The 144,179-nt window shown below is 30.4% G+C and overlaps 2 protein-coding genes across 3 annotated transcripts; both read left to right on the forward strand.

Annotated features, from left to right (window-relative positions):
* The first annotated feature begins 9,747 nt into the window (after window positions 1–9,747).
* LOC107453695 (uncharacterized) lies at window positions 9,748–47,974 on the forward strand. Of its 2 annotated transcripts, none has more exons than XM_071177536.1 (2): window positions 9,748–10,569; window positions 41,667–47,974. In XM_071177536.1, exons 1-2 carry the CDS (start codon window positions 9,887–9,889, stop codon window positions 47,653–47,655), a joined length of 6,672 nt encoding a protein of 2,223 aa, XP_071033637.1. In that variant the 5' UTR covers window positions 9,748–9,886; the 3' UTR covers window positions 47,656–47,974. The 2 variants fall into 2 exon arrangements, with proteins under 2 accessions (XP_071033637.1, XP_071033638.1); XM_071177537.2 differs by lacking the exon at window positions 9,748–10,569 and adding an exon at window positions 20,059–20,808.
* Window positions 47,975–49,750: 1,776 nt separating this feature from the next.
* On the forward strand, window positions 49,751–89,321 carry LOC147815762 (uncharacterized). The gene is made up of 2 exons (XM_087157326.1): window positions 49,751–57,715; window positions 67,343–89,321. The coding sequence occupies exons 1-2, from the start codon at window positions 52,869–52,871 to the stop codon at window positions 82,254–82,256; spliced, it is 19,761 nt and encodes a 6,586-aa protein (XP_087013452.1). The 5' UTR covers window positions 49,751–52,868; the 3' UTR covers window positions 82,257–89,321.
* Window positions 89,322–144,179: the final 54,858 nt, after the last annotated feature.

Here is a 144,179-nt window from a genome sequence, read left to right on the forward strand (position 1 = left end):
TATTGAGAATACAAAGTATACTCTTAACCAAAAATAAAATTATTGTACATGTTTATTTATGGGCGCAATATTCACGAACAAATGTTCAAAGTTTTTAAGTGATTAAAAGAGGAAAACATGGTAGTTTCAAGCTAGACTTTTTTTTAATCAGCAATAGTAATATATATTGTTCAAAATGAATTATAAAAAATAGTAATTAAATATAAAAAATTTAAAAACCTCAGAGGTTTTTTTAAATTGACAATTAGCGGGGTTTAAAGCGAGTTTGAGTGGGGTGATTTTGAATCCCCCCCCCTCCCTCTCCGAAAAAAATCTATCTTTCATTACGGCCCTGTTCAAATTTCAAAACTCTAACGCCAAAAGTTCTGAAGAGATAGCGTTTGGCGACAAGGACAGAAAAAAAACACACTCAGCGTAAACACATCGCATAACCTTGCCGTAAAATTCAAAATGATCTTGAAAATTATGACACCTGAAATTTGACATCATTGCGATTGAGGTAAAAACTAAATTTATCCCCGGGTGCTGCAAGTCATATGTACGCCCCTGGCCCTGTAAGGTCACTTTTGACATATTTATCTTTCTTATAATCTTCTTTATAGTTTTATTTTTATTAAGTAGTATAATCTTCTTAAATTAATTTTTTTGTTATGAGTATTCCATTATTCAGATGCTTAATCTTAATTCTTAATCTGTCATTTTTTAAACCTTAGTAACACAATCAATCTTCTTGCAAAACATTTTATTCAAATGTTTTTTTTCTTCCTTTTTGCAATATAAAACCTGTTACTGTTTGATAAGTAAAGTTTAAGAAATACTAAATATGCCAATGAATACATTGATTTGCATTTTATAAACAATTACAAGAAATAAATCAAATTATCAAACAAACCTTGATCAATAAGTTATCAATTAAAAAATATATGACGGATGTCACTTATATTTAAGGGATGCTTTAGTTCGAATGAAAGGACGCCTCCGAATAAAAATTATATTTATAGGACTCTCTGAAAGGGGAAGATTTCTGTCAGTCAAAATAATCACCAAGTATAAGCGGCAATAGCAGACGAAAAATGGTTGAACCCTGGGCAAAGCAATACGCTTATAGACACACATCTTCTTCTTTTTTATAATTATGAAGTGAAAAATTCTTCGGCGAAGGTCGTAGGACGGAAATATCCCAAATGGTATTAATACAAAAAATAAATATTATAAATACTATTTAAAAATAAAAACACGAAAGGATTTTTCTATGACTATCGGCTAATACATGAGAAATAAAAATCATTTTATAATTGACAAGAATTTAAGGAATAATTTTCATAATTACGTATGTTAGTCCATATTGTTCTAAGATGTAGGTGTTCTCGTCTGCCGAATTATTTTGGCGGGAAAATTAATCATTTGATCTTATTTATTTAAAAACTTCACTTAAACTCAACAAAAAGTTAAGATAGTTCATTGAACGTATTAAATATTTATGATTGTAACATGAAGCTGCCCTGAATCACAGATACTCATTTACAAAATACATTTTGATCAATCGAAGTCTGGTTATGAGAGTATATTGGCGAAATGTTATGATTGGCGCCTCTTATGCTAGTTTTGTTTTCCTTTTTTTTCATCCTCGGTGTGTCGGGAAGTCTAACAGAAGAATGTCTTTTTTTCCCTTTTCGTTCGTTTCCCTAACATAAATTAAAAATTATACATATTTTTGTGATTTTTAAGGTAGTTGTATGGAATGAATAGTATGATATATATATTCTTAACCATTGGTTTGCATAATAATTCCTTAGATTTTAACAAACAAATGCGAAAGCACTAACAGACTGATTTTAATTGGAAGTGTCTCTTTCTATTTAGAACAAAATAGAAATATTATGAGGAAGTACAATAAAAAAAAATATATAAGACAGCGAAAAAAATGCTTTAGAAAAGAAAAAACGGTTAAAACCTTAATTGCAAGAAGTCTTTTGAAAAATTTAAATTATTGCTTTCTTCTAAAATTTAAGGCAATGAAATTATATCGCTACCTTAGAAAATTTATCGTTATAGATATTTTAGTTGAAGTATGGGATTATATATTACAGATATATGGAATATATTCTTTCTTATGTATTTCAGATAGTGTAACTTTCCCTTTTTTATTATTATTAAAGGGAATATTTGATTTCTTTGCTCCCTAAATAAAGGAACTTTCTTATAAGTTTATGTATTTTTGAAACTCGTTTTCAAATATTCTTCTATGTCAAACTATCTATCATTTTTCATAATGTAAATTTTTGAATCAGAATTTTTACTGATTTATAAGTTTTATTTTCCAATTAAATTCGCTTGGGGACGAAAATATTTTGACCTAGGTATATGCGGTCCAAGATACAAAAATCTCACCTGTAGCATTTTAATGCCACCAGAGATATTTAACATACAGATATACATCTACCTCACATAGGGTCAAACCTCCCTAATACGCGAAATGTTTGTTGTTTTGGAAAAAATAAGTATTTTTTTAAAAATATTAATTTTAAAAATATTATTTTTTGAGCAGTAAAATGAAAAATAGTTATCTTCCTGCATGATTTTAAGTTAATTGATGGTGAAATTTTGAGCGTTTTCAGAACATAGCTTCAATTATTTTTTTTTCACTTATTAAAATGGAAGCAACATTTCCCTATTAAATTTTCATTTCTCTCCCTACTACATATGCTGAGCAAATGATAAGTAACAGTTTTGCTAATAAATCGTCTAAAGAATGAGCAAAAAAAAAATAATTCCTATGTATTCATAAGGAATTATCATTAAAATGCAGGAGTGGATTTACAAAGTAAGCCAAAACATTAGCAATCCAACTGATATTAACTGACGTTTTACAGTATATGTTAAATTATTCTCAACTAAATCTCTAAATTAGGTAGATACTTTTGTTTTTTAATTTAATGTTAACACATAAAAATATGTTTATTTAAAAACCAACTCTAGCCGAAAATTCCTCCTTAATTTAGTTACCAACTAACCATGTTTTTATGATAAAAAAAATTAACCTCAGAACAATTCATGTACTTCAGAGTTTTAAAAATACTAAACAACATTAATTTAATACATTACAACAACATACAAGTCATATGTACGCCCCTGGCCCTGTAAGGTCACTTTTGACATATTTATCACTTTTGACATATTGTTTGATTTAATACAAACAACATTAATTGAGTTGGTTGGGTTTTATGATGACTATGAACGGTTTATGTGCATTTTCTCACAAAATGACCATTGGATTTGTTGCATTTTGAGGATTATTAATTTGACAAATCAATAACGCGGAAAATTGGCTTCCTTGAGAGTTATTACACAGTGAAGAGGGTCGTGCAGTTCAAAAACGGTAACTGCTAACACGCGAAATTCCTCTTTTTTAGAATCAACATCATGGACATAAGCCGTTTTCCCCCATTGATCTTCGAATGCTTTATGAAACTATTTTGCTACTGAGGTTGCAAAAATAAGTTTAGAAAGATATAGACCGTGGATCGAATGCTTAAAATCGGTATAAAAAATTGCAGGTTTCCGATTACGATTGAACAATGAAAAATTTTGTAAAAATAATCACGATATACACTCCTCAAAAGTGAAATTGCAACACCAAGAAATAATGCACGTAGCGTCATGCAAATTTCAGGAGCGATAGCAGTGAGATGGATATGCAAATGATTAAATTTGGGCACGCATCTGATCACGTGGTACGCATATTCGGGCTATAAAGGCCAGCAACTTTCCCTTTTCATAAACGGCATCTGAGGTTTTGCGTAGCATTTGCGACTTCCGAAAAAGCGTAGAAAATGCCTCTGAGACGTCGGCGAGCTCAATATCATCAATTAACGACCGGGGAACGTGACCGTATTATCGAACTCCATGAACTTGGTTTGTCGCTGCGAGCAATAGCAACTCGTGTTGGGCACAACGTGAGTACCATCCAACGTTGTGTCACACAATGGATTCAGGAAGGTCTACGTGCACGCCGAAGAGGAAGTGGTGCGCACAGGTGCACGTCAGAGCGCACAGACCGGCGTATTCACCAGTTGACTATTCGAGACCCTTTCTCCACGGCACGTGCCATCCGAAGCCGGTTGCCTTCAGGAGCAGGTGGATCTGTGCCCACCCAAACCATACGCAACAGATTGCATGAAGTACAGTTACGTGCACAGATACTAACAACAGGGGTACCGTTGACCGCTTTACACAGGGCTAGACGCCTGGCGTGGTGTCATCGTCATCGTACCTGGACCATCCAATGGCATCGGGTATTGTTCACGGATGAATCTCGTTTCTGTCTGTGGAGAAATGACGGCCGTCGACGGGTATGGCGGCGACCCGGAGAACGCTACGAACCAGCCCATTACGCCGAGCGTCACAATGGTCCTACACCGAGCATCATGGTTTGGGGTGGCATAATGTTTGATCGCAGAACGCCCCTGGTACACATTCACGGCAGTTTGACAGCGGACCGCTACGTCACACAAGTTGTGTATCCCGTTGTTCTGCCCTTGTTGCAGGGCGCACCCAACACGGTACTCCAGCAAGACAATGCCAGGCCGCATGTCGCACGGCGAACTCTTAACAGCCTGACTGGATTTGACATCCTTCCCTGGCCGGCAGCCTCTCCAGATCTGAATCCCATAGAACACCTATGGGATCTCATTGGACGTGGCATGAACAGAGGACCAATGGCGCAAACCATCTATGATCTGTGCACAGCAGTAAATATGGCTTGGCAAAGGTTACCTCAGGCAACCATCAATGGAGTCATTGATAGCATGCCTCGCCGGATTGAGGCCTGTATAGCTGCCCGAGGTGGCCACATTAGATATTGAATAAATTGCTTTATAATGATTTTATTAGTCTGTTTTTTTAATCATTTGCATATCCATCTCACTACTATCGCTCCTGAAATTTGCATGACGCTACGTGCATTATATCTTGGTGTTGCAATTTCACTTTTGAGGAGTGTATATGTTACCGTATAGGGTTGGCTGCTCAACGACGGTTATAAAATAAAATGTATGTTACTGCAAAATCTCGAATTTTTAAACCAGACAACTAAAAAAAAAGACAAAAGTTTAAATAGGTATTCCAGAAAGTTTTATTAATCATTTCCTTTCAGTTGATTTTTATTTAAATAATAAGATGATTTTTTTGTTTTGTTATTTCTTTAGTTCTTTCTTGTTATAAAGATTGTTTAAATGATTTTGAATAGTATGCTGTGATGTTCTTTTGAACATTTTAGTCTTATTTTTTATACATATGTATGATTTATTTTGAAAAAAAAAGTAATTCGTTAAGAAATTTGTTGTTTGAACAAAAAGTTTTGAAGTTGTTGTTGAAGTTTGAACAAAAGTTTTAAATTAAGCTAGAAATATAAAAAATAATAAAAACTATTACTAAAGTTTTTTGAATCGGATACCTGCAAGTGACGTAGTGTGGATATCTCGATCCTGATTGGTTGTTGAAACGTGGAATTTGTTTACGTTAGCAACTGTTCTTTCCATTCTATTTCGAGAAAGCCAAGCCTGTCAAGTACCGATTTTCTTAAGTAACTCAGCCTATAATCTTTCACCGAGAATCTTTCACGAATATTTCAATTCTACCACTATATATTTACACAAAAACTTAACAGAAAGACAGGTCCGAAGCCATGTAAAACATGAACAAACTTATTACGCATCGAAGTTGCCAGGTACACAAAACAAAAATATATCACGGTTACAGTAAAATACGTAAACAAATAATAAATCCAAGTTAAGTAAAAAAAAAAATAGATGAGAAAGAATTATATTTCAACAAATTCGATGTGCTATACAGCTCCGTATTTAATTAACTTAACTTTAATTAACATTTTAAGTTATGAAAGAGAAACTTAGCTAAATTTTAATACTCCGTATTGCTGATAAAGATTAGCTAGTGCTGACGTCATAGGTCACATGCGTGGGTATTGCTTGTCTTCTTCTTCTTCTTGGAGTGCTAATTGAACTGCTAATTGAACTAGCTCGAATTAAATTGGACTGAGTGTTTATAATGTTTTAACTTAAAAATGAAAATTTGACCAAAGAAAGAAAAAATAATTAGTTATAAACCTATTCTCAGACCTACTGAATATACATATAAAATTTCATCAAAATCGGTCAAGCCATTTCGGAGGAGTATAAACACTAATACTGTGACATGATATTTTTATATATAAGATAACAGAAAGCGACGAAGCTCGCAGTCCGGCCACTTCGCGAATCTGCCGGCCATTTCGCCCTTTGGCCATACCTCTCGGCCAAAGTGCGCAATAATTGAAACGATCAGTGAATATTCTACTTTGGCAGGCCATTTCGCGAAATGGCCACAATGTTCCGGGCAAAACGCGATGTGCTCATTCAAGAATGCCCGGTAGGCGGCGAAAGGCGAGAGGTAAATTTTTTATGTTGACCATTTTACTACTTTTTTAATATCAAAAGATATTAAAAAAGAAATACAAAGAAATATATAGTATAGAAATACAAAAGTATTTCTAATAACTTTTACTTTACAGAAAAAAAAATTGTAGTGGTATGTTTTTTCACATACCGGGTGATACGCTGGGATCAGAATTTTTTAATATTTGTTTTATTAAAAAGGTTATTTGCTAATATTGCCGCTTTTGTTTTCTTTTTTAATTTAAAAATGCAAATCTTCTAATTTAAAAATATAAAAAACAAACAGGTTTTTAAATTAAAATTTAAAAAATTTTATTTTTTACTTTGTCTCAAATGGCCACATTCCACCGCAGTTAGCTGCGGGTACCGCAGCTAGTAATTATTAAGGAATGAATTTATGGTTATACAGAGCCAATAATACGTGCCAATGATTTTTTCTTCCAACTTTGGCTGATCCTCCCATGCCACTTCGCGATCTGGCAGGCCAATTCGCGAAGTGGCCGTATTATGAACACACACACACATACACATATATATATATATATATATATATATATATATATATATATATATATATATATATATATATATATATATATATATATATATATATATATATATATATATATATATACATATATATATATACATATATATATATATATATATATATATATATATATATATATATATATATATATATATATATATATATATATATATATATATATATATATATATATATATATATATATATATATATATATATATATATATATATATATATATATATATATATATATATATATATATATATATATATATATATATATATATATATATATATGGGTCATTCTCACAAAAACAGTCATTTTCATGTCCCCAGTATATTTTATGTTTGTTTTACAGCTTACGAAAAAAAAAAAATTCAGGGAAAGTGTCCTTCAGAATGCAAGCTAACAAAAGAATAAAAATAAAATTATCAATTTTTATTTTTTATTTATTTTAGGTAATTAAAATATACCAATATGTCATTCCCTCACTTGTCCCCACTGCTGATTTAAAAAAAGAAAAAAATTGTTACTGAAATAAAAATTTTTTTTTTACAAATTCGTGTTTTTTATTTCAGAATACTAAAATATAGAATTCAGAAAATCAATTTTAAATTTAATTTCTGATAAAAATATTAACACAGCATTATTTTAAACTTTGTCCCCAGTGTTTCGCGTCATTCCCTCACAACAATGTTCTTATCACTTGCAATCTTCTTAGAATAAAAATATTTTAATAAAAACTTCAGAAGTGAGCAACTGGCATCATAGAACAAAATTGCGGTATGTTTCCCTCTTCAACTTAAAGAAGCCTTGCTGTGGAATAAATTTGAATGAATCAAACCAGGTAAAATTTTTTACATTTGTCATTCCCTCATGTCATTTTTTAGAGTAAAATAAAATACAACTTCATCGAGAAAGTGGATAATTATATGTTGCTTTCTATGAATATAATTGTATGTGATTGACTTCAGAAATTAATTAGGCCTAACTGTTATTTTTAAATTTTATTGAATTCGTCATTCCCTCACTAGTGTATAAAGTGAGGGAATGACGCTGAAGTGAGGGAATGATTCAAGATGAGTATATTATTAAATTTTTTTTTGTTCAATCGTGCCAGTCAATTTTATTTTCTAAACCTGTAAAAACTATTAAATATACAAGAGTAAATTATAATAAATCTTAGTATGTTATCATTTTCAAACTTTAGGTAGATGTAACTTAGATAAAAACATGTATTAAAATAAAATATCATTCCCTCACTATTAGTGTCATTCCCTCACTTTTTAAATAGTGAAAATAATTAATTTACTTATTAATTAATTTGAAAAATAAATAAAAAAAATTAATAAATTAATTTCATAAATTAATTTATTTATTTATTAAATTAATTAATTAATTATTAATTATTATAAATTAATTAATTATAAACTAATTATTTAAAAAATTAATTAATTTAAATATTAAGTATATTTTATAGGATATATACTTTCTTTATAATGCCATTACATATTTCTATTAATATAAAAAGTTTCAGAGCTTTTTATTCACTTTACTTTTTCGGGATTTTATGAACTGAAAAATGACGGTTTTCGTGAGAATGACCCATATATAAAGCTGTTTCTTCAGAAAAGCTTGATTCGTTATAACGCCATACAATCAAAATTCGATAACATCCATTTTTGCTCAAAACCTTCTTTATTTGGAGGTACAATGCGCAAAGAAAGGACCACCCTGAGTAACATTTGTTCTAATAATCAGATCTTCATGATCTAGGACTCGATCTTAATGTTTCAAGGGGTTTATCTCATATATGCTAACTAATTAGTGCATGCGATAATTTAAGATACGAAATCAGACACAGAAACGTACTGAATAAACACACCTTTTTTGCCGGATTCGAATTTTTGATTGCCATAATATAGATAATAATACGATGATAATAGTATCTGGGAAATACGATGATAATAGTTTGATCAGGAGAATGGTCCAAGCTCCGAACCATTAAGATTGAGCCCTAGAATGTGGAGATCTAATCAATAGATCAAAAGTTATTCAAAGTTGTCAGTTCTTTTTTAGCACTGCAGCAATTTTTTTTTATTTCCTAAGTGTTTACTTTGGGAATTATGCTGAAATATATTAAGAATAGGAAAAAAATTACGGGGTTAGAACTTCTGACAGTCTCTTGACTTAAGTACTAAAACACCTCATATCGTATAATCAAGACTGTTGGTATATTTATTATTTATTTTTTAAGAACGAAAGAAAGAATATGTGTATTTATCTGATTATGTAACATAAATTATCACTTGTACTTATTATAAGCATATCTCAGGTTGGTCCATCAAATAGTTCAGATTTATTATACTAAATAAAAACCTGATAAGTGAGTGGAAAGTTACATTGAATGCGTGTAAGATCTTCAGTGCGCGCTTTATGAATGTAAAAAAATGTCTACCCTATAATAGTTTCAGATTTGACTTTTGTAATAAAATAATTTTTTATTGTATTGAAACTCTTGGTTATAAATTTTTTAAAAAAATAGCAAATTTTATTTTAGATCGTAAATGATATGTCCTTGATTTAGCACATAAAGATTTGTATTTTTTCCCTAACTATATCTGCTTTGGATATAGACATGAAACTACAGCTCAGTAAATACATCATCAATGTATATTTACTTTACACTTAAATCAGCTTGGAGATTGCCTTATAACGGGGGAAAAGAAGAAATTTAAGTAAATAAATGTCAATAAGGTAGCTCTTTAGACAACGCATTAGCAATAAATAATACTATTTTACACAGCTTGAATTCCTGTATATAAAGAGGGAATTTTAAGCTTTTGTTTCAATACATTAAATCGGTGCACTGGATTGCCGAACATGGGGTGGTCGGCACTAGCATTTATAACGATATGCATCTTAAGCATTGGACAATCTCATGCCCAAAGGAATCAAGATGTAATGGGTTTCGATGAAATGAGTGAACAATTTGCGCAACTGTTTGTGGATAATATAATTGCGTCCGGAGTGTTCGGAAAGTCCGAGGACAAAGATTTCACCGAGATTATAGAAAACTTGATGAGAGCAATGGCGATGTTTACAAAGCTTCACAAAGAGCCTCCATCTCAGAAGAAAACTCTGATGACAGCTTTCGCTTCCGAGCTCGCCGAGCTTATTGTCGCCGAGTGCGACGACGATGCCTTGAGCGTCGTAGAGAAAACAAGAGCAGTCACCGATGCGTTGAGACACGCTTACAGAGAAAGTGGTTTCCGTCCAAATGAAGAATTTGTACATGAAGTTCAGATGTTGGTAGGCGTCTTCCTTAATGTCGCCGAGGAAAATGCTGATAGAGAATATGAATTTGAAATGACTAGGAAACGAAGTCCATTCGGTAATATACCACAAAAACCATTAGGTGCTGGATTCAATTTTCAAGGAGGCCAAAGAACTGCTCCTCAACAGCAACCAGCTAAAATATTGCATGAACAACATACCCAGGGTGGATACAGACCTGGTGTACGAGATACTAAATTTACTGAAGAAACTAAACGTACTGAAGAAACGTAAGTAAATCAATATATTGAATTCTATGCACGCTATGGATTTATTAGGCTTGTATTTATGACCGTCATTATATTAATACTCAGGTTCTCAAATTATAGAGAAAGACACCCTGGAATGAAGGGAGTCATAAAATTGCGGTCTTAAAAATGTTCTGTTTTTTCCCACATGTATTCGTGAGAAATCGATATTTTGGAGTCTTCGAACTGTAGCATTTATGAAATTGAGTCGCTCAGAAGCCAATGCGGTTAAGTCCAAAACACAACAATTGAGAAAATTAATGTTTTTTGATACATTAGTTTTTAAAATTCTTGGTTTATTAATTTAATTAGAAAAGTGTATAAAGTCTTTTTTCGAGGTGTAAACTCTGCAAAAAAACAAGATATATACAGGATGTGTAAATAAAAACGTAAGTATTTATTGAAATAATGACAGCATCTTAAAAATTTTAGGACTTATACCTTTTGGCAGCTGAAAAAGATGAGAAATTCATGTCTACTAGTATAAACGAACTTTTATTTTTCTCAATCATCTCTAGATACAGTGACTAATAGAAAATAAACTGTTGGATCATTTCAAAAGTTGTTTTTTACTTCAAAACTAGAGTGGCACTTTTCTTTGTTTTAGGAAATGAAAATAAAATTTTAAAAAAAAAATACCACATTTTAAAAAAATACGACGAAAAATACCATACCCCTTTTTTTGGTGAAAAAATACTACCGTAGTATTAAAAATACTACGTCTGGCAACCCTAACTACGAATTTCTTGTTTTTCAGTGTTACCAACAAATATCGAAAGAAGAAGAAGAATTTAGTTTTTATTTCAAAGTTTATGTAAAAAAATATTGATAAAAAGTGGACTTCTTTACAATGGCTTCTGAAATTATTATACAATATATTCAGAAGCTATTAAAAAAAGGGCTGTCTAACCTAGAAAAAAGTAACCAACGAGTAAATCCTTTAATAACTAAGAAGATTATTATTTATTTCATCAAAATTTCCAAAAATCAGAAAATATCAAAAAATGGCTTCTGAGCGGCTCAATTAATAATCCTAAGAAACTGTAGATAAACCTGAAATGTAAGCACTTCATTTGATTGATAAATTATAAAAGTAAAGAAAGTCGAAATGCTTCGAGTGCTTAAAAATAGGCTCCCATTCTCTTGTCTAACCCAACGAAAATTAAAAAACAAAACTGTTTTGAAAGAAAAACTGCAAAGTTGACGACGAAAAAACAGTGGAAATTAAGGTAAATATAAAAAAGACTACAGCAGTTTTTCTAGTTTTCCGTTTTGTTTTCTTTATTTACGTCAGGTGAGTTTTAAAAATACGGGCCTATTTTTAGGAGCTCGACACATGTCAACTTTTTCCGCTAGTATTATTTTCAAGGAAAATGATCAGTAACGTCTTTCATCAACTTAGACACTTTCAATAGCGTGGACGCAGAACACACAGTGTTAATAGGAGCTAGACGAACATTGAATACCAGGTTTGACCAGTCTGTCTTTGATTTATATAGCAGGGTCAATTTCTTTCCTTCAATGTCTAATTCATCAACCGTTGTTTTGTAAGTAATTAAGTTTTGTAAGAAATTCGTTAACAAGTATCGGAATGCTCTTAAAAATGTCATTTTGTTATTGATCTGCATTCGATTCAATTAAATTTATTAGTTGATTGATTAATTTATTAAAGAGTGATAAAATTAATTAATTAATTTATTGATTGGCTAATTGATTAAAAAGTTATTGATAATTGATTAATTCATTTATTGACATAATTGATTACGATTCGTTCCGCGACAAACTTATCCTGTTCATAATCATGTTATTGTCTGTTTCTGATGTGTAAAAAAATATATGCTACTGCTTAATGTTTACAATAAATAAATAAATATATAAATACATATTACTAAACTTATATTCCTCAAATACATTATTTCATTAATATTTTCGAATTACCTGTCTTTTTTAAGTTTCCAATATATAAATAATGTAAGTTTTTAAATACACCACAATTTCACAGTCTTACTACTCGGAATTTTTTTAACCTCACATGTTGTAAAAGTATGACCCAAGAAATGAAAATCAATCCTGTTTCTTCTCTGCAATTTCAATATTTATCACAAATGGAACAGAATGAGCTTCAATAACGAGTAAATATCTACATCTATCTATCTATCTATCTATCTATCTATCTATCTATCTATATATATATATATATATATATATATATATATATATATATATATATATATATATATATATATATATATATATATATATATATATATATATATATATATATAACAAAATAAATAAATACGAAAAAACACGAAGAAAATGAAGATAAAACAAAGGAAAATTACAGACATGCGAAGAAAGGGGAGGAAAATAATAAAAATAATTAAAAAAATAACAAACAGCTGGGGGGGGAGGATAAATTTGTTATAAAAAATCCGGAAAATAAAAGATATAATCTTTTCATCAGCCCACACGATTATATCCGCAAAAAGAGTATATATATATATATAAATATGAGCAAATAAACTACTTACCGCTTGCTGAAAATGAAAAAAAGATCCATTACAATAATAGATATCATATACTGTAATACAATATTATAATAATAGATATTGTTACAATGTGATCTGAACTGGAAGTAAAATAATGTTATAAAAAATAATTAGTTAGGAATTTATATCGTTCCAAAAATATTCTTTAAAAACGATTTAAACCTGCATTAAAAACCTTTTGACATAATTGCTTAAAATTCTGCTCAACTACAATAAAACTCGATTATGCAATTTACAAAATTTACAATCTTTTCCTTACAAAAATTTTCATCCAAAAAGGTATTTAAAAATATTACTAGGTAGAGTTATACGATGAATATCACTTTTGTTAATCGATTCGTAAGTTGTTTTCCATAGTTTTTCTTTTACTCGTTTTCTTGTTCAATAATATGATATCCTAATTCAGGAGACTCTCGCATTTTCAATCGTGAGATTTCTGATAGTTTTTAAACATTGTGGACTAGTTAGAGAAGCTTGAGATTCATCTAGACTAGAATTCCTGATATCTAACTCTTGGTTCGAGAGTTACGACGATAGCTTCAAAGAGATGTCGCCAATAGCCCATTGTGCAGCTCTAGTGCGACGTAAATGAACTACAACAACAACAACAACGATAGCTTCAAAAATGTCCAAAACAACTGGGTTGCCAGAGAGAAAGATAGTGGAATGGTTACCACACTTGGCTTCGCTTCCTCACCATCTCCTTTTTGCTTCTCCGAGTTGGGAACTTGCAGGTCGACATTATCACAGGTCGAATTTTCGACCACTTTCTGATTAATTAGAATGCTTACGTTATGAGAGCTTCCCCCCCCCCAGCGCTTGACGACAATGTAACTTTCAATCCTTTCCAATAAAATCAGAATTAATAATCATATTATTACAAAGTTGGAGTGTTAAAACCTGATCTAGACATTCGAGCCTGTTGACAAATTAAATAATAATTATTTCCTGGTAACTTTGTCACAAGCAAAATTTATAGCCATATTATTTCTGCAATAAATTTATGGTCAATCAAAATTTCAACTACTGGCCGAATATAGTTAGAGGAATATAGTTATAGTTAGAGCATTTTAAAATCTGCTCTGCATTGGATGACATTTCAAGTTTCTTATCGTTTCCAGATCACTACATGCAGATTTTAGAATCATACCCCCCAAAGAAATTTGTCTTTAATCTAAATTTCAACTACTAATTAAAGTGTTTCTGAATGATCTGAACACTGTCAAATGGAAATAGTTGTTTCAATTGTTTCTTAACCTATCTAAGCATAATTTAGATTGTCAAGTGAAATTTATCAACAATTTCAAATTCGACCACTTGCATTCTACTAGAGGACTTAAATTTCGACAGAAGTTCTGCATCTCGAATGATGACCACGAATCTCTGTGATGTGCGTCCTGCAGCACTCCATTACCACTCATGCACACTTGTCAGAACGACATGCATTGTTCACCATAAAGACACACAGAAACGAATCAAACCTTTCTTCACTTCTTTGCTTGACTCTGTTTTAAATGCTAGTAATTTTATAAGCAATTACAATAAGTAATTTTATAATATGTAATAAAATGTTTTAAGCGTCGTAACATTTGGTAATTATATCATGATACTTGTTTAGAGCAAGGCATAAAATCGGTATTTTTTTCTTTACTTTTCACTTTTGTATATTTTTACTAAATATATGGTAGTAAGAACTATAATTCTTAAAAGCAGAATTTCCTGTAAACCTTAACCATGTGAAAGAAACAATTACCAAGTAAATGGTTTAAATACCGTATATTTTGGTATTATTAACGAAAATCATGCTATTTTTAGCAAATATGTCATTATAGTATGGTAATTTTACCAGAGTTTTTTTCTCCGTGTACCTTTAGATCTATTTTAAACTTCAAAATCTCATTTAAGAGTTTTTTGTAATTGCATTTAGAAACGCGTTTCTAACATTCCAGCCATGATTTTTTAACTCCAAGAAAAAGACAGAGATTCTAAACCATCCTAAGAAAACATTTTTTCAGTGGTCTGGTCAGGAATTGAGTAACGCCTGTCTGAGTCCGCAATGTCTGAATATATCGGCTTTTACTTTATCGATATTTTCTGGCACGTGGTGTGGTAAAATATGCTAAACATATGTCAATGGCAACTTAAGTAAATTTAATGATAACTACAATATTAATGTAATTATTTTATGATAGTAACTTGTCTAACTATGGAGCTGGACGGAAAGTTGCAATGCTCTCAGCCGTTCTTATTTCTGCGTTTTATAAAATGTGTATCGCGTTGATTTAAGAAAAGTATTAAGGTTTATGCCCTAGGCCAGTGTTTACCAAACTTATGACTTTTGTGTACCCTTTCTAAAGTTTTCGTTACGCTGTGTACCACTAATAAAAAAATGAATGTATTTTTTACTATAAAAAAATTGCACTCAAGTTAAAAATCACAACTGGCTGTTGGCACCACTAATTATTAACTGTTAACTGCGAAAAATAGCCAATAGAAAAGTACGTAAACGTAAATTTTCATGGCTAGCTTTGTTTTCAAATAAAATTTTTTGAAAATTTCCTTTGTTGCAAGATATTTCGCATAAGAACGCGTACTCCAGCTAAACTGTTCCCATACCCCTGAGGGTACGCGTACCACACTTTGGGAAACACTGCCTACCTGACTTTAACTCTGTCGCCAGAGAAATTTATTCATTGAACTAATAGTTTGATCCAGGCAGATTTTTTTTAATAATCATAGTATTTTCTTATAAATTCCTAAATTTTAAGAATTTAGCGTTCTAAAATCATTAATTACACTAAATATTAAGGAACAATGTTTTTAAATATTCTTAATGGTTCTTCTATCTTTTGCTCTCAATTTAAAAAGGGAAACCTTATAAAAAATAATACCTGCGATTTTGAAAGAAATTCATGTACTTAATTGTTGGTTTAGGTTTAAAACATCTGAATTTAAATTACTTTTTCCTTAATCGAATTATATTTGTTTTATCCTTGCTAGAGGTGTCATAACAAACAGTTTAATTGTTATCGATTTTCTTTATAGATGATTTTCTTATGCTCTCCTTATTTGGGAAACCAGAAACTTTTGTATTTTTCTTTAGCCCTTTTTTTACGAACCTTTTTAAAATATATATGAAAAATTTGCGAAACTTTTTTTTTTTTAAATAATGCCTATTTTACTCTTTGACAAATATTCAATATTGTTTTCTAATTTATCATACAACTTTCTATTTAAATCTTACTCCACAGTATAAAATTTCAATTAATGGGCCCTTTTTTCGGTAACAAGTTATTGTATATTAATAGTGGAGCACATTTTCTGGAACTAATCATTCAATAGCAAAAACGCAATATTTCGCTCATGGGCTGCAATAGTAGCACAACTCAAACGAGTTTCGGACTAAGAACAGGTGTAAATATGAAAGTACACATTCTTTTCAGCAGCAATACTAGCACAACTCACAATTCAACTTGAATATAATCTTCGTTTAATCAAACTAAAGCATTTCTTATACATTTTCCCTAGTAATGGAAACTTTAAACCCACTTACCTCAAAACATGATTTTTTGAGTTGTGCAGCTATTGCAGCCCATGGGCGAAGTAGTTGAAAAGGTTAATGAATCAATAAGAAAATTGAAAGATCTACTTGCAAAATTGATCAAAATAGAAAGCTGAGAATTGAGGAATGATAAAATGGCGTCCTCGAGCGAAATATCAACTACTAAAAAGTGTTGTTCTTGCATATCCTCTTAATCTGACATGCGTCAGATAAGCTCTAAAAGGTCGCGAGGAAATCCGCAATAAAAAGGGTATCTGTGGTAAAATTAGAAAGTCCAAGTCAAACTAGAATATGTTCCAGTGAAGATGGTTGTATACAACATTTTTGCGAGAAGGGAAGATATTTCTTCCTCCCTAAAATGACAGGCACTTGAGATGGCCACTTGCTATTCTGACTAAAACAGTCTGGGTTCCTCGGTCGCATTTTATGTCCAGCAGGGTATCTGGGGATGTCCTATGGTATCAGTGGTGTGTAGGTGGTATACCCCACAATAGATGATAAATAGTTCTGGCCCGGGATAGCCAGACTGTGGGGCGTTGGGCCCATATCCAAGAGGTCGTGAGTTCGATCCCTCCCAGTGTAGTAAATGGTGACTAATGCACGTTGAATCTAACGGGTCACATAGTCGTCCATGTTTTTATAGCAAATCATACCCCTGGAGGTGCTGAATTGGATATCAATCGCTCTCTGGTTCAGGTCAAATTTACGATTTGTGAATGAATCAATGGATGTATGAATGTCTCCATCCTATAAAAGGATTGTGACGTGTGTGTGGCTGAAGTCGTATTTTTTGGCTATAGATGGCGCCATTTTCGAAACAAGAAACGCACCCTCTGCCTTAAATTCGCTTGGTTTCACCAAGCAGGCTTGCTGGTATCGGCAAGTGGCATTAGAAATAATAACAACAGCAACATAAATAGTTCCATAGCTCATGTTCAATTTCAAATAACCGTGTGATGTTAACTAATAATTATAAGGTGAAAGCCCTGTTATAGGGACAAACATGTTGCGATGGGATATTTTGTTCCATTTCAATGCTATATAGAATGATAATATTAGTGATCTTATGTGAAACTAACATAAATGCTCAAACTTTCACCTGCTTTCTTCCCTTAACCATTGGAACTATATTTGCGTAAACTATTGTTGCTACCCTCCCCGCTATTTTGAGGGCAAAAATTTCAGTTCCATCAATGAAAAAAAATTTATGTATATTCTGAAAAAGATCTGATTTTCGTAACTTAAAAATATCAACTGCACAGTTTATTCAGCATGTTTAAGGTTACCCTTAGAATCATGAAGATTGAATCCAATACCCATGATTATGATTATTGTATTTTTTTGTACAAAGTATAATCTTTAAAGTCTGTATAAATTTATTAAGAATTCTATCATAAAATAACAATAACCTGTGGTTCTATTGTATTTGTCAGGGGACATCAAAAAAGCGCGGCGTTAGAAACAACGTAATAAAATAACGTAAGTAACGTGAACATTTTGGTTTCACCGTGCTATTACATATATAATTTAAACCCATATAAATTTTAAGAAAAAACAATAGTTGTTTGTTTATTATTGGGATACTTGCAAGTGACGTAGCATGGGTACCTCGATCTTGGTTGGTTGCTAAAATGTGACTTTTTTTTCCCTCTCGTTAGCAACTGTTCTTTCCATTCTATTTCGAGTAAGCCACCGCGACAAGTATCAGTTCTCTTAAGTAACACATTTTATATCCTTTCACAAAGATTTCAATTCTTTCACTATATATTTCTTACTTAACGCAAAGACGAAGCCACGTAGAACATAAACAATCTAATTATGTATTGAAGCTGCCAGGTACACGAAACAAAAATAAATCACGGTTATAATAAAATACATCAACAAATAATAAATCCAAGTTAAGTAAAATGACGTTGAAAGAATTATATTTTAACAAATTCGATGTACTGTGTTGTATTTAATTAACTTCTCGTTAATTAACATTCCGACTTAGCTCGACTTTAACACGCCATTTTGCTCATAAACTAACAGCTGGAGCTGACGTCATAGCTCACGTATGTAGGTATCCGTGCTCTCTTTCTTCTTAAAGTACAAGTACCTAATTCTGCATAAAGATAACAAGATCATTATCATGATTCACTTTTATATGATTTAAAGTAGCAATTCGTATACAGTCGGTTTTAATCTCAAATATCGCATATCTCCTTCATGCGATTTATATCTATGTGGTTTATGAATCAAAATATCCCCATTAATATTCAAGCGATTTTACTACCACACATCAAAATTCGTTTTGGAATCTCAGAACAACATACATTATTGCTGATTGCGAAGGAACAAGGTAGAGATTAAAAAGCTTTTGAATAAAATTCTGAAGAAATATCCTCAAATTTATTTGAATCTCAATTTAAAAAGGTGCAGCATAATTAACATTGAGTGCTGTGCATTGGATAGTAAATTATCGGTACTTTATATGCGTGGGATAATTTTGTTCTTTTTGTACCAAAAAAGGTGAATAATGTAGAAGTGAGTTGTTGTGGCTCAGGGAATAGAGCGTTTGCCTTCCTGAAGTTTGGATACCCACGGGGACTGGTGGATACAATTTTCGCACTTGGCTTGCACCGACCACAATACTGGAGTAAAACATCTTCAGTGGTAGGAAAATCATGGGTTAGAATTCCCTGGCCGTTTAGCTCAGCGTTAGATGTTTTCGTAATTTACCTCTCCGTGTAACGCAAATGTGGGTTAGTTCCATAAAAAGGTCCTAAATGAAGGTCGGTTTGCCCCAATGCTTGATTCAGAAATTCCCTTGTCTTTTGGGTTGGTTTTAAAATTACAAGGTTACTGAGTTGAGCATTGATAGTAGTACACTCAGAATTGGATCAGCGGTTCAACGCCGGCTGTAAGGTAAAAAAAAATAAATAAGCGTGAATACCTATAAAATAGTTTTAAATGATAGGCAAGAGTTTTATACATTGAAATGATTTTACTTTTTTTAAATATTTGAAATACTAAAATGCTTGATCATGTTGTATAGGTTACATAGGTTTGGTTTGTAGATTATATGGGTTTAGCAATAATCTAAATTAGTCCAACGAAGAAATACCCATAGAAATCTTTAAATAATCAAATCTATCTATCTAAAAATCTAATCGAATCTATCGATTCGCGTGTGCTCTTTTTTTAGTGCTAATTGCATGTTAAACAAATGTAATTAAAAGTCTTCACAGGAAACTTCTGAAATCTGTCCTTGATTTAGCACCTAAAGATTTAAGTTCTTTCCCTAAAGATTTACGTTCCTTTGGATGTAAACACAAAAACTACAGCTCAGCAAACATCATCAAGGCATGTTGACTTTGCACTTAAGTCAATTTAGAGATCGCTTTATAACGAAAAATTTATAAGAAAAACAATCATTAAGCTAACTTTTCAGATAACGCATTAGCAATAAAGAGGACTATTTTACACAGCTTGAATTACTGTATATAAAGGCGAAATTTTAAGATCCTGTTCCTATACATTAATTCGGTGCATTATGATGCCGAACATAGGGTGGTCGGCGCTAGCAATAGTAGCGATATGCATCGTTAGCTTTGGGCAATCTGACGCCCGAATGGCATTCAGCGATGTAATGGGTTTTGACGAGATGAACGACCAATTCGCGCAATTGTTCGTGGATAACATAATTGAATCAGGCGTGTTTGGAAAGTCCGAAGACAAAGATTTCACTGATATCGTCGAAAACTTGATGCAATCAATAGCAATGTTTACGAAACTTCACACCGAGCCTCCCGATCAGAAGAAGACTTTAATGACGGCCTTTGCTTCTGAGCTTGCAGAGCTTATTGTCGCCGAGTGCGACGACGATGCTATGAGTGCAGTTGAGAAGACAAAGTCTGTTACAGACGCTCTTCGACACGCTTACGTTTCTTTGGGTTTCAGGCCAAATGAAACTTTTATAAAAGAGGTTGATTTTTTGGTTGGCGTTTTCCTCAATGTTGCTGCTCAAGACGCTGAAATGGATTATGATTTTCAAATGGCTCAGAGAGAAACTCGAAGGGAAGGCTTTGTCCTGGGACCAGGGGGTCTTCCTCCTCCTCAAAACAGGTATGTAAATTAATCTATCGAGATCTATTATAACTTGTACGTTTTTTTTGAAATTTTTAATTTAGGATCTAGCAAACATACTGATTTCCAAATTTTGCGTAAAGGTATCTTGGAACGGTGCCGACCGACTTGTATAGGGGTTAGGGAAAAACCCTTGCATCAGAAAGGTTCTTGGTTCGAATCCCGGGCAAGGCATGGATGCCCTTTCCTTCTCAGTCCATACTGTGGGAGAAACGTTGGCCCACCTAATATGGTGCCACTGAAAAGTGGCCAACAAATCTGCCCTTCAGATGCCTATATAACGTAAGCCATTCCCCTGCCGGGCATTGGGAAAAAATCTTGGAACAGTGCAATTTTTAACATTTTACGTTTTTAATCGAGATCTTGAGAAATGCTCTGAACTGATATTGAAGATTCATACATAGCGCCATCGAAAAAAAAAAGCGTTTATTGACCAGTAGAATAAAAGAAATCGAAGACGTTCGATGGCAAAGGATGGATTACATTCAATGGCAATCAAAAGAATGTTTCTTAGTTCAAAATTGAAGTCATGTTATCAGTACGCTTAACAGGTAAATTTTGAGTGTCATGAAACTGGCGAGAACAGAAAGTTTTAGTTTCTCTTAACATTCAAGTCATAATATCCGGGAGCATAAGCTAGAACCTAAAGCCTTTTTTTATATATTTACTTTCTCTTGGACATATTTTAAATAAGTATAATACAATTTAATTATTATTTTGAATCTGTATCTTTCTCTCAAGTAGAAAAATAAGTTAGAAAGACAATATATATTATAAGGTTTCGAAAGTATTATACTATGTAGCTGATTTTGTAAATACGGACGGAGAAATAATGTAACATAAATAACGATGTTACTTAAAACATCTTTATGATAATAATATAGTTCTGAATAAGAATCATTAAAAATAAAATGAAAAAAAAGGATAAGTTTAAAATCAAAAGTATACCGAATACTAGTGTTTTATGAACGGAACAAAAAATATAGTCTGTTTCCAAGATATTACTTGTTGCCACTATTTTTAAAATATTTCTGCAATAGAAAAATCCATCCTAATTCATGCGAAGTTGCTTAGTTTAAGTGTTGCTTCAAGTAACTTAGTATTTAATTTAGCTTTGGTTTGAAAAGATCTATTTGAATACGAGTTATATATTCATATCTAAATTGATAAACTTACTGAAAAGAATGTTTTTTTAATTTGTGTTTGAAAGATGTAAAGAGAAATGTATTGATAGAATAATGAATAGAAGTCGGCGATTTCTTTTTTGTGGTAATGATGCTGTTTGAATTGGAAGAATACTTGGGAGTTTTGGAAAACGATGTGCCCAGTTAAGCGAAAGATGCGTTGAAGCTGATGATGCAAGTTAATAAAATTGAAGCAAAGCCTCTAATCATCACCAGAAATAAACATAAATGAGATGATGTACAAAGCTCAACACTTCATAAGGAAAATCTTGGTAGAAATTACTTTCTAAATACCATGATAATTTCAATGAAACGAATTGAAATTTATTTAGTTTTTCTTTTATAAGATAAAAGCACATTAAAACTTTGAGACTTCCATCTTTGAGGGAAAACTTATGCGTGTTATTTAGCATTACTGTCAAATAAGTCAATAAACCCCATAATTGCGAAATATTGAAATGGAACTATTTTAGTTTCTCGATTTATTTGATAAAGAACACAGGGTCGAAATTTAAGACTTTCATCTTTGTGATCAACTTCTAACTAGCATGACTTCCAATTTCGGTAATTATGGCTAATTACCCTGTTAATTACAATATATCAAAATGAAACTTTCTATTTTTTTTCTATTTATGTTATAAAGAACATATGGCAGAAATATGAGACTTCTATATGGGTAAAAACGTGTTATTAAGCATTATCTTAAATTAGACTAGTTACCCATAATTACAAAATAACTTAGTTTATTTTATTTTAGTAAAGTATAGTTTTTCTATCTATCTCAAAAAGAGCACAAGCATTATCTTAAATTAGACTAGTAACCCATAATTACAAAATAACTTAGTTTATTTTATTTTAGTAAAGTATAGTTTTTCTATCTATCTCAAAAAGAGCACAAGCATTATCTTAAATTAGACTAGTTACCCATAATTACAAAATAACTTAGTTTATTTTATTTTAGTAAAGTATAGTTTTTCTATCTATCCAAAAGGAGCACATATTCAAATTTTATCTTTCTAACTTCATTGGAAGAGTGAAAATCAGTGATGAGTGAATAATGGCTTATGCTTTTATATATACTGATATACTTGTATATATACTAAAAGAAAACGTAAAATAAGACGAAATACTTGATTAACATTCGAAGGTATTACTAAAACGTATTCAAATTAAAAATGCATATATTATTTTCCATTTCATATCTCTTTTTTTTTCATTTGATAATGTTTTAGTGTATGCTTGGATTTTTAATCAGGTATTTCGTCTTATTGTACGTTTGCTTCTCACATTATATTCCATTTATAACAAAATGCTTGTCGCTGTTTTTACTTGGAATTACTTCTTACATTTTTTTTTAAATTTCCTTGTAGTTCTATTTATAATACTTGATTTTGTTTTTATGTAGATAAATTGATAGATTTTCTTTCCTTGCGTATTAGTTTTTTTAAATCGAAATATTAAACATCACACAATTTCTTTTCACCCTAATAGGATATATTTAAATAAATCTTAAATATTAGTTTCTTTTGCTGAAGTTGGTTTTTTAGTTTTTATTAGTTTATTAGTTTTTGTATCTAAGTATTAAACATCACACCATCTCTTTTCACCATAATAGGATATATTTAAATAAATCTTAAATATTATTTTCTTTTGCTGAAGTTAGTTTTTTAGTTTTTATTAGTTTATTAGTTTTTTTTAAATCTAAAAATTAAACATCACACAATCTCTTTTCCCCGTAATAGGTTATATTTAAATAAATTTTAAATATTAGTTTCTTTTGCTGAAGTTAGTTTTTTAGTTTTTATTAGTTTACTAGTTCTTTTAATCTAAATATATTTAATTATAATAGGATATATTTAAATAAATCTTAAATATTAGTTTCTTTTGATGAAGCTTTTTACTTTAAACTAACATACTTGTATTAAGCATAATCGAAATAGTTATCAGATTATAACAGGTAGCAAGATGACTATCTGCCTTTTCTAACTATTTAATTTGGTTTCTTTACAAATTTTGATTAGTACTTTTATGTATTATTTATTATTTTATTTTATTTAAGCCCGAATATATAATTATTCTATTATTACATTATTTGACATTCTTTGCCAAATGAAGTTCAGCTGTTTAAATTTTAAGTAACTTAAAGTTCTGGTCGACTGAATCAAGTTAGCGACAGTACCTTATCTGTACATTATAATTTCAGTATAAATTAATTCATAATGCTTCATAAACATATCAATTTCGATGCTAATTTTGCAATTTTAAGTAAACCCAAAAATATCAATTTTATTTTTCGATCGCTTGTATGAATGATGTCATTGAAAAATTTAAATCAATGTATGTTTATAATAAATCTAATAATACTACTATTTAGCAGCCACGAAACGAGCCTGTAACAATAGACTTCTTGATAGCGCTTTCGATAATTGAGGACTGGTTTATTTATTTCTTGGGTGATAGGTTTTTGGCTTGGCAATGACGTTGAACAAGAAATTTATTTTTAGTCTGTGTTTGATTTTAGGTAACACTTACCACTCCCGCGAAATGAACTAACAACCTCACTGAGAGCTTATCTCTTGATTGCTAGACAATAACTATTTTAATTTACACACTCCTTTGTTGACGTATGCCTGTTTAGGCAGAGGGGGTGCGATTGTTTTTGTTTTCCAGTGGCGCCATCTATCGCCAAGAGTTCGACTTCCACACACTCTCCTTTATTCTACAAGAATGTTAATATTTGATAATGCATATAGACTATTGCTTTTTATGAAATGATTTTTCTCTCAAACACTCGCATAATTAGTTTAAGGAAACGAAATTAAGTAAATCTGCTTATGGCAGTCTTGGTGTCTTTATTATGCTGCAATGCTAGCGTATATATGCTAACATATTTAAGTGTGATATACTAATGTGCAATGCCATGAGCATAAATAATGTTGATTGTTTTGTAATTGTATTCTAATGACTGTATAACAAGTAAATAATGGTGACGTAATACTGAAGTAGGTTCAGTCAGAATAAATGTTTTGCGTGATTTTACAGAAAGGTGGCGTATTGTAACTTGGCTACTTTGTAAATAGTTTGGTATGTAGCATAAAAATTATGCTTTATGTTTAATAACTCAGCGAACCGCATGTGCGGTTGCTGCACTAACGCGCTAGTAAAGGGGTAACCGCTTCTCACATGTATGAAATACAGTCTGATTTTATATTTGTTAGTATGTAAAAAGTTGGATTCAATGTAATTTGTTGATTTGTAAATTTGCTTTTACCAAGAAACTTCAAAAGTGGTTTAGTTTCATGACAGTAGCAGCTATTTTTGAACTATCATCTTTTATTTTTGCATGAACTTAAGTAAATATGTTTTATAATTTAAACACGTGTATGCATGAAAAAAAAGCTCTGTGATATATCGAAAACATTGAATTTTCAAATCAATTTTTTATTAAAACATAATTGTCTGATATTGTTTTTTTGTTGTTCTCGGTGCATTCCTAATGTATTGGGAAATCCCATGTTTTGAAGTTTTTCTGTTGCATGTCATTTAATTGAATAACTCCTAATGCACTAAAAAATTTTAGTTTTTTAAAGAGGAATAATTATTAAAGGTTTAAGATATTAGTTTAAATTCGTAAGATTTTACGCTAGAATACATTTTAAATAGATTTAACTTTTTAGCGATAAAAGTGGTTTGCATGGTTTGCAAAGCAAACTATATAATTTTTTCGCACTAACTTGGCTCACCTAATGAAGCCTTTTAGTTCCTTGCAACTTGGTGCATACTATATCAGAGAAGCTATTCTGCCAATCTCTCGACCGACAGAACGCGGTTCGAGTCTCAGCGTTGACACCACAATTCACCCCATGAAGAGTTTTCAGTGCTCTGCACTCCCTACTATTTGCCTACTATTGAATTCCTGGTAACACATACATTAATATTTAAAAAATTTCGAATTTCAAAAATATTTTACAGGTAAATCACAATTTTCACTACTTCAATATTTTTTCGCATAATGTTAAAAATCATACTTTTAAACATAAAAATGGTGCTTTTTGTTATATCATTAGAAACTATGAAAAGCCAAAATATTTCAAGATTATTTTATAGCACAAAAACAAAACGTTCTTGTCCTTAACTTTTTTTCTCATAATGTTAAAAATCATATTTTTCAACATGAAAAAATCAAGGTTCTATTTTTGTCATTAAAAAAATTAAAATAGTTTTTCAGCCAAAGCGTAAAGAGTTTCTTGATCTCAATTTTTTTGGTGCCATGTTAAATGTCATATTTTTTAACGTATAAATCAAGAGGGTGCTTTTTGTTTTTGGTATTTTAAAATTAAATGTGGTTTCTAGTTGAAACACTTTAGCATTTTTTATAGCAAAAAAAAAAAGTTCCTTTATCTCAATTCTTTCTCTCATTATATTAAATTTTATGTTTTTCAATATAAGGGAATTCAGAGGTTTTTTTTTATTGAGATCGGTACACTTCGTTATTTCATTTATAAATTAATCTCGATATACACTACTGGCCATTAAAATTGCTAAACCAGGAAGGAATGCAAATAACAGAATGATATTCATTGGGCACATACATTATAGTCGGAAGAACAAGTGATTAAATTTTCAGGATATTGGGATGTAGATCCTGAGGAATCAGTACTCAGAGCAATCACCCCTGGCAGCAATAACAGCAGTTATTCTCCTGGGCATCAAGTCGATCAGAGATTCGATAGCATGGACGGGTACAGCATTCCATGCATCTTCATTATGCCACAATTCATTGACCATAGTGACTGACGAGTGGTGGCGTGTCAATCGTTCGTCAACCATTCACAAGACGTTTTCAATTGGTGAGAAATTAGGAGAACGTGCTGGCCAGGACTACAGGCGAACATGTTCTGTGTCAAGGAAGGTCAGGAGAGTGCGGGCATCAATGCGGTAGTGCATTGCCCTGCTGAAACGTAGCGTAATGGAGGCCTCGAAGATGAGGCAGAGCAAGTCGCCCTTACACATCAGAAATGCAACGGCCGCTGTTCAAAGTGCCAACAAAGCGAACAAGAGGTGATCGGGACGTGTATCCAATGGCACCCCATACCATTGCTCCAAGTAATGGGCCAGTATGACGATGTCGAATGCAAGCTAACAATGGGTGGTCTCCACGATGTCGCCAAACACGGATGGCCTCTATGATGCTGTATACAGAACCTGTATTCGACTGAAAAGACGACGTCATGCCATTCCTGATACCAGGTTTGTTGTTGATCACGCCATTGGAGGCGCTCCTGCCTGTGATGCAGCGTCAAGGGTAGCCGAAGCCATGGTCTCCGTGCTGACAGTCCATGCTGCGGCAAACTTCGTCGAACTGTTAATGCAGACACTTGTTGTCTTGCCAATGACCCGATTTGTTGACTCAGGGTTCGTAACGTAGCTGTACGATCCCTTGAGGCCATGTGGATAACATGTCTGTCTTCTCGGTTGTTAGTGATGGGGGGCTGCCGAGATCCAGCACGGCGTTCCATATGACCGTCGTGAGTCCATCGATTCCATATTCTGTTAACAGTCATGGCTTCTCGACCAACGCGAGCAGCAATACTTCGGTATGATAAACCGCAATCCCGGTAGGCCACAATTCGACCTCGATCAAACTCAGACGCGTGTTGGTAGGCATTTCTCCTTCTTCCCCGAGACATAAAAAACTTTTTAACCCAAGAACAACGCTCAAATTCAATTTCTGTATGAGAAACTTACTGTCTAATTTCTTCTTTTACACGCATTATAGGTCTCCCTACCGCAGCCTGCTTTGCATGAATGTGAGCTGATAAGCTAATCATTTGCATACCAAAACATGCTTTACCCGTCCTGCAAGTTTCACGTTCTTGGTGTGTCGCCCTTCTGGTGTAGCAATTTTAATGGCCCGTAGTGTGTTTTGGAAGAAGGCCGTTTTTAATTTTTAAATATCATAAATAAAAATAATGTTTTTAATGACCAAACAAAAAAAAATCTGTTTGTTTATATTATGCGGAAAAGTTCAACATTTATCATTATGTGAAAAAAAATTCAAATCAAGGAAAAAGGAACAAGCAACCTATTATTTTAAAGAAAAAAAAATACCCTTTTTTATTTTTGTATACTGAAAACTACGATATATAAAGGTCAGAAAAATAAATTGAGGTTAACGAACATTGTTATAGTAGTATCAAAATGTTTTGGCTAAAGGCTGTTTTTTTAAATTTTTAAGAGAAAAAATAAAGAAATCATCATGACTTTTTATTAAGATAAAAAAAATGTCTGATATTTAAATTATTGGTTTTAAATATTTAATTTTATAATTAAATACTGAAAAACATTTTCATAAAATCCCTTAGTTATCTCGTTTGATATTTTGGGTCAATTCGGGAAAATTCATTACTAAAAAATGTTATAACCAACCAACAACCGCCGCCAATATTTAAATAATATTTTTCAATAAATGTGAATAATTTTACTAAAAATAATGGAATTAAAATGTTCTATTTAAATTATGATGTTTTATTAAATATAAACATTGAATTATCCTGCATAATACATCATTATATTTCACAAATCCAGTTTTCAAGACAATCCAAGGTAACAGACAAATCAAATGCGGTTCCGTACTTCAGTAAGAGCACGCCTTAAAAATATATCCCACTACCCTCTATTTACGCTTTACTTTATTTTATAAACCTGACAACTTGTTACAAAAATATATTTTTGTTTAGGTTTAGAGTTTCTTTGTTAAAATTACGCTGTTAAAGATGAATTTTATTGATTTTTTATAATTATAAAATCAAAAAATAAAAAAGAATTATTATTTCATCGAGGATGGAATTTGTAGTTAGTAACGTTGCCAAATTTAGCAGCTTATTATTTATTATTAGCTAAATATTGAATCCATCTGTTTTGAAAAAAAAAGCAGAAAAAAGTATATGCAGGCATTATTGTAAGCCTATGTGGAAGAAGAAGAAGAGGAAAAAAAAACATTGTAAGCTTATATTAAAAAAAACTTCATAAGCACAAAAAATTTATTAAAGATAAAATTAAAAATTAATTTTATTGAAAATGAAATTCCCAGAAATTCGCACATTTATGAAATACGAGTTCCTACTTGGAACTAAGGAATGGCAGACGGCACGAAACATTAATGATGAATTCGACTCTTGTGTTACTATGCTGCAGGCAGTATCAAGCTGACCTTGACCTTATAAATGAGACGCCGGGTCACCTTGAATCAAATAATGTTAAACTAAAGATTACTGCTGAGAATGACCCACTTCTGACCATTACAGCAATAATATATTCCAACGAACAGGATAAATTGATGCGAAAACCGAACTCTAGCCTAAATTGGTCCCCTAGTCAACACCTAACTTACTGTACGGAAATATCATACCACACACTGGACAAGTGACTGTGGCAAAACTGCAGGAATTAGAATAGAACTTCTTCATCATCATCTATATTCACCAGACGTAGCTTCCCCTAACTACCACCTCTTACTGATAGTACTGTAATACTGGTCTTTTAGGAATTTATTGACTCTCCCCGTAAAAGTTTTATATCAACTGAGTGTGGAACCAGATGTTTAAATAGCAGAAGGGTGTTTCAAATATGGATGAATAATTTAATGAATTATATAATTTTTTATCTTTATAAGTTATAAAAAAAGTTTTTATGCATTTTTTTCTTAATGACTCAATTATTTATTAAACTTTATTTTACCAACTTTTTATTGTGTAAATTAGTTTAATAAATGCGTAAAGAATTTTTTTTAATCACATTGTCTGATATGACGAAAAATAAATTGAGGTAGTTTCAAATATCGGCCACACTTTTAATCAAAATATTAAGACCATTTTCTCTAATTTCGGCTATCCCCGATTTCATTAAAAAAATATATATAATTTTTCAGATAAGGGAATTTTTAAGACGTAATTTTTGAACTATACAGATTAATTTGTTGCAGGTTAAGGTTAGGTTAATACAGATTAATTAGATAATTTAGATAAATATCTTTAGGTCCAGGACAAAGAAATATTTACTAGTGTATAACGTTCATAATTTATATGCAGACTGTTCGAAATTTTTCGGAAAAATGATTAAATGACAATTTGTTTCATTGTCCGTTTGCCAAATTCGAACAGAACAGCCAAATAAGCAAGAAAAAGATAGTATACAAACTGTTAATTGTGAGAAAAACTGTTTGTTGACTGCTTTCGCCTAATAAGGTTAAACAACCAGAATTTTATCGCGCCAATAGCCAACATAGCCCATCTAATGAAGCCACTTAGTTCCTTGCAGTTGCATACATATTATTACCGAGAGGACTTATCTCTCAGTCTCATGAACGTCCATATTTTCTTAACCAAAAGTCTAGCTCTTATGACCAGTAAAATTTCTGTTTTACAGTTTTAAAACCATGCTAGTCCTAAATGATTTAAAAAAAGCATATAATTTTGTATTCATGGTTTTATAACCATACTAGTTGCAAAAGGTTTGAAAACCGTAAAGGTAAAAAATGTTCTTTACTTTAAACTTTGCGATTAATTGAATGGACAGGCTTATTGCCTGTTATTTTACCACAATGTTGCAAGGAAAATTCAAACAGTGCAACGAAATAAGTCTTCACACGAGAAAACAGACGCATAACATAGGATTTATCACGGACCGATGATTATTTTCGCCTGATTTTATGTACAGTACGAAAAAAACAACAACCAAAATATTACCTCCATTTCTTGATCTTAATATGCTAAGATCAAGAAATGGTGTGATCTTAAATATGCTAATTAGTTAGTACAGACGATATTTTATGATATTTCCAAGATATTTTCAAGACATGGCGAAATACGCAAAGAGTAAAATTAACATTAAGGAGTCCAAACTTTGGATCGCTCTCCTGACCAAACTGTGGGAAACATAATTCAGAGATTGTGCCTATCCCCCATATTTTTGAGGTCAGAATTGCGAATGCGTTAAAAAAAAAGGTATGTTTATTCAGAGAAAGTACGTTTTTGTGCCTGATTTCAAACTTTAAATATCGTCTGCCCTAATTAATTAGCATATATTGCACCCCCTTAAACTATTAAGATTCAGTCCGAGAACTTGAAAATTCAATCATTGGATCCAAAATTATTCAGGGTTCGTTTTTTACACACATAGAAACGGAATTTTAATACTGTAGAAAATTTAATTTAAAATACTGGAAAAAGCAAGTGTTTCTGTTAAATTACCTAAAAATCAATGCAGCTGAAACGCATCTGAACGAGTTTCTCTTACACAGATTACAAAATAAGATTAGAAAAATAATAATTTTAGAATAGATTCAATAATTCTAATAGATCCGTTAATTGTTGGAAGAAAAATTACCATATCTGGAATAATTAATAGAAAAATCAATCATTGTCTTTCATTTTTGTTATCAAAATAGAAAGCCAATCTCAAAAATGGCGTCAGTCAGAAAATAGACTTCTTATGTTTTGATTAGTACATTATATCCAGACGGAACACGCTTTTATAGCCTCCTGCAGGTTCACATTTCACAGAGGTGAGAAAAAGACTAAAAAAAAAAAAAAAAAATATTAAAAATTTCATTGGTCAGACTCAGAGGTCAGTGGCATGCCAAAATCTTCTAGTCTTGTTGCTGTTTAATTCAATTCCCAAGTGTAAGTGTAATCCCTGACCATCACTTAGAAACACGAGAAGAGATCCATTATTGGCAATTAATCTAGACGTAGCAGTGTTAGCCCCATAAGTTAAATTTAAATAATTAAGCATACAAACAAAACACCAAATTCAGCGTTACAATTTAATGCAAGCCAGTATCTCAAGCATTTTTATGCTAAAATGAAATCAGCTTTTAGGTGAGGAAGATTAAAAACGGATTTTGATTATTCGTTGTATAACCTTGAATCAGCCTCCTTTTGCGTCAAGCTTGGTCAACTTTCAAAATTATTTTTTCTAACATATAAACTTTAATGGTAGCCAAAGCGAATGAACTGTATTTAAACATTATACTCTTTTAACCTCTACTCCAATCCTAACACCTTAATTAATTTTAAATTTAAACATTATATTAAGAATATTTTTTCAATATCAAGCTGTTCCTTGCTCCCGCGGAAATAAAATGATTTCAATTTCAACCATTGTATGAGTCAATATCAACGTATGTATGAGTTCGAGGCATTTCAGCATAGTATCTCTGCCATGAGATAAGATAGAATACTGAACCCAATGCTCCATCATTACGTGTTGTGATTCTTCCTGACAAAACACTGGAGCGAGCCAAAACTGGAATATATATATATATATATATATATATATATATATACACAGTCCAGTCACATTAATGTGACTACCTGTCAAAAGCCAGGATAACCACCTTTGGCTGAGCGGACCGCTACGAAACGTGCAGGAAGAAAGTCAATTAGGTTTCTGAAAGTGTTCACTGGGATGTTGAGCCATGCCGACTTCAGTGCCGTGGCCAGCTGCGCTAGATTACGCGGTAGACGATCTATGGCCCGAACAACCCGATCGAGGTGGTCCCACAGATTCTCGATTGGGTTCAAATCCGGTAAGTTTGCTGGTCAGGGGAGTACGGTAAATTCATTCTGGTGCTCTTCGAACCACGCACATGCACTGCGAGTTGTATGACACCTCGCATTGTCCTGGTGGTAGATGCCATCATTCTGAGGAAAAATCCTTTGCATGTAGGGGTGGACATGGTCCGCAAAGACAGATATGTACTGATCCATCGTGCCTTCCACAATGATGAGTGCACCCAGTAAATGCCAGGAAAACATTCCCCAAACCATAACGCTCCCTCTTCCAGCCTGCAGCCTTCCGGCAATTGTTGCAGGGTGTTTACTTTCAGACGTTTTACGCCGTATGCGCCAACGTCCATCTGTCCCATGGAGTATAAAATGTGATTCATCGGAAAAAGCCACCTGTTGCCACTCTGTGGACGTCTAGTTGCGGTACTGGCGTGCAAATTCCAGCCTTTGTCACCGATGAACAGCAGTCAGCATAGGTGCATTAACCAGGCGTCTGTTGCGGAGGCCCATGCGCAGCAACGTTCGTTGAATAGTTGTTGAGGATACACTTTTGGTAGCCCCTTGGTTCATCTTGACGGTCAGTTGCTCAACAGTTGCACGTCTATTCGTCTGAACGCAATTCCGCAGCCTTCGTTTACCTCTGCCATCTTTGCCCCGTGGTGCACCACATGTGCCACGCCGTTTGTTTCGTATAGTGCCATTTTGCCATGCACGGTATACTTTTATCACGGCAGCACGCTAACAGTTCACAAAATCAGTCGTTTCCGAAATGCTTCCACCCTTGGCCCGAAAACCAATAATCATGCCCTTTTGGACGTCGGATAAATCGCTATATTTCTGCATTGCGCCAACGACTGAAATGCTTTTCGATGCCCTAGGACATCCAATATATACACTACACTGTAATGTGCTGCCACCTGCACTCTGTGAGTGGTTATTTCACGTTAACGTCGAAAGTAGGTGGTGGTCACATTAATGTGACTGGACTGTATATATATATACATATATATAATTGTTCTTTATTCAGAAACATCGCATTAAATTATACCAAAAGATGTGTCCTGAGGAAGACTTTTGGTTTTTCCCATTAATTAATAGTTTTCTGTCTTACATTATTTGTGTTTATACATATATATATTAGGTGTTTTGAAAAAGATAAAAAATATAAATCTAAATGAATTCGTAACTAAATTTTTATTTCTATAAAAATACAAAATGATTCTACATGAATACTTAACGTACAACTAACGATTTAACACTATTTAAAATATTAATTAGGACAACCTAACATAATCATTTTAAATAAATACCTAACAGATAATTAAATATTCAACATATTTATTTATATGTTAGGTATTTAGGTAGAAAATCAGTCTCAATCTATGACACTGCTTTTCTGATTATAGCAGTGTTTCCCAACGTGGGGCCCACGCCCCACTGGGGGGCAATTTGATTGTTAAAGGGGGCAATTCGAAAATGGACTCGAAACGAGTTTAAGCCTTTTGCTCCGGGCCATTTAAATGCAATGTTAGATTTCAGTGGCAAAATTGAAAGAAAAAATCAAATTCTTAAATAATTGCAGCCAATAAATGTTATAAATTCTTTTGACTAGACCAGAATATCAACTGGGTTTTTGGCGTCGTCAAGTTAACCTCCCTGCAGCAGACTCTACGTGGACTTTCATACTTTAAAGATAAATTTTGAAAAGAGGACAACAGTAAAGTCTCTATTTACTGCTCACACTTCAACTCATAAACGTATTCTTGAGGCTAGTTATCAAATTTTTTTATTCATCGCTAAATCTGGAAAAAATCATGCTACAGGAGAGAATTTAAAAAAATCGTCAATATCAGCATCTATTAAAACGGTTCTTGAAAAAGATGACAAAGCTGTAAAAGCTATGCCACTCAGTAACAATACTGTTAGCAGAAGAATAGACGAAATGAGTGGAGATATTGAAAAACAACATGTTGAAACGATGAAAACAAGAAAATTCTTAGTGCAAATGGATGAATCAACTTTGATAGACAGTGTGGCAGTATTGATAACTTACGTAAGATATATTGATAAAGGGCATTTTGCTGAAGAAATGTTGTTGTGTAAAAGATTAGAAAGCACCACTACCTCCAACGATATATATAATAAGCTAAAAATGTTCATAGATGTCAATAATATACCAATAAATACATAACATCTTGTGCTGCAGATGGTACTCCTAAGAAAAATGGCTGCTTAAAATTTATGAAAGATGAGAATCCAGAAATGATTCTCGCGCATTGTGTTATTCATAGGGAAAACTTGGTAGCTAGAAAGATCTTGCCTGTTCTAAATGAAGTACTACATTCAGTAATAAAGTGCATCAATGATATTAAAGCTAATGCCAAATGTGAGCTTCTCTTCAAGCTATTTTGTGAAGAACAAAGTGCGGACCATGTCAGACTTTTATTTCACACTGAAGTAAGATGGCTCTCTAAAGGGAACTGCTTGAAAAGATTTATGGAACTGTTTGATATTCTTAGTGATTTTTTAAGTGACAAACCTAAAATGAAGTATCTGTTAACAGTCGATGATAAAGCATTTGCGAGTTATTCAGCCGATATCTTTGAAAAACTAAATATATTAAATAAGCATCTACAAGGAATAAATAAAACTCTAGTTGATGCAAAAGAGAAGATATTTGGTTTCATTACCCTTATTGAGTTATGTCAGATATATATTAACAGCAAACACTTAGAACAGTTTCATTGGCTCCAAAAATGTGAAGTAAATAATACCGCTTTACTTGCTATTGTCGATCATCTGAAAATTCTATCGGCTGACTTAAAAGAAAGATTCTATGGTTTAAAACAAATTGATTTTCCAGCATGGATGATGCAGCCAAAGTTAGTGGATTTGTCTGATATATCAAATATGCAGTATCAAGAAGAACTCGCAGAAATGCAAAATGTTAAGTCAGTTAAAACTTTATTTAATATAAAGGGAATGATGGCATGGCTTTGTGAGGAAACAGAAATCAAATACTCAAATTCAACCAAATGTGCAAGAAAACTATTGCTACCGTTTCCATCTTCATATTTAGCTGAATTTGAATTTAGTGCTGTAAATGATTTATTGCTAAAAAAAGAAATTGTCTGGATATAACACAACGGGGATACTTGAGACTGAAGCTAACCAAATTGGAACCTAACATAAAATCTCTGTGCAGCAAGGATCTCACTAAATTAAAATATTAAATTATTATTGAAAAATCTTTATTAAAACTATTTGAATTTTAGTTTTTCATTATATGCTTTGAAAATTTACTTACTGTGTTTCGTTAACAATTTCCTAGTGATTTCTTCCTAAAATCTATCATTTAAGTTTCTTAAGTGAACAATTCAATTTTTTAATATTAAAAATTATGTATATGTTACATAGGGGGGCATAAGAATTTCAGAATGACTTAGGTGGGGCATGGCGCAAAAAAGGTTGGGAAACACTGGATTATAGGGTTTTAACAAAAGGATCAGAAGTACAAATAAGTAAATTTTTGTTGTAAATGAGTGTCCAGGATTGATTCTCTTAACTGTATCCACCCGTTGCTTATTTTTGACTTAATGCTACGCACCTGTTTAGTCATTCTTTTTACTTTTTTTATGACGTATCATTTTGTTTTTTCCGTCTTGCCTGCATGCTACCAAATAGCAGAGATTGTCTGCGAACTAGCAAAGAAAAACAGAAAAGCAAATATCATTAAAATAAATAAGAAGCGAATAACAATTGATTTAAAATAAATTGAAGGGGAAAAAAAGAAATGTATAGCTCTCCATTAAAATAAATTGTTACATGTTAAATTTTGTTTCATTTGGTTGAATATTTTATAGACTAATAAGGTACACACTGAAGATAATATTGAGGACAGTGATATTACATTGATTGCTAAATTTTAACAGCCCAAATATTACATTAATAAAAATAATTTTTTTTGTATCCTCAAAGAAGTAAATATTTAACTAAAAAATATTTAATAGATGTATTAGAAAAAAATATTAACGCAATTTTATTGTGTTACTTTTATTGTATACAATAATAAAAGGCATCTCTACAAACACATTTATAGAATTACAGAGATTCTATTTATTTTATTGCAAGAGTATGACGTAATTTATCATGCGGTGCAATGTATGTTTTTGAAATGTTATAAAATAATAAAATGTTTTATTGTTTTTCTTCAAATGAGAGTAGACATGAAGAATTTTATGTGAAAATACTGATTAAATGTCGGATTTATAAGAAATACACTATGAAAAAACAAAAAACAAATACACCTTTTGATTGAATTTTTTATTATATTCTGTTATTCCGTGTATTGTAACTATATAAAAAAAATGTATTAATAAAGAGACTTACGTAAAGAAAAACAAAATTTTTTATATTTTCTTAAAAAAAAATTATACAATGATGTTTTTTATTATTTAGAATTTGCTATCTTGTGAGTGCGTAGAAAACAAATAATTTCTACGTTTAAAAAAATCTAATAATTTTATCAGATATTTACGACTTTAGAGAGAAGCAACAAAAATTGAAAAATACGATTTTTTATTTGAAATATTGTAGTTTATATCAAATTACCAAACGCTTATTTTTAGAGAAGTTAAAAAATAAATAAGCTTAAAATTATTTTCTAACTATTAGTTCAGCGAAAAAAATTTTGATTACAGTAAAACTAGATGGCTTTATCAATTGAATCATTTTCAGTGTCAAATAATGAACAGAAGTAAATGATAACGTCAAATAATGAATATGAGTAAATAATGATGCCAAACCATGAATAAGAGTAAATAATCATGTCAAACCATGAATAGAAGTAATTAGTAAAGCATATAATTTACTCCGTTGAAAGTACAAGAAAAATGAAATTTAAAATCAAAACGATAACAGGGTGTTATTACGAACTAGTTTCATGAAAGTTATATGAAACCGCTTCTTTGTTCGTGTAAGCTGAAATTCTAAATCATGTTCTCATAAATCAAATAATGTCAAAAGAAAAGGCAGCCAAGAAAAATAAATAAACAAGTTTGAAAGTTTTGTACTAAGTGCAAATTCAACTGTAAAATATGCATCAAGACTAAGAAAATGATTTACGATATCACTGCGATTTCTTTCACAAAAATAAAGATAACATAATTTGTAAAAAAAATATGGTTCACAAAAATGATAATTAGTTACGGAAAAAAATCTTAGTGTCACTAACAATTAGTTCAAAAATTATATTTATACAATTGTGGAAAATCTTGTCTGCCATGAATTAGTAAACCCGTATTATTTTTTAAAGTATTAAGGCAAATACAACCGGGTAAATTCAAAAGTACAATTCATAGAAGTGCTTTAAAAAGGGATGTACTATAGAACTGTATCGTTCTAATTATCCAAACGGATTTATAAAATTAGTTACTTTTGAGAATAACAAATTAATTCTATTGGTCATGTAATAAAGAATGTAGCTTTTTTTTTCGAGGAAAAACAGGTTCCAAAACTAGCAACAGTAATGCATAATAATGTTTTTGTTAATGCTTCAATAATGAATAGTAACCTTTTGATTACAGATAGAGCCATTTTTCTTTATTCTCAATCATATAAAAATGTTTTCGTAACTGAGATATTTCGATTCTAAAAGTTAACGATATTGGAAAAGAAACCCTCTAAAGATTTTGTATATCAAAAAATAATAAACCTATAAACCTTTGAATAACGCCTGACTTACACAAAAATAATAAACCTTTTTTTTTTTTTTTGCGAAAAATAATAAAATTTAGTGGCTTAAATAATTGATGGTTGAATGGAAAGAAATTAATTAATTCGATTTGTGCATTTTCCAAGTAAATACACATTAAAAACATACGGTTTTATTTTATTATATTACATATTTCTATTTTTTTTCATTTATTTCTGCGTAAGTGTAAATACTTTAGCAACAGTAGCAAGCAATGCAAAAGAATTTTTCCAATTATTCTTTTAAAAATTCAGTCTCTTTAAAGAAAAAGTCTTGGCTGCACCTCTGGTCAAAAGTAAGGCGAAATGAAATCGATTACATTATTGTTTTGGTGATATTTATGAATGTTAATTGGAAACTTGCAAGTGACGTCACGTGTGAATCAGTTAATCGAGTTCGACACATTAGAGCAACGTTGTTTGCAAGTATCCAATTAAATATGATCCGAAAATTGGTTCATCGTGATACTTAACCTCAGGTTTAATTCTGTAATATTAACACTCTATGCACAAACACGTGATTAAATATGACCATGTGATTGGTTGCAAGGTACTCAGTTATGATTTTTTTAAATAGAGCTGCCTGAATATTGTTCTGAGATCCGGTAGTTTTGAGCGATAAAGTTTTTAACTAGTAAGAAATATTGAGAGGGCAAATCAAGGATTTTTTAAGATGTTAAGAGTTTCCAATTTCAAGGGTTTTATGAAATATCTAGTCAATTACAACTCTTAAATTAAAAAAAATAAATGAATTAAATTAAGAGTTAATTGCTAAGTAATTTAATAATATCAATTAGATTAATCAATTAATTAGATTAATCAATTAATCATTTAATTAGATTAATCAATTAATCAATTAATTAGATTAATCAATTAAATTAGTTAGTAATTTAATAACATTATAATAACCTAATTGTTAATTTCTTGTAAATATAATTAACCCACTGTCATATTAATGTTTATAAAATAGTAATAACTATAATATTAATTTAATAATTACATCATCAATGCAATGTAACGTAATTGCTGCATTAAAAATTAATATAATTAAATTACCTACTTCATTTTTTTCCTATAATGAAAGAAAAATAATAGAGAAAATTATTTTTTTCGCTTTGATGCATTTCCTTTTTATCTGAACAAATAACAATAGAATAGCTGGAAAAATTAAAAGCGATCCTTTTTTTTTCTCTTTGGTTTTTATTATTTATTTACTTTAAATCAATGCTACTAACCTAACAACATTGCAGAAAAAGTTTGAAACATAGTTAATAGATGGCAGCACCACATTAATAAAGCCAAGGAGTGGCAAAACTTTGTTTAGTTTAATGAAAAATTAAACACTAGTTTCTGTTCCAGAAATAAGTTAATTCAGCATTTTTAAAATTAAAAAACTAAATCTTATCTAATCTAATCTATTCAATTTATGTCGTAAGCTTCAAATCAATTTAATGAAAATGTTGTTTAAATTATTTTAAGAATATGATGATGGAAAAAAGTAGATTGCATTGGTAACTTTTATCTATAGAAGCAAGATACAAAATAATTTTCTTAGGGACATAAATAAGTCATATAATTTTGTCCATAGATGCACGTAGAAACTTTTTAAAAAAAGTAACATAAAGAAAATTGAAAATTTATTATTTATTAAATTTATTCAAAGGTTAATATGTTTTAAATTTTTAAATTCTGGTATTTGTGAGTAAATGTATGGAAGATAAATATTAAAATAAAATGCGCATATTAAATTACAGAAAATAATATTTAGCGTACCACGATACTACGATACACGAAGGTACCACGATACTACGTGAAAGCGAAATGAGCTTATTATTAACAATTTGAATTTTCTTTTCTAGTTAATTATTGTACGGGACTATTTAATAAGCTATAACCAATATATATGATCTTTATAAAAAAAATGGAGGCAAAAAAGTTTTAACATAATCAATCACAAATTAATATTTAAGCAGAGCAAAACGAAGTCAACAATTAAGGAAGGCGGGAACACAGAATATCAAAACCTGTTTGGTGGCAGGGTGGACTTGAATATTAGCAATCAGTTTTATATTTTGGACATAGCTCAAAATGTTTGCTCAAGAAAATGGACACATCTAAAAATGCGCGTTTCAGAAATTAGATACTTAATTTAAATAAGAAATTCAACGTTTGCTACATTAAAGCTTTTTTTTTTTTGTCAGTTTGTTTTATTACTGATATGGGAAAAAACAGTACCTTATCTTTGGTTATCAAGTTTTAACCATGAAAGCAAAAATAAAAATAGGGTAACAACATTAACTCGTTTCAAAAATATAGAAACAGGAAATAACAGCCGACATGTTTCAAGCTCTCACTGTCACTGAATAGTTACGTTTAAAAAGGTTTACAGAAGATAGATATATGTAACAAAAATCGTACCAGAAGAACACCGTTGCCATAAAAATTAAAAAATTACATAAAAATAAATATTTGAAATAAAAAAAAATTAAAAAATGTGGAACAATAAAAAATTTGGAAAGTTAATTTAAAGAATAAAATGTAATTTTCAAGGAAAAGAAATGACGCTTTCTAAAACTATTAACAAACGTACTCATAAAAATATTTATTCTGCAGAATAAGGAAGAACAAGTAGTAATATTCGTTTATTTATTGTATTGATATACAAAACACGAAACTGAAGTTGTAACAATGAATGGTCATTAACAATTAATAAAAAAAATATTTTTAATAAATTACATTGGTCAATTTATATCATAAGTAATCCATGTAGTAAATAAAAGTTTGAGCTAATGAAAAAATATTATTTATTGCTGTTTAAACGGTGCGTAATTCTAACATAATATTTCTTGGTATCCTTTTGTTACCGTATGTTCTTTGGATACCACTTGATTTTAAATCTTATTGTTTGTTTATATATTTTTATATAACTTTATTTCTTAATTATTCTATTTCTTATTCTTATTTTCTTAGTAATTTTTTTTAATACTCCATGAGGTTAATTTATTGTTTATTAATTTCTCGGAGTATTAAAATAAGCAAAACTGACTTGTAAATTTGAAATTTTTGTCGAATTGTTTTGTATAACAAAGTAGTTGTTGTTATTGAAAAAAGTCGTACTTGTCGGGTAAAGAAATAACTTAGGTTTGAGGTAAACACAATAAACAAGTAAGATGGTTAATGATTAGCATTGCTATGAAAATACGGAAGAATAACATTTCTTTAAAGTATGTCTATTTTGTTTATAAAGTAATATCTGTGTATTCTTTTTCATTTTTTCAATTAACGTTAAGTTACAATTAAATAAATATAATAACTGAAGAATTATATTTAGGTACACGCAATATGGGCAAGAAACTTTTAATGTTCCGCAAGTTCAACCTCCTCCTCCTCCTCAATTGACTAAAGGAGTTAAAGCAGCAGGTATGAACCCAGCACCAGTAAAAACCGGTTTGGCTCAACCTCCGCAACCAGCGAAACGGGTTCAACCGGTAAAGCCTGTAAAACCAACGGAACCAAAGCTTGTACAACCAGCTAAACCAGCACAGCCTGTAAAACCACCTCAACCAGTAAAGCCTGTTGAACCCCCTCAACCAGTAAAGCCTGTTGAACCACCTCAACCAGTGCAGCCCGTTCAACCAGTGCATCCAGCTCAACCAGTACAGCCTGTTGAACCACCTCAACCAGTACAGCCTGTGAAAAAACCTAAGCATGCACCAAGACCGCCTTTGTCCCCGCATCTTCCTCATAGAATGACAGTATATAAAATGAGAGGAAACACATATAATGGACAAGATTTAGGGGAATATAAACCAAATATTGAATATGCCCAGCGTGGTACAACTCCTGGTATTGTTTTTGGGGCTGATAACAGGATATTGAAGATTATTCTACCAGAAGGAGCGGAGTACGTTCACCCGCAAACTGTCATTGGTCAAGTGAACGAGCTAGTTGCAGTTTTGCAGGAGGGTGGGGGTAAAAAACACGGCAGTGGTCCCGATTACCAGATTCAACAGGTTATGCTTCCTGGATTATTCGGTATTGGAAAAGGAGGACCAAAGGAAGTAACAATTATGGGACCAAGAGAACAAATAATAAGAATCATGAGACAGAAAAGATCTAAGGGTATAACGCCAGGCATTGTAACTTCATCTGATAAAACAATACAAACCATTATACTTCCGAAAAAGAATCCAGCAAATCAATATTTCCAAGTTAAAGGACCTGATGGCGAACTTGTAGATATATTTCTCGGTGCATCTGGAAGTACACCAAAGGTTATAAGAGACAACTTAGGTCGAATAAGTAAAGTAATTCTTCCTGAATTCACAGAACCTGGAACAATAACATTACAGCCACCTAACCTACAAACCATACATATTTCTCCTGAGGATATAAAGAATTTGTTTGGATCTGATATCAGTGCTCATCAGATTCAGCAAGTTTTAATGCAACGAACTGAAACGGGTCCGGGCCAACAGACAATTTCAATAGATTCAGACAGCTCTGATTCTTCAGCTCCTGAGCCAGTTGTACCTGCAGCAAAACCAGTTGAGCCCGTCCCTGAACCAGTAGAGCCTGCACCAGCTCCACTACCGGTGCCTCAACCAGCGAAGCCCTTACCAACACCAGAGCCCTCTATCTCTGAATCAAGCTCTGAAAGTTCTTCGAAAGAAACTTCGATTAACATCATACAGGAGGGAGGTGGTAGCTCACCTGGCACTTCAAGTGGTCCTTCAAATCAAATTCAACAAATTATGTTAGATTCTGGTTCAGGATCTGAACCTGAAGCAGGGCACGAACAAACAATTTCGATAGGTTCAAAAAGTACTAGTTCTGTTCCTAAGCCCGTCGAATCTACACCAAAGAACAAACAAAGCATTTCAATTCATGGAAAAGACACCAAACCATCTGGTAGTCAACCAGCTGAACCTACTCCAATTCCAGCTCCTCTGCCCGTAGAAAAACCAGTTGAACCAGCACCTAAACCAGTAGAGCCCGCACCGACTCCATCTCCTCTTCCTGTTGAACCAACACCGGCGTTAGAGCCAGTAAAGCCCTTACCAACACCAGAACCTGAACGGAGCAGTGAAAGTTCAACGAAACAAACTTCAATCAACATAATGCAGGAGGGAGGAGGTAGCTCACCAGATACTTCAAGTGGTCCTTCGAATCAAATCCAACAAATTATGTTAGATTCTGGTTCAGGATCTGAACCTGAAGCAACGCACGAACAAACAATTTCGATAGGTTCAAAAAGTACTAGTTCTGTTCCTAAGCCCGTCCAATCTACACCAAAGAATCCAAAGAAGAAACAAAGCATTTCAATTCATGAAAAAGGCACCAAATCTTCTGGTAGCAAACCAGTTGAACCTGCACCAATTCCATCTCCTCTACCAGCGGAAAAACCAGTTGAACCAGCACCTAAGCCAGTAGAGCCCGCACCGACTCCATCTCCTCTTCCTGCTGAACCATCACCGGCTCTAGAACCCGTAACGCCCTTACCAACACCAGAACCTGAACCGAGCAATGAAAGTTCCACGAAACAAACTTCAATCAACATAATGCAGGAAGGAGGAGGTAGCTCACCAGATACTTCAAGTGGTCCTTCGAATCAAATTCAACAAGTTATGTTGGATTCTGGTTCAGGATCTGAACCTGAAGCAACGCACGAACAAACAATTTCGATAGGTTCAAAAAGTACTAGTTCTGTTCCTAAGCCCGTCCAATCTACACCAAAGAATCCAAAGAAGAAACAAAGCATTTCAATTCATGAAAAAGGCACCAAATCTTCTGGTAGCAAACCAGTTGAACCTGCACCAATTCCAGCTCCTCTACCAGCGGAAAAACCAGTTGAACCAGTACCTAAACCGATAGAGCCCGCACCGACTCCATCTCCTCTTCCTGTTGAACCAACACCAGCTCTAGAACCGGTAACGCCCTTACCAACACCAGAACCTGAACCGAGCAGTGAAAGTTCCACGAAACAAACTTCAATTAACATTATGCAAGAAGGAGGAGGTAGCTCACCTGATACTTCAAGTGGTCCTTCAAATCAAATTCAACAAGTTATGTTAGATTCTGGTTCAGGATCTGAGCCTGAAGCAACGCATGAGCAAACAATTTCAATAGGTTCGAAAACTACCTCTTCTGTTCCTCAGCCAATTGAATCCACACCAAAGAAGAAACAAAGCATTTCAATTCATGAAAAAGATACCGGTAGTCAACCAGTTGAACCTACACCAATTCCAGCTCCAGAAATTCCTCAACCTTTGACGCCAGTGCAGCCGGAAACCGTGTCCTACACTACTGGTGCGCTGGGTGGAGGATTAATACCACCTGTGAACCAAGGTTCCTTATCCCCAGTTCCACAACCACTTGAACCCTCTCCGATTCCTGAGCCAATTCCAACTCCAGTACAACCACTTATTGAGCCAGTTTCATCGCCAGAAGATTCCTCAAGTTCTTCTGAAGAAGGTTCCATTAACATTGTCCAAGATGGTGGGGGAAGCGACCGAGATGATTCTAGTTCTCCCACAAACCAAATCCAGCAAATAATGATGTCTGATTCGGAACCAGGGCAGTCTAAAAATCAAATAATAAGTATTGATGATCAAACGGCTACACCCACTAATAATTTAATCAAAGAGTCACCTTTACCTGAACAAGATATTACACCAGTTCCTGAACCAGTCCCTGAGCCATTACCAAAACCTCACCATCATCACCACCACCACCACCATCACCACAAAAGGCATGGTATAAACATTGTACAGAGAGGAGGTGGTCACAAACATCGTAATTCCAGAACACAAATCCAACAAGTTATGTTGCCTGGTGACTCAGATTCAGAATCTGACATAGATTATGAAAAACCGCGCCAACAGATAATATCGTTGCACATGGGTAAAGGGCCACAAACAGCACCAATCCCAGATATTCAACAAATTGGACCTACACCTGCTCCAATTCCATCTCTAGCACCAGTTGAACCAACACCTGCTCCTGCTCCTCTACCAGTTATATCTGCACCTAACGTAGAAGAACCCATAGAAGCTCCAGCTGTAGAACCAATTGAACCTATACCGACTCCAGAACCTATTGAGCCAGAGGTGCCAGTATCAACTCCACAACCAAGTAAGGAAAGTTCTACAAAAGATACATCAATTAACATAATGCAGAAGGGAGGAAGTAGTTCACCTGGACCTTCCAGTGCTCCAAAAAATCAAATTCAACAGATCATGTTGTCTGAAGACTCTAAACCTTCTAAAGAAGAGTCTAAACCAGAGAAACCAAAGGAGCCTGAACAAGTGGTTAAACCAGCAGAGCCTTTACCTGAATTATCACCTGAACCTACGGAAAAAGAAAAGAAGTCGTCCAAGAAAACTTCAATCAATATAATGCAGGAAGGTACTGATGATAAGCCTGGTGAAAAAGCACCTAAAAATCAAATTCAACAGGTTATGCAGACTGAAGATTCTAAATCCAAACCTTCGGAACAAAAAATAGACATTTCATCAGATTCCACACCAGATTCTCCAGTTCCCGAGTCAACGCCAGTCCCAGCTCCAGAACTAGAGCCAATTCCTACTCCACAGCCAGAACCACTTCCTGCTCCACAGCCAGAACCACTTCCTGCTCCACAGCCAGAACCATTGCCTTCGCTACAACCAGAACCTATTGAGCCAGAGGTGCCAGTATCAACTCCACAACCAAGTAAAGAAAGTTCTACAAAAGACACATCAATTAACATAATGCAGAAGGGAGGAAGTAGTTCACCTGGACCTTCCAGTGCTCCAAAAAATCAAATTCAACAGATCATGTTGTCTGAAGACTCTAAACCTTCTAAAGAAGAGTCTAAACCAGAGAAACCGAAGGAGCCTGATCAAATTGTTAAACCAGCTGAGCCCGTGCCAGAATTATCACCAGAACCTAAGAAAAAAGAAAAGAAACCGTCTAAGAAAACTTCCATCAATATTATGCAGAAAGGATCTGATGATAAGCCTGGTGAAAAAGCACCTAAAAATCAAATTCAACAGGTTATGCAGACTGAAGATTCTAAATCCAAACCTTCGGAACAAAAAATAGACATTTCATCAGATTCCACACCAGATTCTCCAGTTCCTGAGCCAACGCCAGTCCCAGTTCCAGAACTAGAGCCACTTCCCGCTCCACAGCCAGAGCCACTTCCCGCTCCACAGCCAGAACCACTTCCTGTTCCACAGCCAGAGCCTCTTCCTGCTCCTCAGCCAGAACCGCTTCCAGCTCCAAAACCCTTGGAGTCGTCTCCCGAAAGCAAAAAAACAACTGAAGAAAAATCTATTAATATAGTGCAGGAAGGGACTGGCAGCCAACCGGGAGGTAAAGCACCGAAAAATCAAATTCAGCAAATAATGGTGTCATCAAGTTCCAAACCTTCCAAGGAAGTAAAATCTAAGTCAGAACAACCTTCAGAACCAATTCCGCTTCCGCAACCTGCTATTCCATCAATCGCACCCGAGCCAGCTCAAGTAGAACCCATTCCAACTCCGAAACTTGACGAACCGCCTCCAAAAGACAAAACATCATCGAAGAAAACTTCTATTAATATAATGCAAGAAAGAACTGGTAGCAAACCGGGTGATAAAGCACCTAAAAACCAAATTCAACAGGTAATGATATCATCAGATTCAAAACCAGCTAAGGATGCAGAACCAACTCCGCTTCCCCAACCTGCTGCACCACAGCCAGTTGAACAAGTTCCTGAACCCGCACTTACTACTGGAGTAAAAGCAACTGGATTAGTACCACCTACACAAGAAGGGTCAGCTGCACCACCTCCACTTCGGTCTGGAGATCGATTAATTGCACCCGATGAGGAATCATATACTCGATTCCGGTATCCCCAAAGGCATATGGGATATCAGATAGAGCCTCAGATGGAATATCTTCCTGTGCAAATATCCCCTGGATACGAGAATATGGGATATAGTCCTTATCAAGGTTTAGGACTTTCTCAAATCGAAAATGTCTTCAATGCTATTTTACGAGATAGTAAATCAACCATACCGTCAATAATTAGAATACTTTTGAAAGCGAAGGGTACTGCTCCCCAGACAATTGATTTAAGGGTCATAGTGAATGAGCTGCAATCCATTTTCTCTGATTTGCAAATGGATCATTTCTATCTCAGCCGACCTGAGCTGTTCATGGAACTTATAATGCAAACTTTGATATCTGCCTTTGAAATAATTAGAGTTGCTGACTACCAATGTATAAGAAATCCCCCAGCATTAGGAAATACTTTCAAATATATCAATGCGTTCAATGACATATTGTTTTGATCAACCTATTTCAGAAGAAGCAAATAAAAGACAATGTGAGAGTAAAGAACCAATAGTAAAAGAAAACAATTAAACATCAATTTCCTTATGCTAAAGTATGCTTTGGTCAGTTATTCTACAGTTTTTAGGTTCTGATGACCATCCCCTCATTATAATATTCTCTTCTACGAAATAGTATTGCTTGCAGGCTACAATGATTCAAATTCGATTATTTCTTTTACGCAATAGTATTGTTGGTATGCTGTAATTATTTAAATTCAGTTAGATCTTTGTGTAAGATTAATTGAAAATGATAAAATAAATGTTTTATTTAAATCAATTTGCAATATTTATTGTAGTTAGAGAAATGACTATGTTGTCACAAAAGTCAGTAAGTTTCATTTTTGTACTTTTATCAATGCTCACACATAACAATTTTCATTATTTCAGAATAAGTCATAGATTTACTACTTGCTCATTTACGAGGCGCATCCAGGAAGCAAGATTCCCTAATTTATTAAAAAAAGAACTCACACTTTCAGGAATATATTTATTTTCAACAAGTACAGCAATGTTTCAGCTATTTTTCAACATAGCCACCACCAGAATTGAGACACTTGTCGTATCGTGGGATCAACTTTTGTATCCCTCTGTCATAGAACTCTGCCGCCTGTGAATGGAACCAGCGTGTGACAGACGTCTACCGTTACTGTGAAACACTGCTGAAATTGTGACGTGCCATTCAAAACAAGAGTCGTGGAATGCTTACTGCAGGTGTTGCGCTCCTCCATGACAATGCTTGTCCTCGACAATCCATGACAATGCTCCTCCATGACAATGCTTGGCACGACGCACAGCAGCTGTTTCGACGGAATTTGGCTGGGAGTTGTTTGATCATCCACTCTACAGGCCTGATATTGCTCCCAGCGATTTTCAAGTTTTCTTGCACCTCAAGAAATTCCTGTCCTCCGGTGAGCGTTTTGGAAACGACGAAGAGCTGAAGACGTCTGTCGTACGCTGGTTCCATTCACAGGCGGCAGAGTTCTATGACAGAGGGATACAAAAGTTGATCCCACGATACGACGAGTGTCTCAATTTTGGTGGTTGCTATGTTGAAAAATAGCTGAAACATTGCTGTACTTGTTGCCAACAAATATATTCCTGAAAGTATGAGTTCTTTCTTTTTGTAAATTAGGGAAACTTACTTTCTGGATGCGCCTCGCAGTTCTGATTATTATATTTTACAAAAAAAGAGGAAATTAAATAATGATAATCATGTGTGTATTACAAATGTAAACCAAAGTTGAAAAATTCAATGCATGTGTATAATTTTGAAAAACATTTGCGAATTTTATGTTTCATAACATCAATGAGGAGAGTAAGAATATTTTGAAATAAATGAATGAAATAAATGAAGCATAAATGAAAATTTTTCAATAATATTTTGTATTAATATCCCTCGCGACCGACTGGTCCACCTTTTTAAATAAGTAGAATTTCAGATATTTTGAGATTTAAAATTGTACAGTGTGCAAAATAAAAAAAAACTGACCACTCTGAATAACTTTTGATCTAATGATCGGATCTTCACATTCTAGGACTCAATCTAAATGGCTTGAGGGGGTTACCTCAAATATGCTAATTAATTAGTGCTGGCGATATTTTAAGTTACGAAATCGGACACAAAACGTACTTTCTCTGAATAAAAATACCGTTTTTCCGACAGATTCGAATTTCTGTCCGCCAAAATATTGGGAGTAGCCGCAGTCCGGGAAATATGGTCCCAATTGCTTGGTTAGGAGAGCGGTCTTAAGTTTGGACTCTTTGAAAATTAACTTTATTTTGTTTGCATTTCACTATAGCTTGAGAACTTTTTAAGTGAATTCGAAATTTCTGTACAAAATTATAAAATTCATTTAACCAAAGATAGCAAACTATAGCTTTTTGTAAATATTTATTATTTTTTAATTATTTTATAATTAATAAATGCCGAAAAATTTTGAATTGTAAGGTATACACTTTTTTCACGTAAGTTTAAAGAGAGCAATTTTAAAAGGCAAAATACAGAATTTAAGCAATGCCGGTCGAATAGCTCCTCAGAAATCGAATTTTGAAAAAGTCTCATTTTTAAAATTTGATTTCTCAGGAACTAATCTACCAATTTCGTTCAAATTTTATATTTTGCTATTTAAAACTGTATTCTTTAAAATAATGTAAAAAACTGCGTACCTTACTATTTAAAATTTGTTTCCACAATTATTAAATAAAATAATACAAAATAATGAACATTTAGTAAAAGTTATATTTTGCATGAAATTATCTATGGATAAGCGAATTTTATAATGATGTGCAAACATTTTTTGACTCATTTAAAAAATTCTCGTGTTATGGTACGCAAAAAGCAACATTAACGTTAAGAGGTTCAAACTTTGGACCGCTCTCCTGAGCAAGCTATTAGGGTCATATTTCCCGGACAGCGGCTACTACTTATATTTCGGGGGACAGAAATCCGAATCCGCAAGAAAAAAGGTATTTTTTATTCAGAGAAATTACTTTTTTGTATCTGATTTTGTAACTTAAAATATCATCGGCACTAATATTTGAGGCCACCTTCAAATCCTTAAGATTGAGTTCTAGAAAGTGAAGATCCGATTGCTAGATCAAAAGTTATTTGGGGTGGTCCGTTTATTTATTTTTTCTTGCGTACTGTGCATTAAAAAATCAAGATAATGTGTAAGTAGAAACTCGTATTGCATAAGTGAGAGTGAATCAATGTTAATAATGCGATAAATTTGTTATTAAAATGTTCAGTAAAAATATGCTACCATTTTTAACAAACAATCCATGCTAATTGACTTAATGATACTTTTGATGGATAGTAAAATAATTCGTAGCTTTGTTAAAATCAAACTGTGTGCTTATCTGCTGTTAATAATCATCAATTTTATTAATTAGCAATTAAAACGTTGCATTTTAAGCCGATAAATTTAAATGTTAAGTTTTTTTTTGTTGCTAGAACGAACTTTAATTTCTATAAAAGAACACACGGATCTAAAATAGTAAATACTTTTCAAAGCAAAAAAAAAATAAAAAAAAAATATATAATTTAGCTTAATAAAGCTAAAGAACTTGAAGACAGCATAACCAAGGAGTATTTATATTAACAAGTTAAAAATCAGTTTTTACATTCAGCTTAACCAAGTATACCATAACCAAGGAGTATTTGCATTAACAAGTTAAAATCAGTCTTTACAATCAGTTGAACCAAGTATAGCATAACCAAGGAGTATTTACACTAGCAAGTTAAAATCAGTACTTTCATATCTTTACTAATAATAATCTTTCAGTAAATCAGTACTTTCATATCTTTAATACCTTCGTTACTAGGTAATTAAAATGCTTTTTTTTTAATTACCAATACGTTTTACTTAACTTCTTTAAGCCTTGACGAAACATTTTTTGCTGTTTAAAATTTTCTTTTCTTAATTTTAGGAACCAGGTTTTAACTGATCTATATCTTAAATGTGAGTACGCAAACTTAAAATTTATGTTAGTTTAGTGCACCTATCTTCTGAGGGTACCCTACCTTTCAATTTGAAAAAATTTTAAATAATTTTATTTATTTTTTATTTTTATTTAAAGGATAATAATATACAGTTGAAGAATTAAAATTTCTGTTTAAAAAGGTGATAAATAATAATTAGTATTATTATCGGAAACGAAAGCTTTAATAAAATTTAAACGGTTTGAAATTAAAATGCTGTATGATCGAGAAAAAAAATATTTTCAAAATTACTAGCGACGTTTAAAGATTTTTTAAATTTAAAAAAAAAAAATTATGGTTGTCTGCGTATTTATTTTTAGCACGCGTTTTCTTTTTAGCATTTAATAAGCTATGAGCTTTGTCAGCTTTCTATGTCAGCGCATGTTTAAACAATAAAAAAACACGTTTCAACTATATTGCATGCGAACATCATAACAAAGAGAAGTTAAAAATATCGCAAAATGTCTAAGTTCAACTTTTTTCAAATAGCCCAAGAGAGCCATTCTTACGATGTTTTCTTTCCTACTACCATATAGTAGAAATTCCAAAACCTCGCAAGGTAGTAAACTGAAAACAATACTAAGGAACAGTTGGATGTAAAAGCATCAACTTTGGAAAAAGTTTGGTTCATCAAAACATAGCCACCAGTACTTCATTTGCTTATAAATTTTAAATGGGAAATTTCTCGCTGTGCGTTGACAGAATGGGATTATTAGTAGAAAAGGAATAACTGTCGGAATAACGACGGATAATAGTAAATTGGAACAAATGTAAAATAACTCTAATTTATGAATCAATTTTTGACTATCAATTTTCACCTCCGTAGTATTACAATTTTGAACCAAATTCAGAAGACAAGAGAACTCCTGGATCAAGCATTGAGACAATCTAGCTTTCGTTTCATGGAACTAACCTTCATTTGCGCTACATAGGGACGAAAACCACGAAAACCTTCCACTGTGAGCTAGGTGGCAAAGGGATTCAAAGGGGTTCGCCTACCACTCAAGATATTTTACATCAGTACTATGATCGGTTGGAACCGAGCTCGGAGTTCATATCGACCTGCCATCGCTGGGATTCAAACCGGGGTCACTTCATTGGGAGGCGAGAGATTTGGTCAAAGGTACAACTTTTTCCCCATCCGAGGCAATCCTCAATTCATAAATGCCTTAGAAAGAAGTTTACGTCAAATACGAGTAATTTCAAATCTTTCTTCAAGTGTGATTTTTTTTTTAAAATCATAAATAAGGCAAAACTAGTTTGAGAACACATCTTTTCTTTGTTTCAAAAAATCTGATATTTTATTTATTACTTTAGCATTTTAAAAACTTTTGAGCACTGGAAAATAATACTTATTTTCTTATTCGAGCTACAAGAAAAAATACACTATTAAAAAAAAAACAGTAAGAACATACAGCTGTATTTATTTTCTCACCTTTGTTACAGTTACGGGTTTGAAAAATTATAACAGCTAACCAAATACGAGACTACATTCGTTCGGAGTTAAGTGTTCACACGAATTACTGATTTACCTGATAAATTAAAGCAAGGATAATCTTAATTCAATCTCCAATACAACCTGCGCAGTTTCAACAATTATCTATTTTGCGCAGCATGAGACTTAAAAAAGAGTTAGTGAATTTAATGACATCTTTCTTTAGGAGAAAACGTTACTTTTGGATTGGAAAATATGGGTTGGTTCTCTGTCACCCTTTCAATATTGTGGGTGACAATTGTTGTGTTCGAATTTTTGTTTTGTATATCTTACGCTCGCAACCATGAAGATCAACAAAATAAAAATTCCAAAGCCTACAGTGAAAAACAAGCTAAATTTGTCAATGCATTTACGAAAAAAATGTCGAATTCTGGTATATTTGGTGATAAATTCTTGATAAATTTTATGCCAATAACAATGGGCTTATTGAATGCTGCTGGGAAACTCACCAGTCACATCGATGATCCAGGTCAATTAGATCAACGTTCGAAAATGTCATTTGCCACCTCTATGGCTTCGTTGTTTCGTAAATATGGTACAATAGATATTGATGAAATCAGTTTGGCATTAACAAACGCTTTGAAGTATTCTTTTAGAAAGATAAATGTCATTGCAAATAATCACATTTCTAAGGAGCTTAGCACGTTGGTAAAATTTTATCATAATTTCAACAGTGAGAAGCCAGTCAAATTTGTCAACACATTTACTAAGAAAATGTTGCATTCTGGCATATTTAGGGAAAGTTTGCTGATTAATTATATGCCAATAACAATGAAGCTGTTACGAGCTTCCGAAAAGCTTACTAGTCACTTAGAGGAACCTGCTTTGTTAGATCAAGACACGAAAATTTCATTTGCCAAATCTGTGGCTTGGCTGTTTGGTAAATATTGTAACGCAAGCAGTACTGATGAAACTTCATTGGCGCTAACAAAGTCTTTACGAAGTTCATTTAAAAAGATAAATGTGACGCCAAATGAAGACTTGTTTAAAGAGCTAAGCACGCTAGTCAATTCAAATCTTGATTTAAACAGCAAAAAGCAAAAAAAATTTGTAAATCAGTTTACAAAGAAAATGCTACATTCAGGCATATTTGGAGATAATCTGTGGATAAATTTTATACCGATATCTTCGGAATTAATAAGTGTCGCCAAGAAGCTAATCAGTGGTTTAGAAGAACCAGATATGTTAGATCGCGATTCTAAAGTTGATTTTGCCTCTTCTATAGCTTCACTGCTGGGTAAATATTGTAGTGCAAATAACAAGGAGAAAATTAATTTAGAATTAACAAATGCTTTGAGATATTCTTTTATAAGTGCGGATGTTACTCCCAATGAAGATCTTATCAATGAGTTAAAGATGCTGGTGGAGTTTTATTTCAATTTCAATAAAGCAGCTGATGTTTTACATTTAGCTGAGCAAAGACTCATGCAAAGCGAAAATCCCAATGAGCAAGGATTAGCAACTCGCAATTCAGGTCCTTTATTTGGAAATGCAGACAATGGGAATTTCATATCTAGTGCTCTTTTGCAAAAAAGTGTAAATTATAAAAATAAGGATGATTTCCTTGAGAATTACGATAATGGTAATCCTGGTAATAATTATGATGAAAACACAGATAATATTATCCCTGTTCAGAGTGATTCATCTCATGAAAATCATGATACTGGAACTGGTAAGTCTTTTGTTAATCCAATTGATAACAATCCTGTATCCGAAAGCAGTAAACACAAATTTAATTTTAAGGATATTTCTACAGATAGTTTTAATAAATACAATTCTTTGAGTGATATTCAAAATCTTATTTTGGATGGCCAGTTTTTCGAAAATGAGCTAGGCAATGAACAAGAAGATTATGATGTACCCTCTTTTTCTAATGTTGGAAATATGAATCTTCCTGATACATTTACTTCAAAAAATACACTTTATAATGAAAATTCTATGACTAAAATATATGAAAATAAAAATCCATTTAATGAATATTTTGGTAAAAAGAAACTAGTTTATGGCGTTAGTCCACCCCTAACATTTGATAAATACGACTATAATAATACAAGCTATAATTTTTTTCAAGATGATACTAGCTATGGATTAAATTTTCCCCTTGAAACTATGAATCCGTTTGATATATTTGCTGCAAAAAATATTCGTGAAGATAATGAAATACTTTCAGAGGAAAAATTTCAAAATAATATTTTAAATGATGACTATTTTGATGCTGTGAATCTAGATTATGATAATCCAGCCCCTCTAATCGTTGAAAATGCTACTTTTAATCATAATAATTCAAAGTATAGTTTTTTATACAGTAAAAATGTTAATGAAATAAATTTTCCTGGTGACACAGTTGAAAATGTTACTCCTTTTGATTTATTTGCTGCTAAAAATCTTCTTGACCATAAAATATTTCCTCAAGAAGAACTTGATGACACAAATTCGGAGGATGAATATTTTGACCCAGAAAATATAGATTATGATAATGCACCTCCTGTTACTATTGAAAAAAGTATTTTCAATAATGGTGGCGCAATTCTGCCTGATACCAAGGACTTACATGTTCCTATTGCAACAGTAAAAAATGTTACTCCTTTTGATTTATTTGCTGCTAAAAATCTTCTTGATCATACAATATTTCCTCAAGAGGAATTTGATGATACAAATTCGGAGGGTGGATATTTTGCCCCGAAAAATATAGATTATGATAATGCACCTCCTGTTACTATTGAAAAAAGCATTTTCAATAATGGTGGTGCAATTCTACCTGATACCAAGGATTTACATGTTCCTATTGAAACAGTAAAAAAAGTTACTCCTTTTGATTTATTTGCTGCTAAAAATCTTCTTGACCATAAAATATTTACTCAAGAGGAATTTGATGATACAAATTCGGAGGATGAATATTTTGCCCCGAAAAATATAGATTATGATAATGCACCTGCTGTTACTATTGAAAAAAGCATTTTCAATAATGGTGGTGCAATTCTACCTGATACCAAGGATTTACATGTTCCTATTGAAACAGTAAAAAAAGTTACTCCTTTTGATTTATTTGCTGCTAAAAATCTTCTTGACCATAAAATATTTACTCAAGAGGAATTTGATGATACAAATTCGGAGGATGAATATTTTGCCCCGAAAAATATAGATTATGATAATGCACCTCCTGTTACTATTGAAAAAAGCATTTTCAATAATGGTGGTGCAATTCTGCCTGATACCAAGGATTTACATGTTCCTATTGAAACAGTAAAAAATGTTACTCCTTTTGATTTATTTGCTGCTAAAAATCTTCTTGACCATAAAATATTTCCTCACAAGGAATTTGATGATACAAATTCGGAGAATGAATATTTTGCCCCGAAAAATATAGCTTATGATAATGCATCTCCTGTTACTATTGAAAAAAGCATTTTCAATAATGGTGGTGCAATTCTGCCTGATACCAAGGATTTACATCTTCCTATTGAAACAGTAAAAAGTGTTACTCCTTTTGATTTATTTGCTGCTAAAAACCTTCCTGACCATAAAATATTTCCTCAAGAGGAATTTGATGATACAAATTCGGAGGATGAATATTTTGCCCCGAAAAATACAGATTATGATAATGCATCTCCTGTTACTACTGAAAAAAGCATTTTGAATAATGTTGGTTCAATTCTTACTAATACCAAAGATTTACATGTTCCTATCGAAAAAGGAGAAAATTTAACTCCTTTTGATTTATTTGCAGCTAAATATCTTCTTGACGATAAAGTGTTTCCTAAAGAAGAGTTTGATGATACAAAATTGGAGGATGAATATTTTGCCCCGAAAAATATAGATTATGATAATGCATCTCCTGTTACTATTGAAAAAAGCATTTTCAATAATGGTGGTGCAATTCTGCCTGATACCAAGGATTTACATGTTCCTATTGAAGCAGTAAAAAATATTACTCCTTTTGATTTATTTGCTGCTAAAAATCTTCTTGACCATAAAATATTTCTTCCAGAGGAATTTGATGATACAAATTCGGAGGATGACTATTTTGCCCCGAAAAATTTAGATTATGATAATGCACCTCCTGTTACTATTGAAAAAAGCATTTTCAATAATGGTGGTGCAATTCTGCCTGATACCAAGGATTTACATGTTCCTATTGAAACAGTAAAAAATGTTACTCCTTTTGATTTATTTGCTGCTAAAAATCTTCTTGACCATAAAATATTTCCTCAAGAGGAATTTGATGATACAAATTCAGAGGATGACTATTTTGCCCCGGAAAATATAGATTTTGATAGTACACCTCCTGTTACTATTGAAAAAAACATTTTCAATAATGGTGGTGCAATTCTGCCTGATACCAAGGATTTACATGTTCCTATTGAAACAGTAAAAAATGTTACTCCTTTTGATTTATTTGCTGCTAAAAATCTTCTTGACTATAAAATATTTCCTCAAGAGGAATTTGATGATACGAAATCGAAGGATGAATATTTGGTCCCTGCAAATCTAGACTATGATAATGCATCGTTTGTCTCTATTGAAAAAAACATTTTTAATAATGGTGGATCAAATCATAATCTTCTACCTGATGAATATTCCAAGAAATTACGTTTTCCAAATGAAACAGTAAAAAATGCTACTTCTTTTGATTTATTTGGTGCTAAAAATCTTCTTGACGATAAAATATTTCCTAAAGGAGAATTTGATGATACAGAACTGGAGGATGGATATTTGGTCTCTGAAAATTTAGATTACGATAACTTCCCTCCCCCAACTGTGGAATATAACGATTTAGATAAAGGAAATTTAAGTATATTTAAAAGTTCAAACATGAATGATGAGTATACTGAATTCAATACAATGTACAATGATGTTCCTTATTTATATTTTGAGGATAATAATTTTGACGCTGAAGATATCCTTCACAATTTTCTTAACGATGTAGTGGATAACGAAGTGAATTTTCCCGTGGAATCAACTGGAAATGGGAATTCTTTCGATGTAGTTACGGCAAAAAGTTTTTCTAGTGGAGATATAGAAACATCCAATAAACCAAGGAAGTGAGTAAAAAGTTTAGAAAGTTAAATTTAAAAATAATAAGAAATGCATTTTTTGTTATTTTATTTATTGATTGCTCATTTCTTTCTTATTTAAGAATTTTTTTTTTACTTAATTAAAAATGTGTGTTTTTCTTCCTTTTAAAAACATTAAAAATTGCATTCCGTCCTAGTCTGTTATGATTGGATAAAATTTTAGTTGCTTGTGCATAAAGATTAATTCACGATCCATAACGCTTATAGACTTTTTTTATTTCAATATTGTCAACGATTACATATATACAAATTAAAAAAAAGGTTTTAAAAGATCCTGTATATTATACTTCATTTAAGATAAAATATGATTAAAATTATTGGACACTTCGAGTTTTGACATCTTGTAAAATTATTTAAATTTATACTATAATTTTTTTTAATTTACTAGACTTTATTTTACTTTACTTTCATAAAAAAAATTTCAAATACTAGGATAATTTATTTCGTAATTTTTACGTATGCTATCTTCTGATTCTTCAATACAAATTTAGTCTTGAAAGTAATTAAAAGACTACAAAAAGTTATAAAAAAACAATTGTTTTTTGACAGCCATTCACCGTAAAAGACATTAAAATTTTTTTAGTACTAAGAGCCACGTCCCCTGCTCTCTCAGATCATCAATCCTGTAATTGCTTCGTATTCGTCATTTTTTTTCTTCTTAAAAGTCGATAAAAACAAGGAAAAGTTTCGTTAACAAAATATGCAATTATTCTAGCTTTATGTAAGAAACTTTCGTCAATATTTTAATCGTAACGAAATAGATCACTCGGATTTAAAAAATAACTATCTGTATTTTAAAAACAAACTATCAGTATTTGAAAAAAAAATTATTTGTGTTTGAAAAAGGATTATATGTGTTTGAAAAAAATCATCTTTGTTTGAAAAATATTTATCTGTATTTGAAAAAAATCAATTTTGTTTGAAAAAAAAAATTAACCTGAGAATGCAATTGTGAGATCTCGCTAAGAAGAAATGCATTTGAAGTAATTTTAATCGTTTATAACAGTTCAAATGGATGACGGTTTTTATCTTTTTTGAAATAAGTTGTTTCATTTGTAAAAACGTCAATGTAAATACTAAGATTTACTAAGATTACAAAGAAGTAAAGACTAAGATATCTAATTATTAAATAATTCACTTCACGAAAAAGCTTCACGTTATGTTCCTTAATAAAAATGGCTCTTTCAGCGCGTCAAACTTAAATTCCCTAGTTGCATTTAAGTCGGTTGCAGATCAGCAAGCATGGTATTTTTTACTACAAATAATAATCCTCAAATTAACTATTGAAAGTCATACTTTTTATTTCATTGAATTACCTATAAATTTTGTACAAAACTTCGTAATTTAAATTTTAAAGTCTTATAGTTTTTGGATAAAAAAAATAAAATGCATCGTAAAATTGATGAATATAATATAAAACAGCTGTTGCAACGGCTGTTACGACTTTTTAATTGAGATATAGAGAAAGGATATAAAGAGAAGATATATTCTCTCAAATTTCTCCTTTTTTCATGTGCGAAACAGAAACAATTCATAATTTTAAAGGAATTATTCGAAATCAATTTCAAGCATTTTCTTTTAAACTGCATGTAGTTTTCCAGTTTCAATACCATGATGCCTTAATAAAACTATATATAAGGTCTTAAAATTTAACAAAGAGAGAAAAGGAAAGAAATACATTCTTTTTTTGCTGCTAGACTGAGTAGAATTGATTATTTTGGTGTGTAATAAATTTTGACTATCGTGGGCTAAAAGCACGTTAGCTGTGCTAGAAAATTAGGATACTAAAGTGCGAATGGAGTTGAGAAAAAAAGCTTAAAATAAATCCATCAGCTAACAAATTATATACTACTTTATACCAATTATTTATAAAAAATAAGAACTTATGTCAGTAGCACACAAGGGCGTAAAGATACCTAGTGCAAAGTTTTATATTAGATGCCTCTGGAAAAAGGTGTGAAATACTATAATTCCTGAAGGGGAGTATTTAAATTATAAAGAAATAAGGAATATCTTGAAAGAAAGTAATTAAATTTTAATGAAATAAGTGATAATCTGAAGGAGAGTAATTAAATTATAAACAAATAAGTGATATCCTTCAAGAGAGTAATTAAATTATTAAGAAAAAAAGGAAATTTTGAATGGGAGTAATTAAACTATTCGGAAATAAGTGATATCTAGAAGGGGAGTATTTAAATTAAAAGGAAATAAGAGATATCCTGAAGGTGAGTGATACAATTATAAGGAATTAAGGGATTTCCTAAAGGGGAGTACTTAAATTGTACGAAAATAAGGGATATCTAAAGGAGGAGCAATTATATTATAAGAAAATAAGGGATATTCTAAAGGGGAGTAATTAAATTGTAAGAAAATAAGGGCTATCCTAAACGGGAGTAATTAAATTGTAAGAAAATAAGGGCTATCCTAAAGGGGAGTTATTAAATTATAAGGAAAAACATTGGAGTGACATAAATTCATGTAAAATAAAATATTTCATGTTTATTGTGTAATTATTATGTGTGGAAATTATTCTTGCAATTTGTAATTTGCAAAAATTTATTACTTCCACCAAAAAAATTATTAAATTTTTTCAAGAGGGCGCTATACCACAGGAGAAACGTTTCAAAGTAAATTCTGTTTTAGCGCTATTGGAAATTTAAAACTCTTAAATTTAAAGAAAAGAGAGTTAGGTAAACATTAAGTAAACCACAAAATTTCAAATGCAGAAAAAAAAATTCAAAATGCCGAATTGCAAGCAAATTATTGCAGGATTACTTTCGCATGGCGTAATCTGTGTGACCCTGACCATAATTCGTTTTCATTTGAAAAGATTTTTTCAGCATTTGAAATTTCATGGTTTACTTAAGGTTTACTTCTGCACTCACTTTATCTATAATTCAAATTTTAAAATACTTATGGAGGAAGAAGAGGATTTTCCATAAAGGCTTATTCCGCGGTATACATAGTGTCCCGTTTTATGTAAAAGATATTTCAAATAACCTTATTTTATTCTTCATAAATTATATCGCTTTAAGCATTTACCAATAAAAAATGTAAATTGTAAATAAAAATCTCGGAATATTATGAAAATATTTAACGTTTTAGAGTACTTAATCGTCGATCAGATGCCCCCTATGAATGTATGAAACAGTTGCTCTCATTACCCACACGATTGGCAAAGGAGTTCCACCCTCAAGGTTCAACTGAATTTTAGAATTATACACTATTTTTATAATTTGATAAAAATACATTATTTAAATGGTAAAATCAAAGACATTAATATTAAGAGAAACTCTTGATTTTTCAGGGTTTGTTGGAGAAAATTAAATGATTAAGAAACGATATTACCTCAATTAACCGACCATTTCAATTATCCGAAATATATCTGATCCCTATTGCTTCGAATAAAGCGAGATCCTATTGTATTTGCTTTAAGAAAACGCAGTAATTTTGATTAATTACTTCTCGTCTCGCGAAAGGATAAAATAACAGCTTTGGATTTTACAATTTAAAAAAGGCATATTGCATTTTACTTTGAAATAAAATTACTTAAATTAACTGTAATTTATGATATTTACTTATAAAATGAAGCGCATTTTAAAAGTAAATTATTTGAAAAGAAAAGAATAATGTTAACCTTACAATGAAAATTATTTGACAGAATTATATTAAGAGAGAATTTTCGGTTGGAATTATATTAAGGTATTAATACATGTTTTGAAAATTATTTAAAGCATGCATTACTTAAGTTAATAATAGTTATTAAAATTTGCAATTTTCTTTTTAAAAAAATTATAATTTTTTGGATTTCTTTTCATTTTTAGAAATAAATTAAAGTAAATTTTAATAAAAATATTAGTTTTGACTTATAGTTATTATTTAAATTTTGTAAATAAAGTTTTAATATTTATTTACGTAAAAGTTAAGAAATTAAGCTTAGAAAATTAACTTCAAAGTACGAATGACCAAAATAAAGTTCCTAATGGAGATATAGATCAGGGGTTTCCAACTGGCGGCCAGGGGGCCGTATCCAGCCCGCGAAGCCTTTTTTGTGGCCCGCGAACTAAAATATATTAGTTATCATTTTTTTGCGGACAATTTTCGTAAAAAATCTATATGGGTTTAAAATACTTTTCTCGTTAATAAAAATCTAATTTCTTCGTTTCTGTGAAATTTAGCATACCAACGGTGCTAAGAAATTTATTTTTCAGGTTTTGCATCCAAGAAAATATTTATTCAAATACAAAAATAATCGTCTATGTTGCTTTTTTTTACTTCATTTTTTTTTCGTATTTTGTGACTATAACTTAGTATGTGCGTATCAGAAATTTTGTCGAAGAAATTCTCCGATTTAACTTTTTGAAATCCCTCATTTTGGACGAAAATATTTTCACACACATTTGTACATTTCAAATTTAAAATGTAATGCATTAAATTCTCTGGTGGTTGCAGCAGACAAACCTCAATTTTCTCATTGAATATTTTATGTGCTACTATGTAAGTTTTAATGCCTTAACAATTAAATATCTGTTGCACATTAATTGTTTAATACATAGGTGCACATTAAGTTATTGTAGCCCGATTTTTTATTTTTATTTAATATTTTTTAAAATATTTTTAAAAACATTATTGATAACAATTAAATATTTTTAAAAATATACTTCTTATTTTAATTTGTAATTCAATACTTTTGTTTTGTACAACTTGGTAAAACTCTTACAGTAATATTTAAAGTTCCTTCGAACATAAAAGAGTCCTACAAAAAATATTGATAAAGTTGCGGCCCGCCATTTGATTTGTGTTTTTAATTGTGGCCCCCGGCCTCATGCAAGTTATAAACCCCTGATATAGATAATATGGAATGTTGAGGAATTTGATAGTATTGTTTTTATTACATTTTTCCTGCGTGTGTTTTGCAGCACATGTTACACACATTACTGCTAAATTTTATCAATATTTAACCAAATTAATTCAATATTTTTAAATTATTGAATTATTTTAATTTGATGGAATAATGTAAAATAAATTTTTAATTAAAAAAAGCACTAGTTTTGAATCACAGTTATTTCATTAAACTGTTATTATTTATATTTTGTAAATAATTTTCTTAAATATTTATTGAAAGAAAATTAACTTAAAAGCATGAATGACAATTATTATTGCAAAATTTTATCCGTGAAAAATATAGTTCACATATTTCTTTTGAAAAAGTTCTTATCTCTTAAATGATACAGGCATATGAAATTGGTCTCCCTATATTTTACGAATTCTTAACTGCACGTATTTTGTAGCACATGTTGCATGTATTACTGCCAAATTTTATCAATATTTATCCAAACTGATTCAATATTTCTAAATTATTGAATTTCTTTTAATTTGTTGAATAATTAAAAGTAATTTTTAATAATAAAATACTAGTTTGAATTACATTTATTTCATTAAACTGTTATTATTTAAATTTTGTAAATATTTTTTTTTTAATATTTAATGAAAGAAAGTTAACTTTAAAGCGTGAATAACAAAGACAAACTTCCTAATAGAGATATGGAAAATATAGAATGTTAAGGAATTTGCTAGTATTATTTTTATTACATTTTTATCTGCACGTGTTTTGTTGCACGTGTTATACGTATTATTGTGAAATTAATTGTATCAGTGAACTAGCAAATATATTTCATTGAAAAAGGTTTTATCACTTTATGGATACAGGCATTTAAAAAATGATCTCTATATATTTTATGCTATTTTCTGAAGAAGTTTATTCGTTCATAGGCTTGTCAAAATTTTCTCACGTAGCAATTATGTTTACGAAATGCTTTTTAGTTTACTAAGGTATTTAACAACTAGCTTTCGTGTTTGTGATAATAGAATCTTTTTCAACAGTCAACATTTCGGGTGCGTGACTAATTTGAGCATTTAAATCTCTATCGGGTCACCGAGACTTATGACAGTGCAAGTGCGATTACAAGCAGAAATCATTGTAATTTCATTACCAAATTAAAATCTTCAATTTGAAACCCAACTACTTTCAGACTAATTAGTGAACTTAAATCTCTTTTTAAGAGCTTTTTATTTGATAAAAATTCAAGTTTCTGTAATTTTTTTGTTGTACGAATTAAAATTTACTGAAATATTACCGTCTCAATTGGAGATATTTAAATTTATCGTCACTCAAAATTCCGACCACTTTCTGGATAGCTGGAGCACTCACATTTTAATTGGAGCTCTCTGCTCGATATAGCAATATAAACAGAGATTAGCTTTTTACCAGTTACAAACAGCTTTGATTACATTACTATCTCTGAAAAGAATTAAATGACAATCAAGATTGCAACATTTTTTCAAATTGCTAGAGCTCCCAATCTTAGAGAGGAGCACTGCGTTTCAGGACAATAAAAGTTTAAATCATTTTTCATTTATCAAATTTAAGCTCACTTGATTTATTCCACTCAGTAAAAAATTACGGATCAAATTACGGCAAAAAGTACCGGCTCTCATATACCATAAAATCCATTTTTTATGGAACATGTTACGGAACAAAGAATCTGATATAGTGTAATTTTTTCAGTAACATATATCTTAAGATCGGTGAATTACTCTACTTTAATAAATAAAAAGCAAATTAATTACCGTAAAATCCCTGAATCATTCTAATCAAATAAATATCACTGTAAAATTTACAGTAGAATGTTTTACGGTAAAACTAGATTTTACGGATGATTCACTCACCACAATTGCCGGTACTTTATACCGTAATTTTATCCGGAATTTTTCACCGTGTTGTAAGAAATGAAATGTTTAGTGCATTCTATATATATAACTATGAGTTGCAACTGTAGATTACCTACAATTACGTCTAAGATATATTTGATTTTACAATAATATCTGTTTGCATTGAAATTGATTCTTGTTTGTTATTAATGTATTTTGAAAACAATCAAGAACTATTGACTTGAAGGTGAAATTCAATCAAATTTAAACGAAAATCATACAATCTTGTCTTATAAGTCAAAGAACGATACCTTCTAATGCAAATAATTTTAACCTACAAAGCGTGATGTTTTTCATTTGTTGGAAATATTTATTATTTATCCACTTTTAAAAAAGAAAAGTTGAACATTTACGCTGTTCCTAGAACCACATAGATATTTTCCGAAGAAGAATTAACGAGAAGAGTTTAATTAGACATACGAGTATTTCGTACCTGAGTTTACTTATTTATTTTTTTGCTTTCTTCTCTTTCTCTCTCTTTTAGAGGAAAAGAAAGCAAAGTTAGACGATTTCTGTTCTTAACCTTTTGACACATAATTCTCATTAAACATATTTTTTGTATAGATTTAGGTCAAAATGAGAGAAAAATATTATCTTAAACATTTTGATAATTTTTAGTTAAGAAATACAGCATTGGACACCGGTTTCGCTTTCTGCGATAAAGGTAAATTATCCAAACACGGCTCATTTCTATAGTATAACTTTTCAAATTTGCACTTATTTGCAGTTATTTATATCTAAGCGAAACACTAATACATCATTGAAATTTCTTTAATTTACAAAATAAATGAATAAATGATTGACATTTTTCTTATTTTTCTTCCATTTTGCAGCTATAGAATACGATTTAAAACGATTTTCGACATTTATTATTTCTAATCATTTCAAGAAGAACATCGATTTCGAATAAAAGCAAAATAATAAAATCATACTTTTTCTTTTTGCTACTGACGATTTTTACAGCCTAAGGAGCTTTCGCTTTTTAAGCAGCTAAGAACTTAAGTAACTTATTAAATAATCTAATCGCGAGAAACTTATCAATAGCGATTTTTTGAATAAACTAAGCACTTCAGTTTATTTGTATAATTTTTACACGTTTGTTATTAATACTCCTCCAGTTGCCGAATTAACTCTGATTATGAAATAATTTTGAGTTTATAACGGAAGCTTAATTATTAAAAATTAGACTTACGTATCGTAATTGTGTACTTAATATTGGGAATATGCAAATTATAAAGTACTAATCATTTTGAAATTTGTATTTAAGAACTCTCACTAAAAGCTTTCTTATAATAACTATTATAATGCCCCTGCCCTATTCTTAACAACTTTGAGCTATTGCTAAATTTTTTTTTTTAATTTGCCTTGATTTTAAAAATCTATAGGTCTTAGGGAACATGAAGAAAAACTACCATACTGATTGGTAATGATATTCCTAAAGAAAAAAAGCCAAACCAAAATGTTCAATACACATATTATGATGATTGATTTTTATTCATTTGCTGATTTTTTTGCATTTAGTATTTTTTCTTCCGTTTGTATGGCAACAGTACACTGAAAATTCTGGTTATCAAAACAGTTCTGGATCTATCAAAGGTCCAACAATTTAACACGGAAAAAATACACTTAAACGAGAAAGTAATAAATATCATACTTCAATTTATTTATTTTTCACCCTGTGTTTCCAAATAATTTCATATAAGAAATAAAAAAAGGCATCAGTATTATTCAATTTAACTCAAAGTCAGTGACTTTAGTTTCTCTTCCAACAGGTGGCACCACCAGGATACATTACCACACTTTTATTAAAACTAAAAACAAAGTTGAAAGTAAATTTTAACAAATAAATGGTTTTAGTGCCGTGCCTTAAAATATCATGATAAAATTGCGAAATGTTACCAAATTTTACCTCATTTACTACCAAACATATGGTAAAAATATGGTTAATATGATTAAATAACCATATTTTATTATTAATTTCACTAAAATCATTACCTAAGAGCATCGATAAGAACTACTGAGATTTTGGTGTTACTATATAGCCAGAAACACAGTAAATTTTAATATATTTCGGTAATTTCGACCTTTTTTTCGTAGACAAATGCTGAGCCATTTCCAATTTTTTTTAAAAGTTTTCTAAGATTTTTTTCGACATAATGAATTCCATTTAAACATTGTATATGTTTCTGTATATTTTGCTGTTATATAGTGGATAGTTTGAAAACTTGAAAAATACATATCTGAAAAAAATTTCAAGAAGTAGTTTATTAAAAAGATAAAAAACTTGACTTATCCTTATGCTGTATGTCATATTTGAATATAAATTTCGTCATCAAGCATGCTTTATTTTCATGCATAAAAGACTCTCTTCAATTAAAGAAATGTCTAAGTATGCCTTCAATTAAAATTTTACATAAATTTATTGATTCATGTAAAATTTCTTTTATTCTTTCATTCAGCAAAAAGGTGATATAATTCTATAAGAATATTTTTGATAAATATATCATTAATATTCATTCTAACACTCACGTTTCAAAGAACAAAAACCACTCTTAAATTGTATATTACCCAAATCAGTAACGAAAAATAACTATATGTCTTAAGTTTTAATTAGGAATTTGCTTTAATCTATACATTTTGTGTCTTATTATCTAGCAATAGTAAGAAATGCAGACTGTCAATGTTTTACTTTTTTGTTCATAAATTTTCAAATTTACTAAAAGGAACAGATGTTTTATATGCATTTGTATGCAAATATTAAAAATATATCTTCTACAGAAACTGTCAGCAAACAATGGTTAATAATTTTAACATTATGTTTAGGTTTGTTCCATTTGATGTAATAAATCCTGAATATGACACGGAAGAGCTTGTTGATTATTTTGATTACGATTACGGACTAACAACTGAAACAAAAGGGACTATAGAAGAATTTCATGGCGCAAAGTCACCTCCAAAACAAGTTGATTTGGCGACAGAAAATGAAGCAGATCCATGGAATAAGCAGATGCACCTTTTCCCTATACATAATATAGACGCAAATAAAAATATCTTCCGAAACACAACAAGTGAAATATTTAAAACAGTTGACTCACTTCAAAAACAAAACAGCTCTAATCCAGCCACTGCAGAAGAAAATGTAAATAACTTCATAAACATTATGCAAAAGGCATCTAAAAATAGACATTATCAAAACCAATTTCAGCAAATTATGTTACCAAATATATTTAATACTAAAGAGTCAGATGATACACTTTCTTTTCAAAAAGAGGACACAAATTTCTATCAGGACTATAACATAGATCTGAATACTGTATACCAAGAAATCGATATTTTATTGCCAAAAGCTGGGACTACACCCGGAATAGTCACAAATAGTTACAAAGAAATCAAGAAAATAGTGGTACCTATCAATGTATTTACGGACGGGTTTGCTCAAATTGAAGGACCTAGCAAGGAACCAGTGACTTTTATTCTTCTAGGAACTGAAACAACACCTGGAGTGGTGACCGAACCAAACGGTCAAATCAACATCATTTACATTCCTCAAATATTGAAAAATGAAGGACATATGACTTTAAAAATACCAACTAGTACTTCAAAAACTAATTCGATGAATCAAAATTCATCTCCAATAGAATCTAAATTAAGTATCGAAACCCCCCAGAAAGAAAACTATGATACACCTTACTCTTCAATTATTGATCAACAGTTAATAACGCAGATTGATTCCGTAAGTGGAAATCAAAATCAAATTCAACAAGTTTTACAATCAAATATATCCCATACAATATTGCCAGACAGAACTCTTTCTTCCCGAGAAGACAACACTATTTCTGTTCAAGATGTCGATAAACATTTTAATACTGAAATCCGAAAAATCAATATTTTATTGCCAAACCCTGGAACTACTCCCGGAATAGTCACTAATGATTATAATGAAATTAAGGAAATTATAGTCCCGAATAATATATTTGCAAACGGATTTGCTCAACTTAAAGGACCCAGTGGCGAACCAGTAACATTTATTCTTCTTGGAACTGAAACTACACCTGGAGTGGTGACCAAACCAAATGGACAACTAGATATCATTTACATTCCTCAAATATTAAAAAATGAAAGACAGTTAGCTCTACAAATGCCAACTCGTATTCCAAAAATTGTTCCTTTGGAACAAAATTCATCTCCAAAGCAATCCAAGTTCAGCATCACATCCTCAAAAAAAGAAAGCTATGATAAATCTTACTCGTCAATAATTGATCAGCAGTTAGTAGAGCAGATTGATTCTGAAAACACTAATCAAAATCAAATTCAACAAGTTATGTTACCTAATTTATTTGATACAATATTGCCAGACAGAGCACTTTCTTCCCAAGAAGATAGCACTATTCCTATCCAAAAGGATAGTGAAAATTTTAATACTGTATACCAAGAAATCAATATTATATTGCCAAACCCTGGGACTACACCCGGAATAATCACGAATGGTTATAATGAAATTAAGAAAATAGTAGTCCCCAATAATGTGTTTACAGACGGATTTGCTCAACTTAAAGGACCCAGTGGCGAACCAGTAACATTTATTCTTCTTGGAACTGAAACTACACCTGGAGTGGTGACCAAACCAAATGGACAACTAGATATCATTTACATTCCTCAAATATTAAAAAATGAAAGACAGTTAGCTCTACAAATGCCAACTCGTATTCCAAAAATTGTTTCTTTGGAACAAAATTCATCTCCAAAGCAATCCAAGTTCAGCATCACACCCTCAAAAAAAGAAAGCTATGATAAATCTTACTCGTCAATAATTGATCAGCAGTTAGTAATGCAGATTGATTCTGAAAACACTAATCAAAATCAAATTCAACAAGTTATGTTACCTAATTTATTTGATACAATATTGCCAGACAGAGCACTTTCTTCCCAAGAAGATAGCACTATTCCTATCCAAAAGGATAGTGAAAATTTTAATACTGTATACCAAGAAATCAATATTATATTGCCAAACCCTGGGACTACACCCGGAATAATCACGAATGGTTATAATGAAATTAAGAAAATAGTAGTCCCCAATAATGTGTTTACAGACGGATTTGCTCAACTTAAAGGACCCAGTGGCGAACCAGTAACATTTATTCTTCTTGGAACTGAAACTACACCTGGAGTGGTGACCAAACCAAATGGACAACTAGATATCATTTACATTCCTCAAATATTAAAAAATGAAAGACAGTTAGCTCTACAAATGCCTACTCGTATTCCAAAAATTGTTTCTTTGGAACAAAATTCATCTCCAAAGCAATCCAAGTTCAGCATCACACCCTCAAAAAAAGAAAGCTATGATAAATCTTACTCGTCAATAATTGATCAGCAGTTAGTAATGCAGATTGATTCTGAAAACACTAATCAAAATCAAATTCAACAAGTTATGTTACCTAATTTATTTGATACAATATTGCCAGACAGAGCACTTTCTTCCCAAGAAGATAGCACTATTCCTATCCAAAAGGATAGTGAAAATTTTAATACTGTATACCAAGAAATCAATATTATATTGCCAAACCCTGGGACTACACCCGGAATAATCACGAATGGTTATAATGAAATTAAGAAAATAGTAGTCCCCAATAATGTGTTTACAGACGGATTTGCTCAACTTAAAGGACCCAGTGGCGAACCAGTAACATTTATTCTTCTTGGAACTGAAACTACACCTGGAGTGGTGACCAAACCAAATGGACAACTAGATATCATTTACATTCCTCAAATATTAAAAAATGAAAGACAGTTAGCTCTACAAATGCCAACTCGTATTCCAAAAATTGTTTCTTTGGAACAAAATTCATCTCCAAAGCAATCCAAGTTCAGCATCACACCCTCAAAAAAAGAAAGCTATGATAAATCTTACTCGTCAATAATTGATCAGCAGTTAGTAATGCAGATTGATTCTGAAAACACTAATCACAATCAAATTCAACAAGTTATGTTACCTAATTTATTTGATACAATATTGCCAGACAGAGCACTTTCTTCCCAAGAAGACAGCACTATTCCTATCCAAAACGATAGAGAAAATTTTAATACTGTATACCAAGAAATCAATATTATATTGCCAAACCCTGGGACTACACCCGGAATAGTCACGAATGGTAATAATGAAATTAAGAAAATAGTAGTCCCCTATAATGTGTTTACAGACGGATTTGCTCAACTTAAAGGACCCAGTGGCGAACCAGTAACATTTATTCTTCTTGGAACTGAAACTACACCTGGAGTGGTGACCAAACCAAATGGACAACTAGATATCATTTACATTCCTCAAATATTAAAAAATGAAAGACAGTTAGCTCTACAAATGCCAACTCGTATTCCAAAAATTGACTTCATGAAACAATACTCATTTCCAGGGGAATCTAATTTAGGATATACATACCGGGGAAGAGAAAAGAAAGATAGTTCCAATGCAGCAGCTATTAATCTTGATAGGCAGTTACCTATCTCCAATAGCAAAAAAATTTATAAACCAAAGCATCAAAATCATCATAACTCTATAAACATAAAACAAACTGGTAACAAAGGGAATCAAATTCAACAAGTAATTCTGCCTGGTGGATTGAAAAACGATATTACATCGAACCAGTTAAACTTTAGAGAAACCAAATATCCAGTCACTGACTCAATAACTCAGAGAGGAATTTCAACGAAAGAAAAAGTCAAAAATGGGAAAATTCAAACTGTTAAAATCCCAAAACATGCAATAATTCGTCAAACAGAAACACAGTCAATTTCAGTAGCAATGCACTCACAAGAAATAAATAAAATGCAAATCATAGGGACAGTCACAGGACCAAATAGCAATATAATTTATTTAGTTATACAGGGATATGGAACAACCCCCGGTGCAGTGCTTGATAAGAATGGAGAAATTAAAACTATTATAGTGCCTGAAAATTTGGAGCTTAATCAACCAGTTTCAATAAATGGTCCACAAAATCATCCGATAATAATTGTTCGAAAATCTTCGGTCACTTCCCCAAATATTGTGACCGATTCAGACAATAATATCTATAAGATTATCTTACCTTATAGCATAGTGTTCCAAAACTCGACTCCCGAAGAGCCCTCAAGAAAGTCTACTACTATTTCTGTAGCTCATACGCATACGGCGAAAAATCACTTAAATATCGTACAAAAGAATGGGAGGGAGAAAGATAGGAGCAAAAGTAAGCCCAGAAATCAAATTCAACAAGTTATGATATCATTAGAATCAGATTCTGTACCAAAATCCACTGAAGAAATAAATAAAAAACAGATCATCGGGACAGTTACCGGACCAAATAACAATATAATTTATTTAGTTATTCAGGGATATGGAACAACTCCCGGTGCAGTGCTTGATAAGAATGGAGAAATTAAAACTATTATAGTGCCTGAAAATTTGGAGCTTAATCAACCAGTTTCAATAAATGGACCACAAAATCTTCCGATAATAATTGTTCGAAAATCTTCGGTCACTTCCCCAAATATTGTGACCGATTCAGACAATAATATCTCTAAAGTTATCTTACCTTATAGTATAGTGTTTCAAAACTCGACTCCCGAAGAGCCCTCAAGAAAGTCTACTACTATTTCTGTAGCTCATACGCATCCGGCGAAAAATAACTTAAATATCGTACAAAAGAATGGGGGAGAGAGAGATAGGAGCAAAAGTAAGCCCAGAAATCAAATTCAACAAGTTATGATATCATTAGAATCAGATTCTGTACCAAAGTCCACTGAAGAAATAACTAAAAAACAGACCATCGGGACAGTTATCGGACCAAAAAACAATATAATTTATTTAGTTATTCAGGGATATGGAACAACTCCCGGTGCAGTGCTTGATAAGAATGGAGAAATTAAAACTATTATAGTGCCTGAAAATTTGGAGCTAAATCAACCAGTTTCAATAAATGGACCACAAAATCATCCGATAATAATTGTTCGAAAATCTTCGGTCACTTCCCCAAATATTGTGACCGATTCAGACAACAATATCTCTAAAGTTATCTTACCTTATAGTATAGTGTTCCAAAACTCGACTCCCGAAGAACCCTCAAGAAAGTCTACTACTATTTCTGTAGCTCATACACATTCAGCGAAAAATCACTTAAATATCGTACAAAAGAATGGGGGAGAGAAAGATAGGAGCAAAAGTAAGCCCAGAAATCAAATTCAACAAGTTATGATATCATTAGAATCAGATTCTGTACCAAAATCCACTGAAGAAATAACTAAAAAACAGACCATCGGGACAGTTATCGGACCAAATAACAATATAATTTATTTAGTTATTCAGGGATATGGAACAACTCCCGGTGCAGTGCTTGATAAGAATGGAGAAATTAAAACTATTATAGTGCCTGAAAATTTGGAGCTTAATCAACCAGTTTCAATAAATGGACCACAAAATCATCCGATAATAATTGTTCGAAAATCCTCGGTCACTTCCCCAAATATTGTGACCGATTCAGACAATAATATCTCTAAAGTTATCTTACCTTATAGTATAGTGTTTCAAAACTCGACTCCCGAAGAGCCCTCAAGAAAGTCTACTACTATTTCTGTAGCTCATACGCATCCGGCGAAAAATAACTTAAATATCGTACAAAAGAATGGGGGAGAGAGAGATAGGAGCAAAAGTAAGCCCAGAAATCAAATTCAACAAGTTATGATATCATTAGAATCAGATTCTGTACCAAAGTCCACTGAAGAAATAACTAAAAAACAGACCATCGGGACAGTTATCGGACCAAATAACAATATAATTTATTTAGTTATTCAGGGATATGGAACAACTCCCGGTGCAGTGCTTGATAAGAATGGAGAAATTAAAACTATTATAGTGCCTGAAAATTTGGAGCTTAATCAACCAGTTTCAATAAATGGACCACGAAATCATCCGATAATAATTGTTCGAAAATCCTCGGTCACTTCCCCAAATATTGTGATCGATTCAGACAATAATATCTCTAAAGTTATCTTACCTTATAGTATAGTGTTTCAAAACTCGACTCCCGAAGAGCCCTCAAGAAAGTCTACTACTATTTCTGTAGCTCATACGCATCCGGCGAAAAATCACTTAAATATCGTACAAAAGAATGGGAGGGAGAAAGATAGGAGCAAAAGTAAGCCCAGAAATCAAATTCAACAAGTTATGATATCATTAGAATCAGATTCTGTACCAAAATCCACTGAAGAAATAAATAAAAAACAGATCATCGGGACAGTTACCGGACCAAATAACAATATAATTTATTTAGTTATTCAGGGATATGGAACAACTCCCGGTGCAGTGCTTGATAAGAATGGAGAAATTAAAACTATTATAGTGCCTGAAAATTTGGAGCTTAATCAACCAGTTTCAATAAATGGACCACAAAATCTTCCGATAATAATTGTTCGAAAATCTTCGGTCACTTCCCCAAATATTGTGACCGATTCAGACAATAATATCTCTAAAGTTATCTTACCTTATAGTATAGTGTTTCAAAACTCGACTCCCGAAGAGCCCTCAAGAAAGTCTACTACTATTTCTGTAGCTCATACGCATCCGGCGAAAAATAACTTAAATATCGTACAAAAGAATGGGGGAGAGAGAGATAGGAGCAAAAGTAAGCCCAGAAATCAAATTCAACAAGTTATGATATCATTAGAATCAGATTCTGTACCAAAGTCCACTGAAGAAATAACTAAAAAACAGACCATCGGGACAGTTATCGGACCAAATAACAATATAATTTATTTAGTTATTCAGGGATATGGAACAACTCCCGGTGCAGTGCTTGATAAGAATGGAGAAATTAAAACTATTATAGTGCCTGAAAATTTGGAGCTAAATCAACCAGTTTCAATAAATGGACCACAAAATCATCCGATAATAATTGTTCGAAAATCTTCGGTCACTTCCCCAAATATTGTGACCGATTCAGACAACAATATCTCTAAAGTTATCTTACCTTATAGTATAGTGTTCCAAAACTCGACTCCCGAAGAACCCTCAAGAAAGTCTACTACTATTTCTGTAGCTCATACGCATTCAGTGAAAAATCACTTAAATATCGTACAAAAGAATGGGGGAGAGAAAGATAGGAGCAAAAGTAAGCCCAGAAATCAAATTCAACAAGTTATGATATCATTAGAATCAGATTCTGTACCAAAATCCACTGAAGAAATAACTAAAAAACAGACCATCGGGACAGTTATCGGACCAAATAACAATATAATTTATTTAGTTATTCAGGGATATGGAACAACTCCTGGTGCAGTGCTTGATAAGAAGGGAGAAATTAAAACTATTATAGTGCCTGAAAATTTGGAGCTTAATCAACCAGTTTCAATAAATGGACCACAAAATCATCCGATAATAATTGTTCGAAAATCTTCGGTCAATTCCCCAAATATTGTGACCGATTCAGACAATAATATCTCTAAAATTATCTTACCTTATAGTATAGCTTTTAAAAAATCGACTCCACAAGAGCTCTTAATGAAGTCGACTACTAATTCTGAAGCTCGAAATCCTAAACGAGACTTTGTAAATATTATACAAAAAGGCGGTGACAACAAAAATGCGCCGATAAACCAAATTCAACAAATTATGATTTCAAAGGATACTCAAGTACACACAAGAACTACTAAACCTGTAGTACAATCAACAATGTCAGAAATAGACGGAGATTCAGAATATCAGTCAACTTTGCCGATTACATTAGGATCTGATCAGAACTCCACAGAATCATTAACAGTACCAATAGGGCCTTTATCATCCCTATTTTTTAATGACTCGTTGAAATCCCTCGAAATTCCATTTTCGATTAAACATACTGGTAACATCTCTACATCTTTAAATGAAGTAACTGTTGAGCCAGTGTTCCTCTTCAATCCTAGCTATGAAATTAATGATACTACCACTAACACACCGTTTACTGTGTTTGTACATTCGGTTCCGGAGAATCATAGTTCAGTGGAATCGTTTACGATACCAGTAGAAGAAGCATCCTGGATGGTTTCAACAAATCCTGGTCATTTCAATCTCTCATTGTCTAATCAAATTTCTTTGGAATCATTTACTATACCAGTAGGTCCATTGCCTTTAGAACTTTCTAATACATCATCCTCTTCCTCTCAACCTATTTTTACTATTACTAACAAGGGAAACGATTCTTTTTCTAACAACGAAATAACAGCAGAGCCTGTTTTAATCGTGCCTACTGGAGAAGCATCAAATGAAACAAAATCTCAAAGTTCTTTTACAATACCAGTACATTCAATGCCTACAGATTCGGAGGTGTCATTCACAATTCCCAGACATGAAGTTTTTGAGACTGTGTCAAGAACACCAAAATCAGAAACATTTTTTGAAATTGGAAATCAAGAAACCGAGTCACTGCCTCGAAAAAATAATGAAACGGTTCAGTCAATGTCTAGTTTACAAATATACTTAAACTCTATGAACAGGAAGCCCGAAGACAATATCTCAATTCCAAATCAGTTTCAAATTAATCAATTCAAATTTGAAATACCCACACAACCAGCTACTAATACAACAGCCAATAAACCTTCACAATTTACAGGTATTTCATTTGAAACTGATGCGAAAGGAACTGGATTATCTCTACAGAAAGAGGAAAATACAAAGTCATTCACTGTACCAAAAAGTTTCATCTGGGATAAATATTTTATAAAATCTCTTCAGCCATCAAACACTACAATGGAGGGAGGAAAAGGATCTTATTTCATTATCCCTAATAATGGTAGTACTTTTAATTCCTTCAATATTTGGCCCACAGGACAATCAAAAAGCAAAAAAGATTCTCAACTATTATATGTAGTTCCTATTGAACCTATCTACGTTCACGATTATCCAGATTCAGAACTGACCTCTAAACGAAAAGTTGAGTCGAAAAAAATTAAAATTGACTTTCTTCCTAAAAGTAGTGAGAAAACTAATAAATATACATTTACGGTACAAGTTCTACCCGAATCAGGGCAAAAAACAACGGAAACAACTGATTTCTATCAAAATTTTGCAAATCAATTTTTGACAATGAAAGATAAAGCTTTTCAATTTCCGATCGAGCTAGAAGGAAGGCGGAAATCTGACTTAACGAAATATTTAATGAAAATTTTATTCCCAAGGGATCGAGAAACTTCACTATTCAATACCGATGTTTTTATGCAGAAACTTGAGTTATTGAATCAATTTAGCTCTGAATTAATAACTGAAAATCTTCCAATAGATTTATTTGATATATTCCAAGAGGAGCATGCATCAAATTCTCTGACATTACCAATCAAACTTGTTGATTCAATTTTGGAAAAAGAGCGTGAACTAGAAAGACATTTGCCAACATTTGAAACTGGAGATATTGACTTTGTGCCTTTAAATAAAGAAAAATCTTTACTTTCGATCTTCTTGGGTAAGAAACCACACCACTCTCGAATACCACGCATTGATACCGAAGATCTAGATGTTTCTGAAAGAGAGATGGAACTAAGAAGACGTTTACCAGCATCCGAAAGAAGATATTTTGACTTATTACCTTTAAAAAAGAAGAAATATTTACTTTCGTTTTTCCTTGAAAGGGAACCACATCACGATATTATGTCCCGAATGCCACGCATTGATTCCGAAGATCTAGATATTTTTGAAAGAGAGATGAAACTAAGAAGACTTTTACCAGCATCTGAAATACGAGATTTTGATTTATTACCTTTAAATAAGAAAAAATCTTTACTTTCGTTTTTCCTGGAAAGGGAACCACACCACGATATTATGTCTCGAACGCCACGCATTGATTCCGAAGATCTAGAAATTTTTGAAAGAGAGATGGAACTAAGAAGACGTTTACCAGCATTTGAAAGAAGAGATTTTGATTTATTACCTTTAAATAAGAAGAAATCTTTACTTTCGTTTTTCTTGGAAAGGGAGCCACACCACGATATTATGTCTCGAACGTCACGCATTGATTCCGAAGATCTAGATTTTTTTGAAAGAGAGATAGAACTAAGAAGACGTTTACCAGCATCTGAAAGAAGATATTTTGACTTATTACCTTTAAAAAAGAAGAAATATTTACTTTCGTTTTTCCTTGAAAGGGAACCACACCACGATATTATGTCCCGAATGCCACGCATTGATTCCGAAGATCAAGAAATTTTTGAAAGAGAGATGGAACTAAGAAGACGTTTACCAGCATCTGAAAGAAGAGATTTTGATTTATTACCTTTAAAAAAGAAGAAATCTTTACTTTCGTTTTTCCTTGAAAGGGAACCACGCCACGATATTATGTCCCGAATGCCACGCATTGATTCCAAAGATCTAGATATTTTTGAAAGAGAGATGGAACTAAGAAGACTTTTACCAGCATCTGAAAGAAGAGATTTTGATTTATTACCCTTAAATAAGAAAAAATCTTTACTTTCGTTTTTCCTAGAAAGGGAAACACACCACGATCTTATGTCTCGAACGCCACGCATTGATTTCGAAGATCTAGATTTTTTTGAAGGAGAGTATAAATTGGGAAAACGTTTACCTACATCTGAAGCAAGAGATTTTGACATATTGCCTTTAAATAAGGAAAGATCTTTACTTTCGATTTTCTTGGAAAGGAAACCACATGACAGTATTATGTCTTTAATACCACATACTTTTGCGAAAAAGGAGTTCTTAAGGTTTCCAAGACGCAGTGATTCAATAATGTATCGACTGTTTTTAGACACGATTCAGAATTCAAGAGAACATGACAGTCTTCCTTCCAGTCATTCTATTATTTCTTTAGAAAATTCGATATTTGATAATGTTCACAAACATAAACATCACATTTTAACAGAACCAAATTCACATCACCACTATGTGTCTCATAATAAACAAAATCATTTGAAGGCACCTATTAGAAAATTGCAGTTGGAACCATCTGTCAGACAGAAGCATTTCGATCCATCAATCAAAGAAACGCATTTGGAACCACCAATCGAGCACTTGCATTTGAAACCATCATCCAAACTTGAAAATTTTGACCCGTCAATAAAGCGAACCCGTTTAGAGCCACCGAGCCTTTTACCCGAAACTAATTCATTTTCGTCGACTCCTAAGAATTCTTTCCTTTCAAATTTTGTACCCATGGACGAAGCTGAAAGACATGGCTTACTGCCCTCAAATGTTCATCAATCAAGAATATTTGATTCCTTTTCCGACAAGATTCGAAATTTCAGAAAACATGAACATTTTCGTCCCACCCAGTCTATTAACCCCACAAAAAGTCGAATGTTCACGGCTGAGAAACCCAAGCACCACAGATTAAGAGAACCATCTCCATATCAGCGTCTTACTTCCGCAACGAAATACACGCATTTGGAACGACCAAATAAACGAACACATTTGGAAAAACCGATTAGACATGTGCATTTGGAACCACCATCTAGACTAATGCATTTAGAAGCATCAATCCAATCTATCGATCCCACAAACAGTGGGATGCCTAACATATATGAGAAATCTAAAAAACACTTATTAAGAGAGCCTTCTCCATTTCAGCGTCTTACTTCCTCAACGAAACACGCGCATTTGGAACAACCAAATAAACGAATGCATTTGGAAAAACCAAGTAGACATGTGCATTTGGAACCACCATCTGAACTAATGCATTTAGAACCATCAATCCAGTCTATCGATCCCACAAACAGTGGGATGTCTAATATGTATGAGAAACCTAAAAAACACTTATTAAAAGAGCCTTCTCCATTTCAGCGTTTTTCTTCCTCAACGAAACACGCGCATTTGGGACAACCAAATAAACGAACACATTTGGAAAAACCAAGTAGACATGTGCATTTGGAACCACCATCTAAACGAATGCATTTAGAACCATTAATCCAGTCTATCGATCCCATAAACAGTGGGATGTTTAATATATATGAGAAACCTAAAAAACACTTATTAAGAGAGCCTTCCCCATATCAGCGTCTTGCTTCATCAACGAAACACCCACATTTGGAACAACCAAATAAACGAACACATTTGGAAAAGCCAAGTAGATATGTGCATTTGGAACCACCATCTGAACTAATGCATTTTGAACCATCAATCCAGTCTATCGATCCCACAAACAGTGGGATGTCTAATATATATGAGAAACCTAAAAAACACTTATTAAGAGAGCCTTCTCCATTTCAGCGTCTTGCTTCCTCATCGAAACACGCGCATTTGGGACAACCAAATAAACGAACACATTTGGAAAAGCCAAGTAGATATGTGCGTTTGGAACCACCATCTGAACTAATGCATTTTGAACCATCAATCCAGTCTATCGATCCCACAAACAGTGGGATGTCTAATATATATGAGAAACCTGAAAAACACTTATTAAGAGAGCCTTCTCCATTTCAGCGTCTTGCTTCCTCATCGAAACACGCGCATTTGGGACAACCAAATAAACGAACACATTTGGAAAAGCCAAGTAGATATGTGCGTTTGGAACCACCATCTGAACTAATGCATTTAGAACCATCAATCCAGTCTATCGATCCCACAAACAGTGGGATGTCTAATATATATGAGAAACCTAAAAAACACTTATTAAGAGAGCCTTCTCCATTTCAGCGTCTTGCTTCCTCAACGAAACACGCGCATTTGGGACAACCAAATAAACGAACACATTTGGAAAAGCCAAGTAGATATGTGCATTTGGAACCACCATCTGAACTAATGCATTTAGAACCATTAATCCAGTCTATCTATCCCACAAACAGTAGAATGTCTAATATATATGAGAAACCTAAAAAACACTTAATAAGAGAGCCTTCTCCATATCAGCGTCTTGCTTCCTCAACAAAACACGCGCATTTGGAACAACCAAATAAACGAAAGCATTTAGGGACATCAAGCAAACGAATACATTTAGAACTTCCCAATCTTTCACCAGAGTTTACTTCTTTTTCGCCACCTACTAAGTTTTCTTACTTTTCAAAGTCTATTCCTGCAATCGAGGCTGAAAGACGTGACTTATTGCCCCCGAATCGCCTTCAATCAACAATGTTCGATTTATTTTCGGACAAGACTCAAAACTACAAAGAGCATGAACTTTTTCCTCCCACACAGTTTACTAATCCCACAAAAAGTAGGATCTTTAATACTTTTGAAATGTCTCAAGCCCACTTAATAACAAAACCATATCCTTATCATCGTTTTGTTTCATCAACGAAACGAACGCATTTGAAACAACCAATTAAACGAACATATTTGAAAAAATCAATCAGAGACGCGCATTTGGAACCCCCATCTGAACGAACGCATTTAGAGCCATCATTCAAACGGACTCATTTAGAACTACCGAATCTTTCACCAGAATTTTCTTCTTTTTCGAAATTTACTAAGTTTTCTTTCCCTTCAAAGTCTACAATTGAAGCTGAAAGACGCGGTTTAATGCCTCCTAATTTCCATCAGTCAACCATATTTGATACATTTTCTGACAGGGTTCAAAATTTCAAAGAGCACGAACACTTTCCCTCCATGCAGTCTATTAATCCTACAAAAAGTAGGATATTTAATATGTTTGAGAGACCTAAACACCACTTATTACGAGAATCATTTAATTACCAAAACCCAGCTACACGAATGAAACAAACGCATTTGCAACCACCCACATTTTCAATCGAAGATATTCCAGCTTTTCCACACTCTGAAAGGTTTGACTTAATACCACCAGATATTGAATCCACAATGTCTCGTTTGATCTCGAAAAGAAATGAAAATCACAAATTGCATAGTTTGCCAACCATGGAGTCAATTTACCCAAGTGAGAGTTTGATGTTTAGTATTTTCCATAAACCTAAACACCACACTTTAAAAAAACCCACTCCGCAACATCTGGCAAAACCAGAGAAACGAAAGCACTTGAAACCACCGTTTATTTTGTCAGAAAGTTTTCCATCTTTTCCAGAATTAACATCGACGAGGAACACTTTTCATTTAAATCCAGTTCTTGAAATTGATACTGAAAGAGATTTTTTATTGCCTCCAATACGGGATGAATCATTGTCTAGTTTGAAATCGTTCATGACTCGTAACTATGAAAATCTTGACGTCTTCTCTCCGAAGCAAACCCCTAACTCCAAAGAAAGTCTGTTTTTCAAACTTTTTCCACATTTAAAACACCACAGGCTGAGGGAATCAGCTCACCACCAACATTTTGTTCTTTCAATCGACTCTGCACCAACTATCGAAAAATGGCATATGAAACCACGAACTCTTCTACATGAAGTTTTCCCAATAGAAAACATGAAGTTTCATGAAACACGTCACGATGAAGACTTCCGGCGTTTCTTTCTTCATAAAATCATGGATTTAACTCTTGACAGAGGAGACCATTATATGCCTAAGTTATTTAAAATTCTAATAGAGTCTAAACCTCCGGAACCCGAAGTTCTGGATTTTGAAACTCTAGTTCCACGGGTATCATCTGTTTTCTTGGCTAAAAAGGCTGATTATTTGTCCCTGGGTCATAATGAAGTATTTGTGCAGCTTCTCTTAGAACTTTTAGTTACCTCATTGGAATTGATTAAGGCTATGGATCGCTCTTGCATGAAGTCCGATTTTAAAATTTTAGATAAAGAAATATATGTGAATAATTTCAGAGACATTCTCTATCTAAAATCCATTTCGCCCCCAATTACTTTAGAACATAGCATATGAAAACCAAGAATTTTCAAAACAAAATGGCGCTTAACATATTTAAATTTGAAAGCTTATTTTCTACAATGTACAGATAAGGAAATATACACGAATAGTTTCAGGGACATTCTCTATTTAAAATCCATTTCATTTTCAACTACTTTAAAACCAAGTCTATAGAGACAAAGAATTTTCGAAACAAACTGGCGTTTCATAGTTTTGAAATTTATAATTTATTTTCTATAATGTATATTTTAAAAAATTAACAGGAATACTTTCAGGGACATTTTCTATTTAAAATTCATTTCATCTTCAATTACTTTAGAACCTAGTCTATAAAAACAAAGAATCTTTAAGAACAATTTTTTCCTTACCAAACTGTCGTTTTTTAATTTTAAAATTTATAACTTATTTTCTATAAAGTATAGGTAAAGTTTCAAAAGAGTAGTTTCAGGGACCTTCTATATTAAAAAAATTTTCTCATTAAATTTATATTGAAATTCATAATAATACTAATTTTTTTTTAAGCAAAATGGTTTCTAAAAAAGGCATATTTTCATTTTTAAAATTTCTGAATTCTAATTTATAATGTATACACATTTTGAAAACATAATTGCCTGGTAGATTGCCCTTCTTTTCAGTAATTAAGAATCTGTAATAAATGCCTTGTATATAAAAACATTATGATTGAGGAAAAATTGTGTAAGGTTCAATGTGTAACAAAATTACACATTAAACTGTTAAATTCTATGTAACATTTTCCAACTAAAATCTTAATCATTTGTCTGTTAAAACTGTTTTACTATGAGGTTTTTGTAATTTATATTAAAAATTAATGCTATATAACTTACACAGTTTATGCAGAAAATTTGTATTTTTAAAAATAAAATTATGTTTGAAACTTACATGTTATTTCAAAAATGAGTTACATAACGTAACATATTCTATAACATAGCTAACAGGTAATTAAAAGCACAATGTTAAAATTTTTTCCCAAAAAATTTACAGAAAAAAACTGTCAGCTGGTGTGCCATTATAAAACTGTTAATTCACAGAAAAGTATTGTTATATAAAACCAGACGCTTGTTTTTTAGCAGATAAGTGCTATTATTTTAACAAACTCTGTTATTTTAACAAAAAAGAGTATAAAATACCTATGTCAGCATTGTTGTCGGTGCGAGTTGGGAGTGAGTCAGTCAACCCCGTGATTCTAATCCAGGTCATCTAATTGGGAGGCTAGCTCTCTGTCCCTTGAGCCACTTCAGGTCTAGTGCTTGGCTTTGCAGAAAAATCTTAAACTGTCGTTATCTTATAAGCCTTACTTATTGAAATCATATTTAAATGTAAAAATGTGTAAGACTATAATATCGTACCCGTATAAAAATGTCTAACATTTTAACTTACCGAAAAATTAGATCTAGAGACAGAAAATAATCAGGTAGAGTATAAATTCGACAATGAAGTCGAATCACAATTTTTTTTGATACGGTATTCAAAACCATAAAATAATTTCCGAAAAATAAGAGCAAGTATAGAAAAAAATCGTAAAATTATTTGAAAAATGATGATGTACTGTAAGCGAAACTGCATGGGAAAAACTAGAATTTGAATTCACAGTTACAATCCGTTTATGATTTAGGATGAGAAACAGAAAAAAAACTAAAAAAAGTTTTAAATTTTCAAGAAAAAAGTTTTAAATCTTCAAAACAAGTCTGCAAAAAAAAAAAAGAAAAAAATGGGCGTGAGTAACCATTAAAAGCAGAGAAAAAATTTACTATGTAAAAACAGTTTTTTTCCGTAAAAAATATGTTTTTTTTTCTATAGAATTCATAGTTCTTTTTTACAGTGCAGTATTATAAAAATAGCATAAAAATTGTTTTAAACTTCGAAAGTAATGGAGAATTTCCGGTTTAAAACATCTATAATATCATTCGAATGAATTGTCCAATTAGTTTTAACAGTGAGTAATTAGTAATTTGAGAATTTCAGAGTGTTTTGTAATTAGTTTTAACTTTACGAACAAGAAGACATAATTTCCTGGTAGTATTTCTTTTTAAACTCTTAGAAATTAACTTGAATCTATGAAGTTTAAAATGTCCATTTTGAAATTTTTTTTCAATTAGATTGCTGCATAATTAGTAAATTTACACGTTTCAAAGTAAATAAATATTAAAATTACGTATGATAAAAAATGATGCTTTTCATGAAGTTTTGCTTTAAATGTTAACCAAAATATAACGATGGAATTTAAATGCATTACCGTAAAAGAATTAGTTATGAAGGATTTAGGGATCATTTATTTCAAATTAATTATGCACAGTAACATAAAAGTCATGTTACATACAAGTGTAGAAATAACTCAGATAATTATCTACTTAATTTAGTTTTAAAATATATTTTATAGTTAAAAAGTGCTCAATAAATATACTCATTAGTTTAATTTTTATGCAAAAATATGTAACCAAACAATGTAACTCAAATCAGTACTACAATAAACGCTTATAAAGAGAGCACCTCAATTTTTAAGATTGCAGTAATTTGCAAATCAAAAAGAGCATAAATTGAAGAGAAAAGATAGCAAATGGATGATTTTGATGAGTATATGTCTATCTACCTCTATTTCCTCTATTAATTTTTAATTTAGAAAAAAGATAAGTTATGAAAGCTCATCAGATAAGAAATTTGTTGCTCTTTGGAAATGAACCATAAACCTGAAGCTGGAGGGGGATGTATGATTGTTTGGGATTGTTTTTCTTATTATGGATTGGAGCGGCTCACTACAAGCGGCTGTTTATTTTAGCAATCTGAATGATTAGATGGTGCTTTACAGCCAACATTTTCATTTTATTGCTAAGAGGGAAATAGTAAAATTCGCCAAGCTGAAAAAGCTTGTGATTATTTTATGAGAACTTCTATAATTGTTTTTACATCTCGAATGGTCGGTAAAATCCCATGATTAAACTCCATAAAAAGACTGGATAAGATGCTGGAAATGAAAACAATGTTGTGCAATTTTTAGAATTTGAGTGATAAAATCCTCAGTGAGAGGCTTAAAAAGGATTCGTTGCACTTGAGGAACTTTGTGGACTGACTTCCTAGCCAAATCAAAACAGATATCAAGTCCAGAAGCAGAGTTACATAGCAATAAATCATGCTTTTCATTCTTTTTCTAAGGGTAACTAGTTTTTCGTCCAGTGAGCTTATTTGTTTTCTCTTTAAAAAAGTACGTAAAATAGCTTTTAAAAGTTGGTGTTAAAATATAAAACTCATAAAATTAAATGAAGAAAAAGATTTCATAATAAAAATCAGTGATTATAAGGTCATTCTTAAAATAATAATATGTTCTAGATAATTTATTAAAAACTTATCTGAAAAAAAAAATTTGTAGTTTTACAAGTAGTGCAAGTATTTTTGAAATTTTGTAGAACAGAATTGAATCTGAAGAAATAGGATTTTGCAAACTGTGAAATAATAGTAAGTAAAGTACATAATCTGTAAGTACACAGTAAATACATAAATTTAATTTCAAAAATATTTTTTTAAAATTAAGTTTAATTTGCCAGTTTTTATTTGGACAATCATAATTGCAAATTGTCTTCCAAATTAAAATTGGATTTTAAATTTGAAGTTATTTCCTTATTATTTCATTTTAATAGAGATTTTATTTTCCCCAAGTTAAAAAAAATCAACAGATGGCGTTGCTAACTAGGAAAAACTGGTGTTTACAAAATCATCACTTTATGCAGCAACAACTTAATGTTGTATTAGGAGAAAATTAGCAGACTCCCATGCAAAAAATTCGGTTTTGACATGCAGTAGAATACATGGTTTAATAGTTAGTCAGCAGCCCAAAATAAGGAAATAAGTGAGAATTAATTTTTGGCTCCCTAAGCGGAACTAGATAATAGTACATTGTTATTTTCATCTCTTTCAATCAAAGTTTCTGTTTAAGTTAAAACACAATGCTTAGCACATTGCAAGCGGGTTGTCAAGTAAAACTTTTAATTAGTGCGATACATACAAAAGTTTAAAAAGTGGTAGCAAATTTATTTTTTCAACTGTGCTTCTCATAGAAATTATTCATTCGTGTTTTTTGTGATTACTACAAACATAAATGATTCAGTATAATATGTAATCAATACCACATTCGTCCATCATAAATTTATTTTTTAAATTGAAGTTATAGCTATGATGCTTCAACTTTTTTTAGCTATGATGCTTCAACTATGTTTACTTCAACTCTAATGAAACCTTATCTACCAATTATTTAAAAATTTTAATTTTTAACAGTTGTAATACATTTTTGCAAAAGCTGCCTGCATGCAATATGTTAAAATTTAATAGAAATCGGTTGGAAAACAGGAAAAACGATGAATTATTGCATCTGTTATATGAGTTTGAAAACAATTGCTATTGCTTGATAAAAGCTATCAAAAATTTAACCTAATAATTTTCATAATAAATTTCTTTGGAATTTCTGTGATACACTGTGTGAAAATTTTATCTACAAATCTACCTACGATAAATCTATAAATTTTTATAAACCATCCGAATACTAAAACAAACTTTTCTTAATTTGCACGTCTATTTAAAAGGTGGCCTTTAGATTTTTAATGGCCCTATTTCCAAAATATACTTAGTACCTTTTGACTTGACTATGGATACATTAATATTATATATATGTATATTTAAACGTTTAAAACTTAATGAAATAAATATGTATAGATTTGTGAATCATTTTGTTTTAAATACTTGATTAGTTTTTAAAAATTATACTTTAAATGTATGTATAAAGCATTATGTTATTGAATAGACAACAATATTTTGTGTACATATGAATAAATGCTTTGCAGAATACCAAATTTGCAGATTATGCATCCTGTACATATATTTTGCTGTGTAAGTTGTAAATAAAGTTTTGTGCAGATGTAATAATATTGATATTGATTTAAAGCATTGCAATGGTTTAATATATAACTTAATTTCTCATTTTGTAATAAATTCCTAAAATTTATTTCTTCTCTTTTGAAATTTTTTTTTCACAAACAGAATAAATAATTATGCTTTTTTCCTAAAGAGAGGATTTTACAACAAAAAATGTAATTCTTTTTCTTCAAATTTTTATTTTTGAGTTCACTATTTTTTTTGATTTGGTTATATTTTATCATTTTAATATATTACTCTGTGTAATTATTAAATATTATTAAAATATATTTAGCGATTTATTTTCCAAATCAAATAATACATTATGCGATTATAAAATATAAATTTTAATTCCTTTTTTAAAATTTTATTTCAGCAATTTCAATTAAAGTATAACTAAATTTAATAAAGGAGACTAAATAAAAATTCATTAACTGTATAATTGGTACCCTTAATGTCTACTTAGCGAATCATTGTTAAAAGTGCAATCAAAAAGGTATGTACTACGTTAGAATGTGTGAATAAATATGTTGTCGGTTCTGACATCCATCCATGAACAACTCTGAAATCATGAACAACTCTCTAAACATTTCTGTATTCATGAGCAACTTATAAGCCATCTTTAGATAGATTTTAAACTCTAGTATCAGCACTTTTTTTTATGGATTACAAGAAGTTTGTTTGTTTTTTAATTAACAGAAATAAATTGTAATATTTATTATTAATTCTTTCGTTTTAATTCACAGTTATAACAAGTATTTAAAAAATAATGATCAATATAAATAATAATCTTGTAATAAATTTTTTTGAAAGAGTTTTATAAATTTCCAAAAAATTTTAATTTTCTTTCCTAAGACAACAAAATACAAAGTTTTAGTTGACTAAATGTTACACTGTAAAATCTCCTGGTAAAAAAGGCACTTAGGGTGCAGGTACTTTGTACCATAAAATCCATTTTTACAGAAACATGTTAAGGAACAAAATATCTGATGTACCGAAATTTTAACTGCAATAATTACCGCAAAATCACTAAATCCCTCTAATAAATAAATGCTGTAAAGATTACTGTATCGTATTTTAAGGTAAAAATGGATTTTATGATGACATGAATTCTACAGATAATGTACCCAAAGTGATGGTACTATACACCGTAATTTGATTCGTAATTTTTTAAAGTGCATCCGATATGATTTATAAGCAATTTCAACTAACTCAAAATGATTCACAGTTGTGAAATAAAGAGTCATACACCATATTGAATATTTTATTAAAGTTACATTGAATTGTAAAATTAAAAAAAAATTGAATTTAAACAATCAAAGGCTTGATTGTTTGAAGGAAGTATGAAAAATTAAAAAAAAAATATCAATCTACATATTGTCAAAATTATTCGTAAAATCAAGACATATTATTTACAGAAACCTTATTAAGAAAGATGTTTGTATCTTAAAGAGGGTGTTACAATACGAAAGACTTCAAAATCAATCAAATTTGTGTTGCATACCTCATTCCTCCATGTATGCTTTGTATAGAGTAGCAAATACACAACTTATTTCATAAATAAAAAAATGCGTTTGAATTTAAGACGTTTTTGTATTCACCAGCCTTAAAATATTTTTAGAATTATTGTTATAAATGAAGTCAAACAGTATACATACTAGGTCACAAATTGAAATTTAAGCGAAGAAAAAACAAAAACTATGTCCAAACCTTATGAACATGAAGAAGGAAGGTTGAGCTAACATCAAATTTTGATTGTTGCAGTTAAAAAGAAAGCAGATGAATCTCAATTAGAAATAATTAAATTTTATCAAGTAATAAAATTTGCTTTGATGTTCCTCACAGTGATTCAACGTGTTTCGATAAAGTTTTTGTTTTTTACTGGCTTCTGTTTTCTGCTTAAATATTAATTTATAACCCTTAGTGTGTATACTTAGCGTGTATTTCGACAAGGAATTTTCAGTAATCTTTATTATACACGCATCAAAGACAGGCGACAAAGTTAAATGGTATTTCATTTGTAGTTTTATTCCATTAAAAATGTAAGTACGTTTAGTTATAATGCTATAATATTAATATACCCTCAGTTTGAAATCAATAGTTGGTTCCACTCAATTCAAGCTTCGTCTATTTCGGGCTTGTTTGGTCACGCTGTGTTCATTAGCTTGAAACAATTAGATTAAAGAGCATAAAATGATTTTTATACCAATTTTCTGTAAAATTGAAGTTCACATTAAAGTATTTTTATATTACATCATTAAATAATATTTACAAAAAAATGCACTTATTTAAAGATTAAAAGTATAAAAATGTAAAAAAAGTACAATTTTATGTATTAGCCATAAATTATGATCTATAGCAAGTCTGTAATGATAACCATTTGCTAATTTTTTGCACAAATTTGGTCTAAATACAATCCAAAAGTCTAAAGATGTATAAATTTTATAAATGTAAAATATTTTAAGACTTAAAAGCCACTGAAATGAAGCCAATTTTATGGTGTGCTTTAACTGAATACTTAAATGAGTGTAAAACGTATATGCTAAATAAGTCATACTTACTATTAAATACGGTGATATGATCTCAGATCTCGGGGTTTCAATCATAACAAACGCCTTTTAACATAAAATATATTTAATAACAAGAAGGATGATGATAATGGTACAGTGTCATGGAGGAAACTGAAATATTAAATACGGTGATATGATCTCAGATCTCGGGGTTTCAATCATAACAAACGCCTTTTAACATAAAATATATTTAATAACAAGAAGGATGATGATAATGCTACAGTGTCATGGAGGAAACTGAAATATTAAATACGGTGATATGATCTCAGATCTCGGGGTTTCAATCATAACAAACGCCTTTTAACATAAAATATATTTAATAACAAGAAGGATGATGATAATGGTACAGTGTCATGGAGGAAACTGATTAGAAAACTATTGATTTTACATTACTGCGCAGAGCGCCATCTATTGAGCTTTAGAAATTATAATTAATATAGAGAAATATTATTAACACTTACTTTGAATAATTCATTTGTTGCCCACCTAATCAGGAATTAAAAACAAGAGGCAAAATAGAAGGAAAAAAATTAGTTCACTGAATCTTCACTGCCAAAAGTAAATATATTCACTATGTCGTACATATGACTTGGAATTATAATGGTGAATACCATTTCAACATTATAATTCCAAGTCATTCATCAAGGAACGGAATTAACTTCTGACCTAATGTTCTTTCGAATTAGGAATATGTGGTGGCCTCCCCTGGATCGGTTCAGCAATAATGTTATTTACTTGTGCTCGTCTGCGTATTACCACTGAATAGTGGAAGTGCGCATGCTCACAGATGCATCAAAGTTGTTTTTTTCTCACACTTATGAATATAATTCTCTCACCTGTGCGTACGTCAGGATAATTTTGTTAAGTTACTATTTTTAAAGAAATCTTATACAATAGCTGTTGAATAAACAATTCTTAGATATTTGCTTAAGGATCTGTTCCTTTCTGTTAAGATAGTGCTATACAATTATACTTAGCCTATAATAGTCATGCGCACTTCCACTATATAGTAGTCATGCGCAGTCGAGCACAAATAACGTTATTGCTCAATGGATCCAATGGATCCAGATGATGCCACCACAAATGAAGTGATAATCACTGTGACGTGAATCTAGACTATTGGGAGAGATGGTGATGCTGGTGGTGCTCCATTGAAACTGTTGTAAGACTACAACTTAGTCCCCTGCTCGCTATCGCTTGTCAACACCTGGAAATGCTCTAGCAGATTCCTCAGGATTGCTTCACAATCCGAGTTCTTGTCGCTCATCTTTGGATATGTTACTTCCGTCCAACTTAATATACTTTTTTGAAAACTTAAGTTCTGAATAAATAGTTAATAAAACTTTGCTCTGTACAGAATTCTAAACATATACATTTCAATATCAATTTAAAATTACAAACAGTTTGCACATTTGCACAGCAACAGTTTGTACAGAAGCTATAAGTTCTTTATTTCATCACAAAGTTGTAAAATAATGTATAGGAACCAAATAAAAATGTAAAAAAAAATTAGTATAGTCATAAAAGAATAAAATTAAAGTAGTATTTGGGAGTAAAAATAAAATTTTACGCAGAATTCAATATTGACAGTTAAAAATTCTCTGGGGCAATTCTTAAATTTTTAACCTCTAAATTTTCTTTTTCCTATGTACACACTTCTATGTACACAGTTCCCAGTCGGAGACTCTAATCGCATCCCGATATGTCTCGCTACGTTCTCCCATGGCGGAATATGCAAATATTTAACTGTTACGTTTTTACGTCGTTTCGTACCTTTTCATTTGATCACTCCTTGTATATATATATATATATATATATATATATATATATATATATATATATATATATATATATATATATATATATATATATATATATATATATATATATATATATATATATATATATATATATATATATATATATATATATATATATATATATCCATAAATGTGCTTTTTACATTGACGCAGCAATGAAAAATAGACTTTCACAAACTTTAAGTGGCTTTTTCTGATAACGTTTCATATACTTGCAAACACGTCAGAAACTTCAGTTTTCATATGATCTAAATTTACTTACCTCTAAATTTGAGAGAAATAAAAAATATTAATCTAAATTTTTTAACTCACACATAATGTTTTGAATACGATAACAGTCGTAAAATATTAAGTAAAATATTAAATTATAGTTAATTAAATTTTAAAACATTTAAAATTTCTTCATTTTTTATTTAAAATTTCTAAGTTGATGTTTTCTCCTAAAGATGGCATTTCGCAAAACATTGTTATGACGTGAGAATTATTCACAAAACTTTAAGTTTGTAAGAATTATAATCAAGAGTGGCTAAATAGCACCTGAATAATATTAATGCACTGTATTTTTTTAAAAAAAAAATGTTCTGCAAATTTCATTCCGAGGAAAATTTATAAGTTCGTATAAAAATATTCTGAAATCATTGAGGTCATAGAATATTTTAGCACTATATTTGTTTCGATTTTGTCTCAAAAATTAAACAATGACTTACTTTCTTTTTACGAAGAAATAGATATTTTTGATCTTCTTACCTCTTGAAGCAATTTTATCGTGATGGAGATAGCAGATACTCACATCAAAGAGAAAATTTAAAAGTTCGTATAAAAATATCCTGAAATCATTGAGGTCATAGAATATTTCAGAAATATTTTTTTACCGATTTTGTTTCAAAAATTAAACTCTGACTTACTTTCTTTTTACGAAGAAATAGATATTTTTAACCTTCTTATCTCTTGAAACAATTTCATCGTGATGAAGTTATCAGATACTCACATCAAAGTGAGAACTCTTTCGCTATTTTACGTCTTCCTTGGAAAAAAATATATCAATGGTATGACGAACATAATTTTTATTTACTTTATATCTAATTAATCAAAAAGTTCCACCTGTTTATCTGTAAATAGTTGGGTCATAACTTCTACGTTAACGTTCGTAGTAGAGCAATTTATGACTATTATAAACCTGTGGAGGTATTAGCTGCTTTTCCTCCAATTAATTTGATGTTAGAACTTAAACGTAAAATATTTTTTAACAACTACAATATAAAATTAATACAGCAATTACACTGGGGAACAAATGTTTTGTTGCACTTATACAAATATTTGATCTTGTCTAATTCGATTGTGGGAATCTCAAACATAAAATTAGTTTTGTTCCTTCAGATTTATATTTAGAATATCAATTTCCTTCTACTTTTTTGGCTAAATGTACAAGTTTGAAACGTTATATGTAAAAGGGGTGTATGATCGTTAAGACACGGTTCCCAGCAGATCACCGAAGTCAAGCATCACTGACTGCGGTCAGTGCGCGGTTGGGTGACTAGTTGGATCAGTCTGCGCAGGGTCCAAAGGTGTGTGGTATTGGTCCCCGTCCTGCTCTACCGTAAAGTGCTCGACTCCGCACGCAGGTTGTCGCGCTACCGAAGAGGGAGTGCCATCCCTTCTGCAGAGGATCAGATTGCGATGGCATGTCTTCGGATCATCTTCAGGGATGATCCCAAACCGTTGCCAAATCCCCATTATGCAGCTCTAGAGCGACGTAAGTGAACTACAACAACAACAATCTATAACAAGGAATCGATTAAATGGTTCTACAAACTGTCAGGTTAGTGAGGGCACATCATTGGGATTATTGCATAGGAATCCATGCCCGGAAATGTCGTCGTACGCGCCGAGGAGTACTTCCCTATTATGACCTGTTTAGAAGCACACCAAGAAACAGTTCGTAATAGGGGAAGCGACCCCAGCTTCGTATGAAGAACATTCGAAGCAAAGGGTTATTTTACAATTGTAATTATAATTATGTGCCTGAAGATTTATGCGGCCCCATGTTATATAGATCGTTTTTAAACTAGCACATTTCGACAAAAAAATAAACTGAAAACGTAATACTGAAAACGTTAATAGAAAAAACTGTTGCTTCGCTAGAGAAACTGATTGATAATTTCAAATCAACAATACGAAAGTATTGCTGATTTGAGAGAGATAAAGATCTGTTAAAAAAAATCTCATGTAGCAGAAGACAAAAGAAAATTGTTCCTCATTGGTTGCGCAATGTATTGGTGGAGGTTTTGATGCATCAGCCTGGAATAAGCCTACTAATTAAAAAAAATTAGAAAAGTGATCTAATGTTAGCACTAATGCTCGTGGAACATTATTTTCTTTAAAAAACTTTACATTTAGTTTTAACCATTACTGATCTGTAATGTCCGAATGTTTTGATGCATGAGTTCGGAATGAGCTGATTATTTAAAAAATCGAAAAGTAGTTAAGTACTAGTACTCGTAAAATATTTTTACTTAAAACTCTCATTCTTTTTCAAATTTTTTACTCGTTAAATACAATAAAAGATAATTTGCGCAAATAAGAATAATCTTTAGATTATTTAAATATTTCTTGAACAGAAAGCTATAAAGCTAAATGAGTTTTTTTAGCAGTTGTACCAAGTTTTTAAATTTTGAGATTTTAATTCATAATTGGGGAGGGAAAAAAAGTTGTAAATTCTATAAAATGTGAATGCTAGCTCATTTTGCATTTTTTAAAATTTTAATATTTTTTCTATAACTTATAACTTTTCTTTTCTTTCTTTCTTTCCTTCTTTTTCTTTCTTTGTTTATTTTTCTTTCTTTCGTTTTTTTTTTTTTTTTTTTTTTTTTTTTTTTTTTTTTTTTTGGAAAAAAAAAGAATCTAAACGAAAATAACTGCTAATAAACATATTACCTTCAGATGAGAATTCTTGTTTTTGAATGAAAATTGTATTGTCATCACATTGACCTTTTGATTTTAGTTTTTAATTGCTTTAGTATGTATTTAGAAAACATAATATCGAAGTTTTATTATTCTTAAGTAATATGGTATTTTTTATTTAAATATTGCACTCAAAAATTTGCTTTCACTACGTTATTTTAATGTTTATGAAAAAAAAATGGCTCGTCAAGTGGTATGAACATTTTTAGCAATAAAGTAGTCTTTAACCATGTTAAAAAAATTAAGTACATAATTTTAAACTAATTTTTACAAAAATCAAATTTTCATTGTTTCAAAATGTTTTTTTTCTATTCCCTTCTTTTAAATTACTTATCCCGTTTAAATATTTTTTCAAATTTTTCTTGAAAATTTGATTTATGTTTTTTTGTAATCAATTTGAAAGATAGTTTAGAAAATATTGGCGAAATAATTAATGCAAAATCTTTTGCTGCAATTTAAGTGTATGATTTTATAAAACAAAATGCGTAAAAACTGATTTTTCATTCTCAGAAAATACTAAAGTAAAACAAAAACTGATCCTAATAATCATTTAAATTTCCATGATGAATACGTATAAAAAAATATGAAGATTTTCCAACGACAATTGAAACACGAAAAACAGTTAATGTGTTTTTTAATTGTTACATAATTTGATACAATTTAGTTGGATTTATCGATATAGATTGTCTGGAATTTTCTTACATTTTAAAACTAATCCAGGTGGTTTCCAAATTTAATAAATTTCATATCGGTCAGAAAAATATTTAAAAAGAAAATTATTTCAAAAACCTCTCAATTTTTAAAAATTATAAGATTTTCATGACGTTAAACACCATTAAAGAGTCCCGCCGACGCCATAGCACACTTTTTCAATATTCACGCGAAAAGTTTGGAATCCATTCTTTGTATTTGTTACTTTGAGAGAGGGCGCAGTTTGCTTCTCCCACCTAATCAATACTTTTCCTATCTCGCTAACTTCAAAAAATACTTTAACTATCTACGGCACGAATGAAGGGAGTGGTCCTGATAAGGTCACTTTACCGAAATGGAGGGCTCAACGATAGCCCATAACTTTAACAGCTCGAACGAGGTAAAAGTTACGGTCACCGTGGTGTTAAATGCTACTTACAGTTGGCTCGATAAACCAACAAAAAATATCCTTGTGACGAGAGTGGTGACAGGAATCATCCTCACCCTCATGACCGTCACAGCTGTTGCCATAAATGTGTGTCTCATTATAACTATATTTCACAACAGTAGTTTAAAAAGAGTGGTTCTGTATCAACTGGTTACCGCTGTGTCCTTTGCTTGCATTGCAGATTGCGTATTAAACGTACCGTTCTCATTATATTTTGTCAGAACTGATATTTGGAGCTTAGAACTCAGTTTGTGCCGGTTGAATTCTGTGTGTGTTTTATTGGTTGCTTTAACAATTTCATGGAGTATTTGCAGTATGTGTATAGAGAGATTGAGTGCTACTTTCCATATTTATCCATCAAGCAGATGCAGCAAATATTTCACAAGGTGCATCTGCGTTATAGTGTGCGTCTTATCTGGTCTTGCGATAGTGTTACCAGTGGCTGCTGGATTTGCAGAAACGCATGTCTTTCCGATGCGTTTATCATGTTCTGTAGCAGCGGATAGAGGGATATTTTTAACGGCAACAATATTAGGATTATTTTGTTTCCCAATACTTTTAAGCACGTGCGCATTGCTCGCCGCTTTTGTTAGAAACTTTAAGGACATCAAACATTTAAGCGTGCAGAGGACAGATTTATCATATGCAGAGCTTTTTTTCGAAGAGTCAAATCTATGGAATGAGTGGCGATATTCTAAATTCGTTAGTTCCATAGCTGTACTTTATTTTATTTTAGAATTACCGTTCATTTTAAGTTTATTGAAATACCATAGCTCAAAACAATATTATAAAAACTCTTCAAATTTCTCCGTTACACCAGAGATTCATCTTACCTCCGTTTTAGACAATGTTTATTTTTGGAGTAAATCATTGTTTTCTTTAGCTTTTCCTTTGGTTTCATTCAGTTTGCGTCGCGATATTCGTCGCAAATTCAATGCCATGATAACATTCTGCAAAGTTGATTCCTTCATTTCTAATCCTACAACCCAATCTACCTCCCCAAATGATGACAATTCAAGTGAATATTTAGTACCTCAGGCTTGGAGGAGGAGACGCCTGTCGTCCGTGACTAACTTATCTACACCAATTGTATTCGGTCATTCCAAAGAAAGAAATGTCCAGTTTCAATTTACAGACCTGTCATCGGGAATCGCCAAATGGAAGGCCAACTACGATTTAAACGAGAATTCTTCCAAACGCAAACTTCAAAGAAGAGGTAGTACTTTTTTCGATGATACATTTGAAGACGATGAAGAATTTACAGAATTCATGAAATATGAGGATGGTACAGAGGAAGAAATAAATCTATCTGAAGAAGTTACATTGTTCAGTAAAGAAAGAAATACATCAGAAGAAATTACGATTTTCACCAAAGAAAGAATGCGCCGCCCTCCAAGTTTCAACAAGCAACCTAGAATAGAAGAAGAGCCCAAAAAAGATTCTTGGATTGTATATTTAAATGCAGAAGCTCAGAGTGCTCCCATTGAACCTTTAACTAGTCGTTTGTCTAAATCGTTCAATACTCACAGGACGAGTAGTGTAGTAGTAAAACAACGAAACTATTACATGACTTATCCTAAATTGTCCCAAGATAAAAATCTTAATAGTTATAAAAGTACATCTGAGTTACTAAAAGCCCTTAAGAGCTATAAATCTAAAAATTATCGGACTGTCTGTGAAATTTTTCCTAAAGGAACAGAAAGCTTAATAGACTCACCAACGGAAAATCGAAATATTGTTAGTTTATAGAACAAAAGTTAATTTATTTTAAAAAAAAAATTTCTAAATTAAGCAAATTACAATATCTTGTGTCTTGAACTGGTGAACAAATATCTACCATAAAAGGTATCGTCACGTTTCTTTGATATTTTAAGGAACAAGCAAGTTTCTTGTGTGTAAGTTGCCTGTAGAGTTTTCTTTCTTAGGTAAACATTTATTTTTTATAACTATTTACTGTTTCGTGTTATATAAAACTGGTAAAAATTTATTGCTTTTCATTTATATTTATAATAGGACAACTCTCAAATATTACATAACTATTGCTATTTATATTTAATATAAGAATAACACTTTATACCGGTAAAACAAATGCTAAATGATTCTGAAAACACAACTAATTTTAATATGACTTAAGTTGACATAGTTTTGTTTGGATTAAGAGTATCTAATGGCTAAGTCAAACAATATATCACTGTTTATCTCGTTAACAAACATTGAATCGGCATTTTTAATTTATATTTTATAGAAGAATAAATTAATAAAACGTAAATGTTTCGTTAAAGTTACAGTTTCATGCGCAGAAAAAAAAATTAGTAAAATTACCGTACTGTAAGTTAATGGCATTTCTGTTGAAAAAAAACATACATTTTTGTAAATAAAACCAGAATCTATGGTATTTAAACCATTTATTTGAAACTTTTTCCGTTCATATAGTAACGGTAGACCGAAAATTCTGATTTTCGAAATTATAGTTCTTATTACCACGCATTTAATAATCGAAAACTTAAAAATAAACTTAACCGAATAAATAGGTTTAATGTCATAAGGTATCATAATAAAATTACGCATGTATGTACAATGTAATGAACAATGAAATAAACAATGAATAATAATAATGTAATAAACAATGAATAATAATAATGTACTAAACAATGAATAATAATAATGTACTAAACAATGAATAATAATAGTGTAATAAACAATGTAATAAGCAATAATAACGTAATGAGCAATGAAACAGATTAAATTGTGGTGAACAATGAGCAGAATAAACTGATAGAACATAAGAGATATTCATTGGAAATGCCTTCAAGCTTTATTCACTAAATAAAATTGTTTGTTGTTTATAACATGTGCCTTCCTCTATAGTAATTTGTCTGATTTTGTTGGTTTCTATTTTGGTATCACTTTCCCGATATCACTATCCCGAATATGCATGCTTTTTTCCATTTTTGAAAGTTATAAAAATGCATATTAAGGTGTGGTCTTACTTTTACTATATGCTGAATTTATTTTTTAGTTGCTTGCCTTGTACGTAACATAGGAAATTTATTGACTTTTAATTTTTTCATCGAAAAAGGATCTCATGCAAATAGTTTTACGATACATTATTATTTGTAATATTGTCCAAATTTATTATTGATAATTTCTGATTCATAGGAGAATAAATCTCAAATGTTACATAGCAATTGCATGTTTACATTTTTATATCAGGTTAATAAGCTTATAATTTCTTAAACCTGTAAAATAAATGCCTGTAAGATTCTGGAAATTTATCTAATTTTAATAAGACATGCGCTGGCAATGTTTTAATTCATTTAAAATAATCTAACGAAAATAGTTTGAGGATATATCAATATTTCTATTGAATTGAATAATTAATTTTGAAATCAATGAATTTATTATTTATAATTTTAATTTCAAAGCAGGATAAATCACCAACTGCTACAAAACAGATGAATTTTTACATTTTATGCAAGCGTTATACACTTTTAATTTCCTATACCTGAAATTAAATGCCTATATTTATCTAAATTAACTGAGAAAAGAAAGTTGGAAAATAGTTTGAGGTTACATATTTTTTCTATTGAATGGTACAATTAATTTTGAAAACAAAGAATTTATTATTAATAATTTTAATTTCAAAGGAGGATAAATAAATAAGTGTTACAAAACAGATAAATGTTTACATTTTATGTAAGGGTAAAATATTTATATTTTTCTTTAACTGAAAATAAATGCCTATATTGATCCAATTTTATTAAGACATAAATTGGCAATGTTTTGTTCCTTTACAAAAAAATATAATGAAAATAGTTCGAGGATTCATCAATATTTCTATTGAATGAAACAATAAATTTTGAAAACAATGAATTTATTATATTATAATTTGAATTTCAAAGAAGGATAAATCATCAAATGTTGCAAAACAGAGGAATGTTTACGTTTCATATTAGGGCAATATACTTAAAATTTCTTATTCCAGATAATAAATGCTTTTCTAATTTATCTAATTTTAATAAAGCATGAGATGGTATTGTTTTGTTTCATTATTAAGTTCAAATAGTTTTATGATACACAATTTCTTATAGTGCTTGAAACATTGAATTTATAATTTACCATTTTAGTTTCAAAAGAAGATGTATCTCCAAATGTTTGATAATAAGTAAACGTTTAGATTTTTTACTAGGATTATATACTTATAATTTTCGATTTTGTAAAATAAATGCTTATATGATTCTAGACATTTGTCTGATTTTAATTCGACATAAGTTGGCATTGTTATATTAAAAATAATGTAATGCAAATAGTTAAACGATGCATCATTATTTTTGCATATTATTTAGAGACACTGAATTTAATATTTATTATTTTTATTTCGCGGAAGGATTAATATAAAAATGTTAAACAACAGTTGAATATTTGTTTTTTATATAAGGGCAATCCATTTCAGTATTAAATTTAATAACTATTTGTAGCAGAAATTTTTCTACAAAAATAAATAAATATGGTTATTGTTACGATTATAATTGTCTTGGGAATAATAAAGTATAATTAAATATTGATCATCATTATTATTAGGTACAGCAGAAATTAATTAAATTAATTAACATAAATCAAATAAAGATTGTTCAACCCATTTAACTATATTTTAATTTTGCAAAATGTTTGTTTTTAGAACAAACAAATAATTTCGCACACTTTAAGAAATCTTGTTTGCTTTGCGTTGCTATGGTTTTTAGCCTTTATAACATAGACAGAGCGACGTTATGAAAATTGGGTTATATTGTTGAGAAATGTATGTAAAATTCCGCACGTTAAAATAATAATGATTAATGTTCACAGGAGTTTCTTGTTTGAATAAAAGATATTTTTCTTTACAAAGATAACAGCCACAATTACTTAATTCATGCAATTAGATGTTCGGTAATTCTAAATACCTTTAATAAAAAATATTTTAATACCTTTAAAAAATACTTCAGTGCTTTAAATACCTTTAAATACCTTTAATAAAAAATACCTTTGCAATGACCCTAAACAATTTTAGACTAATAAGAATATCTCAATTAGCCTGAATTATTTCAAGCTGATTCCAATGATGCAATCCAAATATTTTAAGTTTGCTAAAAATATATCATCCAGTGTTTAATTGGTCAGATGCATATACTTTCTCTGCTTAAAACAGCGTCATAATGAAAAACTTTTTGTAATAAGCCTAAGCGAATTCAGGCTGTTTGAGTACGTCACCCTATATTTTTTAATTGTAAAGCAGTATAGATTGATTGCTAAGCAGTTTCATTAATGAATGAGAATGTATTTATTGAAGAGCTGAATGCACGACCAGTTAAATATACTAACATTAAACACAGCCTTTTAATTTTCTCTATTTTTCATGAATCAATGAGTTTCATTACTAATGTATTCCGATTGATTATGAATGCTCGCGATTATAATGCTTTTAATGTATGACAAACAGGAATATTACTTCAAGAAATATCAAAGCTATTTAATTAAGATTTTTGTTAATCTACATTGTTGACCTACATTATCACAGAAATAAAATAGAATAACAGAATAAATTTCAGTGTTAAAATAATACCTATTACAAATCAGATCTGCTCTTAGAGAGTGAAAAAATAATAATTTGTTTATTTTATTTTTAAATTCAAAGGTGAGTTTAAAATAACAGCCTAGAAATATGATCATGTGTCTGAAAATCGTCTACGCTATAGCAATTGAAACCATTCAAATCATTTTTGCAATGTGGATGAGGTAATTTAGAAATGTACAAAAAGTTTTCAAAAATGTTTGCAAAACATTCATAAATTTTTGGGATTATAAATTTTTCTGAAAGATTATGAAATTGTTTTGTATATTTCAAAAGTTTAAAAATGTAGAATTTGCTATGTTTCTACAATTTTTTTTTTTGTTATGTGTATTTATCAAAGATTTACAAGAAAACGTTACGATCAGATTTTGATTGAAAAAATAATCCACTTTAAAAAATAATCTATATTTATTTACGATTTAAATTATTATATTTTGGAGAAATTTATTTCCATTATACATTAAACTAACATCATTAATTAATATCATCAATCAACATCATCAATGCATCAATTTAACAAACCTTGCATCTTTGTGTAGGATTTGGAAAGCTTCAGTTCCTGCTAATTAAATCGAAATTTAATAATTGTTTGCGTTGTAAAATTTCCGGATCAAATTGTGGTAAAAAAGACAGAACGTAGGAAACCGGTACATTTTTACCGTAAAATCTATTTTTACCGGAACATGTTACGAATAAAAAAAAATCTGATTTACCGTAATTTTTACAGTAATAATTACCGAAAAATTACTGAATCACAATAATTAACTAAATATTTCTGTAAAAACTCTGGTACAATAGTTTACATTAAAAATGGATTTTTCGAATGATGCACCCAAAATGCCGGTACTTTGAACCATAGTTTGATTCGGAATTTTTTACAGTGTGCTGGATGCAACGTGAAAAACTTACAAAAACCACGCTTCAGATGATATGTGAAAAACTCATGTGTTAAACCCATCTACTTTACATGTATGTGTAAAACTTGTCTAATTTACATAAAATAGTATGCCTTCATTTTGAAAATGTTTTTCTGAAACAAAAACAAAACATTTTTATGGAGTGTATACAAAACTGTAATTGGAAACTTTTTAAATTTTATTTGTACAGCTAGGACATTTCACAAAAAAATAATTTTCGGTAGTATCCAATAAAGTTTTTTGATACCTAATATATCAAATTTAATGGTCAGTTAATAAGAAAAAGCATTATGAGTGTGTATATACGCAATCTAATAGAATAGTTGTTTCTTTTTTCTAGATATGTTGTTATCCATTACAATCCAAAGAAATATATTTTTTTATTTGCTTTTTGCCCCTACTCCATAAGCGTCATATTTAGAACTTTCTATCGTATCAGTGTCATATTTTTATTATTTGAAAGGACTGAGTAAACACTTTTTTTAGCTTAATAAATTAAATTTTTTTTCCTTCAATTTTTCTCTCGCTCTCTAATGATCTCGAAAGCGAACGAATATGAGTCAAAATAGTTCCGAAACAAATAATAGTCAAATTTCAAAGTCACATGTACTCATTATTGAGAATAGTGACATGATCAAAATGGAGCAGTCTCAAAAATGACACATCATGACAAAATGGCTCATTTTCCTCAAATGTGACGAGTTAAATATTTATTAGTATATGGCGATCAAATATACAATAACTAACTGGGTTAAAGTTTATTGCATTTACGTAATTCCAAACTAATTTCACGAATAAAGAATGTCTTCAAGCCGGTAATTAACTCTTTTCTAACTTGGCGAAGTTTATAAAAAGTTTATAATTATGGCGAAGTTTATAATATCTCAGAGATGTGTCCATCTTAAGCATGTCCCATTGAGTACACGAAGTTTTCAAAAGAGCGTTCGCCTTCCAATGCGGCGAACCGGGTTCGAATCCCAGTCGATACGAATTCCGCATCCGGCTTGCATCGACCACAGTGCTGACGTGAAATATCTTCAGTGGTAGACGGATCATGGGTTAGAGTCCCCTTTCCGTCAGGCTAACCGTGGGGGTTCTCGTAGTCTTCCTCTGCATGTAACGCAAATGCGGGTTAGCTCCATCAAAAATGTTCACCACGAAGGCAAATTTCTCCCAATACTCGATCCAGGAGTTCTCTTGTCTTCTGGATAGAGTTCAAAATTACAAGGCTATGGAGTTGAACATTAGTAGTCGTAAACCCATAAAATTGGGTCGGCTGTTCAACGACGGTTATAACATAATTATTATAATATAATATAATATATTTGCTTCGGAATTATTTTAGCACATTTTCACTCAATTTAGAGAAAACTTTTTTGCATTGGTGTACTTTTACACAAAAAAAGTGCTAAAATTGAACGAATAATAATAAAACACACTCCTAAAAATTTGAGGACTATAATAAATAAATAATAAATTACAAGTAACAAATACCAGATTCGTGTAGTTTTGACCACATTTCTTTTTCTCACGGCATGAACTCAAATATTTACAGCACATTAGGCAAAAATTCTACGAATCTTTTGTTTGGATTCATATTTTAGGAAAATTGATGTGCCCACCATTCTTTTCTTTTCATTGTATGCATAAACTATAATTGTATCTAGTTTGTATCAAATGTAATAGATTAGTAACGATTCAATTTCGAGAAAGATTTCAGAGGTGCTTTGTATAATTCCCACATATGTCCACGTAAAATAATTCCTACGAATGTCCACGTAAAATAATTCCTACGAATGTCCACGCAAAATAATTCCCACGTATATGTGACTCGTCATCCCGGTATCGCTTATAAGCGTGTACTGCATTACAGGAACAAATTACAATAAACAAGAATAAAACTTCTTTTGCATTAACTGTAAAAATTTCCGGGACAAATGTTCCGGATGTATAATGTTCCGGAACTTCGGGTGCATCATCCATAAAATCCATTTTTAACGTAAAATATTATGTCGTAATGTTTACAGTAATATTTGTTTAATTGGATTGATTCGGTGATTTTGTGGTAATTATAACTTTAAAAATTACAATATATAAGATTTTTTCGCTTCGTAACATGTTCCGGTAATAATGGATATTACGGTAAAAAGTAGCGGCACCCTGAGCGCAATTACTTTTTACTTTAATTTGATTGGGAATTTTTGCAGTGTGGCTCGTAATGAAAAAAAAAATTGGAACTGACATCTTTAAAAAAACTATTTTTTGTTGCTGTTATGAATATTTACTTAAAATGATAATAATTCCCAAAAATGAATAGAGACAAATTAAAAGTTAACTTTGTCCGAATTTTAAGCACATGAAGTACACAATAAAATGAAATTGATCCCATACGGCAGTGTTTCCCAAACTTATGACTTCTGTGTACCCTTTCTGCATTTTTCGTAACGCTGTGTACCACTAATAAAAAAAATAATGTATTTTTTACTATAAAAAAATTGCACAGAAGTTAAAAATCACAACTGGCTGTTGACTTATTAACTGTTAACTCTGCAAAAAATAGCCAATAGAAAAATACGTAATCGTAAATTTCCATGACTAGTTTTGTTTTTAAATAAAATTTGTTGAAATTTTCGTTTGTTGCAAGATATTTCGCATAAGAACGCGTACCCCCGCTAAATAGTTCCCGTACCCCTGGGGGTACGAGTACCACACTTTGGGAAACACTGCCGTACTGAGATGATGATTATTTCTATATTAACGTATAATAATAATAGATATTTATGAGAAATTTGAAAACAGTCAAACGAACAGTTCTAAACTTTCTTTTAAAAATGCTGATTTCAAAATTGTATTGGTATCGTTTGGTCAAAAATAAAAAAAAATAAAAATAAAAAGATTGAAACTAAAATACTATTTAACTAAAATCAAGAGAGAATCTAAAATGTGATTAGGTTACAGTTGCGTATTTTACATATTTCAAAGAATACAGCCAAGTAGAGCAAATATGCAAAATCAATTTATCTGAAAATGAAATAAATATGATTAAATCTTTTTTACAATTTTTTTCCACTGCTTTGATAGTCGAGTTATGTCGATAGGGAAAAGAAAGAAGGGGGAAGGACAATAACAAGAAAAAAATGCTCTTAAGATAATTAAAAAAAAGGAATTAAAAATTGGAATGTATATTTAAAGAAAACAATCAAATTTGCATGCTATGTTTACTCCAGACAAAACAAAAATATAAATAAGTAAATAAAATACAAAAAACTATCTCAGTTGGACAAGCAATATGTTCGATTCAAGTGTTTGTTTTCGTAGGAACAAATTCAAATATTGTTTCACAGTTCATTAAACCGTATCATTACAGAGCACTTCAAGGTCAACTGAATGAATTACATTCAGATTCATTATCATGAAGAGTGCTAAATGAATAATTATTAATGAACAGAAGCTTTTAATAATGTGACGCACTAACACACTGAAATGAAACGAAATTTTTTTTATTGTTATAAAAATATGATAGACTCATCGATTATTAAAGATGTTGGCATGACAACTAGTATCGAACGAAAAACACAAATCTAACCTTTACTTGTCACAGCACTTTGAGCGTGAAAAGAAATTGTTGCCAAATCCTGAAAAGATAATTTGCTTCAAAATATGCTCAGACGACAAAAAAAAATTGTATTTAGATTGACTTGATGGAAACATTCCATGAAAATCCAATTCGTTATTGTGTATTTGTTTATTGTTCACACAAAGAAGACATCTGGTTTTGTTTAAGTTATTTGGACAATTTTTTTATAGAAATAATTGCATGTTTCAGCTCTATGGAAAAATAAGAAAAAAATTGATTAGACTGTCTTTATTTTTAACTATTCGAAAAGTGAATTAATCGATTCGAAATATTTTTTTTCCTTTTACCTATTAGCCATTTTAATAAAAAAATTATGTCTGTCTTCAGAAAATCCATATATATTATTACTTAAAAGGGAAAAAAATAAATAATAAAAGAAAAATACAAGCGTCAGAAAATTGATTAATTCTATACTTCTGTTTTACAAAAAAATAACACTTGAGAATAATTTTTTCTAGAAATATTTTAGCAGATCTTAGACTTTTTCGTATCTCTGATTTCAAATCTGCGATCGATGTTTCTCCGCTGAACTAATGCTCTTCTTTTAATGGCATATTTAGTCTATTTTTTGACAAATTGTATAATAAAAACGTTATAAGAAACAGGGGATCGCCTAAGAGTTGAGACTATCTTCTGGGGGAGTTCGGGTACATTATCAGGATTAAAACTGCATAGGACCTTTGGCCGGAAACGAATTTCCAATCCAGCAAACTTTAATGACCGTTTGCCATTTTCTTAAATAAATAAAAGAAAATAATTTAAAAAAAACTTGATTTTCTGACTTTTTTAAAAAGTTCGGGTACCAAATTTTATCGGAAATTTTGTCACATGTCCCTAGGGTCGTTTCCCTTTTTGTGTGACGCGTACCACTAGACGCATACGACAACATTTCCGGCATGTATTTCTGTACAATTTTAATCCTGATGATGTGCCCTAATTCCCTTAGAAGTTTGCTGCAACATTTATGCGGCCAACTGTTATATATAAAATTTTAAAACATGTGAACTTTTCAGCTAGAATCGTCATTAAAAAAAAAATTCTTTGCTGTAGGAGCAACTAATTTGAAATCCTCGCATACGAACAAGACAAGATCAAATATTTGTATAAATGCATTAAGAAATTTGATAGCCAGTGTAATAAAAAATCAGGACTAAATTAGCATTTTTTTTTCAATGAAATTAAGGCTTCTAGAAAAGAAAAGATTAGTGATTAGCATTTTTTTTGCAATGAAATTAAGGTTTCTAGAAAAGAAAATATTAGTGATTAGCATTTTTTTTTGCAATGAAATTAAGGCTTCGAGAAAAGAAAACATTAGTGATTAGAATTTTTTTTTTCCAATTAAATTAAGGCTTCTAGAAAAGAAAATATTAGTGATTAGCATTTTTTTTTCAATGAAATTAAGGCTTCTAGAAAAGAAAAGATTAGTGATTAGCCTTTTTTTTTGCAATGAAATTAAGGCTTCTAGAAAAGAAAATATTAGTGATAGGCTTCAAATAATTATTTGTAATAAAATAGAATTAATGATAATGCAATTGATTAAAGTTTAGAACTCTAATTAAATCTACCTTTTTCTGGTCCAATTGAGAAGCGTAGGTTTTAATGTTTTTATTTCATAATAATATTATTTTAGACTTTAATTCAGTTATGTTATAGTGTGCTACTTTCATGAAAACTGCGTCGATAAGTCAAGTAATATAGTGACAAGATAATAGAATGGTTAGAAGAAAAACAAGGAAACAGCAATTTCCTCATTGTCGCATACATTTGAGTCCTTCATTAATTTAAATTTTTTGATTGTTAGAAAATCATTAATAGTTAAAACGATTAGATAAATAGGAGGAGGATGGGCGGTGTGAACTGATTTATATTTTGAGATAATGTATTAATACACTTAATTGAAGTGTAAGTAGACTTCCTTAAAAATACGTATATAATTTCCAGACGCAATTTTAGGGCGTTAGTTCACGATTTCTTTCTTTACATATATAAACAGCAATTACCTGCTTTTACTTTACAATGTCTGTTTAATTAAAAAAAAAACAGAAAATATCATTTTCTTATAATTTCTGTCTTTCAGGAAATTTAAAAAGAAAAAAAAAATTCATTAAAGCGTAACAAAAGTATAAAGAATAAAAAAAGAAAAGAGGTTTACATTGTTGTACTGAAGTGCTTTAACGAAACAACTGCTGAACGTTGATTAAATGAGTTTTAGGTTTTACTAATCAGTTGTTCCAGGCGGTGTTTCCCAAAGTGTGCTACGCGTACCCTCAGGGGTACGGGAACAATTTAGCGGGGGTTCGCGTTCTTATGCGAAATATCTAAAATTTCAAAAAATTTCATTTAAAAACAATGCTAGCCAAGAAAATTTACGATTACGTATTTTTCTATTGGATGTTTTTTGCGGATATAACAGTTAATAATTAGTGGTGTCAACAGCTAGTTGTGATTTTTAACTTTTGTGCAATTTTTTTATAATAAAAAATAAATTTATTTTTTTATTAGTGGTACACAGCGTTTCAAAAAATTTAGAAAGGGTACACAAAAGTCTTAAGTTTAATAAACACTGTTCTAGAGCACTGTAAAAAATTTTGGAACAAAATTCAGTGTAGAGTACAGGCAGTTTGGGTACATCTTCCGTAAAATCTATTTTATTGTAAAATCCATTTTTATCGTAAATTACTATAACGTAATTTTTACAGTAATATTTATTTAATAAGAGTAATTCAGTGACTATACGGTGATTATTACTGTTAAAATTATGCCAAATTGGATATTTTGTTTTGTAATCTGTTCTGGTAAAGCTGTTTTTTCTCTTCTTTTTTGTTTTTAATTTATAACCTCTTCCTACAGTGCCATCTATTATAAGTTTGCTGTACTCAGTAGTTGAGACTTTTATTCGTTTAAGACTCTTATGCAACCACCCTCCCTTTCTTATTTTGTTAATTGTAAATTTTGTGATGTGGGTATTTATTTTTAAATAAAATAATTTCTTTACCTTAGCTTGGACGCTTTATACAGCTAACCCATCACCACAAATTGGTTAAAAATGGATTAATGGATTCATAGTGCCGAAAAAGTATCGGCACCCTGAGTCATGGTACTTTTTATCGTAATTTGATCCAGAGCTTGTTACTGTGCAGTTCATCGCATAAAGCTCTTGAATGTTTGCAACGATAAATAAAACGCTTCTAGAAAGTTTATTACTATTTATACTATTTATTAATAATTAGAAGACATGGGAGAAAATACCAATTACCGAAATAGACTCATTAAATAGTATTCTTTAAATAGTATTAGAAAAAGTATTCATTAAATATAGACTAAGCCTAATTTTTTTTAACCCGAATCATATCATATTTGCATCATCATCGATTTTAGCGACACCTTTACTAATTATATAAAGTGACAAGGAGAGAGTAAAAAAATTTAAAAAAATGTTTTATAAATATCTTTTAGCATATGTATATGTTTTTGGAAATTTTGACACTCATCCTTTGACTAGATATCAATATCAAAGTTCTCCTTTGATCCACAAAATTATAAAAAATCATGGCAGAGTCCGCCAAATGGCCCACTCAAATACAGTTATTAATAATAATTAGAAAACAAGGAAGATCAGTGCCTATAACCGAAATTATAGAATACATTTAACGAAAGCTATATAATTTTTTTAACCCGCCTCCTATCATATTTGCATCATCATCAATTTTTACGACTCCTGTGCTAACTATATAAAATGGTAAATACAGAATAAAAAAGAAACAAAAAATGTTTTATAAATATTTTTTACCATATGTATATGTTTTTAGAAATTTCGACTCCCCTGGTTTAATATTGATATCAAAGTTCTCTTTTGAACCAAAAATTACAACAAAAAAAATAATAATAATCATTAAATTGTCTGCCAAATGACCCCCTCTAACGCAGCCATTAATAATAATTAGAAAACAAAGAAGAGCCATACGCCTATAATTGAAATAAGCAATAGCACACGTTAAATGTAGGCTACACAAATTTTTTTAACCCAACTCATATCATATTTGCATCATCATCGATTTTAACGACTTCATGTGCTCACAACAAAAAAAATTTTTAAAAATGAATTTTAAATATTTTTAGCATATGTAAATGTATTTTTCAGAAATTTTGACACTTGTCCTTCGACTTAATATTAATATCAAGTTCTATTTTGAACCAAAAAATTATAAAAAATCATTATATTGTCCTCCAAATGATCCCCTCAGAAGCATCTATTAATAATAAATAATTACAAAACAAAGGAGAACAAAGCCTAAAACCGAAAAATGCAATGTTAAACATTAAATGTAGGCTTAATGTTAAATGTTAAAACATTAAATGTAGGCGGGTTTACAACCCGCCTCATGTCAAATTTGTATCATCATCGATTTTAGCGACAGAGCTAACTATATAGAGTGGCAAGAAGGATTTGATTAATGTAAAAAACGGTCAGTGCTTATCGTATCGTGGGAGGGCCATTTACCCAACAAGATCTCGTATTCATATGTTCATAGGTTTCAAGAGCTCCATGCCTTTCATGTTCAAAATATTTTAATTATTAAGAAAATGCAAAGTTTTTTTTTTAGTTTAGTTTGATTGTTTTAAATTCATAACTATCCCTTTTTTTCATTTTATCGCATGGCTAAAATAAAAAGAAGAGTAGTAATAATCACCTCATTTCTAAAAGCACCGCTCAAAATAAAAAAATTAATAAATAAAAAATAAAATAATGAATAACATATAAATTAAAATTGCAGAATTTATATGTATCCTAGACAAATAGGAAAAATCCAACTATTTGCAATCTGTCGAAGTCTCTTTGTAAAGCTTCTATAATAATAAAATTTAAATTAAAATTTATTTGTAAAACCTTCTTATTCTGTAATAAGCCTAATAAGCGACGTGCAAAATGCCGGATTTTCGAATTCATCTACAACATACGAAAAAAAAAACATTTATTTTAATAATGTTGGTGTAAATTTGGAGTCACATGCGTTTTATTTTTTAAGGTATAAAGAACACGACTTTTTTCGAAATTTTATTACTTTGTCATTTTATTCTTCAGATTGGGCTACAATCTTGAGGATAAAGAAAGAAAATCTCCGGAAAAAGGGTTGGATTCAGAGAAATTCGTGTGTCTTAAAATGTTTCGAAGAAAATAATCTTTAAATTTTAAGCATACTTAAGGCTAGCAGTTCGTAAGATTAAGTACACAAAATCTGTTCGTTAGATCAAAAGAAAATTAGGTGTTCCGTTTGCCATTTTGTTTTTCAGACAATTTCAATGATTTTTTGTTTTTGTCACAATTATATATGGTCAAATAGAGATGTCCAATATGGGTTGCTTAAAAAAAAATTAAAAACGTAATAAATAATCATTACGGTTTTAGTGAGAATTTTGAAAATATGTAAATCCTTAGAAGTATGTAACCACGAAAAAAGATTTTAGAGACGAAGATTTTGGACTTACTACTTTAAATTTTTTTAAAATTTCAATCAAAATTTATCTGATAATCTATTTATCTATTTAAACTAACTTTTACAGTACAGTAGAACACAAAATTGCATTATTTTTGGTGCAAAAAATTTCACAATAGCTACTTTATTTTTAGATACCTCTTTTATCGATAAAATTGATTCCTTTATTGATAAAATTATTATCACTGTTAATGTAAAATTTTGACTTCATGAGAATATATAATATATGTCGGGAAGTAAATAAATTCGACTGCTAAAGTGTTATAATAATTTATTTATTCTAATTTAGAAAAAAGAAAATAAACAGCTGGCAAAATCTTTTTTCTTTTCGTGCTTAAATATAACCAAATAATTTAGATTTTGAGACATTATTAATGAGAATTTGAAATATTATCCTTTTTTAAATATTTTATGAAATCAATCGATATTATTTCAAAGCTAGAAAACATATATCCCCCTCCATTATTTCAAGTAAATCAGCGAAAATAGGTAAGACCATGGAATTGCATTTAGGAGCATATAAGAAGGAAAATTGGAAAAATAAGCTAATTTTAAAATTAAAGGCGGTGTTTTAGAGTTATTATTCTCACCTGTTCATATAAAAATTTTAAATGAAAAATAAAAAATAAGAAATAAAAAAAAAATTCTAAGTTCTTTTCAAAAGTATGTTTTTATCTAGCAGATGGCAGCACAAAAGTTATTTGGTGTTTTTCTTTTAGGACAGATCTGGTAAAATAAAATATTATTCAATATGGCACTCTAGTGGCGCCATCTATTAAAATTCATATCAAAGTATATAAGTAAGACAGTATTATTTGGAATTTTGCATCACTCAATCAAGTAGTTGAGTTGAATGCATTTGATTCAAAGAAAATATTAATTTAAAAACTAATTCATAATTTGCATTTTTTTCGATGAACTTTATTTTGTCTAAGGTACGATAAGAAAATAAAGCTATGATGAACGATATCAAAAGCACGTTTTCAAGAAACAATCTTTTATCTTTTGAAATTTATTTTTTTATTAATTTTGATCGTTTAAAATGTTTTACTTATAAACTTTTGTCAACTATCAGGTTTTCTATATAGGAGAGTGGATTATTTATTAAAAAACTAATTTATAAACGATACAAGAAAATATTTCTGTAAGGGCAAAAATTTCAAAAATATGTAAAACATTCTTCAGAATTAACTACACAAACATAAGATTTTTAGAATCATATCTTTTGGATATAGTGTTTTCAGACAAATTTTATGACAATTTTAAATCAATTAGAACTAAACTTTAAAATCTTTAATTTTAAACGAAAAATAACACAGGAAAAGGCATTGAAAAATAATACTTTTATTTTATAATAAGTGTATTTAAAACTCTAAATTCGAAACTTAAAGCCCCGTAATTATTTTCCATTTACTAGAAACAAATAAATATTAGGCTGTAGTAAAAGGACATGGTGGTTGGAAGAGTTTCTATTATTTTAAAATCGTTAAAAATTAAAAATTAAAAAATCTATATTTGCCTTATCTGACCAAATTGTGTAAAAAATTTTACGTTTTTAAATGCTAAGCTTTTTTTTTAGAAAAGAATATAATATGTAAAAAGAACTTAAATTAGAAAATAAAACTAAAAAATTAAATTAAAAATTGAATTTTTTCCAAAAAGAATATTAATACAAAATACTGATGCAAATTTTTTTTTTAACCTTTTGTGTTATAAGTGTTAGAAAAACCACAAACAACCTGTATACCTTAAATTCTAGCACTAAAGTTATGTTGATTTTGACTGCATTTATAACAGCCTTAAAATCAGCTCAAGTATACACGAAATAACTTCACCCACAGCAATAGAGTTGAAATATTATTATTGCTATTTTTTAAAGTTTAAATAAGGCTAATTTTTTTATACCTCATAAATACCTTTTTTATTATAAGTGTGAGAAAAACAACTTGTATACCTTAAATTCTAGCTGATCAGTCTGACCGATTTTAAATGGATTTATAAGAACCTAAAAATGGCGCTGATAAACGAAATAACTTCTCATACTTCAGTTACATCCTCTATGAGGGACATTTAATATGATTGTTTTTTTTACCAACCTTTAATGTACCTCATTTCTGCCTCAAAATAACCTTTGAAACTACACTTCAAAACTACAACAAAACAACCTTAAGAAATACCTGAAATTTTTTTGATGGTTCACAATAAAATGTATTGAAAAAGGTACTTTTATTTAATAATAAGTAGGTTCATCTCCAAGAGTACGCGAGCTCGATCCTCATCGGCTGAAGACTTCCCGTGTACAAAATGGTGTCTGGTGTACGCTAAATATGTTGGGGTCGCAAGATCCTCCAGATTCCCATAACAAATCAATACTTCTGTGGGTTAGAGGATCGAAGATTGATCGTGCTCTTCAGGTCAAAATAACGATCTGTGGATGGATGGATGGATGGTATGTGAATGCGATCTCCCTGTAAAACAGGCTGGAACGTGCGTGTGTTAAAGAAGTCAAATTCTTGGTCATAGCACTGGAAAGCAAGAAGAACCTATTGCCTTAAAATAGGTCTGTCAGTATTGACAAGTGGCCTAAGACAAACAACAAGTTTTCTTTCTTCATTTTATGTAGACGTTTTAACTATCACTTTTAAAGTACACGAGCCAGCTCTCCGTTTTTGTCATCTACTGATTAATATTTATGATATCTGTTTCAACTTCTCTTTTTTGATTTAAAAAAAAAAAAAAAATTCTTTAGATGGAATTTTTTTTTTTTTTTTCCCTCAAATAAACTTTATTTCTAATTTTTTCGTTTTGCGTATTAATTTTAATATAAAAGTTTTAAAATTGTACCTGAATGGCTAAAAATTTATAGCGGCTTATAAGATGCTTAAAAAAAAATTCTTGAATTTATAAAATTTAATATACTCTCAGTTAAACATACCTCTTGACTGCTCCCTAGTTATCTTTTTTTTCCTGTTGAGAGATCGTAATTCTTTTGAAAAACTGAAACGCATCTCAACAAATATTTCAGAATTTTTTTTTTTTATCTAACGTTAAAAATATTTTTATTTTTCTAAAACTTAACAAAATAAATGAAAACAAATTTTTTTCAAAAAATTAAAACTGCATTATTTTTTTGTAGAGCAGTGAACGTTTATACAAATGTTTAATTTTTCACTTACACTCTACTTAGAAATGTTTTTTTTTTCTTTCTGAATTTAATTTAAATAAATAAAAGAATAAGCATGCTGAATATTATTTTTTCCCAACAACATTAACGTAATGTTAACGTTAAAGAAGAAATACGGATTATATCAAACAACAATATGCCGATTTCTCAACTGAAGGCTTTAAGTTGTTTTGAAAGCTATGATTTCCTTATGATTTTAAGGGTCAATTTCAAATTTTCTGTACATCAAGATAAACAGAATGTTTGGAAACAGTTATTTATTTTTTGATGAAAGTAAATTTTTTAGCGTTATTTCTATTAGTCATATGGTAGTCCATATAATAAAAGTTTTTGCAACCTTCTATCTATTTTAAAGTTAGTTTTTCTTGCATTTAATTGTTTTTCCTCGACTACATTTTTAGCATACCACGAAATTGGTCGATACGTTTTTAATTAAATATTGAAATAAAAATAATTCTGCAGCGAAATATTTACTTCTTGAATCTATCATGCATATCTTTCTTAATACGCATTAATAAGAATTTATAAAATACTAAATAAATTAGCTATTTTATTGTTGTATCCGAGTATTTTTTTTTTTTTTTTTTTTTTTTTTTGAAGTGTTCTCGTGATTTTCTTAATTTAACATACTAGCTGAAATGAAACTATTACATCTAGATTTTATCAGTTTGCGGTATTATAACAAGTAAATCAATAAGTTTTTTTAATTCTCTATTATTTAATTATACTTAATTTATTTGAAAATTCTTGCAGACGTTAAACAGTTAACTAGTTGACAACAACAAAAATTCTTTTATTGTATTTGTTGAGCTGTTAATGCATCATAGAAAACTACTATTTTTTCTGAATGAAAACAAAAATTTTGTAAATTCTTTAATATGGTATAAAACTATTACTAGTTTTTACAATTTTTACAAGCATGGTTGTTACATAAGAATTTCGAACAATGAGTTTCGAGCAATAAATTTAGAGAATATACATATTTTTCTACATAAAAATAAATAATATGAAAAGAAAATGTGTAAAGGAATCGAGACTAATAAAATGTAAACTCAATTGCGATCGAAAATAGAATGAATCCACGTCGTTATTTTTTTTTCGCTAATACTATATTATGTAAGGCAAAAAATCATATTTATAAGTAAAATATCATTGGATTATTCTGAGAAAATTAGACATTTTTTTAATAAATCATTTTAGATGTAGATTTTAACTTGCGATAATTATGCTTTTAGGAAAAAAAATTTTTGAGTGGTTCCTAGCTATTAGGTTGGAAAACCTATTTACATAAAATAAATAAAATATATGACGTGAAAAAGAAAGGTGTTTATGATAAAATGTTTAACTAATTTGAGATTATTTTAAAGTTTCGAAAATTGAATGAATCCTTGTCTTCTATTTTTTTTTTAGCATTTAAATAACGTAGGTTGAAAAGACCTATATGCATTAATATAACAGATAAGAAATTTATGAAAATTAACTTTTCATCATCTTAAACTTATAATCAAGTTAATCAGGAAAAAAAATTTTTTTTTTCTCTTGCCGGGGGAAAAATTGAACTACCTCTTAGAGGAAAATCTTAACATAATTTTGAATACAGTCAAATTTTACGATCGAATATTAACCTCATTTTTTATATATATAAAGAAAGAAAAAAAACGGGCGTCGACATATAAACTTTTAGACTACAACGCACCTTTTCTTGAAATGAGGCACGTATTATATAACTTTTAACACATTTGAAATCGAACACGTTCCCTCTATGGGTTTTGTATACAATCGAAGTCGTAGGGTAATTACCTGTTAAATTACATACTTCCATGTGATGACATAGATATTCTGTCATTCCAGGAAGACATTCATCGAGATTTGTTACAAGTCCAATCTTGTATTCTGCTTGAGTTTTTCAAATTTCGACTCGTTTCCGGATGTGAATCAAAGGCAATTTATCGAAAAACGATACATTTTTGTTCTAGTTAAGATGACTTTCGTTTCCCAGAATGGCTAATTATTTCATCGAATCTTCCGTTAAAGATTGGGCAAATGATTTTTTTTTTACTTGAAAGAAATTAAGAAATGTGAAAACAGTCTTGATTGTTTTAATCTTGAATCGCAAAATTTCTTATTTCAATGATAGTTAAATTTTATGTTTTTAGATTTTTTTTCCTTGTGTTTATAATTTCTTAAAGATTTCGTTACGAAAGGGAAAGAAAACTGGTGTTGAAATATTCAAAAAACATCGGAGCAGTAATTTTTTTTTACAAACTAATTGTAAACATACTTTATTTTTACACTAAAATGTTTTTTTTTTAAAAAACATACTGTAAGAATAATAAAGAGTCATAAGAGTCATCTATAAAAATATCTGCTTGAGTTTTTCAAATTTCGTCTCGTTTCCGGATGGGAATCAAAGGCAATTTATCGAAAAATGATACATTTTTGTTCTAGTTTAGATGACTTTCGTTTCTCAGAATGGCCAATTATTTCATCGAATCTTTCGTTAAAGATTGGACAGAGGATTTTTTAATTTGAAAGAAATTAAGAAATGTAAAACAGGTTTGATTATTTTTGATCTTGAAACACAAATTTCTTATTTCTATGATAGCTAATTCTTAAATTTTTATTTATTTTTTCCTTGTGCTTATAATTTCTTAAAAATTCCTTTGCAAAAGGGAAAGAAAACTGGCGTCGTTGAAATATTCAAAGCAAATCTGTGTTGTGATTTTCTTTTTTTTTTAAATTGCAAACATGTTTCAGTTTTTACTCTGAAATGTTCTAAAATGAGTCATACTGTAAGAGTAATAAAGAGTCATCTATAAAAGAGTCTGCTTCAGATTTTCAAATTTCGTTCTCTTTTTCGAATGGGATTCAAAGACAATTTATCAAAAAAAAAATGATGAATTTTTGTTCTAGTTTGCATGAATTTCGTTTTTTAAAATGTTTAAATTTTCCTCAATGCTTTCGTTAAAGATTCATGGACAATTATTTTTTTTAATTTGATTGAAATCAAGGGGAAAAAATCTAATTTAAGCTCTTGCGTCGTCATTCAAATGTGAAAAAGGTGTGGTTGTTTTTAATCTCGAATCATTAATTTTTTATTTCTTTTGCCAATTTTTTTATTTTTAAGTTTTGATTTTATTTCCTTGTGTTTATAATTTTCAAAAGACTGCGTATATAATTATCTTGTAAAAGGGAACGAAAACTGCAATTGTTGAAATATTTAAAGAACACCGGCGAAGTGAAGAATTTCGTTTCTTTTTTAAATTGAATATTCTTAAATTTTTATTCTAAAATGTTCGAAAAAGAGTCATACTGTAAAAACAATAAAAACTCATAAGAATCATAGATAAAAGAGAGAAACGATACGAATGGATAAAAAATATGATAAAATTACCCTTTACATTTCTGGTTTTAAAAAAACTAAATATTGGTTTAAAAAAATATTGTATTTAAACCTATCATTTGGTGATTTTTCCGGTCATATGGTAACGGTTTATCAAATATTCTGGTTTTCGAAATTATGGTTCTTATTACCACCCATTTGGTAAAAAAAAAGACAAAACTGAAAAGTAAACTTTATCGAATAATGGTTTTTATGATAATAAAGCCATATTTTATTGTAAATCTTCTCAAAATCATAATCAAAGCGTATCGGTAAAAAAATATCGATTTTTTAGTGTTCCCATCGAGTTAAAAGCAAGATGGATTTTATCATATTCTGGTAGTTTTGATGACTCATTTTTTTAGAGCAGACTCAATTTACTGTCGTAAGATGTTGAATAAGAAAATAAAAAAAATCCTTCAAACCTTCCTTCCTTCTGAAGTGTACAATACCTTAAAAACCCATAGACATTTCAAATGTAGGTAAATAATGAAGTTGAGGCCTTTTCAGGGTATTGTATTTACGAACTATTTGACATTCATTCAGTATATGACCAAACAATTACCTATCCCCCAGATTTTTATCATTGGCCTTGCACCTCAATCTGACCTACAGTTACTTAATGATTTTAAGCCCAAATCACTCCGAAAAATTCTAAGTTAGAAAAGCGAAAGTCACGTTCTGTCAAAAGTGATTTATCGTCCATGCTTGTATTTTTTTCAAGCTACTCACAGAACTTTTTTCTGAAATAACTGAGGAATTGCTTGCAAATAATTGCCTCCAGTTTCCTTGCTCCGCATTGCTTCGAACTTAACTTGAATGATAATAATAACAGCATGATTATTTGATAAAATATGCCACTCTAAATGGATTGATTTCTCTTTTCGTTTGATGTTGAGAGCTGCCGTAAAATTAATAAATGCTCGATTAATTTTTGATACGATACTGAGCAAGGTTGTGTAACTTGTTACTCCAAAGTAACTTGTAATGATTGAGTAAATATGTGACCCAATGAAATTTTTTAAATTTAATATTGGGTCACATAGTGCATTCTTGAGTTCTGAAAACTTAATTGGATTATCGCGTATAAAAGTAAGGAACCTAATTATGATATGTTAAGTGACGTTATTGTGAGTTAGAAAAATAGGCATGGCAATGTACAGAAATGTCAGAAAAAATGATTTATCGATTCAAAACTGTCTTAAAAGACTTGGCAGAAAAAATAATTTTTTACCAATTACAAGAGATTTGACCTTAAATAAGTGGGTGCTTTAAAAATTTGTTACTTGGAACTCGAGAAGAAGTGAAGTCTCCTGAACCACGTGATTTGAATCAGATTTAATTGGTTACCTGTAAGTGACGTCACGCGCGTGTGTTAAACCCGATTGGCTGAGTCAACAAAGGCCACGATTCTTTCTTCGATGGCGCCACTTGCAGGCATCTTATTGGACTTATAACTTTTGCTAATCCTTCAAATATAGAAACTATATGCAACAGCGTTTTAGTTACTGAAATATTTTTAACTTAAAAGTGTTTATAGTTTTTCATTAAATAACTGAGCTTTTTTGTGTGGTTATTTTAATAGAATTAATAATATGCTACTTGTTTTTGTTATAACTCAGAATTTTGCTTCATAAAATTTGATATAATTCTCAAATAAAAATATACATTTCATAATTAGCTGTTTACATTTCATAATAAGCTGTTTTTTTTATTATTACATAATCAGAAATTAAATATACTGAAATTTTCTAATTGTGTGTTCCGACTGATAATTTAGTGTGTTTATGAGGGTATAAAAAAGATCGATAATTTTTTGTTGAAGCACTTTTGTAATGATTTTTGGTAAAATTAAAAAAGAAATTATAGTTTTATGATACGCGATAAAATTTGGTAAATGTGGTAAAATTTGGCAATTTTATCACGATACCTTAGAGCACGGCATAAAAAATATTTATTCGGTTAAATCTGTTTTTCACTTTTGTATTTCTTACTAAATGAGTGTTAATAAGAACAATTACTTTGAAACCCAGAATTTCCGGTAAAACGTTTCCATATGAACGGAAAAATTACTAAATGAATGGTTTAAATACAGCATGTTTTGGTTTTATCACCACAATTTTGATTTTTTCTTTTATCAGAATTGTCATAACCATACAGTGCAGTAATTTCTCTATAATTTTTTTCTTCGTGTAACAGTTAGGAGAAACAAAATATATTCCCGTAATATATATTTTTTATTGAGTTGAAAACTGACATTTGACATATTTGGCTATGAGCTATAATTCGAATTTAAATAATCTTTTTAGAAAATTAAATTAAGATTTAATACTTGGGCACCAAATAAAGTTTCATTCTGGTAAATATATTTCCACTATCATAATTTTATTCTATTAGTGTTAAAATCGTAGTAAAATAAATTCGTTTGTCATTAAAAGCATAAATCAAGTAAAAAGATCTATGTAATTATTCCATTTTGACGTAAAATATGTAATAAATCCTATTTCATTTACATGAATTTCTGCTTAGATGATTTATACTTATTATTACCTTTGCTTCGTCATTATTCTCTGCTTATTCAAAGTAAAACAAAATCAAAATAGCAAACGTATATTTCACATGCGGATTGCTTCAATTACCGATTATTATTATAATTTTTTTTCTTCATGAAAGTGACATTGTCAATAATATCCTATGATTGAATAAATATAAACTTAAAGTGACTTCTTCTCTTACGCAACGCAACTAATACATATTTATGTATCATATTCAACAAAACCCATAGCTTGAAATCTTGTCACTTGCTTGATCATTAGTCTTTAGGTGTGCATTGCGAGTGTTTAATTAATATCACATTGAATAATGACCAATAGTAGTTGAAAACCGGTTCGATTGCATAAAAATGTTTATAAAAAATAGTAAAACAAGTATGCAAAAAAAAATTACATAAATAAAAGAGTGTGTGCGAGAGAGAAATATGTATATTTTTAATGATCTGAAAGCTACAGTAAAAAAATAGTGATTTATTTGCAAATACGACGGATGGGCGTTGATTGGTTGAGATGACAAAGTTTTCAATCCAGGTGGCATTCAAGTACAATCAAATTTAAATTTGGAATGCCCCTAATTTTTATTTAATATTTTTTTTATTTTTGACAACTATTTTAAAAGTTAAAATAATTTATTTTGAATATACTTGCATGGAATTTAATAATTTTAATATTTAGTTGTCAAATATAAATCGATTGGAAATAGCACTTTTTGTCGGTTTTCCAGTTGAATGAGGAGTAAATGCATGTAATCTTTGACAAATTTATACAGACTTAAACAGATTATGAAAGCGTTATCTTTTAACCTCTTGCTTACGGCTGGTACAACATGTGGACCACATGTGATGTTGCAACATGGAACACCGTAAGCAAAAGGGTTAATTAATTTATATAGTATTGTAATGCATTATACGGCGCATTATACGGCGCATGTGAATTAAGATTTTCCAGTAAAAATGGACAGCCTACATTAAAAAATTCCAAACGAAATAAAGGTATAAAGTAGAGGCACTCAGGATGACAGTACTTTTTACCGTAAAATTTAACGGAACAAAAAATATGATATACCGTAGTTTTTACAGTAATATTTACTGAAATATCAGAAAATCACTGCAATTAAATAAATATTGCCGAAAAAGTTTCAGCATAGACTTTTACAGTGCAAATGGATTTTATGGTAAAATGAAGTTTGCGGATGTTGCACTCAGGACGCCTGCACTGTTTACCGTAATTGGATCCGGAATTTTATACAATGTAGCCAGTATTTAATGTGCTTATAGTTATCATCCATTATACCAATAATAAAAATTTAATAATTATTATTAATGATAATGATTGTTACTATGATTAATATGATTATCTTATAGCTTCGAAAATTACTTTGAATTGCGATGGGCAAAAAAATAGCTTACGATAAATTTTTAAACTGTAAGGATATTCCCTTGAGATCGTATACTCATTCACTAAACTGCCACACCAATTCATTCATGTACAGTTCACAACAAATAAATAAAAAATTTTTTACAAAAAGGATCTATCCTAAAAAACTTTAGATTAAATGATCGGATCTTCACGCTTTAAGTCTCAATCTCAATGGTTCGAAAGAGTGGTCTCGAATATGCTAATTAATTAGTGTAGACAATATTTTAAGTTATGAAAGACACAAAAAAGTACTTTTTATAAACTACCACACTTTTTTTTCTATTGATTCGGATTTTCGACCCCCAAGATGGAGGGTAGCCGCACTTTGGTAAGTATGGTAACAATATCTTAATCAGGAGATCTGTCCAAAGTTAATTATACTATTAAAGTTAATTATACTATTTGCATATTTCGCCATACCTCGAAAACTTTTTAAGCAAATTTAAAAATTTTTACCCACAATTATGAAATTCGTTTATCAAAATATAATTCCATGCAAAATATAACTGTAACAAGTTAATAATAATAGTTATGAAACTGTAACAGTTTCTAGTTAAAAAGTTTCTAAAGATTTAGGGACTGGCAATAAATTACGAACTGAAAAGAATGTTTTTGAGCATGCTGTGCCAAAACATATAAAACAATAACATATAACTTGTGTCACTTTGATTATTATATAAAATAACTGCACAAAATATTGTAAATTTAGCTAAATTATATATATATACTAGGAGGCTTCGCCCCCTGCTCGCTGGCGCTCACCAACCCCCAGAACTGCTTTCGCAGTTCATTTCGGATTGCTTCGCAATCCAATGCTCGCTTTGCTCGCTCATTGGATACGTTCTTAACGTCTAGTTTTTGTATACTTTTTTGAATACTGAAGTTTAGAAAACTTTTCACTGTAGAAAATTCTAAACCTGTACATTTCAATATTAATTTGAAATTGCAATCAGTTCACATATTTTTCTTAATCACACTATTCTAAATTTCAGTTGTTGAGAAAAGTAACTGTTGTAAGTTTTGTTTTAAAGTCTTTCCCACCAGAGGGCTAAAGCCATGTGTTGTAAAACAATATGAAATAGTAGTCTGCCACTGAAAGCCGGATGTAAAGCATCGGCTTTGATGAAGATAATTTTGTAGTTTTAATTCTCTGAAGGGCACCGCCTTAATAATATGGAATTTATAAAATAAATGTAAATATATTTGATTGTTGATGAAGCCCATCATTTTGTGTTTTCATCAGTGTTCAGAAGCAGAACAACTATAAGTTTTTCATTTTACCACAAAAATATAAAATGTATAAAAAGCAAAGAAAAGAGTAGGAAAATGAGTATAGTCATAGAAAAAGTTAAAATTTTAATATAGTATTTGTCAGTTAAAATAAAACTTTTTGTTTAAGTCATTGCTAACAATTCAAATTTCTCCGAGGCAATTCTAAAGTATAAATTAAAAGGTAGTATTGTTAAGTTGAAACACAATATTTTTAGTTTTAATGTCAACAATACAATTCAATTTTTCACAAAAACGATTGTTTTCATTGTTAAGTTCAATGTCAACAATTCAAATTTTGATGAGGCAACTCTTAACCTCTAAATATTATATTTTTTATGTACACATTTCTAAATGTCAGTATTCAACCAGAAAACAACTTAAAGTCCTCAAATTTAGCAGGAAGTTGTAAAATGTGATGAAAGAGGGTCATAGCAATAATGAAAGAAGTAAAGTTAGTACTGTAAAATTAAAAAAATATTTTTAATCAATGAGCCAAGTTCTTCAAGAAGCAGTTGTAGAAGTAGGTTGTTTATTTAAAACTTTTTATGGAATTTCTTTAAGAACACAATTGTTAATTTGGGCATTTGGCGATACAACACTTTTAGAATTGAAGGATTTGTTACGTCAAGCGCTCAGGTATCATAATTTTGATCTAGTTGTGTTTCTATGTCATTTTGATTTATGTTGCTAAGTTAACTTTCAAAAAATTCTATGGCTGGCAACAGCATTTTTATTTTTTAAGTTGTTTATTTTTATTTCTTTTAGAATTCGTTATTTTTTTAGCGAAATGTTTTTTAACCTAACAGAATTCTTTGCCGACTGTTTTCTCTATGAATGAAGAAAATAAAGTAAATATTTAACTGTTGTGAAAAAATCTTATTTAGTTGGACAAAGTATTTCAGCCAAAATTTGGGAGCCATGTAAGAGAATTATATATATTAGATCAGAAACACATCATTAAAAGGCAAAATGCTTTGGTGTTTTCAAAACAAAGCAAACGTTGCCACCGGCGGAAAAGAAATACAGCCAAAATTTGGGAGCCACGTAAGAGAATTATATATATTAGATCAGAAACACATCATTAAAAGGCAAAATGCTTTGGTGTTTTCAAAACAAAGCAAACGTTGCCACCGGCGGAAAAGAAATACAGCCAAAATTTGGGAGCCACGTAAGAGAATTATATATAATATATAATATATATATATATATATATATATATATATATATATATATATATATATATATATATATATATATATATATATATATAACTAATTTTTTGTCGTACGTTTTCTTTCTATAACTGTAGAATCATTTAATAAAATTAAACAAAGTTTTCGGAGTAATTTTTAGTTAATAACAAAAATATCATTTTTTAAATTTGAAAAATGCGTAAGATATGAGTATTTAAAATATTCTTTTTAAATTTTTGAGATAGTTAAATCACACTGTTTTCATAAGTTAGGATATATGATTCACTGCCAAATTTAGAAATGTTCTTAATGTTTTCCATGCATGCACCGTAACTGCTTACCACTGACATTTCAAAACCATTTACCATTGAATTTCTGTTATTGTTTCGGTTAACCGGGTATAAGGAAATTTAACTATTTTTTTGAATTAAAATAAATAAATAAATGCAATGCTAGTGGAGGTTACATTTTTTTATGACTTTTCGTTTGTGCCAATCTAACGGAAAGCACCGACTTCAATTTTTAATCATTTAACTTTTCATAAAATATAGCTAAGAGTCAGAACAATAAAATAGAAAGATTATAAACTATATACATATAATTTGAAAGGTACTAAAATGATATTTTAAGAGGCATGCAATTATGTAACACTAAGCCTAATTCGAACGACAAAATTATTTTTTTATTAATTGCTGTTAAAATCAACTCCAACATTTTATCTTTAGGTCAACCTTAAAAAATAAGCATTTAACACAGATCTGGTACAATGAGCAATTTTCCGCAGACCTAGCGAGAAACTCTGATTTACAAATGGTAAAATATTTACACCATGTCAAGTGTTCGGCACAGTCGAACGCATGGAAAAGCGCTGACCAGAAATGCTATTCTATTGTGATCCCTATTATGAACATATTCTTCCTGTGCCTCTGAAGAATACCTTCTAGAAGAGAGAAGGCCTCAGCGCGGGTTATCATAAACATGAAGTTTCATCCTTAAGTAACCCAAGTGTAGCGACTTCCTTCTTATTTATCCCCCACTGCGTGTTTTATGTTCGTTACGTCGTACTACTAAATTGACCCGTGCTGAGACCTTCTCTCTTTTAGAGGTGTTGCTTTCAACCAGTTCTTTCATTTACTTAAAATATCTTAATTTCTTATTAATTTTATAACTGCATTCTATAGGTTCATAAACAGCTGTTTTATCTTAACTTAATGACTTGGCGAGTTTTTCAAGTAAGTTGCCAAATCATTAAATTCGATGTTTCAGAGCCTATATGAAGACAATTTTCGAGAATAATTATTGAGGAATCTAAAATTAAGATATATAAATTACCTGTTCAAAGTAAGTTTTCATTTATCTAATAGATGATTTTTTTTCTCTTGCTGTTTTAAAAATTTAACAGTAAACATGTTCTGGTTTTAAGTGCAATTAAAAAAATAAATAAAAATAAATTTAAAAAAAAACACGAATATTTTAAATGGGAAAATATTTTAATTTTTTGAATAACTAAGAAAATTTCAAAATGCATTTTTTCCCATTTCAACATATCTGTAATGCACAAATAACTTAACTCATAATTACTAAAAAAGATGTGTTATAACTGAATTCATCATCAATACTTGGCTGATTTATAACTGATATAACAGATAAGACAACAATTACCCGTCAAGCCCAGGACTCTTCACACTTAGCAATTAAGAGGCGTGTGAAATTCATGAAAAAAGCCCCAGGAAGTGATTGCAGAGCTGAGTTTGGGGATGGTCGATTTTTAGAACATCTTTGTTATCTAAGACAACCCTGCCTAACTTTGCCCATAAATCAGATTGCTAAGTACTTCTATCCAAGAATCATTGAAGACGGTGCTAATTCTGAGAATTCTTTGAAATGCCGGCCTTTTATACAAATACTTAGCTCTAGTAATGAATATGAAATTATGATTAGAAATGCAACATACAATACTTAATAATTTGATTTTTAAAAAGGAAATTGGTATAGAAATATGTCACAGATAAATTGTTGTTTTTTCTCTTAAATTGTGATCTTCCTTTATTTGCATTAAGAAAAGGATGAATTTTGATGGGTTTGTGTGGCTAATAGATGTTTGTGGAATTAATTAATTACACGATTTTCAGTGATTTTAGTACCTACTAATTTGAGTTTTTAAATCCAGGAACATGCCTATTTAAAAACGGCAAAAAGTATCGTAAAATTGGGAATTTTTTAGAATAAAGCATCTTTAAATAACGGAATTTTTAGGCCCGAAAGGTATAAATTTATTTTATTTATATTTTTTCCCCTTTAGTCCTCAGAACTTATAAATTCTCTATGGCATTATAACGAATAAAAAAAAATTAAATTTGAGCCAACACTACCATACACTTCTAATGACTCGCATTTTTACTTTTTTTTTCAAGAAAAATAGAGACAAAGATAATGTGAACAATGACAAACATTAGCTTTAAAAAGAATTATTAACTCAACAGACAGCTCTTTGCGTTAGCCAACCTGACTCTCCATTGCGCGCAGCAACGATATCCATAAAATAAAAATAAAATTTTACATAAAATTCATTTAACTCTCAAAAACATTTAAATTTTATTTTTTCAAATCTCAAATAAAACAGTAGTTGAGATCATTGGGTAGTTGCAACTCGAGAAGAAGTGTATTGATTATGCCTAACCATGTGCTTTAAATCAGATTTAATTGGATTGATGTAAGCGACGTCACGAGTGTGTAACGAACCTGATTGGCAGGCTTCTGAATTGACAAACGTCACGATTTACCTACGATAGTGTCACTTCCAGGTATCCAATAAAAAAAAACAACCTGTGGACAGACAAAGCAAGACTTTTCTGCTTTTTCTTATATCTATCTTAAAAAGCGAATTTTTTTTTCATCATTGTCATTATAACACAGAATTTAAATGCGATATTATAAAATCGTTCAGCACTATTCAATAAAATTTTTGTTAAAATGTTCTCTGCTTACATGTCTAACAAAATAGTCTACCCACAAACTGATTCAACAATTATTTATCATTCAAAATGCTAAATATTTGTAGTTCATAATGCTAATAATAGTTTTTAAAAATGTATTTTTGACCATTTTTAACAAGTGTGTTGCAATATTTACTGTAAATCATTTATACGAACGAAACTATTATTTTTCAAACTTAAATGTGTTAATATTATATTATAATAGTACGTAAAGCAAGCATAAATCAGAACTAAAAAATATTGCAACTAAAAATTTCAAAACGTAGTTTCCAAAGGTATTCGTGAAATTTAATTATTTCTCAAAGCAATTTAAAATTATATTTTGAAATTTCTATTAACTCTCGGATATTATATAATATTACTTATTTCTCAGTTAGTTGCAATAATTAAAGACTTACCAAAGGCATCTTTAAATAGTTTTTAAAAATGCAATTAAGAAAGGATTAGCTATTAAAAAGCAGCTTTTTCAAAAAAGATAAATAAAATTATTTAAAATTTGCTCCCTAATGGTTAATGAACATTTTTTCCAACAACATCAATTTGGTATTCAAAAATCGATGTTTCTTGGGAATATAATATCGATATTTTTATAATAATAGAAAAAAATTCCACACTTTAGATAATATCTAAGAGATACTACACGACATACTGAAGAATTTCAAATCTGGAGATTCAGCTAGGTTACAACCCAAAAATTAATTAGTAACTTCTGTAAATCATTAATTTTATGTTTACTTCATCAATTATTTATGTTGATGATCCTCTGCCATGAATTATTTTATATAATTGATGGACATTTACGGTGTACTTAATTTGATTTATTATTTTTCATATTTAATCATAAACGTAACATTTTTCAAAGGACATATTCCTGTCCGTAACATTTTACAAATGACAGTTCTTCACCTGACAAATTCCTGTCCAATAACCCAAGCAGATTGCTACGTACTCATTTTCTCTCTATATTTATTTATTTGACAAATAACTTCTTTTTTTTACTACGATAATACATTTGATAAGGAAATGATAAATCTCCTCCTTTCTCAATTGTAAAAACATTAACACAATTTCAGGAAAATACTCATAAGCTGCCAATCACATGTTTAAATTGAAATAAATAATACGTCATTTCTATTTTCTTCACTGTAGGTATTCATTTATTTTATTTTCTTGCTTGTTTAATGTTTGTCGCCATCTCTATCTGTTTTTTTTTACTATATTGCTCAGTATGCGAAAGTTTCCAATCCTGTTTATCGCACTGGGCTTATTTCAAGGTGATCATCGTAGGAAGAAACATAACATATATAATATTAGTTGTCATAATAGCTAACTGATAATAAAAAGATAAGAAAATCCTTGAATTGAAAATTCTAAGTTCAATAACGTTTGAAAACTTTATTTAGAATGTTAGTAACCGTTAGAAGTGGATGTTAAGAATAAAACAATTTTTTTAATCACATTTCTAATTTCCTGTTTTGCATATTAACATTAAATTCCATTTGAACTTTGTTGTAAGTCTATGTTTCCCGACGTGAGGTCCACCCTCTTAAGAGAAAATTATGAGTAAATTCAATGTCAACTCGAACTCATTTTTAATACAAGGGACACAGTACCCAAAAAATGACAAAAATACCAAAATTTTTTTTATTGCTTGTAATAAAACTTCAAACTATTTCAAATGTACAGAAAAAAGTTCATCTCTCTATCTACATTTTAAAAAAAGTTATGAATGATTTTAGATTGTCCTAATACAGAAACTTGCTCAGCAGTCTGACTTTAAAATGCTTTTTCGCATAGATGATAATTTTGTGCCTTAATCTTAATTAAATCCCTAAGGAATTTTTTCTATATAAGATAAAGCTTTGAAGTAAACTTTTTTATCTTGAGTATAATACACTTATTTAAACTGTGCATGGAATAAGCATTTTATTAGGTATTACAATTTTTACGACATGTTATATATACCTAACAGGAATTTTTACCCTTTTTTCTACTTTTTTTCAAAATAATCTATAAAAAATATTCTAATAGATATATCAACAAATGAATGCACAAAATTGTTAAGATAAATATTGCAAGCACTAAGAAAAATAATTTTTTTGAAAATATGCTAAAATGAAAAAGCCTTAGGTATTTAAAAATTTTGAATTTTTTCAACTTTTTTTAAAATTTTAGAAAATTTAAACAGTTTAATTATTTTTTGAAGATAAATTATTGATTATAAGTTAAATGAGCATGTAAAGCATCCTCAAAATGAATGATCATACCTTTATTTTAAAAAATAGTTGCAAAGGTACTGTGACCCCTAAAAGGTTACTTTTATCGAACAATCCATTTCTGAACGGAATTATTTTATAGAACACAAACTTCTCAGCAGATCCAGGGCCTCTGTAGCCCAGTAGTTAGAGAATTTGACTTTGGTCTAGTGGTGCTCGGGCTCGATACTAAGCCGATATACCACTAAGGCACATCGAGTACATGCGATATACGTGCTCATAGAACCTGTGGAATCGACAGTTCTATGGTCGGTCACTGAGCGGCACCATGGGTAAATGAGCAGTATCTGGAGAAAATTTCCTTCCGCTTCAGATCTATGTCTGAATTGAGGAAGTGACCACCACAAAATTGTGATGGCATATATCTTCGAATCCTCCTAGGGGATTTTTCCGAGACCGTCGCCAATAGCCTACTGTGTAGCTCTAGTGCGACGTAAAGTACCTACCTACCTCAATAGATCATTGATGTCAAGCATCATTGACCTAGTGAGCTGGTATGTGGCCAGATTTATCGCTCAGCTAATTGACCGTTGCGTGGTATCGGTCTTCTTGAAACTATTCTAACGTAAAGAGCTCGTCTTCGCGCTAAGGTCATGGGGCTCCCAAAGTGGGGAGCCATTCTCTCTGCAGAGGATCAAAATTGAGATTTTATGTCTTCGCATTCAGACCGTCGCTAATTGCCCATTGTGCAACTCTAGTGAGACGTAAATAAAATACTACTCCTAGGACTACACTGAGAAAATAGTATGGTCAAAACTAACTACCAGAATATGTTAACATTTACCTTGTTTCAGGCTCTTTGGGAACTGGAAACGCAAAACTAGGTAATTTCATCCAAAGCGCTTTGGTAATGAGTTTGGTAAAATTAACAATAAATTGTGGATTTATAATACATGATAATATTAGGTAAATGTGGTAAAATTTAGTAATTTTATCATAATACCGTAAAGAGTGACAAAAAAGTACATTTTGATTAAATTTTCATCTCAGTTTTGCATTTTTTTCTAAATCTGTGGTGATAAAAGCTATAATTTTGACTAGAAACCAGAAAATCAGAATTTCTGGTAAATCATTATCATAGAAATCATAGAAAAATTTCTTAATAAATGGTTTAACTACGATGCTTTTTTATCACCGGAATTAATGTTTCTTTTCATAAGAAATTTCATAACCCTACAGTACAGAAATTTTACCAGATTTTCTCTCTCCGTTTACTTTCACCTGCATGAAAGAACTCGATGAGTCATTTGCCAATCAGTAAGTTTCAAAGTAATTATCAACTTACAAATTGTCAAAGATTACCATTTTAACCTTGAATAAGTCGCCACGATTAATTTTAATTCCGCAGACGAAGAGCATTCATGACTACAGGTTCTAGGATTGGAGGAGGGGTTGAAAAGCTAGAATGCTGTATGGTTCACTTAAGTTTAAGTTAAAATTTGTTAGAATTTCTAAGTATACATTTTAGGTTTCAAATGGCGAATTAGGTTCAATTCAAATGGCGATATTAAAGTTATTTTGAACTAAAAATGTGATTTTTTTTCTGTATTTGTAAGCATTTTCAATTATTCCTACATAAGTAACGATATTAATATTTAATTTATGCAACAGATAAATGAAAATTATCCAAAAACGGCTGATATTTTTATCGTAAATCAATTTCTTTCTACGGGAAACTTCATCCAGTTAGACCCTTTTTCCGCCTAAATTAAAAAACAAGAACATACATTTTGATATTCTCTTTAATATTGTAAAGAAGGAAATCAAATAATCATGAGCATAACAGAAACAAAAATAAGGCTGCAAACAATCAATATGTTTCTAATTTATTTTACCTATGCTGAAGAGAAAAATGGAATAATTCAAATTTAAATACTAAATAATTTACTAAGAAGTTATTTCAAGGAAAAACTGAACAGAAATTTTAAAGGTGTGTTTTGAAAACACCAGCAAAACAGGTATTTAATTCATTACTCTAAACAACAAAACCATTTAAAATACATATCAATAAACCTCTTCCATTAAATCCATGTTCCGACATGATGTTCAGCACCAACGCGATGAATTACAATAGTTATTTGTGATCAAACAAGCTTCACTTAATCAACAAGTAATAAAAACGGAAGAAAAAGAAACTCGTAAAGGTGTTTTAATTTATTGAAACCAGAAAGTGAGAATAAGTCATAGATCTTAAAACTGATTGGTAGTCCTATACAATAGCGAGGAAGTTAATTATACTTCACACCTGGATTGAAATGCACGAGGCTAAACTTATCAAAGTTTAATAATCATTAAAATTACAATATTTATAGATTTACATAGTAATTATATAGAATGGAGTCTGTTTTAAATTGGATTTCCCGAGAACTATTCACCAATTTCATTCGAATTTGTACTTAGTCATTAAAAATTATATACTTTAAAATAAAGTAAAAATTTGTATATCGTACAATCCAAAATTTTATCATCCTTCTTAAATAAAATAACAAAATATTATTTAATATTATTCTTTGCACGAACAATCTTTGGATAAGTGAATATTACACGGAGAAAAAAGTTCTGATAAATTAATAGACGGTATGGAATTGAAGTTTTTGATATATATATATATATATATATATATATATATCTATATATATATATATATATATATATATATATATATATATATATATATATATATATATATATATATATATATATATATATATATATATTACTTTATATATATCATTATGGTTAATAAAACCAAAATGTACGGTGTTTAAGTCATTTATTGGGTAATTTTTCTGTTTCCTGGCAGCGGCTTAAATTAAATTCTGGTTTTCAAAATTATAGTTCTTCATACTACGCACATGCGAAAAAATTCTAAAAAAATTATATTGTTTAATTTTGTTGCGAATTATGTTTGGTAACTTTTGAAATTACGTGCCTTAAGCACTTTTAAAGGTATAAATAATTATTTAAGTATTTCTTAAGAAATTTGCAAAAGTGTCACAAACTTAAAGTGTCAATTCCATTATTGTAGGATAGGGTATTTGAAAACCTTAATTATTTTTCAAAATAATTTCTACAAATAATTTGGAAATTGATGTTAATCCTTGGCATATATTTAATATTTAGTTCTCTTTCAACCGCAATAATTAAATAATCACTAAACTCATTTATTAGTTTTAAGAAATGCATCTCATTATCGATGAGCTTTTAAAAAACAGATTTTGATTAAAGATAATTAGAGCTATTAATTTTATATTTTATTCAATTAGAATTTGTACCCTAACGACTTGTACACATTGATTACAACAGCAACAATTTGGTATTTGAAAATCAGTGTTTCTTTTGCTCATTTATCTATATTTTACAATCTAGAAAAAATGCTCTCACGTTAGATAATATCTAGAATATATCGCGCTACCTACTACAGAACTTTAAATCTTGAAAAAAAAAAAACGCTACTTAGATGTTAGATTTCCCTGTGATTACAACCCAAAATATAATTAATGACCTTTAACGTACAACTAATTAATTTTACTCTTACTTAATTAATTATTTGTGTAAATTTCAGGTTGTAATGAATTTTTAATGAACATGTACGATGTAGTTAATTTGTTTTACTATTTTTTTCATAATTAATTGTAAGCATTACATTTCCTGAACAAACTTTACCTGCCCAATCCTGGTTCACTAAACTCAACCATGTTGATTTGTGTAGATACTTTGCATATGTTTCAGCATATTTATTTATTAATTCACAAATAAATATTTTATTTCAGCGATAAGGAGAGGATAATGTACCGCGTTAAATAATTATATAATCATTAACACAATTTCATGAAAACATATATATGCTTTCAACAGCAGTCTTTAAACTGAAGTAAACATTACTTTAATTTTCCACAGATTCATTTATAACAGTTCCATGCTTGTTTAATGTTTGTCGTCTGTATCTGATTTATAACATTTATTGCGCAGAGTGTGAAAGCTTTCAATCTCGTATCAGATTATGGAGTTTCTGTTTCAGAACAGGCATCGCAACTACGTTTACTGATATAAAATTGGCTGTCATATTAATTGGCTGATGATATCAGAGATAATGACATATTTGAATTTGAAATTATTTGGAATGATAGTTGACTTCAGTAGTAAATGCTGAAAATAAAAAATCATTAAGTTTTTTTTTATTGGCTTTCCAGTTGCCCATACTTCGCCTTACTGTACCAATCCATCTAGACTTCGTTGTAGATTAATGATTTTCTGACGTGAGGTCCACACCCCTCTGGAGACAGTTTGATAAATAACTAAGATAATTTCCAATTACAATACTAAAAGAATTTGTCATTTAGAACGCTTTTCAGCGAAAATTTCATTTGTGAATGGTAGAGTTTGATTTTACAAGACACAAAGCTATTCTGCTGTAATTTTCTATAAATTAATGAATATATAAATTAATGGTCATTATAAATTAATGATCATTAAACATACTTTTGCATTTTTTCTTCATTTCATGTTTGGCAACCTTAATTATTTTTCAAAGCAATTTCAACTTAAAGTCTTGAAACTGACATTAATTCTTAGGAGATATATTTATTATTTATTTCTCTTCCAGTCACAATAATTAAAGATTCTTCAAACTCATGTTGAAAAATATATCTGACTAGTTTATATAACTCAACCAGTTTCGAAAAATATATCTGAATCATGATGATCTTATAAAAAATACCTTTTCGTTAAAAATTGATTAAAGTAATAACAGGGGAATTGCCCATGTCCGAGAGTTCGTGGGTTCGAACCCAGCCGGCGAAATAATGACTGCTCCACGCTCCATGTTCCCATAGCAAATTAATACCTCTAGGCCTCTAGGGGAATACTGGATTGGAGATCGATCGTTCTCTGATTCAGGTCAAAATTACAATCTGTGGATGAATGAATGGATGTATGTATGGGTCCGCCCTATAAACAGATGTGACGTATAGTGTGGCAGAAGTCGAATTCTTGGCCATAGATGTCGCCACTGGAAAACAAGAACAATAGATCACCCCTCTGTCTAAAAACAGGCATACGAAAGCAAGCAAGCAACAGGGGAATTATTTAAATCACCTTAAATTCACCATTGGTTTGATCACTTTTGATAAACCCAATTAATTCTTTCACCGGTAAGTATAAATAGGGAGTACCAAATAATGCTCACAGGATAAGGGAAATTTACTTGAGTCAGACATTAGTATAAAAGCGACGTGGTCTAAGAATAGATTAAGTGAGACAGCAAAAGTGGATACTGAATGAGTATGCAGTAATTCAGCTACATAATTAATATCTCAATTCAAAATATATTCTGTTAGCTATTCAGTTATTTTAGTGATTTAGTGAACTTATTAGTGATTCGTTGTTTCAATTTCGTGATCTATGTCTTCAAAGCTACCCAAATATTCCAAATTTATTATTATGCACTGTTAAAATTTTCATTCTAAAATTATGGTAAAATAACTGGCAGCTGTCTGTACCTCCGATTAACCGTTAAGTTTACGGTAAAAAATTTTTTTTTTCCTTTATGGTTTTTAAACCATTTACAAAAAGCATGGTTATAAAACCATGAATACAAAACTATACGGTTTTTTAACCATTTAAAAACTAGCATTTTTCAGAAACGTAAAAAAGAAAATTATGTAACTATACATAGGAGCTCGGCTTTTCGTAAGGTAATAGGGATTGGAGAGTGCCGGACACCGGAAATTCTTCATGTGTTGAAGGGAATGAAGGAAATATTGTGATGTCAACATTAGGACTCGAACTCAAGTTCTGCCGGTCATGAGATTGACAGATAAGCCCGCTCGGCTATTATATGTACGCTTTAGCAAACAACTAAATAACTTCATTAGGTCGTTATAGTTGGTGCGTCAAAATTCTGGTTGTCATACCGTATTAGGTGAAAGTAATTAATAAGCAGTTTTTCTCAAATTTAACAGTTTTACTACCATTTTATTAATGGTTATTTGACTGTTTCGATGGTAAAATAACCATTCAATAAATTGTTATTTACCCATTTTTTCCGAGAAATTTCTAACTGTGTGATACAGTTAGTTCGTTATTTAACTTTTTAACTACTTGTTATTAGTTATTAAACTTAGGGGTCAAAAGGGGTTTTTTCCAAGCAAAATTTTCGAAAAAAGTATTAGCTATGTTTAGTTTTACTCTGAGCAATTTGATATTAATATAAGACAATGCTAAAAAATTTACAGCAACTTAAGGCAACGTTTCAACATTATAGCAAAACTACTGAAACCCTCTCACTGAAAAGATAAAATAGCACATCCATTTTTCTGAGTTGAAATCAGCTGCATACTCAAGTATTTTGTTAAAAATTATTCATTCTAAGTTTTGTTTTTAAAGTTGTTTTTCTGAATTCGCATTTTTTCAGCTACCGCGCATGATTAAGCGACTTTCTTATAAAATTATGAAGTTAAAACTTTGTAAATGGTTGGAGTATCGTAGGTTGCTTAAGTCCATACAAGCACTTCGGTATTAGTAAACATATTATATACAAAATATTTTTTTAATAAAAATCTAAAAAAATTAGGTTTTTTCATTAACATGATTTTTATGACATTTATCGTGCGCCAAGACGTCATAGTGTTTCTTTTTTCAAGCTTTAGCTCCAAAAAATAAAATTATAAAAGTTCTTAGCATTATTTCACAAAATTATTCGCGTTTAAATAATGTGCTTTTGTTAATTTCCAGTAAAAAAATTCAAATTACCAATTTAAATTTTTTATTAATTGCAGAAACACAAAGAAAGTTGTTGCTTCTTCAATGTAAACAAAACCACCTAGACCTTTTAAGCTATTCGTTCATTAAAATTAAAATTATCATCAATTAGATTTTCTAACTATATTATTAAACACTTTTGTAATAGCTCAAATAGCGATATTAAAAACATTTTGGACTAATAATAAATTTTTTTGTACATTTACAATCATTTTTTCAGTAGTTTGCATTAAAAACAATGCTTAAAAGTTTTTAATCGATAAAACAAATAAAAGAAAATTGTACAAAAACTTTTTCTGTATTTTTTTTTCTTTCACAAAAGCTAAAGGTATGTATGAAAACCTCATTTAAGATTAAATAGAAAGTTTAAGAATAGTAATGGCGAAATCTAAGCAAAATCGAAACATTAATATAACAACATTCACTATATTTCCAATTCATTTTACTTCCAAAAGAATAGCAATTACAAAATTCGAACCAAATAGAACTATTAAAACAATATGCACCATAGTTTCAATTTATTTTACTTCTAAAAGAATAGTAATTAGAATAGTAATTACGAAATTTAAACTAAATAGAAACACTAATAAAATAACATTCACCATATTTCCAATTTATATTTTACTTTCGGAAGAATATTAATTAGAATAGTAATAACAAACTATAAGTAAAATAGGAACACTAATAAAACAACATTCACCATATTTCAAATTTATTTTACTTCCAAAAAGGAGAGAAAAAGTGGAATTATTTCAGCTTTAGTTTTAAATTATTTACTAAGACGGTATTTAGAAGGGAAAAAAACTAAACAGAAATTTTAAAATGTGTTTGCAAACCAACTACAAAAAAAGTATTTATTTCATGCTTTACTCTAAACAACAAAGAGATTTTAAATACATAAAAATTAATATTTCCATTAAATTGCTGCCAGTATGACACGTTGATGAATTGTTATTGAAATTATTACTCTTCACCAAAAAGTTTAACAAAAAAAGAGTGTTTCAAATTTGAGGGGAAAAAATGTTTCCTTTTATTGACGAAAGAAAGTGAATAGTCATGTAAGTTACAATCGATTGTCAGTTTTAAATGCTAGCTAGAGTGATTAATTACCTCTTATGATTTGAAGCCTGGTGTTCTAACCATAACTTAAAAGTTTTGTAAGTTATAATCATTATAGTCACAAGCTCTCTTTTACTAGAATCCGGATACACATAATTGTTTTTTAAATTATGATTTTATTTCTCTTGATAAACAAAGGAGTTTAATTTTTTGTCGAATTGTTCTATCATTATTTTCTATAAACTCATCATATATATATATATATGATGTTGATATATATATATATATATATATATATATATATATATATATATATATATATATATATATATATATATATATATATATATATATATATATAGTTAAGTTTTCTTAAAGTAACCATTTTAAGGCTTGGTCTAGATGAGTATAAAGTCAGGGGCAATCAGAAATTGAGCTAATTTTTAAATGGAAATCTCGTAATTTATATAATTATTTAAGAAAATTTTTATCTAATGGTATTCATTCTTGTAGTATGTTGTATGAACTTAAGGGAAAAAATGTCACTTAGAAATTTCTAGGTTGCATATGTGAAAGAAATGGAGGTATTCAATTAATAATATATTATTCCAAACTCCCCTAGATCCACTGCAGTGGCGGCGTTCCGTCTGGAGACTGGACATGACTGCCTTGCTAAACATCTACACAAAAATAGTATATTTGGTAGTCCTATGTGCACTTTGTGCAACCAGAACTTTGAGATGGACAAAGATCATTTGCTCAGTTGTTCTTCATTAAATGAAGAAGATTTATTCAGTCGATATTGGCGAGCTAGGGAGTTGATGCAATTGGTATCCAGCGACTGATTCTCGTTCATGTTTAAGTGGTTCACGTTTTGCAAGTATTTATTGTTCTTGTTATTATATTGTTCTTGTATTGTTCAATGGTTCAGTTTTTATTTTATATGCTCCAATCTCATGCATCTTCGATGCATGGAGGCCAATGATGTAAAGTCAAGTGCTTTTGCAATAAATAAAAAAAAGGTTGCATATGTTTAAGAGACTCTTTCTTTGCCATTTCGGATTTCAATTTGAATTTTTAATTCTCGTTCTCTCGATGGTTTTCCTTTTTAACAGCTATTTCAAAACGAAATTAATTTCAAAAATAGTGAAAATTTTACTTTGTGAGTTGGGGAGAAAAAGATGTTCAATAACGTTCAGAGCTGTGAATCATATGTGAGTAAATTTTGAACCATGATAATCAATGTTTTTTTGCAAATTTGATTAATCAATGAATAAATTATTAATAAAAATTGACAAAAATCACTGAGCTTTATTTGAACGAAGGAAGCGGAGTGTTGCGAATAACCAAGCGCGTCAACACTGTGTTCTATGTGAAATTCTACTTGAGGAATTAAATTTTCTCCTCGATTTTAATAAAGCCTTCTTTCTTTGATTTATGTGCTCTTTATTGCAATGAATTGAATTTTATTTTAAATTATCATCAACATTTGCAGTCTCTTCTTAACGTCTTCTTCATCATCGTGAATAAAACTTTTTTCTAAATTTCATGAGCAATCACTTTCATTGATTTACGTATTCTTTACCAAATTGAATCTATTTTCTCTTGCATTTCATTAATATAGGCATTTTTCTTATTTACATGATCTTAGTGACTGAGAATTAAATTTTCTTCTGAATTCCATCTTTAATCGGTTTCATTGATTTACAGGTTCTTTACCAAAATGAATTTGATTTCCTCTTGAATTCCATAAATACGAGCATTTTTGTTTTTCGATTTACATGTTTTGTATCGTTGTAAATTAGTTTTTCTCTTTGATTCCTTAAACAACTTATTTCCTCAATGAATATGTTCATATTTTTTTGTCGTATAGAAAAAAATTTGAACATAAATCAGTTAGGGAGAAAATATCAATAATTATAAGTATTGAAAAAAATTTTTTTTTCGTCAACAATTCCTAATTTATTTTGTAAAAAATAGCATATAATTTTACTTTAATTTAATATTTTGGCCTAAGACGCTTATATTCTGCAGAAAACTACAGGATTTCTTAAAATAACTCATATAAATCTATGTAGATTATATTATTAATTATTTCAAGAAGTCAGGAAAACGACAACACAAAAACCTACTCACCTTGAAAAAGTTTTTGAAATAGATTTTGAACCAGAAAATTGGTTCTTTATTCATGCAACAAGACATGTTCGTATAGGAGGGTATCTAATCTATCTATTAACATAAGATATTGATTGCTGGCTCTATCTATTTTGCTTATAAACCATTGAATAAAAGTAACCAGAAAATCACAGATTTTCTTGGGACAAACAAATTATTGACAGAAAAAATTATTTTAAACGAAGTTTTTGTAAATAATACCCTCTGCGTATATTCTAGAAATGCTTGCATTGGTTGAGATAAAAGAAATTAGATATTGAAAAATTTATGGGAAGTTTTGAAGCTAGTTATTATTGGAAACATTGTTTGGGACATGCCAGAAACATGAAATTTTGAAGTTCAATAAAATTTTTTAACTATACAAAACTGTCAATGCTAGTGCAAAGTCATTTTAAAACGCTAACAGCAATGCAATTTACTAATTTTTCTTAAAAAAAAGTTTTTTTAGTATTATAGTATTAGATCTTGGAGCAAGGGACAGTGAATTGTCATATTTCGTGAGAATCACCCATATATATAACACTTATCCAATTAAGCCTGGCATCATTTTCACTAACTATTTAAATTAAATTATTACAATATTATTAAAGAAGTTTTCTTTTGAATTATTACTAATAATCAACCAATTTTAGAAATAATAAACAAAATAAGATTAATTCTATTGTAACTTTTGATTTTCAAAATCTCTTTAATAGCATTTCCTTTCCAAATTAGATGATGTTCTTTTGAGTTATTACTCTAAATTTAAAAATATCCTTAATTGCCACTCTGATTATTGGGAAATTCTAATTAATATTTGTCTTGTTAATAACTATCTTAGCAATTTTAAACATATTTTTTTTAAATTGACGGAATACCACAAGTACCTAATTTTTAATCTCCATTAGCTAACTTATTTTTACACTATTATGAAAGAAAATATTCCCTTAATATTAAATTTGTTCTTAGATTTCTGGATGATTTAACTATCTTTATCTGGATGATTTATCTATTAAGATTATACAATTTTGTTAAATAATATTCACACCTGCTTAATTAACTTTGCTTCGTAGTCATGATGATAATATTAATTTTAATTTTTTGAATTTAGGCATTAAAAATGATTTATTTTTTTTCTAGAAATACCTTTATGATTCCCCTAATTCTTAAATATTCTTCTCTTTTCAAAAATACTTAGAATCTGATACAACAAAAATCCGATATAGTGACATTTTTAAATTAATAATTACAGTAAAATAACTGAATCACTCTAATTTAATAAATATTAGTGTAAAAATTACGGTATGATGCTTTACGGTAAAAAATGAATCTTACGATAAATTGGATTTTCCGGATGATGCATCCAAATTATCGGTACTTTATACCGCACTTTGGTCCGGAATTGTTTACAGTACAACCGATGCCAACAAATATTAGTGACACACACGTCTATAGCAAATTAGAAAAATAAACTTAATTGCTTCAGTAACGAACATTATGAATTGGAATGTGGTATTAATTACGCTATAGCAGGGATGGCGAACCAATGGCACGCGTGCCATTTATGGCTCGCGACACAATATTCTGGGCGCGCCACCGATCAGAAAGTTCACTATGAAGCATATTAACAATTAAATTAAAATTCACAAAAACAAACAAAAAATAAGCAATTAACAAAAAAATATATACAATTTAATGCCAAAAAAACAATAACTGTAAAAAACAAGCTAACAATAAATAACTAGCAAAAAAACATTAACAGTTCTGCTTAAACTAGCATCTTACAACCTAATATAAGTCATTTGTCTTCTAATCTGCAACAACAGAAGTCACACTAATGTTACTTTAGGTTGAATTACGCGCGTAACTGTGACATTGCAAAATGTTTTTTTTCCATAGTAAATGAAGAGTTTTGAGTTGATAGAATTTTTATTTTATTTTATGACCGCCGTTGAACAGTCGACCCAACTTTTGGGTTTACGACTACAAATGTTCAACGCCGTAGCCTTGTAATTTTGAACCAACCCAGAAGGCAAGGAAACTCCTGGATCGGTACCCCCAGAGGTATTGATTTGTTATGGGAACATGGAGGACTTTGACACACGACAGATTTAATGTGCATCAGTCACCATTTACTACACGGGGAGTCTTCGACCAGCAGGGACCGAACCCACGAACTCTTGGACATGGGCCCGGCACCCCACTGACCAGGCTATCCCGGCCTAGTAGCGACAATTTAATTTTACTTAGAGTTGATAGAATTTAGTATTATTATTTTCCCAATAATCAAGAAGTCAGACCTCATTAAACAATTTTTTGAAAAAATGGCATGTTGGTGCATAAAGGTTCGCCACCTCTACGCTATGGTATCAATTTGCTTGAAGGTTTACCTTGGTGACATTATGATATCGGTCAAGACACGTGTAAAAAAGGCAGCGAAAAAAAACTCAGTTATTAAAATAATATCGGTCAAGACACGTGTAAAAAAGACCACGAAAAAAAACTGAGTTACCAAAATGATATCTTTTAAGTCTACTTCCTTGCATTTAAAATTCTGTACAGTTCAAACATGTGGCCAAAAAATACTTTCTGAAGGCAAAAACATTTATGTCAATTACCACAAATACCTGATTAGCAATTGATAAAAATCTAGCTTGAGGTTAATCATCGACTTCCGATTATTTCATTACTCGCGTGAAGGGACTGAACCCGTTTATTTTAACATATTCGAATGAATTATTGCCTGATTCCAATGGTGTGGGCTTCATTAGAACGGTTCTCGGTTTTCTTTCCAGAGAGTTCAAAACAATAACTTCGTTTCAGATCTCATTCCAGTTCACCTGCAATTTGGAAATTGTATACTGTCTCTCATTTTTTTTTAACTAGTTGAGATTAAATCAGTTTCTTAAAAATAAAATCGAACTTCACAAACATTACGAAAAAATTCATTAATATGGGCATTTTTCTTATTTACATGATCTTAGTTACTGAGAATTAAATTTTCTTCTGAATTCCATCTTTAATCGGTTTCATTGATTTACAGGTTATTTACCAAAATGAATTTGATTTCCTCTTGAATTCCATAAATACGAGCATTTTTGTTTTTCTATTTACATGTTTTGAATCGTTGTAAATTAACTTTTCTCTTTGATTCCTTGAACAACTTATTTCCTCAATGAATATGTTCATATTTTTTTGTCGTATAGATAAAAATTTGAACATAAATCATTTAGGGGGAAAATATCAATAGTTATAAGTATTGAAAAAAATTTTTTTTCATTAACAGTTCCTAATTTATTTTGTAAAAAAATAGTTTCTAATAGTTTTCAAATAGAATTAAAATTTCAAATTATTTAAACGCGTTTCTTTGATTTGTGATTTTAATTTCTTTTTCCTGCGATGAAAGTTTCAACTAAAACTAAACTAAGAGAAAGCAAGTGAAACTAAATTGAAAGAAACAAAATATTACGTGTTTTTAGTTCAGAACAATAAATAAAAATAAACAATTTTGATATTTGCTTCATTTATGATTTTTTTTTATTTTGCATAAAATATGTTTTTTTAAAATGTGACGTAATCATAAGTTTGAGCGTTAGATAAAAAAAATTAAGAAAATTTGAAAAGTTTCGATTTTTATTTTTCCTCTTAATTTGTTTTGCATTAAAATATTTTTGATTAATTTATGCAATTAAATGCTTCATAATTTTAAGCATCAAAATAAGAAATGGATAATTTTATCATTTTTAAATTTTACTTCTTAATTTTTGTCGCCAAAATATTTTCGAATATACGACTTGATGCTTGATGCCAAATTAAAAAGGAAAAATTTTAATGTTTTTATTGCTAATTATTAATTGATTTTGCATAAAACTATCATCAAATGCGTGCCTATAAATTCTTCAATAATTCTATTCATATTTTAATGAGTATTTGACTATCCTAAAGTATTTCCTTTGATAATAATAATAAAAAAACGACCTCGCTCATTTATTATATGTGGAATAAAAGTTAATTAACACGTTGAGTGACAACGTCATTTGCATTAAAATAAACGATTTTAAATGATCAGCCCGTGTGATATCATTTGCCCTTGTTGACCAGATTTTGCATAATAAAACATTTTAGCAATAAGTCACCACGTCGATAGGTTTTTTTAGATATGATAGTTTAATTACATGCTATAACCGTATAATAAACCCGTTTATTATTCGCCTGTAAACTTCTAATAGTTTATTTATGAGTGGGAAAATGTATTTCATTGTAATTGCCATGCACTTTATGTTTAATAAATATAATTTCTTTAATAACCATTATATAAATGATAATTATTGAAGAAAACCTTTGATGTAATTGAAATGTAATATTCCATTTGTTTGCAAAAAATGCTTTGATTAATTATATCTAATGCACAATAAGGCGAAATTATTATTGTTTTTATAGTTTAGAATAAATTATAAGAATACGGTATAGAGAAATTTGCGTAATTTTTTTTCTTGTTTTGTCGGAATTTTCAAGATAAATTCTATATATAGTAATTATTTTACCAGTTTTTAAAGTTTGTCTACGTGACTTTAAAAATGCCAATTAGCAAGATAATTAAGGAAAGAACAAGAACATTTAATTTAA

Source organism: Parasteatoda tepidariorum, chromosome 2 (genome assembly GCF_982258835.1).
Source record: "Parasteatoda tepidariorum strain Cologne lab strain chromosome 2, Ptep-v5.0, whole genome shotgun sequence".
NCBI classification, from domain to species: Eukaryota; Metazoa; Arthropoda; class Arachnida; order Araneae; family Theridiidae; genus Parasteatoda; species Parasteatoda tepidariorum.

What these genes read in the sequence shown, in the direction of transcription:
- LOC147815762 (XM_087157326.1), top strand. Translation starts at nt 52,869, where the DNA reads ATGGGTTGGTTCTCTGTCACCCTTTCAATATTGTGGGTGACAATTGTT. An exon ending in ACATCCAATAAACCAAGGAA is followed by an intron (nt 57,716 to 67,342) that starts GTGAGTAAAAAG and finishes CATTATGTTTAG; the next exon opens with GTTTGTTCCATTTGATGTAA.
- LOC107453695 (XM_071177536.1), top strand. Translation starts at nt 9,887, where the DNA reads ATGGGGTGGTCGGCACTAGCATTTATAACGATATGCATCTTAAGCATT. An exon ending in ACTAAACGTACTGAAGAAAC is followed by an intron (nt 10,570 to 41,666) that starts GTAAGTAAATCA and finishes AATTATATTTAG; the next exon opens with GTACACGCAATATGGGCAAG.